Source organism: Rhinatrema bivittatum, chromosome 1, assembly GCF_901001135.1.
Source record: "Rhinatrema bivittatum chromosome 1, aRhiBiv1.1, whole genome shotgun sequence".
NCBI classification, from domain to species: Eukaryota; Metazoa; Chordata; class Amphibia; order Gymnophiona; family Rhinatrematidae; genus Rhinatrema; species Rhinatrema bivittatum.
The window spans coordinates 478,638,675-478,782,853 of record NC_042615.1 but is presented as its reverse complement, the minus strand read 5'-3'; positions in this window follow the sequence as shown (position 1 = coordinate 478,782,853).

The following is a 144,179-nucleotide window of genomic DNA, read 5'->3' as shown; positions in this document are numbered from 1 at the left end:
AAACCGCGCTGTAGTCTGCCAAATGAGCTGGCCCTCGCCTTCCCGTGTCCGTGATACGTGAGCGATTCAATCCTCAATATTATTTTGATTTCTCAAGATATCAACACTTCCCCCCCCTTCTGTGAGATTGTTCTGAGCATGTTGTTTTCACGAGTTTATGCCCACACTCGCATATTGTGGAATGCAATTAGGCGACGGGTTCTATTTATTTTCCCAGTGATGTTATGTTATGTCTGTAAACGTCTTCCTGCAAAAAGATAGTGTAAAACAAATTTAGCGTCCTGTATTCTTTCTAACAGGAAGGCGTATTTTGGATGTGCGTCCTTCTTTTCGGTTTTAGATATTGCATTCCGGTGTTTTTTTACGAAATGGGCTTTTAGGTAGAAGCTGCGTTCCTAGGGCGTTTATTTGAAAACATTCACATATTGGTTTTGCTCTAAACTTTTATCCCAGACAGGTGAGATCATCTGCTGTATATTTGTAATTAGAATTTTGGTGTCGGTGAAAAGCTGTTTATGTGCGATCTCTGCTTTTTTGACTGTTAAGTCTACACTCAGTATTTTTCCGCTGGCCTGGACCTACCAGAAAAACGCTGCCCTCTTAAAAAAAATGAAATAAATGCAAAAGAGGAGACACAGAAGACACTTCTGATTAAATAAACCCGAACTGTTACATCAATTGTTATTTAAACACAGGCAAACTTCAAATACATTTTCCAAAAGAAGCTAATGCAGTTTCCAATTTCCATGCATTATTAAATCAATAATTATACTTGGTGTAATAGCTTAGAATGCATTAAGACTTTTTTTTTGGTCTGAATTACTTTCAAAAGTGTGGCAAATAGATGCATCGGAGAAAATCTCCATGGGGCAGACTCGGATACCCGAGACTGCAGCACTAGGAACTTTTCCATATATCTGATTAGTTGTTCGGCAAAGGTAATTTGAAGAAGGGAGATCTCTGGATTTAAGGCGCCGCAAAACTCTTTTTCTATCTGTATATGTGGTAGGCAGATAGATAATTAATGATGGCACTTGATTTATCGGTGGAATAGGATTTCTAAATATATAGCAATAGAAGAAAGCAAAACCTAACCGGTTTCCCTTTGCCAAAATAGATGTGTTTTGTAAAGTGGGTTGAAATTCTGAAAACGTATATGTGTGTGTCTGTCTCTTCCTAATGTACAGCTGCACTTCTAAAACCAGGATCCATTAGATTGCATGATGCAGATATCAATCTATATCGTGTAATCTAACATGGTTTTATCTTTTTTTTACCTTTATAGCTCCAGCTGAAAACGTATATTTTTGGAAACGATGAATTGCACTGCAGTGTTTGTTTCTCATCTAATTCGAATTCTTTTCTGGGAAGATTTTTTGTTTGTTGTTGCAACTTCTCTTACTAGAATAACACATGTATTTGCTTGTTAAGTGAAATCCAAGGCCCAAGACAATAAACGTATACTTCTGATCTCCTAATCAGGTTTTGGAGAGTGATACTGTGTTTCTTTTCGTTCAATTCATCCTTTAAACGATGATAAATTTTGCCAGTGCTAATTTTTGTGGATGTTGCAACTTTGTGTTGAAGCGCTTTGGAAATCATCCTCTCAGTTAAAAAATCTGGGTTTCAGGCATATTTTCACCGATAGAGCGGTTCCTTGTTTAGATATTAGTAAGTGACTTTCCCCCTCTGCAGCTTTGGGAGACTTTATTCATAATGTGGCTAGCGTTTATCTTGAGCTACCAATGAAATGGCGTGAGCTAATTTAAAATAAATACACATTGTATTGATTTGAGAAAAATCCTTTTTTTTTATTTTTTTTTTATTAAATCGCGTTGATTCTTGATTATAATTAGGCCTATAAGTAAGGGCCAGCATTTTGATCCTTCCTCTTTCAGGGTGACTTGTGGCCAGGCAGTTAGGCTCCCATGAGGTCTTAGTAAGTAAGAATCTCTCTCCGGACTACAGGGTCTTGATAGGATTTCTCCCATTGGTGATAGGGACTTGATCCGCACAGGGTTCCAGTTTTACACTCATTTTATGCCTATCGGGGGAAATCCTTGGTGAACCGGACCCTGGCTCATGAATGAGGCAAACCCTTGAATAAATAACTCCTAATCATTTGGGGTTTTATTACCCAAATACTTTTCCATGTTGCCAGACGATGGAACTAATAAGTGATTTAAAAGCAGCGCCGCAATAGGATTTAGTTGTGCATACCCCCAGGGCTTTAGGGCCCGTTTTCCCCCCTGAGTTTTTCTATAATAAGAGAAAGTACAATATTTCGGAGAAATTACTACCTCTCTTCAGCTCTCCCCCTAAACCTAACAGCATAAAATGCCCAAAGGAAGATTTAAAAAAAAAAAAAAAGACTAGAAATGGTAGGTATCTTTTCTAATGACAGCCTTTTAGGAAAAATGGATTATATTAATCATTGCAGTCCTTAGAAAACAATCACTAGGACTCCTGTGGCTATTACAAGATTAGAATACTTTGGGTCATTTGTTACAACGTTAGGACGCCTGACCTAAATTAAAACCTACTGAGCAGTAATGAACAGGAATAGCAATTTTGTTTGGAATGTAATGGACTGAAAGGTTATTAAATCTATTAAAATAAAACGCTACCTGGAGAAAATTGACAGGTAAAACATAACACACTGATTTTTATTTGCCAGAAATGTACTTACATCGTGGTTATGTGGCCTCAGTCTGAGTCAGAGCATGCAGTGTGATATTTATGGCTTTCTGCACAAATGACCATGAATTATCGGGTTGATCGGTGTAGACAGGAGTGAGCACTTTCCTCGAGTTCCCGGTTATGCAAAGTGAAACTAAAAACGATAGAACTAGAAATGCTCTCTTTTTTGGAAAAAAATGGTAATGTCTCTTTGGTGTGGCCTTAATTAAAACCACTTTTACTCATATATTCGAGAAGGAATTCCACCTCTCGCTTAATGTTGCATGCCGGTGAGTGCAGCCTGCACAGTGCGTTTGAAGGATGTTTTTAGTGATAAAGGGGATCGAGATACTCTACACCTTCGGTTATTGTTGTAGAATTTATACTATGTCATCGTATTTAAACAGAATATTTTTGAATTATGGAGTTTCCTTACATTAAGACCGAACTAAACATGGCTATTTGCTGTCATTCAGGGAGTTTCTTTCTGAGTTTAATTGGGTTTATACGTTTAACTTACCGAAGATCTTATTTTACATTAATTTTACTCTTGACGACCACTGATTTTATTCAAGGTCTTAATAAGGATGACTGTGTCACTTTCTAGATAGTTAACCTGAACTTAAATAACTAGGCCAATAGTTATATGTGCCTAGAATTTAGGAACACCATTAGGGGGTGGTCCGGAGGGGGCAGGAGGCATTTCGGGGTGGGCCAGAGTTAGCCACATACATTATACGGCCAACTCTGGTATTCAGAATTAGTCGCTTAACCAATGTGGCTAACTATCAGGCCGATACAGTACAGTGCGCTCCGGAGCACACTGTTAGCCGGCATTTGGATGCGCGTTTTTGACACGCTAGCTTTACCCCTTATTCAGTAAGGGGTAATAGCGCGTCAAAAATGCACGTCCAACCCCCCCCCCCCCCCGAACCTAATAGTGCCTGCAACATGCAAATGCATGTTGATGGTCCTATTAGGTATTCTCGCGCGATTCAGTAAGCAAAATGTGCAGCCTAGCCGCACATTTTATTTTCAGGAATTAGCGCCAACCCAAAGGTAGGCACTAATTTCTCCGGGCACCGGGAACTGCTTTTCTGTGCACCCTCCAACTTAATATCATGGCGATATTAAGTCAGAGGTCCCGAAAGTTTAAAAAAGTAAAAAAAATAAATAAATAAAACATTTGAAATAGGCCCGTGGCTCACGGGTTGAAAACCGGATGCTCAATTTTGCCGGAGTCCAGTTTCCGAGCCTATGGCTGTCAGCGGGCTTGAGAACCGACGCCGGCAAAATTGAGTGTCGGCTGTCAAACCCTCTGACAGCCACCGCTCCTGTCCGAAAAGAGGCGCTAGGGATGCGCTTGTGTCCCTAGCGCCTCTTTTTACCGCCGGCCCTAATTTTAATAATTTTTTTTACTGTATCGCGCGCCCAGGAGAGTGTCCTGTGCACGCACCGGGAGAGTGGGTGCTTGCCCGCGATTTTTACTGTATCTGCCCTTGTGGTCGGCTTATAGGGCTGCCCTAAAGTTAGCCAGTTAGACTTAATATCCCCGTTAAGTTAGCGGGATAACTATATGTGGCTAACTTAACTAGCCACTTTGCCGGCTGAATATCCGCCTTACCAAAAATTAAAAATCGACTGGGAAAGTTTTTCCTATGAACACTTTAAAATCAATAGTGAGTAGAGAAGCTAATTTATATTTCCCTCCGGGCTGGCTTTAATGAAATCCATAAAACTAGCACTGTCTGTGCTATAGAAATTACCTTTCCTTATAGGTAGACATATGAAAGAGAGAAAATCTTGCACGAAATGTTTTATTATTTTAAATGTAATATCAACAACAAGCCGAACGGGTTGTTTTGGAGCTCTCTATGGAATGATAATGTTTGCTTTTTTTGTCCCATATATTTTTAGTGGACAGTTGACTTTTATATAGAATACAAGGCCATATTCTTGCTTTGCTTATTTGCTACCCTTCATTTTTATGGGACGATCTTGATAGGAGAGAATCTTTTCAATACAAACATATAGTACTTCTGCATTGTACAGGTCAGCAGTGGATAAATAATAGAGGGCATTTACAGAATTTGTTTATTTTGCAAACTAGGGTGCTTAAGAAACCATAGTTTTTAGAATACGTCTTCTGATGTTTAGTGTCTGTTTATTTTATGGCTACTGCTGAGCGCTTCCTTACTGAATATTTTTAGCCACGGCCCTTGTCTCCCAACTACAGTGAGCAATTATACACGTCCAGATCTGACAAAAAAAAAAAAAGACTGAAACAACCACAGCCCTGCTTCCGTTGGGTTTCAAAACTGCTCAGGACTCTGCAGAACCAGTTTTTAATTTTTTGGTTAGACAGGTGACAGGAAATGAGAGTCTGGAGCAAACAAAAGCAACCAACCAAACTAAAAACAAACAGAAAGCTGCTTGGCAGTCGGAAATAGGAGGATTTATTTTTCAGATTTTGAGTTCGGTTATTTATTAGCTTGAAAACGAGTGTGTGTGTTTTTTGTTTTTTTTTTGGCCCCCCTCCCGCTCCGTACACCAAGTAGTAGATTCCATTTTATTTCAATGGTGTAGCCTCGTTTCAGCGTCTGGCCCCAGACCCCCCCTCGCCTAGAGTGAGCTGGCAGCAGGGGCGTTTTCCTGCTGGATGGAGCAAGAGATGACAACAGGGGGGGGGGTTGGGCAATACTTAATTTGAACTGAATTACTAAATTCTGAGTACATTTTGGACCCCTGAAAAGGAGGGGGGAGGGAGAGAGAAAACTCCTTCAGGAAGATCAGGGAGTAGACACTGTGGTCTATGCCTTGTGATTCACGTCCAGGCGGCTGTGCTGCAAGGGAGATGAAGGATGCAGGATCGGCCTCTCCTTTATTTCTAGGCTTTCTATACCGCGTGTCTAAGCGGTTTACAATTCCAACATCCGTAAAAACCCGTTTCCCTCTCTTCTCATTTCTTGGAAGCATGCAGCAGGCTCTTCATTTATTTAGGATGAGGAACCAGCTCCAGACTGGCCCCGGCCCGGAGCAGCACCCGCAGGGTGTCCAGGAAGCCCTCCCGGGCCGCATCGTGCGCCGGGCAGGCGGCCGTGGTGGGGTCGGGCAGGTTCGGATCGGCTCCGTACCGCAGCAGCAGCTCGGCCAGCCGCGGGTTCCCCAGCTTCATCACCTTTAATGGGAAGAGAAGAAAGGAAAATGTCCTCCATCGGTCAGTAACCAGCTTCCAAATCTTGCGCTAGAGTGGGAGCTGCTCGACGCAGGGATAAAAAAAAAAAAAAAAAAAGGCCAGGGTGACCTTGGGAAGATCTTTTAGAGGGCACGGCGCAAACGAAAATGAAACTTAGGGGATCGTTTCATGTTGGATGGGGACCGGGGAAAAAAAAAACCCCCAACCCCAAACTCTCGAGCCTTATCATGCTCAGCTTTTAAGGACTAGTGCAAGGCTGCGTCCCAGGCCGCTGATCTGTAGGCGGAAACTGCTGCTGCTCAGCTGGTGCCAGCGAGAGGAGTGGGAGCCACCTCCGTGGGGAGAAGGATGAGCAGGCTTTCCCTGATCAAGCTGAAAAAAGAAATTACACGTTTGTAAATCCCTCTTAAGATCAGCATCCATTGGATGTGTCTCACAATGGGGCCGATGGAATAAGACCCGCGCTAATGCGCGGGCAACCACATCCCCTGGGCGCCGGAGGGGTTGCGTAAATAAAATAAACACGACGTGCTAGGGGAGAATCATACCCTTTAGCGATCAAATACATCAGGTGCCCACATTTGCAATGGGCACTCAATACCAGCGTTGGTTTTTATCCCACCTCTGGCCGATTTTGCTGAGGTTGCTGAAGCCGCCCATAGCTAAGCAAATCCAGAAGAATTTTTTTTTTTTTTTTAATGGAGCCAATATATATTTATTTTTCAATACCGCAAGCAGTAAACTTAAGTGTCAAAATGATACTAAATAGGAAGAACCACAGAGAGCTGCATTTTTCTATTTCTCATGAGCCCGTGACTGGTGGATTTTAAAACAAAGGGGGCAGGGGGAGAACACACAGGAGCCCATCACAACGAGCCAGTTCTCTCTGTATAAAAGTGCAGTAGAAGAAAAAAGTCCTCATGGTGTGGGCAGTTGGCTTGGTTAGTTATGTTAACTGCCACATGTGGCTGCCACAGCTCTTCCACTGCACTGTTCTCACAGTGCACCCAGCCTAGCACACAGGTTTACGCGTGGATGGACAGGCTAGCATCCATTGCAATAAGGAGATTAGCACATCCAAAACATGCGCCCAAACAAATGCGTAGCCCACTAGCGCCCATCACATCTAAATTTCATGTAGATGAGGCTATTAGCTATTACCCCCCCCATACAGAAAATTGCTGGGTGCCCAACTCAGTTTTTAACGTAGCAAATTTAACTCCAGCCCCTGCAGGTGAGTGTGAGAGAGGCTGTGTTTAGTTGGAAGAGAAAATGTGCTTTGGGTGGATGATTATCAACAATTTGTTAGGTTAGTAATTATGAACAGAATATTAGGTATCCAAGGTGAACCTTACACCCTTTCCCACATGCAATTAAAAGTTATGCATTTATAATAAGATTTTACATGAAAATACCATTCAAAGTAATATCTTTTGAGGTAAAGATATTACAACATGTATATTATGTTTACATGCACTTCTGTGGTGCCAACCAGAATACCCTGCAAAAAATCCATTTGAACCCATATGTTGTGTACTGGGTGTGAGCTTAAGCCTCAGAAAGCCATTAGTAAAATGAATTCCAATAAGGTAAATATCCCATAGTACAACAGCACTAACTGCCATTACTCAAACAGCAACAATTCTGTCTATGAAAAATAAACACTGCAAATATTACAACAAATATTATCACACAGACAGACCCCCATCAAATAAAAAGACCATAAAGTATAAATAGATATGCACAACAAAAACTGAACTGGAAACTGCAACAAGCCAGATGCTGTATGCAGTGCAACAATGGAAAAACAGAAATATTACCATTCTTCATAAAGAATCAAACAATAAAATCAAGACATATGAAACATCAATCGTAATAGTAAAACTATATTAATAAATACATTTCAAAACAGCTGATGAATAGAATAACATCTAATAATTAAAAACTCATATGCAAAATTTAAAAATTTCTCAAACACCAGTAAATATTTTGAAACAGCAGACATATCAACACCCAATAAATAATAATAATAAAAAAAAGGATAAAAAAATCTTCCACTCTCCATACCTGTGAATTTTTGATTGTCTGTCATCCTGATATTGTTGTGGATTAGTGTGAGGTAGGAGGTTTGCACAGACTTTCTCCTCTCTCTCATACACATGCACGCACATGCTCACTCACACATGCGATATCACTCTCACATAGTCACACTTTTTCATACATATTTATTTAAAACTTTTTTATATCGACATTCATGGGGATATCACATCGGTTTACATTGAACAGGGGAAACCATTAACTTTTAGGAGATGGAAATTAGAAATTACATGTAACGATGGGAGCTAGAACTGGGAGTAAGAGCTAGATTAGCTGAGTCAGGTGTGTGCAAGGTTTGATAACAAATAGTAACATTAACAGATATTTACAAAGGTTACACACATGCGCTCAGCTTTTCATGCTCACACATATACTCACTCTCTCACGTGCTCAGTCTCTCATACATGCTTACTGTTCTCCCCTTCCTCAATGCACAAGCAGCAGCAGCCTCCTCCTTCAGCCTGCACTGCTGATGAGGTGCCCTCTATTTCATCTGACCATGTGGGCTTACTGCTTCTCCCCCTCTTGCTGGGAGAGGAGGCAGGGGGGAGGACAGGGGCAGACTAACAGACTCTCTCTCGTTTTTTTCTCTCTCTTTCTTTGTCATTCTCCCAGACATGGACACACACACAGGCATTTGTTCCCTCCCTCTCTTTTGCTCCCAGACTGAAAGACACACAGACATCCTCTCTCTCTCTCTCTCTTTCTCCTAGGGACAAAGACACACACAGGCACAAGGCCATTGTTGGCATTTTTGCTGCCCTGTACAAAAATTTGCTGTGTTTGCTCCTTCCCCCTTTTGTGGTTTTTTTTTTTAACACACAATTTTTGTTTTCTCCAATAACCAGTACTCAATTGAAGCTGTCAGTCTCGCGCACTATCCCAAACCCCCTTCCACCACCGAAAAAATTCCTTCTTCCCTTTAGCAATCGAAACTATGAAAATTAACACACTCACTTCAAATCTATTTTACCCCATCCACAGGTCCAAAATTTCTAAATTATGAAAGAATGATCCCCAGGTGCTACTTCCCCCACCTACCAGTACATAAAATTGATGCCGGCTGGTACCTGTAGTTGGCACCAGTTTGTTGTACATAAAAACAAGAACTGCTGTGGGGCCACCCAGAAAACCCTGCAAAAAAAGACACTTGGAACCCATATAGTACTAGGCCTATTGTAATACATCTTAGGTGTGGGTTTGGTCCTTGGACTGCCATCAATATAGTAAAAATCCCATACCAAAACAGTATTAACTGCTAACATTCAAACAGGAACAACCCTATCTATAAAAAGGAAAATATTACACCAGGTCCTAAAACACCTCCTATTAGGAAAGCAGAACAAATCAGTCTGTTCTAAATTCCTACATAGAAACTGTACATGCTAGCAGAATACCTCGCCTCACTTACACATGCAGAACACACACAGACCTTCACCAAATACAGAATAAATAGAGCATAAAATATAAACAGCAACTGAACTGGAAACTCCAACTTCATAATATACAAGATTCTGTATATTATGAAGCAATAGAAAAACAGAAATATCACCAATCCTCATATATCAAATAATATAATCAAGAAATATAAATCAATCATAATAAATCATAAACCAATACCCTCTGATGCAAATACATTACTCCCATTCTTCAGTACTTATACTGGTTACCAATCCAATATCGCATTCAATATAAGGTCTTATCTATAGTTTTTCTACTGTATGGCTCTGTTCTGTTTTAAGATTATACAAACCTCCATGGCAATTACGTTCCCTAGACAAAATCTTATTAGAAATACCTTCCATTCCAACTGCTCGACTTGATTTGACACGTAGAAGGGCCTTCTCAGTAGCTGGCCCTGCCTTGTGGAATACATTACTGGAACATATTCAACTCATTTCCACCACTAAAAAGGCCATTAAAACATATTTGTGCTCAATTGCTTTTAACTGCACCATGCTTCTCTAGAATCCACCATCTTATATTGTACTGTTTATATTTTGATACTTTTAGTTCCCATTTTATTTTACTATATCTTCTACTTATTTTATTTGTTTCCTTGATATATTGAAACCACTCACTGCTTTTTACCCTTTTATACTTATTCTTATTATGACATCTTGATGTATCTTTGAAACTGTTTCTCATTTTATATACTTTTATGTTCTTTTAGGTAATTTGATTATATTGTAAACCGCTTAGTTCAAACATATGTCTGTATAGGCGGTATATAGACATTTTTAAATAAATAAAACTAAAATCTTTCTAATACACACATCCATACTTCGCCATAAACACACAGCTTCCTATCTTACACATGCACACTCCCTTTCCTATCTCATACCCACATGAAGACTCCCAAACACACAGCCTCCTCTGACACAGGTGGTTCGCTCATCCATTTCTTAAAACCTTCCCAGCCTTTCATCTGTCTCTCCCTTGTGCCAACTGTCTCTCAATATGCTTTCCCCCTACTCTATATCCTCTCTTGTGCCTCCCTCCTGTTTCTAGTCCCCTTCCTCACCATGCTCTTGACTTTCTCTCCTCCTTCTTCCCTCCTATCGCCATCTCCTCCCCAGTGCTTTCCATTTTTCTCTAGCTCCTTTCCTTCTCTGTCCCTCTGTCTTCTTTTTTTAGTCTTTGGTCTCTTCCTTCCCTTCCCCCATCTCTTCCTCCTTCCCTTATGCTCCTGTTGTGCCTCTCCCCTTCCTTATGACCTTCCTTCCTTCTTTACCTCCCTGTGTCTTTTTCCTCCCTTTCTCACATGTGTCTATCTTCCTTTCCCTCCCCTTTTCTCTGTGTCCCCCCTCTGTCTCTCCCCCTTTCTCAACCTGTGACTCTGACTGTCTTTCTCCACCTTTCGGTATCCCTTGGCAGGCTTCCTGCAGCCCCTGTCTTGGGTCTTGGCCTAGCACTCTGAAGGAGTGGGAGGGACCCAGAGGGCATTGCTGCAGAGATCTGTGGAGCCAATGGGAACTGAGGGCTGTGCTGTGCCCAGTCTCCTCTCCCTATCCCATCCAATCACAACACAGGAAAGGAGGCAGGCGGGCAGGGTCACAGTTCAACACTCGGCTTGGTCTTTCCCTATAACAAGGAAGCTGTGGGAAAGAGAAGGAGCCTCTTGCAAAAACTGGACTTTCAATATATTTCTGACCAGACACTGTAGAGCACAGCTGAAAACCTTGCTGTCTGGTAAAAAAAAAACTGGGCAGTTGGCAATTCTGCTCATCTTGCCTTACCTTTCCCAGCCTGCCTCGTCCAGTCTGGTTTTGACCAGCCTGTCTCTTCCTATGTTGTCTCCTTGTCTGTCTCATCCAGTGTGTCTCATGTGTCTTCGTCAGTCCTCAGCCTGACCATTGGTATTGACCTTTTGCTTTGGAGATGACCATGATTGCCTGCCACCTGGACCTGACCTCTTGGATCTGCCCCGCCTGTCTGCCGCCTGCCCTTACCATGCCTGTCTCTGGCTTCTCCAGTCTGCTGCCTGTCCTGGCCTTGGTGTGCTTTCAGACTCTTGCTCGTTCTACTGCCCTAGGGACCCACCTAAGGCTAGCCAGCTGCCAGAGTCCAAGAGCTCAACCTGTGGGGGAAGGCAGCTGGTATAGGTGAAGTTCCAGCCTGTCCTGCTTCAGGGCATGTTTGCCAGCTGTTGGCGTAGGCCTTGTAGGTTTGCCTATGAGGCAGCATCAACTACACCATAGCAGCAAGGGTTCACTACCATGCCACTCAGCTCACATTTAGATATACCACTTTTAAGTTAGACACAGACATCATTCCCACATAAACCTATAATTCTGGATTTCTATGCACCCATATTTAAATCAAATTTTAACCAGGATAATTGAAATTCAAATCTATACAACATAGTTTTAGCATTAGCAACAAACACTGCTGCAGTTCACTCCTCCCAGAACTGTAAAATTATCCAAGAGAAATCATTTGTCCCCATGAGTTGCATTCAGATCTGTAAGAGGAATGCTATCCAGTCTTTTCTTCTACATTTCCCATGAAAGGTCTTATTTTTCCCCAATATATCTAAAAAGGTGAACACTTCCTCTTCCTCAAATGTGTGCAAGCATCTACTGAGACAATAGGGTAAGATATTGCAAAACAGAGAAAAATGACTAATTCATGTGAGTATGCACCTTTAAAAGAGGAATTGATCTGTGACCAGAAGCTATGAGAGCATGAAAAGCAAGTGAACATGCATGTACTCAGATTCCAGTGCTGAGGGCATTGCCTGAAATGCTGTATCAGGTACAAACTAAACTGCAGGGGTCTACCAAATATGCAGAAAGCAGCTATGTAGCATAGTGAGAGAGCTAGCACGCCATGCACTCAAAGCTGTGGCTACTGTGGAGCATGACTTGAAACTAGCAAATGCAAAGCTTGTAGCACAACATGTAGATACTGTGGAAAGATTTATCACTATGCCTCCCGACGCTGACTGACGGTTCCTCTGGGCAAGCATGATATAAGACATACATTTCAGTTGCATGTTAGCATTTCAAGTAAGAAAGAAAAAGAACAAAAGTTTCCTGAGGAAGGCAGTACATGCCGAAACTTGCTTGAGTCGGAACATCATCACACAATTCCAGCATACAGCGATTGAATATCGGATACGCAGGAGACCTTGAAAAGCTAAGTACATTTGAAAACCCAAAAATGGTTAATGCATCATTTACATTGGCAAATTTCTATGAATGTTAAAACAAGACAATAAATATCGGCTTTGCCGGACACTTTAAAAAGGACAAGCAAATTAGGAAATTTAAAGTTGCATTAATATTCGCCAGTGTTTTGCAAAGATTAATATCCAGAAACATAGCATAATTGTGGCTATTTCGGTGATAAATTTTAGGAGGTGTGCACACACGTATAAGTTTTTAAATATAAAGATAAAATTGAAAAAGTTAAATAAAATAAAAGCATGAGTTATATGTGGGTGTTGGAGTCACACTCAAAATATTAGAAAATGCATTCTTAAAAAATGGAGGGTGTTAATGATTAAAACTGATGAAGGCATTTGGGTTAGTGCCGAATAAAATTTATGAAACTTCCATCCTTCCTCTTAAAAATTTTTTCAAAATTAATTGAGAATAAGTTTGAGTTGGACAACAACACCTGTTTGAATAGACGGGTGTTTCAGGTAATATTTAATGATAGATTGAGGATAACCTGAACTGATTATCTCCATTTAGAGATAGTGTTATTATTTTAATTATTTTTATTATTTTCTCACAATTAAGTATTAAATTAGAAAGACAGTTAATCATAAATGGTAACCACACCCATTCCCCATTTAGAGTATATTATTGAACCATGTAACCGTATAATAATGGCACCCTATGGATAATTGAGAAACCACATATTTGTGCCTAATTGTAAACCGTTGTGATGGTGCACTACTAAACGACGGTATAGAAACGTTTTAAATAAATAAATACATCAGTATCATGGGATCTTTAATGTTTAGGTACTTGCCAGGTACTTGTGACTTGGATTGGCCACTGTTGGAAACAGGAAGCTCTGCTTAATGGACTTTTGATCTGACCCAGTATGGCATATCTTATGTTCTTATAACTGGAATTAATAAATGTAGGTAATAAAACCCATTGTGATGATCAGATAAAGGTGTCTGGAAGAGATTTAACATGGACATCCAATGGTGAAATGCAGCTTTTTAATGTGACTTTGGACCTTTACAGAGAGAGAGTTTAGCATGGAGGGACATAATAAAGCAGCATACAGAAAACACATGGAAGCAGCAGAGGGTTTAACTTTCTAAGCCTGAAACTTGTTGAAGTAATTTTGATGTTGCTAACTAAAGAGCTTTTGATGTAAGCCGCCCTCCCGATGCAGCCTTGGTGAAACATGGCCCTGTGTCGGCGGACTGAGTTATACTCTACCACTGACCCTGCTTCGAAATAAATCGCTTGTGATTATTCATAATTTACTGACTTTTGCCGGCTTACCAGACCTCCTGTAAATTTATTTCGCAGCACACCTTTGCTCCTAGGATGTTTCTGTCCATTGAACTGTCTGGAAGGCACTATTACCCCTTTCCACGTCAAAAGATTTAGCAAAGGTTATTTCCAATACTTTAGGCACAAAGCTTTTCATAAAGGTAATTGGATTTAACCTCTCCACTCTCTCTAGAACCTCCAAAATACATACATTTGCCCAATACGGAGTGCCAGCATCCCCAGAATCAGATTTTAATTCAGCAATCCTTTTTGTATTTCGTTTCTGTGTCATTTTGTCCTCTACTAGAGCAGCACATGAATCCTCCATCTCATTCATCTGCTGCTGAAACAAGGAGCAAAGAGATGAAATGGATACTTCCTTCTTTTTACCTTGTGTAATGTCACAATTTGTGTTCCGACTCCTTTTAGACATTGCAGCTCCTGCAGGACTGGATCCGAGAGGCTGTGCACCCGTTTTCCAAGCACCATCACCAGGGAAGGAAGATCTTGCCTTCATCGTTTGACACCTCCTGCTGCAGGGAAACACCTTTTCAATCTTGCCGGCTTGGCTCATGATGAAGTTGGGAGGGTATTTGGTGAGGGTCTCTCTGCGTTTTGCATCTGGGACCAAGGAGAGCTTTCTGCTAGTGTGGAGAATTTCTGTTTCAGAGTCTGTAGCAGCCCAACTTGTTCTGTTTTCCAGTCTGCCCCTCTGGTAGAAGAGTATGGATGTATTATGTTTAGGACTTTTGATACCGGGGGGGGGGGGGGGGGGTGATATATAAAATGCAAATTTAGGCATTAATGTTTCAGGCAGAGGTTTCTAGTGGCTACCAAAAAATAGGTGTGTAAGCAGCAAACATTAAAATTTTAGCACATTTTTAAGAGGATTCAATTTAATAAGGCATAGATTGATATATCACAATTTGTCCATGCTATGTTATGCAGTATGTGTGTGGCTAGGTTGCGGGTGGCAAAGAAATGTGTGTGGGGGATGAAGGGGTGGCAAGGAGTGTGTGGGAGGGGTGGCAGTGTTTGTGTGTGTGTGTGTGTGTGGTAGACAGGAGGAGGTGGCAAGGGGTGGGGGTGTGGTGTGTGGTTGGGGGCAGGAGGAGGTAGCAAGGGATTGTGTGTACGCATGTTTGAACAGCATGAAGGGGTGACAAGAAATGTCTGTCAGAGATTTTGTTAAATTTGTTCCATTTGTTTTCATGATTGTTCCAGGAATCTGTACCATCAATTCAGTCCAAAACAGTAAGTACATCAACTTATGTTTTATGTATTTAAAACCTTTATAACCCTCTTCATCACCAGTTCTGGGCGGTTAACATATGAAGCATATACAATAAACAAATGATAATAATGTAAAGCCTGTCTGAAGTGTGGATCCTTGTTGCTGAGAGATGATTGGCACCAACTAGTGAGTGAACCCATTAGAGCCACCCCCACAGCTGGCAGAGAGGCCCTGTGGTGGGATGGACAGGAGCTTCACCTACACCAACCCCTATCCCCACAGGTTGAGCCCTTGGGTTCCGGGAGCTGGCAGGTCTTAGGTGGGTCCCTGGGGCAATCTGAAGATGTGAGTCCAGGCAAGCATAGGTCAATACTGGCAGTGTACAGAGACGGTGGACAGGCTAGAGGTCAGGGCAGGCAGCATGAATGAAGAACAGGAAGGAGGTCATGGCATGCAGAATACAGCACGATCAGGACCAAGCAGCTGACATAGGAAGTCCATATCCAACACCAAGGTCCAAACCAGAGAAGCAGGCTGACGGGACAAAGACAAACAGACAAACAAAGATCGTAAGAAGCAAGGGACAATGAAAAGGAGACCAGGCATGGAGAAGACAAGAACACAGACAGGATAGGACAGGGCAAAGCAACAAACACTGGAGAACAGGTATGCCATGATACCTGTTGAGGCCTCGAGCAGTGTCCAGGGCAGAGTTAAATAGTCAGGAGCAGTAATGTCAAAGGACACCAGAGGGGATTTCCTGCCATGGTCCTTTTAAGAGATGGCAGGAGGGGCACGTGCGTGCCTAAGTACATCCAGAGGTGCAGCAGCATAGTGGTGGTGGGTGGCAATCCTTGTCTGCGGCATTGGGGTAAGTGTGGTGGTTCACAGTACAGTCCTGCGAACCACTAGCCATGACAAATAAATACTCATAAAACCAATCATAATCACATTATAACAGTACTTAGTCAGTTAAACAAACTTAGGCCTTAAACAGACTAAGTAGCAATACAAACTAATCAGAAATAGTAGACACTGCAACTATTTACACATTGGGCAACAGATTTTATAGTAACGAATTACTTCTTATCAGCCAAACTCGGACAAATGGCTGCAACTCACTATCTAATCAATGAGCACATTATAAATGTAGTGCTTACTCATAAAATATTTATCAGCAGTTACATCATATTAGCAAAAGCTTCTTTAAATAAATGGGCTTTCAACAATTTATGAAATTGACTAATTGAATCTTCCATCTTTAACTCCAATAATAACTCATTCCACCAGCATGGTCCAACCACACAAAATCTCTCTCGATTCTTAAAGATGTGTTTGTCTCTCAGATGGAACAACCACAAAATTTGGGAGGAAGACGTCAACGCCCATATTGGTTGATATATTTTCAATAAAGAATTATTATAACTGGGCACTAAGCCATAAAGAGCATTATAAACCAAGGAAATGATTTTAAATTTTAGACATTGCACTAATATTTTCTGCATTTACTGAATCCCCCACTGCATGCCACAGCTCCTGCTGCATAGCGTCAGAAAATGTATCAAAATTTCTAGAGAGAATTATAAACAGAGAGTAACAATTGGTATTTTTATGCATTGCAGTTGATGGCACTCATGGGAGTTCCCAGTGTATTTATAGCATGAAGACAGAAATCTCCTTTTGTATCATACTATGTTATAGTATGACTTACCTTAAATTACAGCATGAATGTATCTTTGAAAAAAAGTGAAATATGAACCAAAATAGTAAAATATTCTGAGCCTAGTTAGAAAAAATGAAAAATTCATTAAATTACATAGACCAAAAGGAGAAAATAAGATGTTAACCTTCAAACCAGTGCGTATGTGCACCTACATCTAGGGATGTGGCCATTATATGACCCACGCGTGCATGTTATAAAATAGCCTGGCCTTGGGCACGTGTGTGCCGAATTTTAAGTGAGTGCGTGCATTTGCACGCAAATTCCACTTCTACTGCGTAGACCGGGGGATTTTAAAAGGGGTGTGCGCTGCCACCAATCCCAGTTTTACCAGTTCGACCCCAATTCTCTCAGTTGAGAGTGGCCCGCCCCTTAAAATCCTGCAGATCTGCCTAGTTTTCTTTTCTTTTTAACTTACACGGCATCCATAGCAGAATGGCATTTTAAACTAGCTTATAAGAACAGGATGTAAATTAAGGTGGTTTTTTTTTTTTTTTTTTTTACTTTGCCTGGCTGGATGCTGTGAGCACTGAAATCTTGAGTGAGGTAAATTTTACTTTGTTTTGTATTTTAATCTTTTATTTCATTTCTATTGCCCATTGTTCCTTGTAAACCGATAGGATATGATCTGTATCATGAATGTCGGTATAAAAAAGCACTAAATAAATAAAATACATTTTTGTTTTTACTAATTTTAATTTTATTATACTTTTACCTTTTCAATGTTTGTTTTATTATCAATATATTTTATGATTTTATATACCTGATGTAATATTACATTATTTAATTTCTATTTTGAAAACCACTGTGATTGAATACAGAACAACAGTATATACATAAAATAACTCTGAAATTATCTATCTGACTAAATGCATCTGAATATGGACCTCCAGGTGACTCATGGAGACCCACCACTTATCATATGGAATAAACAGCAAGAAATTGAATCTACTTTTAGGGACTGGTCACTGTCTGAGAGAGGATGCTGAGTTCGATGGAACTTTGGTCTGACCCAGCTTGGCACTTCCGATGTTCTCATAGTAAAGGTCTGTGTGTGATCTGCAAGTCTCACACTTGTAAAGAAAATCAAATGTGCCACCTAGTGTTACTTGATGGTATAAGATATTTATCACTAATGATAAATGCAATATTATTGAAATCCATAAATAAATGGTTGACAATACTCAGCCTGATGTGAACTGCCTGCCCCATCAGTCTTCAGATCAGGTTTCAATTACAGTTTATTGAATGGAAGGCCATTGATTTCATTTGTTTTCATTCTTATATAAAGAAAGATAAAGATTTTTTTTTAAATCCTGTCATTTTGCTATTGAGATTGAAAAAACTTGAATTATTTTCTCTGTCAGGCTTACAGCTTTAGTAGCATTTCCAGTAGGTAGTACAGTGAGCTATGCGAGGAGCTTCACATGAACAGTATACAACTTTCAGTCTATGTAAAAGCAGAGAGCCCTGTTTAGTTATACAAACTAACCACTCTATTAATGATTACTTCTGAATGCTGTCAACTGTGATGCCTGGAATTATTTGGCCTTCCATTCAATAAACTGTAACTGAAACTGATGTGAAGACTGATGGGGCAGGCAGTTCACATCAGCTGACTATTGTCAATGCAAGGTGTGTGGCTGAGGAGAACATTATTATTTTTAGAATCCTTTAACAAAAAAAAAAAAAAAAAAAAGGGAGAAGTCGATATTCAGCGGGCTGGTGTGTGGGAGAGTTACCCAGATATTCAGTAGAAAATACCCAGATGAGTGCTCCACTGAATATACCTGGATAATGTCAGCAGGGTAACTTTAGGATAGATTGACCAGACTTTCTCGACTAACTTTAGTCAGATACTACTTAATGCCAGAGCTCATCAACTACAATCTAACCATGAAACACCTCTTTCATTGCCTCTTTTTTTTATCCTGCTACATGTTGTGCAGACAATGAACTGCTTCAACAACATTTTGCCAGTGGGGGGAAATATTCAAATCTTGGGTTTCTTTGGGCAAATCGAACAGTCTCCATTTAAATACTGACCTCAAAGTTAATAAAAAAAAACAAAACAAAAAACCCAAACCCATTTATTTCAGAACAGGAGTGAGCATTCTGATTATGTCAGTGGACCTCATCTGTGACATAATGAACCCCAGAAGTAAGAGGAATGTTGTACACCACCAATCAGAATACAGGATTATTGACACTACCATGAGAGGCTTTCCTGGGTATTTAACAGATTCAGCATGATCATTGATACCGTGGTGGTCCTGCCATCACCTTTGTTCCCACTGCTGGCTTCTGAAAACCAGCCCAGATTCTGCAAGTAGAGACGGCAGGACCACCACAGGGACAATAAGCATGAATGTTCATGCTGCTTCAGTTGTCTCACGGCATACAATGTTGCCTGTTACCCACTGTTGCCAGATCCAGGTTTTTGACATTTATGGAGCCCTGCATCTAGCTCTGAGGTTTGCTAATATAGGGATTATCAAATAGAATTGGCGCATGGGCTTCATGTGCCTGTACCTAGCAACACCTGTGTAGGCCATGCTAAGCCATTCCAATAAGTTTGGGAATAGGTTTGTATATGTATATATATCCCACCCTGCCAGAATTGATGTTTACATAGAAATTATTGATAGTATTTAGTGCTTCAAGGCCAGATACGCAACCCGTGTGGGCTAGCTGCGTATGTGGAAAGAAAGCAAGTAAGTGACACTGTAGTTAAGATGTCAGATCTGCTAATTGTAAATTAAAGTCAACTATAGATCCCTGATTCATCTGAATGTTCAACAAAGTTTCAGTTCTGTAAACAATACAAGAATAAGAGTAGAAAGGTCTAGAGTTTTTTTTTTTTTTCAAGGCAGTGGTTCTCAACTAGGGTACATGTACCCCCTGGTACTTGGAAGCTTGTCAGGGGGGGGAGGGGAGGGGGCACTGCCAGATTATTACTCCATGGGAGAGGGGCACCTGAGCTGCAGGAGACAACCACCTATGCAGTAAGAGCCAACATGGTTGCTGTCAAGAAACCATTGCTAGCATTGATCCTGTTTACCCTTCCATCTTCTGATCATCTGCAGTATCTCCCAGACAAAGCCTGCCACCACTAGCATGAGGGGATCAAGAGAGGCAGCTGCTTGCAAACTAATGCAGAAGTGGCAGGTACAGCAAGGGGGGTAGTGAAACCAGTGCTGATCAGCAGTTGTCTCCTCCACCTCCTCTTGCTTTTTAGCTTCCAGATTTGATATGAAGCCTGAAGAGGGGGTGGGAGGAGGAGAAGAAGGCAATAGCAGGGACTGGAAGTGCAGTGCTTTCACTTTCCTTCATGGTGCCTGCTGCCTCTCCTGGCGGCTGCTTTGCTTCTGCTTCCCGTTTGCCATGGGAGAAAATTTAATGTAAGAGTCAGGGAAACGAAGTGAGAAGAGCTAAGAAGGAAATGGGGGGCTAACAGGTGGGGAAGATCAGAGACAGGGGATGGAAGGCTAAGAAGGGCTGATATTTGTGTGTGTGTTGGGTGGAAAGGGTTGGAGTTAAAGAATGGGAGAGGCAGAGCTGAGAGGTGGGAAAGAGCCAGAGAGAGGAAGCTGGAGGAGCTTGGTGTGGTGGGGGAGGGGAGGTGTCAGGGACATTCAAATGGAGAGCAAGAACCATGGGAGGGAGGGTTGAGCATCAGGGAAGAAGAGATGGAGGGCTCAGAAGGGTCAATGGGGAAAAGAAACAGGGAAGTGAAAGTGTGGGAGATAGAATGATAAAACGTGAGAGGCTGGAGAAGCAAAGAGGGAGAAAGTGAAAGTGTTGGTAAGGGAGAGAGTATTTATTTAACATTTTTTTTTATTGACCGACATTTGTTGGGGACATCACATCGGTTTACACAGAACATGAATGCAGCATAAAAGGCTTTACAGGGAACTAATATTTAAACAGTTTTAGAACTACATTTAGAACAGTAACTGTGTGAAAGATAGTTGGAGAAGACGGGGAGATTAAATGAGGTTAAAGAAAGATATCTGAGAGGCAGGTGAGGGAGAGATGGAGGAGGAAAGCGTAAAAGAAAAAAAAAAGAACAAGGAAATAAAATTAGAAGACAGAGAAGATGGAAACGGAGACAAAACCAAGACAACGTCTTCCCCCAACCCTGCCTGAAACAGCCAAGAGAGAGAAAAGACACAGAAGGGAAATTTATGAAAGCCCTTTCTCCAGGTAATCTGGCCTGTTTGGAAGCTGCCCTCCTCCATCTGGCTAGTAGTAAGTGTGGGCTGCAGTGGCATCTCCACTTTTAGCCGGGTTAAAAAAGAGGAATTCCTTGGGGGGGGGGGGGTTGCAGACATACTGTTTAACCCCCTCCCCTCTGATTCTCCACCTGCACAAAGTACATGCACAGTTCTTGCAGCCTTTGTATGGGCACACCTTTACAATAGCTAATTTTCAAAAAGAAACTAGCTGGATAGTTTCATTTTGAAACTCCAGTTACAAGGTACACATGCGTGCAAAGACAGTCATGGACATTGCAACTGGGTGTGTACTGAGAATTGTCCCCTTTATATCCACTTTAAATATCAGAATATGACTTTGTGAAGTACTAGATAAGGTGACAGTAAAAGCCATATCAATGCTTGGCTGCATAGGGATTAGGAATGGTCAGGAGAAAAAGGGAGGTGATATTACTCCTGTATAGGTCCCTGGTGAGATCTCTCTCTTGGAACACTGTGTACAGTTCTGGAGACCTCACCTTCAAAGGGATATAAACAGGATGGAGTTAGTCCAGAGGGTGGCTACTAAAATGGTCAGGGGTCATCGTTCTATAGCATATGGGGATAGACTTAAAGACTAAACATGTGTACCCTAGAGGAAAGGTGAGATAGGAGAGATATGATAGAGACATTCCAATATCTCAGGTTCCCATGCACAGGAGGTGAACCATTTTCAATGGAAAGAGGGCTCTAGAATGAGGGGTCATGAGATAAGGGTGAAAGAGGGAAGATTCAGGAGTAATCTTAGGAAATATTTCTTTATAGAGACTGGTGGATGCAATGGAACAGCCTCTGCTTGGAAGTGGTGGAGACCGGGACAATATCTGAATTCAAGAAAGCATGGGATAAACAAAAAATAATTTTAAAAGGGCAGTCAAAACATTCCTCTTTCAAAAAGCATATGCCTCAGCAAACTGAGCCTCAAGCTATTGTCTCTAGGCCTGGCAATTGTCTTCCCTAGCTACGTCTGTCTTAAGATTTGTTCACTTGTTGTAAATACATTACTTCTGGGGGAATTCTGCACAAATAAATGGAAAATTCTGCACACAAAAGTTGAAAATTTTGCAAAATTCTGCATACTTTATATTGGTTAAGATAGCACAATATACATGACAATCTTTTAAGTAATACATTTTTTCTGATTTATATTTTAAATGAATTAGTTAAACATGCAGAGTTTTAAATATTTTGAGCAGAATTTCCCTAGAAGTACATTGTCCCTTCTTCCCTTCCTTCCTCTCTCCCTTCTCCCCTGGCCAGTCTCCTTTTTTGTTTGTAATATTTTTTATTAAAGTTTGAAACGAGGCATACAACTTACAACAACAAGAAAAAGAGAAGTTATATCCTTACCAGCAAACATGAAGTAACCAAAAAGGCCAATGAGGAACCACAAGTTATCAACAATTTGCACCCTCGTATATAATATCAGCAGTATACAATAGACCGTATAATAAAGACAATACCAACACAACAAAACAACCCATCCTCACCACCCCCATCCCTATCCCCACCCAGCCCTCCTCCCTCCCCCCTCCCACTGCGCTCAGGTGTTCATTAGTCCCAGCAATCATTGGACGACAGCTGAGGTTACAATACATGGGTTAAGTATAAGTATAAATAAAAATATAAACATAAACATAAACAAGCACCAGAACATTGTCCCATAATCTGCAAACTAAGGACAACAGCTAGGTTAGTGAGGTAACAGAAGCAGGTAAAGGTAGCATTTTAAGAATGGGAGTCCAAACATTGCTGAGTCTGGTCCGCTGGGTCTGCGAAGATTGTGGAAACGATTTACGCTCTAATAGATAAAGGTCCAACATGGCGTCCTTCCACTCAAGTAGAGATGGAGGTGTAGCGGAGATCCAATGACGTAAAATAATTTTAAGGGCCGTCAGCCGAACTTTATGAAGTAACAATGTCCGCGGTGGTCGTCTGGTCACTTGCGCATGACAAAGTCCCAACAGACAAAAGCTCGCCGTGAAAGGTTCAGAAAGAAAGTGGGAAATCTTAGTCCAAAATTGTTGTACAACCACACAGTCCCATAAACAGTGCAATAGAGAGGCATGAAGCTGCGAGCATTTGGGACACGCCCCCGATTGGACAATCCCAGCAAGGAAAGCCCTCCTTGGCCAAAAAAGCAGCCGGAGAGCAATCCTAAAGTGCAATTCTCGCATGTAAACACTAAGAACTGCCTTTTGGACAGCCTGGGTACTGAGCAACAGGGCCTTGGGCGTAATTTCACATCCTAATTCAGTGGACCAGGCAGCAGAGCTACTGTCATATATAGTATAGCGGAAAGACTCATGCAGATAGCGGTAATACATGGACAGCTTTACCACTTTAAGACCACTAAGATGGATAAATCTCTGAAAAGGTCCATTAGTGATTGCCCTCTTACAGGAGAGCATCGTATGCCGGATATAACTACCAATTTGTAAATAAGTGAGATAGTCAGAGGAACAAAAACCAAGGTTGTCACAGCAATAGGTGAAAGAACGAAGGTGATTAGTTTGCAAGTCCATGAATGGGAGTAAATCCACAATTCCTTTTTCATGTAATTTAGTCAAAGTTTTAACAGGTATACCCGCTGGCAAGTCTGGGTTATGCATCAACGGCAAGCAATATGATACCTTCCAATCAAGATGTAAGAACTGTCTAAGAAATTTCCAACAGTTCCGCAATCCCCTTACAACTAGGCCTTGAGAAACGCTCCGAGGAAGGTTCTCCCCAGTAGAATGCAAGACATAAGCCAAATTTCTCGGTAGGTATGCTGCTTGTTCCAACCGTAAGATGGCCGAGGACCCGCCATAACCCAGCCATTCCCGCAAAGTAGGCAGTAAACAAGCAATATTGTAATACCGTATATTAGCCCCGCCTAAACCTCCTTCGGATTTTGGGGCAATTAACGTAGTAAAAGCAGTTCTGGCCTTTTTATAATTCCAGAAAAAGGCACCCAAAAACTTATATAAGAGGCGTATGTCTTTTGATTTCAAATAAAATGGAACCATCTGCAAAATGTAGAGAAGCTTAGGGAGCAGAATCATATTCACCAAGGCAATTCTACCTGAGAGAGATAAGGGAAGTGGTTTCCAACTTTGGAGTTTTAACTGAAAGGCATGCCATAAGGGGGTAATATTACAACTGTACCAATGCATAGGGTCTTTATGTATTTTGATGCCCAAATATTTAATCGTGTCTTGTGCCCAAATTAGGGGGAAATCCGGGCAATTTGGCTGAAGCGAACCTGTGAGATCTAGGGCCTCAGACTTAGTGAGATTAAGCTTCAGTCCCGAGAACGTGCCAAAGGTCTGTATTGTCTCAAGTAAGACAGGCAAAGTCGTCCGGGCATTGGAAAGCAACATTAACATGTCGTCCGCAAATAACATCATCTTTTGTTCTATAGGGCCTGTTTTAATACCTGTGATACCAGAAGATTGGCGTATTTTCTGGGTTAAGGGTTCCAGGGATAAAATATAGAGAAGAGGGGACAGAGGACAGCCTTGTCTCGGCCAGTCTCCTTTTACTTTGCCTTCTTAGACCCCCAAATTCCTTCACCCTTCCCCACTAGGCTCAATACCTTCCACTCTATATCCAGTCCCAGTACTGCGTATCACACAGGCTCCCTCTGTCCCTCACACTCACAGGTTCCCTCTCTCTCATGCATTTACACCCCCCTTCATACAGGCTTCCCCTCTCTCTCTCTCTTGCACACCCCCCCTTCACACAGGCTCCCTTTCTCTCTTATGCATACACCCTCACAGAAGCTACCTATCTCTCTCATACATACACCCCTGCACATTGGCTCCCTTTTTCTCTCTCTCTCACACACAGTCTCCTCTCTCATGCACATATATACCCCCTAATACAGGCTCCCTCTTTCTCGCGCACACCCGCATCACCACACAGGCTCCCTTTCTCTCTTATACATACACCCTCACACAGGCTTCCTGTCTCTCTCTTTCATACACACACCCCTGCACATTGGTTCTCTCTCTCTCTCACACACACACACAGGCTCCCACTCTCTCATGCACATACGTACCCCCTCATACAGGCTCTCTCGCATACATACACTCACCCAGGCTCCCTTTCTCTCTCATGCATACACACAGGCTACTATCTTTTTCTCTCACACATCCCTGCACATTGGCTTCCTCTTTATCTCTCTCTCTCTCTCACACACACACACATATCCCTTCACACAGGCTCCTTCTCTCACAAACAAGCACCCTCACTCCCTCACATAACACACATTCTCTTTTTCACACACACCAGCTCCCAGTCTCTCACACCATACATGTTCCTTCACAATGTCCTCACAAAGACTCCCTCTCTCTCTGGCACACACACACACACACACCCTCATTCATGCTCTCCCATACACACACACCAGCTTGCAGTTTTAAACACATACCTCCTCACACAGCCTCTCAGTCTCTCATACAACCACTACACACAGACTCATTGGGGGTCCGTTTTGCTCGTGGCATGCTGGGACTTGCACCTCCGTTTTCACAGTGATGTGGCACGCCGGGACCTCCTTCCTCTTCACCGTGCCGTGGCACACCAGGGCCTCCTTTCTCTTCGCCGTGATGCGGCACAGTGTGACCTCCTTCTTTGCTGCCATGCGACGTGCCAGGGCCTCCTTCCTCTTCACCGTGACATGGCGCACCGGGGCCTCCTTCCACTTCACTGTGATGCAGCACGCTGGGGCCTCCTTCCTCTTTGCCACCATGTGGCAGGCTGGGACCGCCTTGCTCTTCGCCCCAAGCAGGATGGGATCTGCTTGTGGCACAGCGGGGTCTGCTCCAAATTCTGTGCAGAAACTGGCATTTCTGGGCAGAGGGCGAATTCCGCGCTCCGCAGTAGCTCAGAATTCCCCCAGGACTCACACATGTTTTACTTTTAATATGGATGTTTCTTTGTACCCTGCCACGAACCTTGGAACGACAGGTAACACATGTTTCAAATAAATAAATAAACCCAGAGAATTTCGGAGGGAGTGGTTGGGATTGTAAAGCTGGTGTGGTTGGACTTTCTAGATAAGTTGTTTGGTCTTTTTGTCATTATGTTTCTATATTCTATGTGCAACTTATTTGTATTTTTGAAAATAAAGTTGGTAAGTACTGACAAATGCTCTATTAGCTCTATTTTCTGCATGGTGGCCCACCATTATGGAACTCCTATTCTGGATGAATTGAGGCCACTGTTAGGAATTTAGGAAAAAATGACATCAGGCTTATGGATAATACTGCACAGAATAAGGTTTTATGCCTACAGTGGTTGTTATGTATGAGTTTAAGTGTTTGCGAGTGTATTGATTTTATGAATGTTATTTTTGTAAATCTGTTCTAATAGTGAGTTTAAATATTATTTCAAGCGAATCACATATGCCTATAACTTTGGAAAATATTTGGGCAGTCCTAATGGAATTAAAAGTGTCCGTTGAGAGCTTGAATACTACAATTCTAGAAACACAGAACCGTATTTCTCAAATAGACACTGTTGTGACTGATCATAAAGAAAAATTGCAAAGCCTGGAAAATCGGGTAACACAAGTGGAAAAGGTTCAAGTGGGGTTGATACGTGGAGAAACGGCAAATGCACGGAAAATTGAGACTTTAGAAAATCAAGCCAGATCCAACAATTTAAGAATACTTTAATTTCCCAAATGTGAAGTTAATATCCTCTTATGAACTATATAAGAAATACTTAATGGAAGTATGGATGTTAACATCAGAGGAGATACCAACTATTGCAAAGATTTTCTTTGTTATGCAAGGGAAATTAGAAAATGAAGATTGAGAGAAAAGTGATATTCAGCAACAGCAGGAGTTAAATAATATTACAGCTTTCTTAGAACAAAGCATGTCTGAACAAATTGAACATCGAGGGACCCTGTGTGTGAAGTTTGCACATGCAACAGAGACAAGAACTTAAAATTGTCTCTTAGAAACAGAAACAAGCTATTTTTGGGACAAAAATTATGGACACACCCCGACATAACAAAATCTACATAATTACGCAGGAAGAAATTTCTTCAGCTGAGCCAAGAGGCAGGAAGTCTCGGGGCTCAGATTATAATATACTACCCCAGTAAATGTGTAGTTAAATATCAGAATGATAGGTTTGTGTTTTTAGAGCCGCTTGAACTACGCAGATTTCTTGATGCTAAATTACCTGATCACTAAAACCTTGTCCAGGGATATGGAATAAACGCTATGTAACCTACTGATTTCTTGTTGTTATGCTTTATGATTTTGCTCAAATAGTTACTTTCTTGGATCCCCAATTACCTTATAACGGGGGTTTTTTCTTTTATTTGTATATCTGGCCGTACAATGATAAAAATGTTACCTGTAGTTTTTCATTTTTCCTTTGTGTTAAATATTATTGCACTGTACAACCATGGTATTATTTGGAATTGTTCTATATATACCTAATCTGTGACAAGCTGATATTGCTGTCTATGTTTGTTTAAATGCATTAAAAAAAAAATCTGTTCTAATAAAGGTATTTGGATGTAGTGAAATATGTCTTATAAATAAATAAGCATATATGCCTGAAATTTACCAAATCCTGTCACATTTTTTGATATGGGGAAAATGTGAGGTGGGTAGGGGAGTGTCCATTTGCAATATTTCTTCTTGCATCTTCCTGGCCTGTCTGGCACTTCCCTCTTCCTGCTCCTACTCCCTTCTTTCCTCCCCTGGGCTTCAAACTGGTTGCAATTTGTTGGCAATGGCAGTGCCAGGTTTAAGATGATGGAGCCCATTGGCAGAAGACTTAGGGCAATGGGGTTCCCTTCTTTTCCCTCCTCCTGGAAAGCAAATAGCAGCGGGGAGAGTCCCCCTTTCTTCAGAATCTGGCGCCTAAGGCACTCGCCCACATTGTCCATGCCTAAATCCGTCCCTGGGAAAGGGACAATATCTCAGCACCGTGGGCTCCGCTGCACTGATGATGTCACTTCCTGCTAAACTCAAATTGAATTTAGCAGTATCAGCATCTGGTGTGCGCGTGTGTTTTATTGTTGGGAAGTTAAATGTCAACTGTAAAACATGATCAAATATCAAACTGAAAGGCAAATATGGCATTTGCTGTGAATTTTGAAGGTCAGCTCTTGAAAGGGGTACCGAATTCATGAAAGATTGAGAGCCACTGTTTTAAGGGTCTCTGAAAGAGTGTTTTGTGTACTGACCATGGGTTTAAACACATTACAAAATAACAAAATTGACTTTTTAGCTGGAATCCGTTGGCAGGCACTTTAGGCTGGTTCAAACCTTTGAGTCAGTTTATTCTGCAGACAATTCTAAACCCAATAGAAAGTCCCCTTATCATCCATGCAAAAATAAATGTACATATAACTGAACAATAGTTCAAGTAGTTTTTGTGCCAAGGTAGCTTACGCAGCGGTCATCAGATGAGCTATTGCCAAAGTCCTATTGCATTTTTCTGTCTTGGGAGGCAAGCTTGTTGGTATAATGGGTGATTTTTTTTTCCACAGACTGCTTACTGAAGGTAATGTAAGTGGTTGTTATAAGCAGACCAACTACCTTGCTAGGCTGCCTGAGCTCCTTACAGATGTGGCCATGCCAAAAAGGTCTGTGCTATATTGTACCCTTCTTCCTGACTAGATGAGGTTTAAAAAGTGCGTTTCTCCGGGCACGGAAGATCTGGAAGCACAGAGGTTTTGAAGCTAGTTATTGGGAGCTGCCTCACACGCCGCAAGCTCGTTAGGCTGTAGGACTCAATACAGTGAGCTCCGTTAGTGGTAGCTCGCTCCCACGTTCAGAACACTTCTTTTCTACCTTCATTATGTCAATAAGGAATGGTGTGAGGACAGGGGGGGGGGGTCCTCCTCTGTGTTATTGAAGAGAATCATTTTTTAAGGAAGTTGCCCGGGTAACTAAGCAGTTGCCTGATTAAATTCCCTCAGCTGTAGATTGCCCTCCACTTAGTTGCCGAACATGCGTGCAATCTGAAACAGCCCCCCTACTTTTAGCTGCAGCAAAAAAGGTTTAAGATCGGGGTGCAGGGAGGTCGAGGGAGTTATGGTACACATGGGGATTTCATTTTGAAATCCCTGGGTGTATTTTGCACCCATGAGGAGTTGTCCTTTGAAAATCTGCTATTAGATCTGTGGGTCCCCTAGGTGGTGCAATTTTCAAACTGGCCACAGTGCTGCAAAGTACTCGGGTACTTCTTGCGCACAGAGGGGCAGATTTAAAAACCTACGCGCGCGGCCTACGTTTGTGCGCGCTACCCGGCGCGCACAAATGTACGCCAGATTTTATAACATGCGTGCGCAGCCATGCGCATGTAATAAAATCAGGGTTCGGCGCGCGCAAGGGGGTGCAAACTAGTGCAACTTGTGCGGGCCGAGCCCTCGGGAAGACCATCTGGCTTTCCCCATTCCCTCCGAGACCGCTCCAAAATCGGCGCAGCCTCGGAGGGAAATTTCCCCGCCCCAGCCTGCTGGCCAACTGCCGCATGCGATCTCCTGGCCCAGTGACCCTGCAGAGGCCTCTGGCCATGCCCCCAGACCGCTCCGCCCATTTTTTCAAGCCCCGGGACTTACACGCGTCCCAGGGCTTTACGTGCACCGCCGGGCCTTTTGAAAATAAGCCCGGCACATGTAACCCCCTTTAAAATCTGCCCCAGACTGAGCACTAAGTTTCACCAGGAAAGTATATCACATGCCTTTCCTGTGAAAACTGTCATGGTAAAAAGTATCCTCTGACTTTTTTGCACCTGGCTTTTATGCGGACAGATTTTTCAGGGAAAATGACACATACAGATCTGAAAATCCAATCTACGTGCTTTGTTTTCCAATCCCACCCAAAACATAGCCCCTGGAACGCCGCCTCCAAATGCCGTTAAAAGTAAGTATGCTGTGGCAGCCTGTGCATGCTTTTAGGTGGATCCAATTTAGGCCAATGTTCAGACCGTCAGTTCACACAGATCAATCACTATTTACTTGTGTAGATGTTTTTGAAATGTGGCCTGTGAAAGAATACATCCTGCCTGCTTGATCTCCTCCTCCAAGCTGGAAATATCTAGCACATTCTCAGCTAGCGGATTCCAGTGCCAGACTGAAGCATAATTCCTCTAATAAGAAGGGAATCTTGGTCATACCAACTTAAAGGCAAATAATGGATTTCATTTGTTTTTCAGTACAGTTCAGAAGTTCATAGAAGAGGGTGACTCAAGGTTAGTACCACATCTAGAATGACTTTGTCATAACTAATGTGTTCCTACTACACAGCCTATATATAAAAAAAAAAAAAAAAAAAAGCCATGCGTTTGTTTCCTCTGAATCTTCGAATGTGCAATATTGTTATGGCTCTAAAGGTCAGGATAGCTGAATAACTGACTGTCCAAATGTGGTCTGATTGGATATGAGTCTAATAAATATTTACGTGAAGACTGTGCCTTCCATCCAGACAGGATATATTTGATGTTTACAATTGGAAATGCTTCAGAAGAATGCTGTCACATGTTATGCATGCCCCAATAATATTTTAACAAAGACAATACCTTCCAAGGGGGAAGGGAGAATGGACAATATCAGAGATGGGAGTAAGAACTCAGAATTTCTGCTAATGCAGGGGGAGGGGGAGTCATGGTCCGGAAACAAATCTAGAGAAAGCAGCTCCTCACAAATCAAAAGCTTTAATTCTATTTTACCCGTTGCTCTGCCTCAGTCTAGCTTTCCTTTCACCTGCCTCCAGCTCTTCTTACTTTCATTTTCCAGGCCTCTCTCTTTCCATTCCCATTATCAGCCATTCCGCTCCACGTTCCCGGCAATGGGAGTCATTCCAAGCCAGGCACGTGAGTCTGACTGAGAACATCTCTGAAGCAAGGTCAACGGGATAAGTAAATTAATAACACAGTACGAAAGACCATAAAATGACTTATAACAGGATTTCTTCAGCTTTGTTCAATTTAGAGATAGCTTAATGAGCATGGATGAATTACTATTCTGTCACCCCTCCTTGGATTTATCTCACATAGGTATACTAATATAACCATACAGTTCAGAGCTGTTCAGTTATCTCTGATATTCTGCAATAACATGATGACAAGGTTCAAGTTTTTCTCTTATTTTCCCCAGTAGCCCAAAGCAAATGAGAAGCCACGTGAGGTGTACTACAGAGAGGACCCGCCTTTCCCTTTCCACCGGCCCACTTACAGTGGAAAGAGTAACCTGAGGACAGCTGTCTCTTCCCTTCTCCCTCTCTGTGTATGTCCCTGTGCACGTCTGTTTTGAGATTAGCATCCAAGCATACATCTGTTTCCTTACCTGAATGGACTCTAACTTTGAAAATATCCTCTACGTCCCGTTTGCACAAAACGGCCACACACGGAAGACCTGGATTTCTGATCACGTCTTATTATTTTTATTGAAAGGATCACAGTTCTTCTCTTAAAACCAAATTGTATAAATTGTGCTGTGTTCGCGGAAATGCAGGCCCTTTGCACACAGAGCGTCTCGGGGCATGAATCACATTGTTTCTATTTGTGTGCTGAGAAGGGAGCAAAACAAACCTATTTACATTATCTTGCAAAAATATGACCTTTACTCAGAGCTGCAAGGGTTCAATATACTCTTAATCACATTTGATAACGTCTGTGAAAATGCAGTGCTTCTGCCTGTTGCCTACTGCATATGAGCCACACTTGTGCACATACTGCAAAATTCCCCAGATCTCTTGGTAACATATGGCAAGGTCTTACCATTTCTGTCATTTAGCTTTAAAAAACAGTCTAGTTTCTTTATATTAAATTTTGAAATGCATGTGTCTTTTCTGAATGTACAGTCATGGCCTCTTTCTTTTGTTTGGTGTTTTAAACTCAGTTGATTTGTAATTTACTATACATAGAAAAAGAGGCAGAGAAATAGCCTAGTTCTTTACATTACAACATAAGAAATTGCCATACTGGGTCAGATTGAGGGTCCATCAAGCCCAGCATCCTGTTTCCAACAGTGGTTAATCCAGTTTACAAGTACCATGCAAGTCCCCAAACGTTAAGTAGATCCCATGCTACTAATGCCAGTAATAACAGTGGCAATTCCCTAAGTCAATTTGATGGACCCTTGGTCTGACCCAGTATGGCATGTTCTTGATTAATAGCAGTTAATGGTTTGGATAAGTTATCCTCCAGGAACTTATCCAAACCTTTTTTAAACCCAGCCAGACTAACTGCCCTAATTTTACAACAAATTCCAGAGCATAATTGTGCATTGAGTAAAAAAGAATTTTATCCGATTAGTATTAAATGTGCTATTGCTAACTTCATGGAATACTCCCTATTCCTTATATTATACGAAAGAATAAATATCCTATTCACATTTACCTGTTCTAGACCTGTCATGATGTTATAGACCTCTATCATATCCCCCCTCAGCCGTCTCCTCCTCCAAGCTGAACTGCCCTAACCTCTTTAGCCTTTCCTCATAGGGGAGCCGTTCCATCCCCTTTATTATTTTCGTTGCCTTTCTCTGTACCTTCTCCAGTGCAACTATAGCTTTTTTGAGATGTGGCGAACAGAATTGTACCCATTATTCAAGGTGCGGTCTCACCATGGAGCAATACAGAGGCATTATGACACTTTTCATTTTATTCACCATTCCCTACCTAATAATTCCTAACATTGTTTGCTTTTTTGACTGCTGCAGCACTCTGAGCCAACAGTTTCAATGTATTGTCCACTATGATGCCTAGATCATTTTCCTGAGTGGTAGCTCCTAATAAGGAACCTAATATCATGTAAATACAGCATGGGTTATTTTTCCCTATATGCATTACCTTGTCCTTGTACACTTTAAATTTCATCTGCCATTTGGAAGCCCAATCTTCCAGTCTCGCAAGGTCGTCCTGTAATGTATGACAATCCACTTGTGATTTAACTACTCTGAATAATTTTGTATCATCTGCAAATTTGATTACCTCACCCATCATATCCCTTTCCAGATTGTTTATAAATATATTGAAAAGCACCAGTCCAAGTACAGATCCCTGAGGCACTCCACTGTTTACCTTTTACCACTGAGAAAATTGACCATTTAATCCTACTCGCTGTTTCCTGTCTTTTAACCAGTTTGTAATCCACGAAAGGACATCACTTCCTATCCCATGACTTTTTAAGTTTTCATAGAAGGCTCTCATGAGGGCTTTGTCAAATGCCTTCTGAAAATCCAAATACACTACATCTACCACTTCACTTTTATCCACATGTTTATTAACCCCTTCAAAACAATGAAGCAGATTTGTGAGACAAGACTTTTTTCTTGGGTAAATTCATGCTGGCTGTGTTCCATTAAGTATTAGTATATATAATCTTTATATTCTTTATGCTGTTGTAGTCAAAAAAAATTTTTAGAAAGGATTTTTTAGAAAATATTCTTAAAGATGATACCGCATCAGCAAGCCAGACAACGGCAGTGAGCACACTTGCCGTCCGGACTACTCGTCATTTGCGGCGTGATGTTGTGTGTAATGTTTTCACCTGCTAAATGTCGTCTGAATCCCGTGTTTAAATAAAGTCCATCTGTGACCCGAAACATGAAGGATTACACCCGACAACGGCCGGTGTTTCGCGATATAAATCGCTTCCTCAGGAGTGTTTTAAAGAAATAATTGTCAGGACAGATGCTAGGAAGTCAAAAGAACGAAAGCAGACATTTAGAAATATTCCAATAGAATCAAATACTTAGCTTTGAGTGAACACAGCAACGCAAACCTTTCTGTTGGACCCAAGCGTCTCTAATATTTTTCAACGAAACGGGACAGAAGAACCCTGGACTCCTTTGCTCTTTAAAAAGCCCGCGCTTTGCGCGCGTGATGACGTCATCACCGCATTTCTGTCATCAGGCGATCGTGATGATAATTACATATTGTAATGAATTAAATTGTTGTAAGAGTTTACAAACAGTTATATGGACCACAGAAAAACTTGGAGTTCTAATGTAGAATTAAGACCATCAGGCTCTACTGTTCTAAGCCGATGGATCCAGCGTTGTTCTGCACGTAAGAGGCGGCTATTAAAATTACCACCTCTCCAGTTTGGGGATAGTTGTTCCAGTACACAGACTCTGAGATGTTCAAAAGTATGATGAAAGGCAATGCAATGAGAAGTTAATGGAGCTGATAACCGACCTGTAGAAATGCATGACCGATGCTCAATCAGCCTAGTCTTAAGTGCTCGTTTCGTCTTGCCTATGTATAAAAGATTACAGGGGCACTGTATCACATAAATGACTCCTGTCGAATGACAATCAGTGAAATTCTTAAGAATGAAAGTGAAATCCACACGAGTAAAATATATAGCTGATGTCTCAATCATAACAGGGCATACTGTACATTTGCCACAAGATGTATGAGCTCCTGTAGTAATTGTAGGCTGAGGCACTGTAGAATCGGAGTGTACCAACAAATCTTTAATGTTAGAACTCCGGGTGAAAGCAAATCTAGGAACATCAAGAAACTCATTGTAAATTTGTAATATGTGCCAATTGTTGAACATAATCTGCTTCATGGTCTGAGTCATCGAAGAAAAAGGCAGAACGCAAGTAAGTACGTCTGTGGAATCCAAACTGCGTGGTAGAAATAACCAGTCTCTATTTGTAAATCTGGCCCGAGTGAAAGCCCGTTTTACATAGCGTGCAGGATAACCTCTGTTGATGAACCGATCTGTTAATGAAGTAGCCTGGTGCCGAAATTCATCTATTGAAGTACACAATCTTAAAAAACTGGTTGACCGGCAAATTCTCCTTGAGAGAATGTGGATGTGCACTGGTAAAGTGTAAGAAGGTGTTAGATGATACTGGTTTCCTATAGATGGTAGTTTCAAAACCAAAAGGTCTTTTGGAAATTTTTATATCCAGAAAATGTATCACCGTGGGATTGATGTCAGAGGTAAAATGTAAATGGCGATTCCGCCCATTCAGCCAACTCAGAAATTCTTGAAACACAGATGCAGTGCCTTGCCAGAAAATCAGTATATCATCAATATATCTCTTCCAGGTTTTTATATATTGAATGAAAGGATTATTGTTGTAAACCCAACTGATTTCAAAAACTGCCATGTAGAGGTTGGCCAAATCAGGCGCCATAGTAGCACCCATGGCTGTGCCACAGGTCTGCTGGTAAAATATTTCTAAATGTCTGCTTTCGTTCTTTTGACTTCCTAGCATCTGTCCTGACAATTGTTTCTTTAAAACACTCCTGAGGAAGCGATTGATATCGCGAAATACCGGCCGTTGTCGGGTGCAATCCTTCATGTTTCGGGTCACAGATGGACTTTATTTAAACACGGGATTCAGACGACACACACACAACATCACGCCGCAAATGACGAGTAGTCCGGACGGCAAGTGTGCTCACTGCCGTTGTCTGGCTTGCTGATGCGGTATCATCTTTAAGAATATTTTCTAAAAAATCCTTTCTAAAAAATTTTTTGACTACAACAGCATAAAGAATATAAAGATTATATATATACTTGTTCTTTTTGTTGTATACTGTTTGATTGATAAGACAAGTGCTTTGGTTCTTTATTTTTTGGTGTGTTCCATTAAACCATGTCTTTCTATATGGGCTATGATTTTGATTTTTAGAATAATTTCTACTATTTTTCCTGGCACTGAAGTCAGGCTCATTGGTCAATAGTTTCCTGGGTCACTCCTGGAGTCCTTTTTAAATACTGGGGTTACATTGGCCACCCTCGAGTCTTCAGGTACAATGGATGATTTTAATGATAGGTTACAAATTTTAACTAATAATTCTGAAATTTCATTTTTGAGTTCCTTCAGAATCCTGGGGTGTATACCATTTAGTCCAGGTAATTTGCTACTCTTTAGTTTGTCAATGTGGCCTACTACATCGTCCAAGTTCACCGTAATTTGGTTCAGTTTATTTAACTTATTACTCTTGAAAACCATCTCTGGAACCAGTATCTCCCCAACAACCTCATTAGTAAACACAGAAGCAAAGAATTAATTTAGCCATTCTGCAATGGCCTTATCTTCCCTAATAACCCCTTTAACCTCTCAGTCATCTAACAGTTCAACCAACTCCCTCGCAGTTTTCCTGCTTCAAATAGATTTTATAATGTTTTTATTATGAATTTTTGCCTTTACGGCCAACTTCATTTCAAATTCCCTCTTAGGCTGTCTTATAGATGTTTTACTCTTAGCTTCACAATGCTTATGCTTTTTCCTGTTTCTTCAGCTGGATCTTTCTTCCAATTTTTGAAGAATGCTTTTTGGCTAAAATAGCCTCTTTTACCTCACCTTTTAACCATCTTGGTTATCGTTTGGCTTTCCTTACATCTTTCTTAATGCGTGGTATACATCTGGATGGCACTTCTAAAATGGTATTTTTAAACAATGTCCACACCTATTATACACTTTTAATCTTTGCAACTGCACCTTTCAGTTTTTTCTAACTAATTTCTCAAAATTTCTCTTTTGAAAGTTCAGTGCTAGAGCTGTGGATTTACTTATTGTCCCCCTTCCAGTCATTATTTCAAATTTGATCATGTTATGATCACTATTACCAAGTGGCCCCACCACCGTTACCTCTCTCACCAAATCCTGTGTTCCACTAAGAATTGGATCTAAAATAACTCCCTCTCTCATCAGTTCCTGAACCAGTTGCTCCATGAAGCAGTCATTTATTCCATCCAGGAACTTTACGGCTCTAGCATGTCCTGATGTTACATTTACTCAGTCAATATTTATTTATTTATTTATTTATTTATTTATTTAAAAAGTCTTCTATACCGATGTTAGTCGAAACATCACCTCGGTTTACATGGAACAAAAGCAACGGAAATTACAAGTAACAGGGGAAGGGTAAGGGGTACAATATTGGGGTAATTGAAATCTCCCATTATTACTTCATTGCCAAATTGGTTAGCTTCCCTGATCTCTCTTAGCATTTCATTGTCCGTATCATCATTTTGGCCAGGTGGATGGTAGTATTCTCCTCTCACTATACTCTTTCCCAACACACATGCGATTTCTACCCGTATAGATTCTACTGAGCATTTAGTCCTGTTGGACTGTATGCCATCCCGGATATAAAGGTTCTTCACAGGTGTCACTTTTGGACATGCCGTCTGTGAAATTGGCTAAGCTCTCTGTGACCGGGAATCATGTATTTTTGGTTGCTGCCCCCTGCCTTTGGAATGTCTTCCATAAGAGTTTTGAACATTGAAGTGTCCTAAAAATTTTAAAATGTTTTTAAAAACTGTTTTATTTCAGTAAGCCTTTGGATGATTTTATTTGATACTGCTTAGTTTTTATTTCATGATCTTTTAGTTATTTATTTATTGTAGTATGTTGGATGAGATGAATGACAGCTAGCACTGTTGTACCAGTTTATTGTGTGTGTTTCTCTGTAAGCCACTGCAGGCCTTGGTATTGGCAGTTAATAAATAGAATTTTTCATATTTATTTATTTCCATCAGTGAAAAGTATTATCTGAAAAAGAGAAATGGGCACCCCTCTCTTCAATCAACTATTGGAACTTTGGAACACTTTGGGGATTAGCAGGGTAAGTAGACACCAAATACACCCTTAGACTTCTCTTCCTGTCAGGAAAGAATCTTTCATGGTCTTTAGCTTTTGGGAGGTCTTCTGATACCTTACAGTAACAATAGCACACTGGGACAGGGTCTGGTGGTGTTCGCAATACATCCTTTAGTGGAATAACTGTTGCAGATGAACAAAATCGGTAGAGTGCATAATGGAGAATAGTGCAATCCATACAGCAGAAACAAAATACAATATACAGTCCAAAGGTTGCAGTTGCTGCACAGTCTTCAAACAGTAGAGTCTTTCTTCCTCCATTCTGCACTAGCTCTAAGAAACTCTTAGGAATATGAGACCCTCCCGGGGCTCTTCCCTTTTTGGTATCTGCTTTCTGGTATGCAGATCTCTGTAGTCAATAGCATGAACTAGAACACAGTCCTGAACTGATGAGCTTGTACTAACTCCTTCCAAGTAACAACTCTGAGAGTAGATCTCTGTCTGGCAGTCTTTACTCTAACTCCAACCAGAAATCCAATCCTCAAACCTTAAGGCAAATCTTCACTGAATTGCAAGAAGAATGAGACTAACTCCCTTTTCACTATTTGTGGCAGAGTGCCATATAGAATCCCTCAGAACACCTTAATAGACTGGTCTACCTTAACACAGGGCATTGTCTCCTCTGAGCAGGAATAAAGCAAAGGCCCAGAGGAGACCGGTCCCTGGAAGAAGGAGAAGGCAGCTTCTTATAACATAACTGACCTACTGAAGTTGTTTTGCTGATGTATTGCAAGGTAAGAAGTTTTGAATAATGTTTGAACAATAAAGTGGTGCAAGAAGAAACTGGAGTGCTCTGTGACATTACATTTCACCTCTTTTTGGTTCTCTCAATCTCAGGATTCTCAATGGACCTCCAAAAACTCTCTATCTCCTGTAGGCAGAGTTGTTCCCATGACTAGGAATGTATGGACATTACCAGTGATGGTCATATTTGCACATTCTTCCCCCCCTCTCCTTGAATGGCTTTCAGGACCTGATTTCCTGAATTTGAACTTCCCAGCACCAATGCCCCCTCAAACCAAGTCCCTTTTTAAAAATCCCCCCCCCCCCCCCCCCCCATATCACCATCCTATAGTGTTCTGCTTGGGAAACCAATCCTGCCCCCATCTAAAATGCAAAAATTCACCTCTCCTGCTGCCAGATCTCCAGATTTCCTTCTTAATAGGAGGAGCCCTGGATCTATAATGGGGTTGGAATGATCTTCAGTTGCTTCTGCCCTTCTAATGCTATCATCCAAAATGGGACTTGCTGACCTGAAAATTAACTAGGGATATTTTGAAAATCAGATCAGTTGGCAGCCCTCAAGGATTGGTGCTTGACACCTCTGCAAGGAGTGTTTCCCATAGATACAGAAAAACACAGCAGCCAAACTACTAGTTGGAGCTAAAAATATGATCATATGATGCTCATCTTAAGGACACTTCAGTAGATAACAGTTGAGAATAGGATATGTTTAAAAATACTTGTTTTAATACACAAAATGTTTGCAAATAGATTACAATTCTTAAGGGAATCCTACAACTATCTGGAACCTTAAGGTTGTCTCAACAATTGATTTTGGTCCAGTTATCCCAAACCAGAAAGAGGACATTTAGCTGTTTTGCTCCATTTAGTTGGAATTCCATTCCATTTGAGTTATGAACTGAGAAAAATTACCTTCATTTTCATAATGTCAAGGACTGATCTTACCCAAGTATTCTCTGCTTGATAGTCTACTTTGGATATGTTTTAGAGTTTTATTAATGTACAATTGTTTATATTGTTGTTTTAGTAGTTTAATAGTTTTAGTTTAGTAGTTTTTAATTATATCCCTGCTTTGATGTTACAGGGAAAGTTGGGTAATAGAATTGTAAGGAATAAATAATAAAATATAGAAAAAAATCCTTTATGAATTAGATCATTAGAATGTTACCAATGAATTATAAGCACTGAGATTCTAATCTTTGATGCTGCTCCACATCCAGTACCTCATAACCTATTGAGTTACTAATGAGTGACATTTACAATAAAAAATTATCTGATATCTAAGATGGCAAATGTCATTAAATTCTATGGCATTGTATGACAAGACTAGGAGAGTGACTGTCTTTCATTGAGGGAGTTATACACTTCATGAGGGTGAGACAAGTGTGCCATGGTCAATCCCATTTTATGGCCAATCCAACTGGTATTTTCAGTCCTACAATTAAAAATCCACTATGTCTGCATAAGAAGTTTCAGTTTGTCCCTAAGAGCTTTGTTTTTAACACTTTCAGGAATATATTACTCATAGTGAAACTTGGCACAGTTCAGTGAATTATTATCACAGCCACGTGACCTGTAGCAAGAAGCAAGTGTAAGGGTGTGTGATATATTGCTTGACATTTGTGAACCAGGAAGTGTCATGCTATAATCCAACTATTTACAAGGCATCATAACTTCTAAAACTATTTTAATTTTGTTTGCTTATCTTTATGACTTACAGCTGATTATGTGTCAGCTGTGTATGGTTCCAAAGATCTTGGTATCATGTACTTCATTTCTTTAATGAATTAATGCATTACATTCTTTATTCAATACTCTGCTATATATAACTGTAAGGATACTTTTTCCTATCAAAATATAAAAACTGATCACCATTTTTTAATAAGGACAGTAGATGAATTTATTATCATACTAGCTTCTGCTCCCATTACTAATTCCAGAATTAACTCTGACTTGATTCATTTTAATTTTTTTTTATTTTGTTGAGGTAGGATTTGAGTTATAACATTCCTACATCAAGTATTTATAAGACACACATTTCCAATGTTTGGAGTACTTTGTGTTGCATATTAATATAAAACCAAAAAAGCGAAAATGATATAAACAAATTTCAATTTATATTTATTAATTATAAACAATTCATCAAAAAAATAATAAAATATATAAATACAAACACCCACCCCTAAAATACATATATCTCTGTCCCACAGAGTCACAGCCATATCCATACATAATATACCACAAAAACATATCACATAATCAAACTTAAATCCATACACATATTTTAAAAACTTTACATCCCAACATGTTTCGCTTCACAGAAAGCTTCTCTGGGAAGATTATGTAAGTAAAATCACCAAGAGGGAGACAACCTCTGTAAAGACAATGACAGATTAAAGACAGATCAAAAAGTCTCACTCCTAAATCTTCCAACATTATGGGGGTCATTTTCTAAGCCTATCACACGCAAAATGTCTCTTTTCACGTGTGATAGCTTGCCAGGGGCGGAGTTGGGGCGGCAAAGAGGCAGACTTGTTGCTGTCTTTGCTGGCGGCGATAAGGTAAGCACCGTTATCGTCGCCAGTAGCACGCCCAATAGCACCATCTTTCATGGTGGCGGTATTGGGTGCGAAAGCCAGCAGCGATAACACCGTGGTGGTGCGATGGCTGCCGGCTTTCGCAGAACTGTCCCCCACTTCATCTCCCCGCCCCCCCGTTACCGCTGGATTCACCATTCTGTGCAAGAATGGAGAATCCAGGCCTATATTTCCTGTAGAAAAAAATGGAGAATTGAAAGAAGATATCTCAAGCCACACATTAGATCTTCCAAACTTTTTTGTCAAATACTATCAGTTGGATCAAGGAAGTATCAATGTAGAACTGTCTCCAAAAAAGAAATGAAGATCCACAGTTCCACTAAACCACAACATAGTTTAATTCCGGAGGCAAATTTACTCTCCCACAAGAAGAATGTGTCTCCTCATCTCATTAATCATCATATTTATTTATTTATTTAATATATATTTCTATACCGGACTTCACGAATAGAATTCACATCAGGCCGGTTTACATGGAACTTAGGGGATAAACAAGTGTAACCAAAAACGAGAAGGCTGAATCAAGCAAAGTTACATAAAACAAGGGCATTGAACTTGGGGGCTAGAGTAGCCAGGAAGAAAGGTAGAGCGGAAAAGCAACAAATAAATAATATATAACTGGTTATGAGATTGGTAATTATCTCATTCCTTAGGCTGAGTTCGAAGTGACATTTTGACTAGGGGAAGGCTTGGAGGAAAAGCCACGTCTTCAGTTGTCTTCGAAAGGTATGAAGGCAAGGTTCCAGACTTAGGTCAGTCAGTAGATGATAAATTAAAAATGGGTGGATAAAGTCACCATGCAATATTCTACAAGATACAAAATATAAATGTAACAACAAGCTAAACAATGAACTTTGTCTAAAAAAATTGGAAAGATAGAAACTCACCAAATGACGATATAAAGTCAAACCTAACAGTCATTCGATGTTCAACGATGCCATCATTTAAAAACAAAATCACATGTATACCCTTCACCTAATCAGTGCCATTTATATTCACAGGTGAAATGAACCACCAATCTGTGGTTAGCGAGAGAGTGGAAATTCCACCCAAGATTTAAATACAATAGACCCAATCGATTTTATCATTTAATCCTCTAGGAGTTATCCTTTTCCAATTAAAGATCCACCATTGCTCAATCTGCACTAAAAGCCTTTTAAACTCACCAACCCCATCTACTGCTAATTTATCACAAAAAATCGAAGATCATTAGCAGAATGTTCAAACTTCATGCAGTGTTGATGGTGTATCCATAAATGTATTGCAAATCCTACCACAATGTGAGTCAATAACTTTATGATCGTTTTGCCAACATATAATAAATCACACGGGGAATAGAGAATGTAGACCATTACAGCAGAATCGCAAGTAGTGGATGATTTTAAAGTCAACTTTTTCCCAGAGATAGGGAATGATGGACTCCCTATTGGAGGAGCAGTGAATGCTGCAATGCCCATATGGTGTGGAGCGGAAAGTCAAAGGCTACTGCTAGGAGGATAAAGGTTTTGAGCTTGTGCTATGAACAATGGGCTGGGTATAGGTATGCCCCCAAACTGACAATTCTGCATTGGCATATTGGAGTAAAAACAGGGTGCGCTACTGTAGTGCCAGGCTTGCCATCCCAGCTGCGCAGGCTCACCCAGCCTTCACATTGAGGCCAGGCCCAGTGGCACAGGAATAGAGAGGGCAAGATAGTAGCCCTGCTGAGCTCCCCCAGCTGGCCTCCACCCTCTCCTTGATGTTGTGGAACTGCCGTGGTAATCCAGGGGGAACTCCCCGGATGCCCAGCCAGCTGAGGTGGACCCAGCATCATCAGTCCACACTGCCATGTGATGACATCACCGCTGCGATAAAACGCTCTAATGATGTGACGCCAACGTGGCGGTGCCATCTCCATGATTCTGAGAGCCTCTGAATCATGACCCGATGCCGAGTAAGTACTCCTTCTGCCCCCCCCCCCTCCTCTGCCAAGCTCCAGAAATGGCGAGAGGTTAATGGCACCATCCGCGCATCAGCCAGGCACCGCATCCTTTTCTATGGTCTTAGTAAAGGGTAAATACTGAACACCTGTCTTGGACTAAGTGTTAAATTTTTATCACACATGGACAGTCTTTAAACCCTCCATGCTAACTCACCTTTTCACTATGGGATAGTTAGAAAGAGTGATTTCATTCTCCCTACTCTCCCCACACACACAGAGGGAAGAGACAGTGTTGTCCGGATGGCACCCTTCCTGTCTCCATGCCACAGCATAAAGATCAAGTAGCTGTTTAGTATGTATCAGTCCTGTCCCAACCCTCCTGAACAGAGACAGAAGGGGCAGCAAGGTCCAATTCCCTCTCCCACCCCCTTCCCACACAGATAAATAAGGGGCACTTTACCCAATCCCCATTTTAATGATGAACCATCTCCCCTTCTCACTGCTACAGCGGGGGGGGGGGGGGGGGGGGGGCACATGTTCCACTCTCTCTCCTACCCACCTCCCATGCAGATACAGAAGAGGTGTCATGTCCTGATCCCTCTCTATGACTCCCTTTTTTCCCCCTGCTGCCACCAAAGTTGAAAATGGCACTGACTGACCTCCTGCACTACTTATCCTCACATGGTTGAAACATTTTATCTCAAAAATGTAATAGTACAATCAGTATTATCAGTAATTGATTATTGTACTTCCCTATACATGAATGTGTCAAAAGAATTACTGCAGTCAGTACAAATAATTCAGAATGCAGCCGCCAGGCTAATCACAGATTCAGTTCACTGGACAAGTATCTCCCTTAAACTTAAAGAGCTACATTGTACAGCAAGGATGAGTGGTATTTAAAGCCCATATGCTGATCCATAAGATTCTTTATAGTGAGAACACTCATTGGCAAATTTGATTAAAGTTATGTTACAACAAGACAGCTAAGATCAGTAAATACTAAGCAATTGGCCTGTAACCCCACCCCAGTGAGCAAGTCCAGCACGGGTAAGGACATAAAGTTATTTGTCGACTCTTCGGGGCAGGGAACCTGATTTAGCTCTTCTATCTCCCCTAACTCCCACGGTGTGGATCCTTTCTGACTGGGGGTTGAAAGGAGTCCTCTCAGGTCCCAGTGCCGGGTGATTTAACTTCCTCCCTTGAATTTCCCTGGGTGAGGTGATTTTGTAGACCCTGTGTGCATTGTGCCCAAAGAAGATGCAGGGACCACTGGGTGAGTGTCCAAAATAATAATTTTACTGAAGATAATGATGAATTTGTGGCACAATAAATATGAATGTCCAGCACCACAGTTCTTTCTCTTTATCTCTCTTTAATTACAATTCTGTGTCCTCTATCTGTGCAAGAGCCTTAGAAAGGCTGGGAATCCAACCACTCTCTTGGCTTAGGCTGAGCAGTGGTCCCCCTTTAATGGGTGGGAAACCCTTCCTAGATGGCAAAAAGTTTGAAAAGAACCAGTCCAAGGATCGATCCCTGAGGAACACCACTAGTGACAGCCCCCTCCTCAGAGAAAATTTCCATTTTCCACTACCCTTTGCTGCCTTCCTCTCAGCCAGTTTCTAACCCAGTCAGTCACTCTAGGATCCATACCAAGGGAGCACAATTTATTTATAAGACTTCTGTGCGGAACCGTCTCAAAGGCCTTGCTGAAATCCAAGTACACGTGACTGAATAATGGAAAGGTTTGTCTTTTTACTGATAATATCAAAATCTGTAACAGGGTGCACAGCCAGGAAGGAGTGGAAAATATGAGGAGGGATCTAGCAAAGCTCAAAGAATGGTCTAAGGTCTGGCAGCTACAGTTAATGCTAAAAATGACAGAAAATGCAAAACCTCAAGGGAAAGGTACAGTATTGGAAGTGAAATTCTTCTAAGCACAAAGGAAGAGCGGGATCTGGGGATAATTGTATCGGATGATTTTAAGGTGGCCAAACAGGTGGATAAAGCGACGGTAAAAGCCAGAAAGATGCTTGGCCGCATAGGGATTAGGAATGGTCAGCAGAAAAAGGGAAGTGACACTGCCCCTGTATAGGTCCCTGGTGAGACCTCACTGGGAATACTGAGTACAATCCTGGAGACCTCACCTTTAAAAGGATATAAACAGGATGGAGTTGGTCCAGAGGGAGGCTACTAAAATGGTCAGTGGTCCTTGTTCTAAAGCTTATGAGGATAGACTTAAAGAGCTAAACATGTATACCCTAGAGGAAAGGTGCAATAGGGGAGATATAATAGAGACATTCAAATATCTCAAAGGTTCCCATGCACAGGAGGGGAGCCTTTTTCAATGGAAAGAGGGTTCTAGAATGAGAGGTTCATCAGATGAGGGTGAAAGGGGGTAGATTCAGGAGTAATCTTAGGAAATATTTCTTTACAGAGAGGGTGGTGGATGTGTGAAACAGCCTCCCAGTGGAAGTGGTGGAGACAAAAAAAAAAAAAGCATCTGAATTTAAGAATGAAATGAAACTTAAAATACCTGTAAAATCATAAAAAAATAACCTAAACTGATATTCAAAGCTAGCAAATAATCTTATATTCTAATTTATGTTCACACTTTCATGGATTTGTTGATAGAAACAAAACAGCAATACAATACAATACAATACAATAGTACATTATGATGAGATACCAGGCTCCATGTACCCTGAATCAGCTGTTCTCAAAGTGTAGGAGAAGGATGAAAAATACAGTATAAGCTTCACTAACTTTCCCTTAGACGAGTTGGAAATGCAGTCTATTTCAGCTTCACATGCATTTATTCCAATGCATTTTAAAATTATCTACAAGAAAGTTTATTTTAGGTATGTTTTGTTTAATAGCAGTGGCATTCAGAACTTCAGGGAAGTGGGAAGATGGTCTGGGATGGAGAAGGTTTAGGAGGGTAGAGGGAGGAGGATCCAGCATATGGAGCTAGGTTCTGACATGGATTGAGGTTTGGGGCGGAGAGAGGGGTTCTGAGATGACTTGAGTGTTAGGGATTCAGAGGGAGGGATAATGGGTGTGAAAATTTAGGTATGCTACCTCCTGCTAGGTTTGGGTTAATTTTAAAAACTTTGCCAGTTAAAACATATCTGGTTAACTTAGGGTTGAAAATTGCCCCCATTTTACATTTTGTTACATGGTCTTGCCCACTGGTTTGCATCTATGTTGTGCAATAAACAAAAAACCATTTTTAAGGTCATATCTCCTCCAAGTATTCTTAGTGTTGGCAGTTAGGAGCTCCAGTATAAATAGACGTCCCTCCTGAATATGGTAATCCTGGTGAAAATCCTTAGCCATGGCTTGATTTGTCTAAAACAAGTCCTTACATTACCCAAAACATAATTACAAACCAACAGACCTAAGAAACCGACCAAGTGCTGAAAGTCATTGTTCAATGCTACCAATATGGTGGTCTTAGCTTTGGTGCTTGCTGAGGCCTGTTCCCTTTGCTGTTTCTAGTTTTCTACCCTTCTTAGGTCCCTCCTTCTGTCCTGCTCCTCTTGATCTTACTTTTCCCCTCTGTCTTTTGCCCCTCTTGGTCTCTCTTTCTCCTCCGTCTTCCGCTTCTTCATTTTCCCCTTGTTGTCAGAGTGGCACTAGTCTGGCCCAATCTTGTTGTTGTTCAGAGTCAGAGCAGGGTGTGTGCAGTCTGGACTCCTTCTCTTTCCAAGCAAAACACTTAGGGGTAGATTTTAAAAGGAGCACGCACGCGTCCATGTGTGCGTGGTTCCCGGAGTGCACACATGGATGCTCTGATTTTATAACATGCGCACGCCGGTGCACGCATATTATAAAATTGGATGGCGGTGCATACATGCGTGCCATACTTTAAAATCCGCTTGCGCATGTGCAGGTGGTGTACGCGGGGCGGGGTGAATTTTTGCTAACTATGCATGGTGACTAAATCGAGCCTCCCCCATCCCAGTTCCTTCCCAGTCCACTCCAATTAACCCGTCCCAAGAACTTACGTTTTTTTTATTTTACTACTTACTGCTCCCCTGGAGCAGAGGTAGTTTGTGCGCACCGGCCAGCTGCCGATGTGTGCTTCCCCGGGAAAGTGGCTAATGGCCGCTGCCCTGGCCAGTCTCCGTCCTGCCCCTTCCTGCCCAGATCATGCCCCCGGCCTCCCTCATTTTCAGGGCCTGGCATTTGTGCGCGTATCGGCACTTATGCACGTGGCCGGCCCGTTTTGAAAGTTCGGCCTTTACTGTGAGGTAGAAATAACTCAGCAGTGGTCTTTTTTGGTAACATGCAAGGATACTTTACTTGGGAGACTAATATAGAAAAATAAAAAACATTATTAAATGATATGCAAATACAACTCATGCATGCATGTAAAATGGCATAGTCGACGAGCCGTTCCGTCTCACACTCTCAGACCGCCCCACCAGAGCAAATAACATAGGAACCCTCCATATCCCATTCCTCAAGAAGGCACATCGTACCTCCAGGAGGGACCGAGCCTTCTCCATTGCTGGTCCCACCTGCTGGAACTCACTACCCACAAACCTCCGACTTGAGCCTTGTGCCATCAAATTCAAAAATAAGTTAAAAACCTGGCTTTTCAAACAAGCTTACCCAGATTAGATCCCCTGCGCCTCAACCCCCCCTGCTGCATCAGTACGTTACTTTGAACTGATTTGTTAAGTTATGTTACTTTGTTTAATTTATTATCTATTTATTCTGACCTCTTGTTTGCCATTTTCCTGCTACCTTTCTCTCCTGTTCCTTACAGTCCCATCCCCTGTCCCTGTTTGATGTACTTTCTACCTTCAGCTTGGATGTAAACCGGTACGATGTAACCACTAATCCTGGCACAGAAAATAATTAATTAAATAAATAAATGAGTGCATAAACTTCCAAAAACGAACAGAACAAATGGGCATTTAAGAATGAATATGGAAAATTTTAATTTGAACTGAAAATGAATCAAATTACATTTTTTCCTGTGGACATCCCTAATATTCGGCACTGATTTAAACCTATACTGCGGATGCATATTTGTCAAATTGGTCAGTGTTTCCCAATCTTTTCAAGCCCAAGGGACACCCACATTGACAAAAATGTTGTGTGACACACCAGACTCCACCATACAGGCAATGCAGAAATGGAGAGGACTCGTCTAGGCAAAAGAAGAACTAGGAAAGCATCAAAAGTGCCACCAATCTATCTTCCAAATTTTAAAAGAAAAGGAGGGAGGGCAATGACACGTGTGGACCTGTTGCAGTACAGCCGTATTTCAGTGTCTTTTGACATTAGCTGATGTGCCTGCATAATGGCATGAGGCTTTGCTTGCTTCCTGCACAGGAAGAGACCTTCCCAATCTTGAATTCCAGTTTCCTCTAGAAACAGGGAGCAGAAATCCACGGGGTGCTGGCAGCTGGCTTGGTTAACCACCTTGCCTGTGACATGTCAGAGCTCCTCCACTGCTGCTGCTCCCAACACTCAGAGGAGCCAATGTAATAAAGTGCGCTCACCTAGAGCACAGCCTAACGAGTGGTTGGACTTGCATTTTGGACACGCTTCCATGACCCTCCCAATGCATTAAGGGGATCAGCACATTCAAAACACGCGTCCAAACTTGTGCATAACTATTAGTGCTCATCTCATGTAAATTCTATGTAGATGAAGCTATTAGCTATTACCCCGCAATGCAATAAATTATCGCTCGACCAACGTGCCCATGTTAACGTGGCAAATTTATCACCAGACATGGAACTTGCATTAAGCCTTACTGCATGTCAAGGGCTCATAAAGAAACAAACATTCCTCATTTCTGTGGTGCCTCCTACTTAGTATCGCAATAATATTAAGTCAGAGGACCACATAAAGCTGTATCATGACAAAATGAAAAGGGGAAAAAAAAAATTCTGGGCACACAATATACACGCTCCAGGCTGTGTATATTGTGTCAGTAGTAGGTTAAAACTTGAGCACACAGCCATGTTTTCCTGGGCACTCGAGGGATGCAACATTTTCCCTAGCTCGTCCATTTTACTGTGCAGCTCATTTACCAATTGCATCGGGCGCCCAGGGGCTGTGGATGTGCGTGCATTAGGGAAATGGGCATTCAACACGAGCGCCCGTTTTTCTGCGTGCTTTTATTGCATCGGCCCCAGAGTGAGCCACATCCGGTGCCCAGTGCACCCTCTCCCAGTCTCACTCAGCCTGGGGATAAGATAGAGGCTGGAAGGACTCGAAGGAGAAGGCTCAAAAGGTGGAAGGTGAGGAGATGATGTGTGAACAAAGAGAGCGACCGTCTGTTTGTGCCCTGCTTGTTTGTTGTCCATTAAATAACCACACTCCGGGTCTCGTGCTGGCATGCATTGATTACACATGTTCTCAGAAATGAGCTCCTGCATATTTAACAGCCCCTGCTGGTGTGTCCTGTTGCTGCAAGGTGCTGAGAGCAGATCCCAAGTGCTGTCTGGATCTGAGCATCAGGCAGTGATGACTTTTCCGTTGCACACCTGATTAAGTCTTAAAGCTCACTATTGTTCCCTGGCATATTAGTTGGGAAATACTGAAATGGTTGGAGGGTAAACATAGCAAAAAAATTGATTCAGTTTGTGCCTATTGAGTTTGTTCTAACATATATGTTCCTTGTTTTGAATCTGTACCACATTTTTGAAGCTGGTCTTCTTAGGTTACTGTGTTACTGCCTTAGAAAGTATTAGGTCCCTCCCCCACCACCAACCAAGCTCCAGATTTTGTGTCACTAATTAGGAATAAGATGAGGAATGGACAAACTAAATCAACTCGCAGGTCAGCTTGCCTCTGGGACTTGGCGGTAAAGGTGGTTTTGTTTAAGTATAAACATTTAATCCCCTTCTAATTCCTGCCTGGATTAAATCATCTGGTTCCTCTATCTCTTATGATTAAGGGGTAAATGGTTACAATTTGACCCTATGCCTCAGAATTGTGATCAGAACTTCAAAAATCCAGACTTTGAATATTGTTCACTTTGATAGATAAATCAAAATTTGACTTACTAAAGCCGAAAGCTTTATATTTACAGCTGTTGAACAACTTAAATCCTTTTTGAATGCGAGAAATGTGGCTGCCCCATAGTAGGGAATATCGACAGTCAGTAAAGTAAGACACCACTTGATAAACGTTAAGCCAGTTATCCTTAAAGAAGGTTTTATGATTTCTCCCTAAGTTTTCTTAGTCTTGGCCCCAATCATTCTCTGTTCGCCTGAGATAACATAAATGTGTAGATGAAAACATTGAGTTGTAATGAAAAATTGTTATTATGTTTATCCATATTTTCATTTGCCTGGAAGTATGATCTTATGTATACTTTTGAAAAATTAATAAAGTGTGAATTTAAAAAAAAAAATAAAAAATTTGACTTACTACTTCATTAAACATCAGAACAAGGTCAGGCAAGTCAAATCCTTGGCAAGCCATAGTTTTAACAGACTCAAATGGGGTTTGTCTGACCAGATTAACTGTAACAAAATATTGCATTTGGAATCAGATTTAAATTTCTAGCAAATACAGGGCATGCTTCTTTAGAATCTGGAGTAGTTCTGGGGGACTGAAAAAGGATGGGTGTGGCTCCTGTTTCTAAAAGTAGAAGTAAAGAGGAGGCTGGGAACTACAGGCCAGCTTAGTCTGACCTCTGTGGTGAGCAAACTAATGGGATTGCTGCTAAACAGAGGATTATAGTGCAGTTTCTGGAATTCAATGGATTGCAAAATCCAAGACAGCATGATCTTACCTGAGGTAAATCTTGACAGATAAATCTGATTGATTTCTTTGATTGGGTGACCAGAGAGTTGGATCCAGGGAGAGTGCTAGATGTAGTGTACTTGGATTTCAATAAGCCTTTGACACAGTTCCACACAGAAGACTTATAAATAAATTGTGCACCCCTGGTATGGATCCTAGAGTGACTGAATGGATTAGAAACGGCTGAGTGGGAGGCAACAAAGGGTAGTGGAAAATGGAAATTTTCTCTGAGGAGGGGGCTGTCACTAGCGGTGTTCCTCAGGGATCGATCCTTGGACTGGTTCTTTTCGAAATTTTTGTGAGTGACATAATGGAAAGGATGTCTGGAAAGGTTTGTCTTTTCACCGATAATATCAAAATCTGTAACAGGGTGCACAGCCAGGAAGGAGTGGAAAATATGAGGAGGGATCTAGCAAAGCTCAAGGAATGGTCTAAGGTCTGGCAGCTATAGTTAATGCTAAAAATGCAGAAAATGCATTTAGGCTGCAAAATCCCAAGGGAAAGGTACAGTATTGGAAGTGAAAGTCTTCTAAACACAAAGGAAGAGCGGGATCTGGGGTAATTGTATCTGATTTTAAGGTGGCCAAACAGGTAGATAAAGCGACAGTAAAAGCCAGAAAGATGCTTGGCTGCATAGGGAGAGGAATGGTCAGCAGAAAAAGGGAGGTGATACTGCCTCTGTGTAGGTCACAGGTGAGACCTCTCTTGGAACACTGTGTACAATCCTGGAGACCGCACCTTAAAAGGATATAAACAGGATGGAGTCAGTCCAGAAGGTGACTACTAAAATGGTTGTGGGCTTCGTTCTAAAGCATATGGGGATAGGCTTAAAGAGCTAAACCTGCATACCCTAGAGGAAAGGTGCAATAGGGGAGATATAATTGAGACATTCAAATATCTCAAAGGTTCCCATGCACAGAAGGTGAGCCTTTTTCAATGGAAAGAGGGCTCTAGAATGAGAGGTCATGGGATGAGGGTGAAAGGGGGTATACTCAGGAGAGAGGGTAGTGGATGTGTGGAACAGCCTCCCAGTGGAAGTGGTGGACAAAAAAAAGCATCTGAATTCAAGAAAGCATGGGATAAATGCAGGGGATCTCTAAGGAAGTGATGAGAATGATAATGTTAAATTAACTAGATAGATGGGCAGACTGGATGGGCCATATGGTCTTTTTCTGCCGTCTTGTTTCTATGTTTCTAATAAAGTGCAAAAATAGTGCATCTAGTGCTCATAACATTAATTTCTTGAAGTTTTGGAAAAAGGGGAAAAAAGTAAGCAGAAACAAAGAGGTCAATATCTAGTACTCTCACCCCAGCTAGTCTCTACCTAGCTGCTATCAAGCTAGGGCGAGAGTACATTGTACAAATCTCATCTTTGTACACATTTCCTCTCTCTGAATCACATCAAATCTTCATTGATGTGCTGTTTGTACCTCTGTGCATGTAAAATTGTCCCCCAAACCCTAGACCACCACCAAAACCTCACCTTGAGTTACTAGTTGACCGTCCTACAGTGGCATAAATAGTTGACTACTATGTGTGCCACCCCAGAGGTGCTCTCTCTCTCTCTCACAGGATTTGTAAATATTTATCTCAAATCCCGTAACACTTATTTCTGATGTGATAATGTGCATTATGCTATCGCACGCAACATTAAACACCCCTCATTTTCATAAACCCCACCCTTTTGATTAAAATTAAAAAATTAGCATACGCATCTCGCAATGCTTTTTTTGTTGTGGATGTTATGGCATTATCGCCGGCGTTAGGGCCCTAATGCCCATGATAACACTCTAATGCGATTTGATGAATGACCCTGTCTGTTAGCCAGAGAAAGAATATCGACCTCAAACTGTATGAGCAAATACACTTGCAAAAAAACCCCCAAAAACGCCGTAGGTTGTTTGCCCAGATGTGCTGCATTTGAGAATCGGGCAAAAGTCCCTGCAGGGCTTTTTTTTTGCACAAGATGTAGTTTGGAGGATTTTAATTCTCTGGAAATTTGCAGGGCACATGTTGCATATAGACTGCATTTCTATGAAAGTTTTATCTCTCTGTCTATAACCATAGAAGCATTATATATGAAAACTGCAAGATATATGGCTGTGAATTAAAATAAAATAGTTGCAATCAAAATGTTTCCCATAAGAAAATGCAGCATTTAGCACTTATGTGACTAGTGACATGTGACAGTAGTACTGAACCTATTTTCCAGTTGTGATTTTACAAAAGACCCGATCCTTAGCTACAAAAGCATATCCACATACAAGCCACATTGTATTTAGTTCACATCTGCAGCACTCTCTCAGGCCAAGGGGTTGTTTGCTTTGCTCAAATCGCACTCCTGATTGGATCATTAAACTCGTATGATTGCCTTTTGTCTGTTGACTCCCAGGAAGACAGCAGCTTTCTACTGTGATATCAGTAGGCAAGAATGCAAGAGCCTCAGAAAACCCCTCACCGTACAAGAAGTGACCTCATAGGCTGGTGTCAGCGGTATTAGTTTGTTATTTCTGTGGCCTTGGCCAGAATGGTACAAAAATCCATGGGTGTGGGCAATGCCTGGGGGAAAACATTCATTACAAGCTGATCTGCTCTAGCATGGGCTTTGCATAAAATTGTAGCAGTCATTGTTAAATGCCAATGAAACACTTTTATCTTTCTCAAATTTCACATTTCTTCCTGTAGAATTTGCCAAATTTCAGTTTCGGCAGTAGAAATGTTTTTTGGTTTAACTCTTCCATTCCTGTTGCTGTCTGCCCCTCTAGAAGGCCTGCGTCCTACTGTTCATCCAAAACTGGCATTCATCTTCGTTGGCGGGTAGGAAAATGAAGCTCGCCTGAAGTCTGCAAACATTTTTTAATATTCTTTTCCAAGAGAATATTTGATTGTATTTTCTTCAGCGTCCAACCCTCTCTTCTCCCCTCATATCCAAACCCGCCCCCCCCCCATCTCCCTATGCTTCTACCAACCCATACCTCTTCCTTAGCTATCCCTGTTAACAGGTCCTTTTAAAACATCAGTGTGTTTCCTCAAGGCCTGCTGCTTTTGAGGTGCTTTGGGTTGGCAGGGACGTTTCTGTACTGTCATTCTAAAACGTTTCCAGTCCTCTTAGTCATGCTACGTTGCAAAACTCCAGATTACACTGTTATACTGTACATTCTGATATCCAGGGCTTGATTTGTGGGGGAATGGCCTGGAACGCAGCTCCGGCACTTTTCAGAGCAGCAGGGGGTGTTCTGCTCTAGCCCCCTCCGCGCCAGGCAGCCTGCAGGGAACAAGAGAGAAAAGGGTAAGCTTGGAGCACACAGAGAACAGCCACTTTGGGGGCCGATGCAATAACTTTGCGTAGAAAGCGGGCACTGAACAGTCAGTGCCGTCTTTCTTAACACGTCCCGGGTGCCCCCAAGGGGGCACCCGCGACGCGCTAGGGGCACGCAAGCGTTGAGGCGCTTGCGTGCCCCTAGCGCCTCAACGCGACCCCGATCGGTTTTCCTAACTCGGACGCTTGTCGGTTGAGCATCCGATTCCTGCACCCGACTTTCAAGTGTTTTTTTTTTTTTTTTAAACTTGTTTCTTTTTAATAACATTTCTTTAAGCATTTAAAACAAGTACAGAAAAGCAATTTTTTCTGCTTTTTCTGTACTTGTTTTAAATGCGCTCGGCTATTAACGCCTGCTCCAGGCAGGTGTTATTAGCCTTTTGCTAAATGTGGGTCGGAGACGCACATTTATTTTTTTTTGCATCGGGAGTGAATGCCTAACAGCCTCATTCACATGCATTTGCACGTGGTGAGCGCTATTATGTTCACTCCGCGTTGGGCGCACGTTGAATAGGCGCTAATCCATCTATTGCATTAGGGGGTGGATTGGCGACTATTCAACCCGTGTCTGACTGCGGGTTATACAGTGCCTCGGCTGAGCGCAGGGTATTGCATTGGCCCCTTTGTTCCATGATCCAGCCCCTCCTCTCGTTCCCCCTCCCCATCTCCTCCTGCTTTGCAGGGAACAAACGAGGAAGGGGCGCTACTGAAGCAGACACTGCAGGGCAAAGAACAGATACTAAGAGAGAATGAATTAGCACAAGTTTGAAACTTGTGAGCAGTAATGGAGGGGATGGGAGAAGAGAGGTGGAGAGCGCTAGGGAATTGGGTGCTACACCCCTATAGGCAGAAACTTTTTTTTTTTTTTGGGGGGGGGGAAGGGTCCCAATCTAAATTTGATGGGCACTGTAGCCAATCTCCTGCCACACCTATCCCACCCCTATTCCTCAACACATTCTTATGTGGATCTTAATGGCAGTGGCTACTAAACCACTCTAGTTTCTGCCAACACTCCGTCTACCCTGTCTCTTCACTTTCTCGTTGACCTGTCTCTCTCTCTCTCTCTTTGGTTAAGGTAATTACTTAATACAAGTGTAACAAAGTTAGGTTTTGCTACAGTTGGTGGCTGTGTGCTATTCCTTTTTAAAAGGCATGGAATGTGTCTGCATCCTTGTGAATAAGATTAAAAAAAAAAAAAAAAAGCTCGTGTGCTGTGTTACTTGCCAACAAGAGAGCTCACAAAAAGAGTGAGACAGTTTCCGCGTGGCTGCTGAAGGTCCGGCCTGAGACAGAGAACAGAAAGAGGGTTATTTCTCTAGGGCAGGGGCTTCCAGCCTTTCAGGGAACATAGACCCCTTTCCAGCCTCAGAATCTTTTGCGGACTCCCGTGCACGTCTCTTTAACTTTTGCAGGCGGTGACAAAAGAAATAAATGATCTGCACTCTGGAATCTTTCATAACGTGTGAAGCAATATTAAATAATGCTTTCTGACCTAAACTGAATACAAAGGGAGGCAGATTTCCAAAGCTATTTAAAAATGTGCCCTCCTAGCTGAAGGATGCGGCCAACAGTGGCCTCCACCACCACCCGGCTGCAATGGGGGAAAAGGAAAAAAGATCAAAAAGGCTTCAGTTTGGCAACCCTGGGGCGTGATCTGGCAAAAAAATCAGCCCTGGCAGACCTGCAACCTAATTTTCAAAGGGAAATTGCCTGCTGAGTTTCCTGTTGAAAACTCGGGCCGGAGGGAGAAATCCAATTCTTTTGTAGCTGTGTACTTTCTATCAGCTTTGAAGCAGGTGCAAGTACATGCACGACCGTAGTACGCAGGAAGCTTTCAGAGTTAAACCCCTGCATCTGCTTTCCCTCCATGTTCTCCCCCCCCCATAGGTAAAAGTATGCATGCTGTGCCGTTCACAGCGCAGGTACTCTGACCCTCAAGAGCAGGGAGCAGCAACTTTCAAAAGGGCAGACAGGTATTTAACAGTTCTGAAAAATTACCCTCCCTGAAAACTGACCCCCTTTTAACCTGCTCTTCTTTTATACTTTACTATTTCCTTACAAACACATGCAGAAGATGATAGCCACAAAATTTATATTTTAAGAAAGCAAAACAGTAGCCTGCTTTTCAAAGGGAAGAAGGTTTATGAGATCTCTGCCTGTCTGTTGTCCCCCCGTAGATAACTTTTGTATTTCATGTCATCTCTAATCCAGCTATTGCCTCTTCCTCCCTCTCCTTGATTTCTGGCACTCATCTCTCCCTTCTTCCCACGGTCCTTGGTGGTCCTCTGTCCCTGCCTCTGCTCCGGCACGATTCCTGGGAGCCCCTCGCCTTCTCTCCTCCAGACTGCGGTGGTCCTCTCTACCTTGATAGGCTGCCTGGACCAGGTCAATTATGGCTTCCTGTCTCCTTCTTTATTCTCCTTTTTCTTCCTTCATTCCTGTTTCATTCCTTATCTCCTCTTTCCTCTCATGCTGTCAACTTCCGTTCCATTTCCTCCTTTCTTCCTCTCAGCCATCCTACTCGCTTTTTATTGCAGCTCTCCTCACCTCTCCTTCTGTCAGGCTAGTAGCAGAGCACATGGCCCTGGTAGGAAATGCTTTCCACCACTGTCCTCACCCTGCTTTCCACAGTGTGCGGCAGAGACTGCTGAAGGATCTGACCGCTGCAATCAGACCCTCTCTTCCCCACATCTGGACAGCAGTGGGGGTTTATGACTCTCAAGGGCTACAGTCAGTCCCCTACCTCCGCTGGACATGTAACGGTGCAGTTTGAGGCTCCTGCTGGGTAAAAATGGTCCTTCTCTGACAACCTGTCTCTAGACTTACAGCAATGGATGGTGAAGTTTCTGGGTCAGCAGTAGGCACCATTCTCACTCTCCTTGCCTAATGCAGCTGCTCAACTAATCACAGATAGCAGTAACCCAGGTTACCTTTTTTGCATTCCTTCTAGCGAACCCCCCCTGGGATGGTCTTGCAGACCCAGGTTGGGAACCATTGCTTTAGGCAAACAGGAAATAAAACAAAAGCATTTTCCTTAAGTTGGTTTAAAAAATTATATATATATATATATATATATATATACAATCTTCTGTAAATAAGCAGCAGTGTGAATGAGTGTGTGTGTGTGAAAAGGAAATCAGTAATGCAGAAATGAAAAAGCTTTACTAAAATTAGAGAAAGTAGTTTAAAAGTTAAGGGATTGAAAGAAAAGAGAAATAAAAGTAATTTTGGGAGCAAATTTGCATGGTAAATAGCTGCACCTCTTTGAGACTGTGCAAGAAGATCTGCAGGAGAGAGTGTCGCTTCCAAAATCTCCTTCCACTGTCTCTGTCAGTTTGTTTTATTTCAGTTGTTCTGACACTAGGGAAAAAAATACACCACACCCATCAAATGGAAAACTCTAAAGGAGTGGGCAAGCACAGTCTGGCACTAGCTGACAGCAAGACCATATATGACAATTCCAAAAAAGAAAAAAGAAAACCCAGAACACTTTTAAAACACTGTCAATTTATTACAGGATAATTCTGAAGAAGCTTTGAAGTCAATTGCTATTGAAATCTTCTTGACTTGGGAGAGTGCTAGCTTGTATGAGTGTGCTTATGACTATATTAGGGCAAAAGAGATACAGGGGCACTGTTTGATTTCATTATTTCACACTAGCGTTCCTGAAGAACAAGGCATACACTGATAAAGATTTTGGAATACTGGCAGGACCAGACTAATCAGCTTTTCTCTTTGATTTCCTTAAAGATAGGGAGAAGGATTTCTGAGAGAGAAACGTGAGCTCCTGAGCTGGGAAGCAGCTAATCCAGTGATGGTGGACTAAGAAGTGCGGTCCCAGCGTGCCTTACATTAGGGGTGTGCATTCGTTTTGAACTTATAGGTAAAACGCAACTTTTTTTTTTTTTAACTTAAAAAAGTGATGAGGCGAAAACGATCGGATTTCCAACGTATTCAACATAGCTATGTTGAATACGTTGGAAATCGCAATTGTTGATCCTAAATACAAATTTAAACGCCTCACCATCCTTAATCCCCCCCCCCCAAGACTTACCAAAACTCCCTGGTGGTCTAGCGGGGAGTCAGGAAGCCATTTCTGAACTCATTTGCGAGGAGCACGTGACATCGGCGTCACGTCGGAGTGACGCGGATGTCACGTGATTCCCCGCGGATTCGCTCCGGGACCCTCGTTGGACCCAAAAGGAACTTTAGGCCAGCTTGGGGGGGATTCCCCGCGGGTTTGCTCCGGGACCCTCGTTGGACCCAAAAGGAACTTTTGGCCAGCTTGGGGCCTCCCCCCCAAGCTGGCCAAAAGTTCCTTTTGGGTCCAACGAGGGTCCCGGAGCAAACCCGCGGGGAATCACGTGACGTCCGCGTCACTCCGACGTGACGCCGACGTCACGTGCTCCTTGCAAAGGAGTTCAGAAATGGCGTCCTGACCCCGCTGGACCACCAGGGAGTTTTGGTAAGTCTTGGGGGGGGATTAAGGAGGGTGAGGGGTTTACATTTTTATTTAGGGAATCAGTGCACGTATGGACATAGACTCAACTTATGGAATTCTCCATATGTCCATATTGACCGAAATTGACCCCCCCTTTCGACTTATGGACTTATGAACATAAACTTTTGGTCTGCACATCCCTACCTTACATACATGAGCATCAGGTACAACTGACAAGTGAGACTGAACTGCCATAGTGCTTAGTGTGATAGTATTTCTGGAAAGAAATAGTTGCAATATATACTTACCTGAACTTTAGAAAAAATAATGAAATTATTTTCCTGGGCTAATGAGTAATGAGAAATAGGCACTGATGTTATGTGAATAGGGACTGTTTAGTTGGTATTACTTGCATTTATACTGAAGAATATTTTTTTCTTCCCTTAATAGCTATATTAAAAAAACAATTAAACTTAATTTATTTCCTTTCATTTGATATGTAAAATTAATTTTTGTTATAGATTTAGATTTATCTTTCAAAATTTAGATTCTTTACTCACCCATATCATTGGGGTGACCACTCTTGTTGTTAAATTCCACAGTATGGAGGGATAATGTTATTTTTTGTAATCCTTTGCTGTTAAGGGAGCTGTGATTGGTATACACAAGGGAGAATATTACAGAATATCTCAGTAGATGGATGGGGTTACACCAGTGTTAATCTCGAAGGCTGCTGAAGAACAATTATATAAATAGGTTTCCACCCAGTCCAAGCATTCCTGAACTTTGAAGGGGCTGAGAAGCAGGGGGAATAATTATATGTAAAAATAAACAAAGACTGTAATGACCTCAAACTTTCACATGTCTAGCCCTTGGGCAGTGGTGTTTCCTATTCAAGTTTGCCTCCTTAAAGGCACAGGGGATCATGGACTGGCAGTGATTCCAATGCCTTCTGTCCCTTTAACTCCTGCATCTTTAAGATGCTGACTCAAATATGAAACAATGAGGGAGCACATGATCCGAAACCCACCTACAGCTATGCCTCTGGCTAGGGGGAAATTTTGTGGACTCCCACCCCCCCGCAGAGACACACAGACAAATATCACCCCCCACACACTCCCTCCATACCCATCCACTCCACACAAATTCATCCCTCCGCATCCATCCACCCTATACAGAGAACACCCCCCCACACCCCTTACCTACACCACGTCCACCATCCCCAACCTCCCTCCCATCCACACACACAGTAGTGAATGTGAGAGGGAAGGGGGTGGGAGGACAAAGTGGACAGTACAAAGAGAAAGTGTGCACATATCCCCCACCTGCCCCAGCATACCCACTACTATCCCTACACACAGCACATCCCCACCCCACCTCTACTTTCAACACACTCTACAGCACCCCCAATACACAGAGTGTGATGGAGGGGAGAGGCTAGGGGAAAATACACACACATACCAACCCCTGTACCTACTATCACTCGTACACCTACTACCACCCTTCCCCCCCCCCCACACACACAGAGGGGGAGGAGATGCGTAGAAGTTGGGAGGGGGAAGGGAAGAAGATGGAAAGTACAAGGGAAGGAAGGTGATGAAGTGGAGAGAATGAGGGAAGGAACAGGAGTGGAGAAGAACATGCAAGGGGGACAAAGTGTGCACACATACATACACCAACCCCAACTCCATCCCCAACATATCTGCACTCACCACCATACACACACCCCCTCCAACCTAACCCTACCACTAACCCCTTACCCTAATCCCACACACCCCATCCATACCTCTTCCTCACCACATACACACACACACACACACACATCCCCATACCCGACACACACACACTCATCTCACCCCATAACCCATCCCCTACACTCATGCCTACACCACACCTCGCCCACCACATGACACTGCAGGCACCCCTGTATCACCATCTCCCACCACCACCACATCCACACCCCACAATTGGTATGCACGTGCACACACACACATCCACACATATCCCTAAATCACTGTTTTCCCAACCACACACCAGCACTTCTCCAAGCCACTCCCTTTCTACCTCCACCCTGACACAGATGCCCCCAACATGGACAGAGACCCTATCCCTGGCATAGACACTCCCCTACTCCTAATCCCACTACATACACTCTATTTACACCACCCCTGACACATACACTTCTACTACACCCCCCCCACACACACCCCCACAAAGATGGGGGAGGAGAGGAAGAAGGTAACAAAGTGGAAGTGCAAGTGGGAATGTGTGTCCACATGCATCCACACATACAAAGCTTTCTCTCTCTGCCCAAATTTCATCTTGAGGCTTCCGAGTTGTGTCACTTTGCCAGTACTTCCATCAGCTGTTGCATCCCAGATCACCCACCGCCCCACCGATAGGATTGTGAACCTGCCCACTGTGACATCATTTCCTGGGCGCCGGGCTAAGGGTCATGTGACAATGCCATAGGCAATACAGCGCTTTCTCTCTCTGTCCGATTGCATTCTCTTTTCTGGTACTTTCATCAGCTGTTGCCTCCTGGACTCCCCCCCCCCCCCCCATGGTAGGACTGTGGATTCGCTCACTGTATCTTAATTTCCCAGGCACCGGGCTAAGGGAATTGCGACAACTCCATAGGTGCCGTACGCCACCAGGTGCGCGTGCCGAAGGAGCACACGCAAGGAGCAGGCCCCTTTGTGCATCCTGGTGTGCCATATTAGATTTAAATTTTGGATTTTACTTTGGTAAAGTTTGTTGAGGTTTCTATGGATCGTGTTTGTTTAATAGAACCTATTTAGGGTCATGGCTCCTATGGGGATTTAGGGGGTTCCTCAGAAAAGGCTTGGAGGAGGCATTCTGAGTTGGTAGTTTATCCTGTTATTAGAAATGCTACTGCTATACCTTCTTGCCTAATACTATCTTTATTGCTATTGAATGCTCAATCAGTTACAAAGAAAATCCCTTTGATCAGTGATCTCTTGGAGGATTTAAATCTTTCTGTTTGCCATATTACTGAAACTGTGATGTGTTTCACCTTCATAGAACTAGATGTAAAGGTGGCGGTTTGTTGGTCATTAGCAAAAAGGAACTTTAGTTGGTTCCTTATAAAGAGGCAATTTTGAAATCTTCTCAATTAAATTTAGGACTTGTTTATTGTCCACCTGGACTATTAGAATATGAGTGTTCACCATTGATTGAGCTCTTTCCTAATTGTTTTTCTGTACCAGTATCTTCTTTGATTGTAGGTGATAATAATCTTCATGTGGATAAAACACCTAAAACATTATCTTGTGAGAGCTTCTTGGAAGCTATATATATTAGAGATGTGAATCGTGTCCTCGATCGTCTTAACGATCGATTTCGGCTGGGAGGGGGAGGGAATCGTATTGTTGCCGTTTGGGTGTGTAAAGTATCGTGAAAATCGTTAAAATCGTGAGCTGGCACACTAAAACCCCCTAAAACCCACCCCCGACCCCCAGGTAATTTAAGGCATTCGGGAGGGTGGGGGATTTAATTTAAAGGGTCGGGGTGGGTTTTAGGGGGTTTTAGTGTGCCGCTGGACCCCCAGGTAATTTAAGGCATTTGGGGGGGGGGTTCGGGAGGGTGGGGGATTTAATTTAAAGGGTCGGGGGTGGGTTTTAGGGGGTTTTAGTGTGCCGGTTTTCCTGCCCTCCCCCTTCCCCCGATTTACAATTTTTTGACGATAAATCGGGGGAATTGGTATTGTATCGTGGCCCTAACGATTTTTGACGATTTAAAATATATCGGACGATATTTTAAATCGTCAAAAAACGATTCATATCCCTAATATATATGCTCTGAGGTGCACCCAGTTTGTTTCCAAAGTTACACATAAAAGCAGGGCATATGGTAGAACTTATTTTTGCTAATAAAGACAATTGCTCGGTTGATATCTCTCACTCTATTTTGCCCTGGTCTGATTATCACTTGATTAGGGCTGATATTACCATTCCTCATCTCTCTATTAAATCTATTGTTCAAAATTCTACTTTTTCTTTTTGGAAAAAGATGGATATGGAGGTGCTCTCAGAAAAACTTGGAAATTAACTTTCTACTTTAAAGTTAGATAATGTTTCTTCTGGCTTTAATTCTTGGCAGAGCTGTAACCAGGCCAAATGCAAAAGTACGTCCTCGCCTGATCACCACATACATCACGAGGTGGGAGCTTCTGTTAAATGTAGGGGACTTTAATTTTAATGTTTATTTTGATCCAGCAGTTTCCTCCCACTCCTTTAGGCTTCCAGCAAAGTTGGAACTAGTATGGGGATCTTGGCACCATGAGCCTTATGTATTTATACTTGCTCTATCTAAAATTACTTGCTCTATCTAAAATTCTAGGCAGAGTACAAAATTACATACAGATTAAAATTACAACCATCAAAATGTTCATAAACATGTCAAACAAAAATATTTATACATCCATGCTTAAAATATTGTTCACCAAATTTAAATTAAGTCTATAATATTAAAAATATTATCCATGCTTATTATGTCATCTGTATCTTATGGATAGATCAGAGCAGTGGTTCTCAACCTTTTTTCGGCCGGGACACACCTGACAGGTGGTTCTCACATGCGTGACACACTGAACATGTGACCATCACGGGGCTAAATGTAAACATATACTCTGCATCCACAGGAGTCCCCTCAACCCCCAGCAAAGAGTGCAGAGCAGTTCTAGGGCATTACCCTGTACAACTCGCCATTCAAAAAAGATATTCTGGTTCTGAACAAAACAAACTCTCTTTACTGGCAGGTACTATAGACCTCCTTATGAAAAGACAGTAATTTACCACTAATGCATATCCTATTGAGAAAACACAACAAATAAGATTGATACAAATGCCTACATGCTAGAAAAATACCTCACCTCGGTCACACACCCAGAACTGACCTTCACCAAGTACAGAAAAAACACAAATTATAAATATGGAGACAGAAACTGGAATGGAAAACCAAAAAAGCCACTCTGCATGCAGTACAAACCTGGAGAAATGGAAAGAGAAATATAACACCTAACATAGTCCCAGGATCTGCAATAATGCACACAAACTAACCCGCACAAAGTTACACCTGTATTATGGAATACACGCAAACAGTAACAACCCTATCTAAGAAATACAACTTATTAAACTAGGCCCTAAACACTAATACAGTTCCTATTGGGAAAACAGAATAAGCCAAGCTGCTATAGAGCCCCACACAAAAATAATTGTAAAACTATACTAATAAATGATACAAAACAGCTGCTGAACAGAATAACATCCAATAATTAAAAACTCATAAAAATAATTAAAACATGTCCAAATATTAATAAAATATTTTTAAAACAGAAAAATTACAGAATATCCAATAATTAAAATGGCTGTCAATCAAGAAAAATAAACTTAAAAAGCCACCTTTACTTACCTTCTCCAGCAACTGTCCTACTCCTTTCCCTTCCAGGCCAATCGCACTCACCAGAAGCAGCAAGGGCTGCTGAAGCTCTGTCCTCACAGTCCTCTTCCTTAGTGCCCACAAGCAGTCATTCACACACACATACACCCCCCCCCCAATTAAACCCCACAACCAGTCTTGGTCTCTCTCACACACACACACCAGTCATCTTCCTGACCAGTCTCTCTCTCTCACACAGAAACACATCACTTCCCTGACCAGTCTCTCTCTGTCACACACATACTTTCTTATATACAAGCTCTCAATTACACAGAAATGCTCTCGACTCATTCACACTCAAGTTCTCACCCAGGCACCCATTCACACCAGCTCTCATGCAGACACCAATGCATACCCACACACACCAGCTCTCACCCAGGCACCCATTCACACCCACACACACAACCTCTCACTGCCAAATCTCTTCTTCCTTCGCTGCAGGGATGGGCTCCAGTTCCACCACGGCTTTACTTTGGCGGGCCTTCTTTTTCACCACAATGGGGATGGGCTCTCGTGGCGGCCTTGCTTGGTTGGGGACAGGTTTCCTCTTCGCCGCCACGGGGATGAGTTCCCGTGGCGGCCTTGTTTGGTTGAGGTTCGACACTGCCATTCCTCCCACTCCACCCCCCGGGCTATATGATGCCCCTTCTTCCTGCCTCACTAGCCAATCAAAGGCTTCCTCCCTTCTTCCTACTCCCACTGGCAGGTAGGAGGCTTCCGATTGGCCTGCACGGGGGCAGGAAGAATGAAGGAGGCTTCCCATTGGACAGTGGGGGCAGGAAGAAAGGAGGCTTCCCATTGGCCCATGGGGGTTGGAAAAAGGGAGAAAGGAAGTACAATCGGGACAGTGGGACACCGGGAGCCATGACACACCTGCTGGGTGTTTTTTAGTTCATTTTTTGTTCAGTGTTTAGTTTAGTCAGTGTTTAGTTTAGTGTTTTTTAGTTCATTATATTGATACTATGTGTATCATCTGTAAACCATTGTGATCTTTATGTGGAATGACGGTATATTAAATGTTTAAATAAATAAAATAAATAAATACACCTCATCACACACATCCCCAGCCCCCTCAAAAACCTATGAACCCACACACCTCCCTAGGGGGCACTCCATGAAGTTAGCATGGGGCACATTTAAAACTAATCGGTGAAAGTTCTTTTTTACTCAATGCAAAATTAAACTCTGGAATTTGTTGTCAGAGGATGTGGTTAGTGCAGTTAGTATAGCTGGGTTTAAAAAAGGATTGGATAAGTTCATTACCTGCTATTAAGTTCACTTAGAGAATAGCCACTACCATTAGCAACGGTAACATGGAATGGACTTAGTTTTTGGGTACTTGCTAGGTTCTTATGACCTGGATTGGCCACTGTTGGGCTTGATGGACCCTTGGTCTGACCCAGTATGGCATTTTCTTATGTTCTGAGCCATACACACACAGATACCTACCCCATTACTGCACCCCCACGTAGCATTTACATGACATATGCCTAGAGGTTCTTTAACACACACATACAAGTGTTAGGGGGTCATTGTGAATGCAAATTTGTCATTTGGTATTCAGGGGGCGGAGTATCTGTAAAGCGGGAAACAGTTATTGTGTGCCGTGAAACAGCCGCAGTGTTAGCGCGGCTCCTATCAGGGCTAATAGCTACAACCCTTTCATTCGCGTTACATTGTGCACTAGAGGCCAGTAAAGGGGAGGGGGGGGGGGGGAGGGGGAGAGAGAGAGAGATATGCTATAATGTCTACTCCCTAGACAGGTATTTGTATCCTTATGAGAGGCCCACCTAGTAACTCGAGGTGGGGATTAGGTAAGAGTGTAGGGGATTGGGGCCACTTTCACATTCAACGTGAGACGTACGAACAGAACAGTGGTCTCTTGTGAAGATTTGAAGGCCTTCGGAGTGAGGAAACTCACTCCAAGATGAGATTTGGGCAATGTTCTGTCAACCTAGCTTGATGGACACTCTACCTGGGCAACAACAAGCTAGGTTGACAGAACATTGCCCAAATCTCATCTTGGAGTGAGTTTCCTCACTCCGAAGGTCTTCAAATCTTCACAAGAGACCACTGTTCTGTTCGTACGTCTCACGTTGAATGTGAAAGTGGCCCCAACCCCCTACACTCTTACCTAATCCCCACCTCGAGTTACTAGGTGGGCCTCTCATAGGGATACAAATACCTGTCTAGGGAGTAGACATTATAGCAAGTCTCTCTCTCTCTCTCACTCTCTCTCTCTCTCACACACTGGATACTTTACAATGTTTTGTGCAGTGCGATGATTCTTTGGTTGTTTATCGTGCACCGCGAAGATCCAATGCGATATTGGAAAATGAGGCCCTTAGAGTCATAAAATGTACTCTTTGAAGCTGCCAGTTGTAAACTACATTTTATTTTTTGCAATTTCCCTTCATGTACAGGCATGATCAGTCAAAGGAAGGTGGAATTAGGAATTCTATAGCTCTGTCCATGCCCGCCCTTTCCTTAGATTACAGAGGAGCTTGTCAGTATGTTCATGGCTGGAGTGTCCCAATAGGTGAACTAGGTGGTCACCTCAGGTGCCAGCCATTTAGGGGGCGGCAAAGAGCAGCCATATGGGGCCACAAGCGGAGCCCATCCCACTCACGGCTGAGAGGAGCAGAGACTCAATGGTGTTAGTGAGAGAGAGGGAGGGAGCCTGTGTAAAAGTGTCTGTGTGAATGAGACAAGGCACCTAAGTGAGTGTAAGAGAGGGGGCCTGTTTGAGTGAATGAGGACAGGGCTGGAGCTGGGGCCTGGACTGGGGGGGAGGGGGCGGGGCGCAAGGCAGAAGGTTTGCCTAGGGCGTCTAGTACCCTTGTACCAGCCCTGAGTATGTTATCAGTCACTTGGCTCCACCCAGCTATTCCTTGCATTTTATGCATAGACAGGAACACAAGGGTATAAAATGAAAAGTCTACTGGTGGGGTTGGCAAGCAAAGCAAGCAGGGGTGCAACTCCTGTTATGTTATAAAAAGACAAAGCCAAATAGCCATCTGTTCCCAACATGTAAATGCTATGTCAGAGACACATCTATGATATGAGACTTTGAATGGGATCCCAGGATACTTTACAATGATGAATTAATTCATATTCTCTATCAGACAATAAAAGTTTCCAGCCTTTGGTATCTCTGCTTTCATTGTATGGCTCAATGTTGTTATCACTTTCTCTTCTCATTCTCTGGTCTTGTTTGTGTTCCTATTTTTGTTTTTTTTTCTCTCTCTAGTGTCCTCCCACTTTTTCTTTTCTGACTCAGTTCTGTCTCTTCATTTTTTTTAATCTATTTTCTATATGATGGAGTAGCCTAATGTTTAAAGCAGGAAGCTGAGAACCAGAGAAACCAAGATGAAATTCTGTTTCTCCTACTGATACTTCTTATGACCTTGAGTAAGTCACTTCACCTTCCATTGTTCCAGGTACCGACGTACTGGGAGATTTATTATGCTACAATATTTTATCACAGGAGGGGCAAAATATCACAGATAGGTGTCCCCGCAATACTGCACCTCTCCCTGAGAAAATATCATGACAGTATCATCGCATTATTTTTTCTCACAGGAAAACATGGTGAGAAAAAAAAGGAAGTTAAAAAGCATGTGATGGAGACCCACTTCACACAGGGCCACCATTGTTTTAAAGGGTTACGCAAGCAGAAACTATAGTCCCCCCAAATTAAAATCATTGGCTCAGTGTGCTGCAGTAGTCAAAATAACAAACAGAATATTAGGAATTATTAGGAAGGGAATGGTTAATAAAACAGAAAATGTCATAATGCCTCTGTATCGCTCCATGGTGAGACCATACTTTGAATACTGTTTACAATTCTGGTCGCCGCATCTCAAAAAAGACACGTTTGCAATGGAGAAGGTACAGAGAAGGGCAACCAAAATGATAAAGGGGATGGAACAGCTAAGAACATAAGAACATGCCATACTGGGTCAGACCAAGGGTCCATCAAGCCCAGCATCCTGTTTCCAACAGTGGCCAATCCAGGCCATAAAAACCTGGCAAGTACCCAAAAACTAAGTCTATTCCATGTTACCATTGCTAATGGCAGAGGCTATTCTCTAAGTGAACTTAATAGCAGGTAATGGACTTCTCCTCCAAGAACTTATCCAATCCTTTTTTAAACACAGCTATACTAACTGCACTAACAACATCCTCTGGCAACAAATTCCAGAGTTTAATTGTGCGTTGAGTAAAAAAGAACTTTCTCTGAGTATGTAAGTAGAAATATATATATATATATATTGGCTGAATCAAGGCAAGTTAAAACAAAATAAATTGTTTATTCCTAAGACTTGAAATTTCTTGTTTGAGGAAGCTCGATGTTATTCTGTGGAGGTGGTCTTGGCCCTACTCCTATGGGACAAGGAGTTCTCAGTTCTGACTTAATGCATAGAGCTGTCATTCAGTCAGGATGCCGGTCAATTATATAAGAGAAATCAGCTCCTTCTAAGAAAGAATCCACAAGAGGACGGTCTGTCAGATGAAGTCTGAACTGTGAAACTCCTTACTTCTGAAACTGTAATGGAAAGTTTGAGTCAGAGGGTGCTCAGTCACTGAGCAGGAAGGATGTGCGGGGCAAGCCTGTTAAAAGAGTGTGGCCACTCACATGGCTGCTAGAAAATAAGAATCAAGGTCTTACAGAGGTGCGGAAGCTTGATTAGACAAGCAACTTACTAGAAATTGGTTAAAGAATGTGTATTATTAACAGCAGGAAAATTTACTTTTGTTTTGATATTTTCACTCGTGAATTTTAGAAATTCTCCGGGGTTTGCTACCCAAATTCTGGGGATGCGGGATGGTTTCCAGCTTTTCTTGGTTATGGGGAATATAAACAATGAAAGGAGGCATGGCATAAATACTCTGTCTCTGCATGCATCTTTTATTTAGAGAGCATGCTGCCATTGAATAGTAACACTGCTGCCCCCTCACACAAATTGGGCTGTCTCGGAAGCAGAAGTGACTGTGCTTGTCAGAGAAGTTTATTTTCTCTTGGCTGCTGTTCCTACTTCAGGATCACTTCCTGTAAGGAAGCTTTCATACTCAATGTGAGCCAGGATTGTACATGAAAAGTGGGTTACTCCACTGGCACTAGCCCAGGAAAGGAAAAGCCAGCTTTTCACAGGGACTCCTGACTTCCATACCCCGCACAAAGGCTCTGCCTTGCACCCAGCAGCATGGTGAACTCCTCCTCGGTCTCTTGTTTTCTTGAGCAGGTCTGGCCTACCAGCCTTCTGCCTCTTGGCTGTGCTTCTTGGAGGCCTGGCAGAGGCTCCGGAGGTCTTAGCTGTGGGTCAGGGGGGAAGAGGAGAGGAAGAACAGGCCACATCATCACTGGCTGTTACACTTCCCTCCATACAATCCCTCATTTCTCCACTTTGAACTCTGTCTCTAAAAAAAAAAGAAAAAAAAGGGGCCAAAAATCCAATATTTTTTTTCAGTTCACAAATATTTTTGAGGAGATTTGAAAAATTTTCACCCCATATTTTTAATGGGGATGTTTTTGTGCAGAATGGTGAAACCCTACAAACTCTGGAAATGTATGCTTGCAGTTGAAAAGGATATCTCATGTTTCAAAATAAAAGCAGAAAAGTAGGTAAAAAAAGGGAGGGAGCGAGGAAGAGTTCCATGCACACACACACAATCTCTTCTTTCTGCAATCATGGTGCGTATGCTCAAGGCTCTCTCCTGCTCGTGTAGTCCTCTTTGGTACAGGGTCGCTCCCAGCTCCTTCTTTCCATGGCCACTTACTCAATACCCTCATTCTGGGACCTACAGACAGATATTAGACCCCTCTGTCCTATTTTTATTTGGTCATACCTTCAAAGTACTTACAACTATATCAAAGAGAAAATATTCTGCCCAAGCTTTGTGGTTTTCTCTTAGTTTTTTCTCCATTTGAATCTCACTAGTCTTCTTGGGGTTTTCTTCTGTCCCTGTTTGCTTTAAAAATTCAGGGGGGAGTGGGGATTATATTTAATATCATAAATGGATTCTTTTTCTATAAAATGCAATGCCCTTTCAACTGACCAATGTAGATATTGAAGGTATGGCTGCAAAGTATTAATGTAAAAGGTTAAAAAAAAACCCCAAAAAACAACAAAGCATAGGGACAGTAGGACATGTCAGAGTTGATGTTTGATAGGATTCTATCTTTTCATTGGCTCTTTGAGTCCACAACACATCTTCCAGCACATTTTGAGATTTTGAAAACATACAGAGATGCCGTTCGTGGCCCGCCGAGATTCTGCTTCTCTCGGCCCCGAGCAGGATAGGCGCTGCTTGCGGTCCCACATGGCTTCTCTTTGTTGCCCCCTAATGGCTGGCGTCCTAGGCGACCACCTAGTTCGCGTATTGGGACGCGCCGGCCCTGCATGTAGGAACTTTTATCTAGCAGGTTTTGTTAAGATATTTACCCACTCAATACTGGGGTAATTGAAATCTCCTATTATTATTGTGTTGCCAATGTTATTATCATCTCTAATCTCTGATAGGATGTCACAGTCTGTTTCTTCATCCTGGCCTGGCAGACAGTAGAATATCCCCACTGCTATACCCTTCAGTCCCCATCACATATGGAATTTGTATCCATAAAGATTTCAGAGTGCATTTTGTTTCCTGCAGCAGTTTGACTTTGCCATCCTTAGCATAGAGTGCTACACCTCCACCAATTTGGTCTACTCTGTCACTTCAATATAATTTGTATTCTGGAATTACAATGTAACTTTGGTCATCCTCTTTCCTTCAGGTCCCTGAGATGCCTATTAAGTCTATTTTAGTGCTCTTCATCTTATGGTCTGGGAGCCAATTGCATCTTCCATCAACCCTAACTGCAGCTCCCTGACTCTCTTCCTCCAATACATACTCTCTCCCTACCTTCTCTAGGTGCTTGCCGCAGACATTATCTCTGAAATAGATTTGTTTCTTCTGGCACCATGTAGCTGTCAGTGAGTTTGAGCTGAACATTGCTCAAACTCTGGTGCTGTTCTTGTAAGCCTAAATTTAGCTTCCATAACCTCTCTCCTGCACCTTCCTATGTTGCTGGTACCCATATGTACCATGACAACCAGCTCCTTCGCACTGTCTAAAATTACCTATATATGATGCACAGGTCTGCCACCTTCGCATCCAGCAGGCAAGTTGCTGATTGATTCTCATGCCCATCATCCACTCAGTTATCTACATTTCTAATGACTGAGTCATGAATAATAATGTCAGACCTATCCAATCCCGCCTGGGCACATGCCTCTTGAGCCACATCCTTGATGCAAGAGGATAATGCATCACCTGGAGAGCAAGTCCTAGCTACAGGATCACTTCCTGTCATACCAAGATGATGCTCTCCTTCCAAATGATCTTGCTTCTTTAAAGCAGCACAGGGGCTGAGACTCTACTATGTTCCATACGTGTCTGCCACTTTAGCATCCAGAAATTGGACTTGTCATCTGAGACCTAGGAGCTCTTTGCACTTGGGGACACATATGACCTCCCATCAACAGGCAGGTACTCTTACATGTGATACTTGGTGCAAAAGACCAGGTAGCCCCCATCACATTACTGAACTACTGACTGCAGTTTTTGCTTTTACTTTCTTATAAAAGTTTAGGTTCCTTAAATTTGGTTTAAGGGCACTCGCTCGCTGGCGCGCCTATTTTGCATAGGCCGCCGGTGCGCGCAAAGCCCCGGGACGCGCCTAAGTCCCATGGCTTCATAAAAGGGGCGGGAGGGGGAGTGTCGGCAGTCCGGGGGCGTGGCGATGGTTCGGGGCGGGCCGGGAGGGCGGTCCCGAGTCCCCCGGTACTGCGGCATGTGCCGGGGATGCCGAGGCGGCGCGCGCAAATTACGCCAAGCAGGCGTAACTTGCACAACAAAAGGTAGGGGGGGATTTAGGTAGGGCTGGGGGGTGGGGTAGATAGGGGAAGGGAGGGGAAGGTGGGGGGACGCGGAAGGAAAGTTCCCTCCAATTTCAGACCCACCTCAGAGGAAACGGAGGCAGGCTGCGCGGCTCGGCGCGCGCAAGGCTGCCAATTTTGTGCAGCCTTGCACGCGCCGACCCCGGATTTTATAAGATACACGCGGCTACGCACGTATCTTATAAAATTCGGCGTACTTTTGTTCACGCGCGTGTACTTTTTTAAGATCTACCTCTATGTGTGTAAATGTGCGCACAATTTTATATTGACTTGCACATGTGTGGTCAAATGCCTCCTTGATTGCATAAAGGGGGGGGGGGGGATTTTGGTAGATACGCTCACCGACGCAATTACATGTTTCCCCAGTTCATTCCCAGTTCATTCCCAGTTCATCCCCAGTAACGGAGAGGACTTCCTAAAGCCCCTAGCTAACTTGCCTCCCTTTTACCCTTTTAGCCCTGGCCCTTAAACCCCCGCTGACGAGCCTAGTTTTCTTACTTACATGTCATCTATAGCAGCAGTAAAGTTATGTGGGAGGGAACCCCAGTAAACACTGACAAGCAGACTTCCTATTACAGATTCATGACCTGGATAGACCCCGCCCATGCTCCACCCCCTTCTGAACTCTATGATTTCTGCATGTTCCGGGAGGTATGTGCGTACTCACACGGTTTATAAGATCCGCATGGTGCACGCAGGCTGGGCCGATTCACCAAGCGCATCTCCTGAATTTGGCGCGCATAGGGCTTTTAAAATTGACCAGAAAATGAGCAATTTAAGGCAAAAGATGACGTGGCTTGAATATACAAGTAAATTGCAGCCTATATTACAATGGGGGGTGGGGTGGAGTGAAGAGTGGAAGGGTGTGATGTATTAGCAGAGTGGTGAGGTTTTCAGAGAGACGGCAGGATTATGCCTGGTAGTGGAGGATGAGGAAGCCCAGGTCCCTGTTAACTCCTTTTAGTTGCTCGCATGGGAAGGACATTTAGTGGAAGAGGACCCTATTCATGTTCCTCCCTTGATAGGAACTATATTATTTGATGCAGAAAATATGAAGAGGAATGCTATATTAGTGAAGTGGGCCAGAAGATAAAGGCAAGAATAAACCCACACAAACACAAGATAATACAACTAAAGAAGAAAAAGATAACTTTGCTTTGAAAATTACCCTTCAGTTGTAAACTAATCAACAACCAACCTCGTTCCCTTTACTCAAGAAATCTTCAACACCAAACATCAAGGGAACCCCTTGATATGTGGTCACGTGCGGTCGCTATTTTAAGAACAACCACTTTGTGACTGTCCTATTCAATAGCTCCCGTGTTTTATTCTTTTAATTCTTTGTTTGAAAACTTTTTTATATATTATTTTCCTGTTTTGAATTTTGTGTGCTTTGTTTTTATAGGTGGGTCGGACAGATCGCCAGGGAAAAATAAAGCACACACAATTCAAAACAGGAAAATAATATATAAAAAAGTTTTCAAATAAAGAATTAAAAGAATAAAACACGGGAGCTATTGAATAGGACAGTCACAAAGTGGTTGTTCTTACAATAGCGACCGCACATGACCACATATCAAGGGGTTCCCTTGATGTTTGGTGTTGAAAATTACTCTGGCAAAACTACCCACACAGACCTGCTAATTTGTACAGGTAGTTTTTGCAAAGAGAATTTAAGTGCATGCTTTTGAAAATAAACAAGTATCAGTGTAAATGAAAAATCTGGCCTCATCCCTAGAATGCCTCTTTGGGATGTAGGTACGTTTATGTGCATGCATAAGCTTATGCGTGTACGTTTACCTGCATATTGGGCTGGACATTTTGTGGCATGCCATTTCTGCACATAAAGCACTGTTTACGTGCAGAAATGTCTGAAAATTACCAGACACTTCAAACCAAATGCAAAAGGACTTCAACAAGTACCTGGGCTTCCTCTTCCAATACCAGACAGAACTGTGGTGTCCCACTGTCTCACCACTTTGCTAACATACCACCCTATTATAATCTGTGATTCACTTGTATGTTCAGATGACATCATCCTTTGGCTTGACCTGTTTATCAAGGTTTGTTTTGATGAAGGGAAAGTATGTAGCTCCCAAATCTAAGTTAAGAAATGTATTGTTAGTTCAGTAAAAAAGTATCTCCCACTACGTTTTTTTGATGACCTTTATTTCCATACAAACCCCAATTTGAAATAAAAGCTCACATTCAATATTTAGTATGCGGTAGATATTCAAAAGGATTTGTCTGGTTAAGTTTAGGACTTTTATAGTTCAAACACAGGGGCAAGTCTATTACTCCATTCCATTGAATACAATTGGATATATTACATTTTTTAATTTCAAATACAGAAAGTCCTTTTTTGTATAAGATTCAGAAAATTAGTAATCGCCGAATACTGCATTAGATGGGTTTTTTTTAAGTGTGATAAATGTGGGATTGATGTGATATATGTTTGATCTAAGGGGAAGTGTTTCAAGTATGAGTGTGTGATTGAGCTTGATTTTATTTTTGGGGGAGGGATTATTGATGTAATTAATAATGTTTGTATAAATTTTCTACAAAATCTTTGCTCTGGTACATGAAGTGAAAATATATTAGAAATTTAGATATTTGAAATAAAAAGAAAATGTAATATATTTGAGAGTAATAGACTTACCCCTGTGTTTGTACTATAATATTTTTTGGGGGCAGTGAGTATAGCCAGTTTGTTTCTTGTCTCATTAAGTTTAGGATTTAGCCAGGGAAACCCTGAGTTTTACAGTGCTTTGCACAAGTCTTCACAACCTTGCACGTTTTCACATTCTGCTGTCTAAAACATACTAAGCAAATGCATTAAAACATACAAATCAAAATGCATTAAAGTAGAAGTTTGGTTTCACTGATCTATACAACATAATCTACACTTTCATCATGAAAGAACAGTTATAGAAATATTCCAAAAGTAATTAAGAATAACCCCCACACCACAAAAAGTCTTGATTTCTCTCAATCTTCACAAGCCTCATTGCAAAACATCCCTAGAACATAATGCTGCCACCACTGTGCTTTACTGGTGGGCTGGTATTAGCAGGGTAATGTGCTGTTTTCTTTATACCACAGTACCTGCACTTTGATTTGTATTTTTAGAGAGTGGAATGTGAACAATATAGAAGGCTGCAAAGACTTACCTGGCTAAAACTTAGCCTGATAAAATCTCAAAACATGGCTGTTTGAACAGGCTTTCTATCAATGATCAAGGACTAAAAGTAAAATTCAGTTTTATTGTTTTAACTCTCATCTGATCATTGTTATCGTCATGTTCTTCCCACTCCCACTGCTTGTATCACATCAATAATCCACTGGTCCCCATCCCCCTCCTCATGTTTGTAACTTCTGTGAAGCAACCTAAACTTGTCTTTAATGTTCCCTCCAACAGATTATGGCTTAAATCACATTCCGGTTTATTCCATTATGTTAAACTATTTGGTTTATTATAGTTACAGTAGTTATTTTTTGGTTTATGGAAACTTGATTAATGTAAAGCTTAAAGATGCGAATTGTTTACATATTCTTTAAAACGGTTAATTGTAAAATCTGTTATTAATATATTCATGCTGTTTAATTTTGTATAAACTGTTTTATGTAAAGCCTGTTGCTAAAATTAATGTTGTCTGTAAACCGAGGTGATGTATCTTTATACGTACCGCGGTATATAAGAATCTTGAAATAAATAAATAAAAAAGAGGAATGGTAAGAGTAGTCCAGGAGTGTGGCTTAAATGTACTTGTCTAGCACTGATATTTAATACTAGCCAGGTAAAGTTATTGGCTAACTCTGGTCAGAAAAATCAAGTTCTAAATTTAGCCAGATAGCAAAAAAGAAAAAAAATTGTAGTGTGCAGAGTGAGTGTCTATCCGCCTTCCTGATCCTTTACCTTAAGTTATTGGCCAAATCTCTCCCCCAACACTCACCTCCTGAACCCCCAAAAGTGGCCTCCTGGGTACTAAGTGCAATAGAACTGAAAACTTCCAGTACATGAGTACTGATTTATTCCCTTCATCCTAGGTGAAAAGCCCAATAAGAACTCAGTAACCTTAGCTAAAATTAGGAAGATAACTTTAACAGGTTAAAAGTTTGTTAAAACTATTTTAGTAGCATATAAGCAGGGACCTTTGTTTCAGTTTTTATTTTATTTTCCTGGGAATTTCAATGTTACAACAAAAAAATTCAGTGGAAAAATGATCTTTCCATTGATTTTTTTTCTCTTGTTTGTAATAACAGATTCATTCTTTCATTCATTTAAAAAAATTATAACATTCAAATTTGCAGGAAAAATATAATAAAAACTGAAAATAAAAGTCCCCTACATATAACTTTAAAAAGGAGACTATAATAGAATGAGGAAATTATTCAGAAAGAACATAAAAGCAGAAGTTGCCAAGGTTAAAAGTTTGCATGAGTAATGGACATTGTCTAAAAATACCATCTTGAAAGTCAAGATAAAATGTATTCTATACATTAAAAAAAGGTTGAAGGAAGACCAAACGACTGCCAGCATGGTTTAATGGTGAGATGAAAGAGGCAGTTAAAGCCAAGAGATCATCATTCAAAAAATGGAAAGCAGACCCAAATGAAGAACATGGGCAAAAGCATAAGTATGACAAATTAGATGTAAAGCAATAGTAAGACAAGTCAAGAGGGAATTTGAGAAGAAACTTGCTATCAAGGCAAAAACTACTAATACAAAATTTTCAAGTATTTTGAAAGCAAAAAGCCTGTGAGATGACTGAGAGAGAAAATGAGTGCTAGATGATCGCATGGTGAAAGAGCTTCTCAGGGAAGACCAGGAAATAACAGAAAAACAGAATTAGCTCTTTTCATTGGTCTTCAATGAGGAGGAGATTGGTAAACATTCTTTGATGGTGATGTTGTTGAACAACTAAAACAAATATCTGTGATGGAGGATGTAATAAATCAGATTGATAAACTCAAGGGTAACAAATCGCATAGACCGGATGGTGTCTACCCCAGAATCCTGAAAGAACTCAAACATGAAATTGCAAATCTGTTATCAGCAATCTGTAATCAATCATTTAAAACAGACACCCTATCTGAAGACTGGAGGGTGGCCAATGTAATGCCAATTTTTAAAAAGGGCTCCAAGGTGATCTGGGAAGCTATGGACTGATGAGCCTGATGGTGGTGCCAGACAAAATGGTAGAAGCTATTCTTAAAAACAAAATCAATGGCCACATAGATAGAAATGGCTTAATAGGCTAGAGTCAAAATGGCTTTAACAAAGAGAAGTCGGCTTACAAATCTATTAGATTTTTTGAAAGTGAAAGTAACCATGTACAATAGATAAAGGGGAGGGAGCTGTCTCAGACTTCACCATCCTCCCCCCCCCCCTCACCCACACACCATTCACTAGCTGGGACATGGGGGAAGTCAGGAGTGAGGGTCAGGCAGCTCCCCCCTGTGAAGCCAGCCTCTCACTAGTAATGCAGGGAGGGAGCTGTCTCAGACTGGTATCAGGGTTAGGGCACTGTGTGCAGGAAGATCACAACACTCCTGGTATTAATAGGGATAGGGCACTGTAAGAGATGACTGTAGTAGATTGAATAAAGATCTGATGTTTCTGCTCTCCTCACACCAAACAAAAACAACACACAAGCAGAGAAGCCCTTCTTACAAAGCTGAGCTAGTGAGTTAAGTAGGAGGAAAAGTAAACATACTGGTGCCAGTGTGGCTACTTAAAAAATACACTTACCAACAATCAATTACATATATTTGAACTGTGTACAGTTCCAGCCAGGACCACCTTTCTAAAATGCACAGTGATTGGCAAATTCAACATGCACTAGCATTTCAGGTGCCTGCTAACAAAAATAATAAACAAACAAGTTCTAGTCACGTGAGTGCTGATCATTACATTACTTTTTTTGTCAAGCTTCCAACTGTTTCCATTTCACATCCCCCCAACCATATTGGTAACATCAATAGATAAGAGCACAGCCAGCCAATAGGAATACATACATACATATTCATTCCTAAGTGACCTTTACTGACCTGGGAAGTGTGAACACTTTGTTTCATTTTCTGTTGGTGTTTGTTAGTTTCCAGTTCCATTTCCCATCCCCCCAACCATCACCTCAGTGGTAACCTTGGTAATATCAATAGATAAGAGGGCAGCCAGCCAATAGGAACACATATTCATTCCTAACTGACCTTCAGTGACCTGGAAAGTGTTTATTTGTATCATTTTCAGTTAGTGCGCACTAAATCGAGTTAGTGCGCACTAACGGGGAGTTAGTGCGCACTAACTCGAGTTAGTGCGCACTAACACGATTTAACGATTTTTAACGATAAATCGTTAGAATTTCTATTGTATCGTGTTCTATAACGATTTAAGACGATATAAACATTATCGGACGATAATTTTAATCGTTGAAAAACGATTCACATCCCTAGTCCTTAGTCTGAACCAGCATGGCATTTCTTATGGTGCGATCTTAAATGGCTTTCATAAGATTTGCTAACATCTGATCGCTAAACATTCCTATCCTTTTTATATTTAATTAGTACCAAAGAAAACATTGCAGCTAGCAACCAAAAAATGCTATGAATTTAGACAGCATTCCTAATAACAGAATTCTTTATTTGGCATGTCATTGATAAGGTAAACAAAGAGCCATGAATCTTTCATATCAAAGAAAAGTATGTTTTGAAAAGAAAATAAAGTAACTGAAAAGTAGCAGACAAGACATTAAAAACCACAGGAATCTTTCAGTAATGCTGAACCTCAAACAACCTGTAGGTTATTTCATAGAACTCATTCTAGCATAGTTTCACTACAAAAGGATAAAAAAAAAAAGAGTAATTCTGAAATCCCAGGCCTGGCTTTTTTAGATTTGAATGGACCAGTTTGATTAATTGTTGGACGAAAAATGTCTGGTACTGCTGAGCCTTTGCATTTATGGTACAGGATGAGAGGTGAAGGGTTTATTGAGGTGCCTTGCTGTGTAAACCAGATTGTCATGGGGGAGGGAGTATTTCTTACAATCTTCCATGGATTCCAAACTGTGACCGTGTTACTGGACATGTAAATAGGGACAGAGAAATAGTGAGAGAGAGAGAGAGAGAGAGATAAAGAGAGAACGGGATAGTCATTGGTCAGTTATGCCAGATTTTCAGAACACAAAAAGTGTGCAAGTTGGGAAGATTTTAGATTTTGGTGGAATTTTCCTCAGAATATTTCATTAAAAATTAAAGACCTTAACCTGCATTTTCTAGAAACCAGACAGCATATTTCTCAAAGCTGGGTCCACAAAACAGTGTACATTATAAAATAGCATTCTAAATATCAAACATGCTGGAAGCATGAGCTATCAGCTCCACCGTTGCTGACACAGTAATGAGGAAGAAGGTGCCTGCCCGGGGACACTGTAGCAGTGTACGGCCATCCCCGCAGTAGGATGATTGCAAAGGGAATGGAAAGGTGGGAGTACTGGGATCAGGGTGGGGGCAGAGAAAGAGAGGAGGAGGCATGGAAGGGATGACTCTTGGCAATTTCGGTGGAACCAGCGAGTGGGGAGGGGGAGGGTTGGCCCTGACCCCCCTTGCACGTGGTAAAAATTCTATCAGAGGGGATGGGGGTGATGGAAGAGGCTTGGTCCAGCAGGGCACCTGTTATGCAGCTTGGGTGGGGGGCAGAAGAGGGGCTTTGATTCTGGCTGCTAAGCTTGCAAGGTTTCGGTTTTTTTTTTTAAAGTCAGCATGGTCACGTAACAGCCTTTTTTTTTTTTTTTAATATAGCTGGTTGAGTCTAAATGTATTCGGCCACATGAGGCTGGATAACTTTAAATATAATTGCTGATATTTAAAACATAGCTGGTTAGGTTTAAAGTTATCCGGCTAAAGATAGCTGTATAACTTTCATGGGGGATATTCAGTGGGATGGAAAAGCCAGCACAGTAACTCTGTGTTCCATTCTGATCAGTGCTTATGGCAGATCTTTGCTGAACGTCCTGATTCAATCATGCTGGGAATTTGAAGAATTAGAGGAAAGAGATACTGAAAAAGTCATAGTTGAGAAGGGTTTGCAGAACCCAGTTACTAGCCATGATATCCGGTGAGTAAGCAGCGAGTGGATAGCATAACTGCAGAGGCAGTGAGCGATCTTGCCGGAGCCAAGCTCACCCCCTCAGAAACAGCAGGCAGTCGAGAGCATGAGAGGTGCCACTAATTGTTCACCTTCTGGTCCATCCTCAACTCCAGCCCCAGCAGCAGCAGCACCCAAGAATCCAGAGAAGGGATTGCGCAAAACACTGGAGGTGTGGATGCACTGTAACGATATAGAGGATCAGAATTTTACAGAAAATGCAGTCACTGTCGAAAGAAAATCAGTAGAGGGAAATTAGTGGGCCATTTTTCAAACGGTGGTTGTGCTGGTTGAAATTAAAGAAGAAAAGTCAACAGCATTTCCTATTTCATTTCACTTTGTTTTCAAAACGAAACAAAAGAAGTCAGGAAAAACTGTTTGCAATAAATGAATAGGTAAAATTCTCTCTTATCCCCACCAAACACTTTGCCTTGCATTCACTACCTTAGATTTTTCCGTATTTGTCAATCCGCAGGCATGTAGACAGTGGGCAGAGTACAAATGTCTGTGTCTGAGGTATGTCTGAATGAGTGAGAGAGAGAGATAAGGGAGTAAGGTTGTGAATGCACAGAAAAGCAGGTTTAGATTAGGATCAGCAAGACAATGTGCTTGCTGAGAATGAGATTCTAGTTGCCTTCCAAGGACAAGCATTGCAATTTCCAGAAAGAAAAGCATCCCTGTCCCTTTAAAAGTGACTTGACTGTGAAACTATAGCTCGTGTTTAAAAATAGGAAGATTTGTTATGTTTTTCGGGGTTGCTGTCTGACAGTATTGGAAAAGGTGTTGGTCCAGCTAAGCCTCCCTTTTTTCTCTAAGAGAGTCAAAATCATTCTCATCGAAAATAATGGGAGTGGCGCAGCTGGTGCTCTGGTTTCGAGTCACGGTGGCCTAGCGCAAGACCCAGCATGGCAGTTTCTTATGTTCTTAATAATAGATATGGATGTAGTTGAGTGAAAAGGCCTTTGTGGATGTATATGTTGGCAGACTGTGCCAATTGAGTATTTATGATTCGCTTCTTTATATTTTTTCAGGCTGTGACAAATATTTTCTTTTATAGTGGAAAAATCTCGCAAATATCTACTTTTATGGCAGATGCTATTTAGATTTTTTTTCCCCTTTTATTTGCCCTGCTGAAGCTAAAAAATAATGTAATGAATAGAGCAATTGTGTCTGTGGGGAAAGTCATCAGTACAGTGCATCTGGCCGCATGTAGCCAACTAGATCTCATACTGTTGTAAAGATCACCATCTAGTGGCTTAAGGCAGGAATCATTTCTTTTGTTCCTGACTTGCGTTGAACAATTTTTTTTTCAATTCAAATATATAATGGTTCTTGAAGTTCATATTCTTGTTCAAGGATGAGATTAAACGTTTTTTTTAAAGATGACAATTTATATTTCAGAGAGCTCAATGCACTCAAATTTGGGACTTAGAGCAATTTCAACATAGACTGACAGATAAACTATGATAAAGGCTGAAGCAACTGCACTGCATATCTTTCACCACGTTCTCTAGCTTGTCCTTTGGTAGCAGTGTGGCATCCTGGAATGGGTTGCTTGGACCCACATCAATAAATAGCATTTTTCTATAAATGGTGGGGGTAATTTTGTAATGGTGCACCTAAATTATGCATCAAATGCACATGTAAGTACGCTTTGAAAATTACTCCACGAAATCAACCTGCACACACACACACACATGCTGCATGTACATTTTTCAGGAAAATGTTTATTTATTTATTTATTTATTTATTTATTACCTTTTATTTACCGACATTCGTGAAGCACATCATGCCGGTTTACAAAGAACTCAGGCGGGAAATACAATGAAACAATATAACAATATAACAATATAACAATAACACATTAATAACAGAACCAAAAATCTGAATACAACGAGAACCAAAGGAATATGTTTGAACATATTTTTGAAAATCCAAATGCATGCCATTAAGGGGTAGATTTTATAACATGCGTGCGTGGTCTACATGTACGCCCGATTTTATGACATGCGCTTGCAGGCGTGCACAAGTTATAAAATTTGTGGTCGGCGCGCGCAAGGGGGTGTACAATTGTGCACCTTGTGCGCGCCGAGCCCGCTGCCTTCCTCCGTTCCCTTCCCCCTAGCCTGACCTTCCCACTCCCTCCCCTAACCTTTCCCCCCCTAGCCCTACTCTAAACCTCCCCCCAAAAGCTTTATCCTACCTTTTGCGCCTGCTGGTAGGCTGCCAGCATGCGATCCCTCGACACAGAGGAAATGGCCGCTGTGTTGCAGGCATCTGGTTCTCCCCCGGACCGCCCCGCCCCTTTTGTAAAGCCCCGGGACTTACACGCCTCCCGGGGCTTTATGCGCGCCGCCAGGCCTTTTTAAAATAGGCCCAGCACACGTAACCTTTTGAAAATCTGGCCCTAAGTTCTCCCTTGCCTCCAGGAATGCCTTTACTCAGTCCGGGCAAACGTATGCACAAACATAAATTTACTTGCATATCAGGAAGGACATTTCTATGCATAAAATACTCTTTTATCAATAGAATTCCCTTTGCAAATGACCCGCCCTTTGGGTGCATAATATTTTACATTGTGGTAATAGTTTGCAGACAGAGGGGATAAATTACCCAGAAAGAGATTAATGAGCATTATGTGTCTGAGGACAGGAATGGGAGATGATTAAGTATGTCAAATTGCAAGCTGCTTTGGATGATTCATGAACCCGGAAGGATGCCTCTAAATGTGTGGTAAATAAATACATATGAGGTCTGGGGTATAAAACTCTTTTCTCCAGCAATTGAGAAGCTGACCCGGAGAGAGATACTAAAACACAAGATTATGGGCCGACCAATCCATTATTCTTAGTAGCATAAAAAGTGTTCTTGAAATGGTATCATAAAAGGGTGCAACTGGTTAATGAGCCAGAAACGTACTGGCATGGAGAAAGCAAACGCTGGGCATGACATACCATGCACTGTTTTAATTATACACCAAAGTCACTTATCCTCATTTTTATGAATAATCAACATTTATTTAGACACGCAAAAGTCCAATTCAAAAATGACCAAAAAAAATACAGTCTGCTCAAAAAGGTTTGGCAATAAGCTGGCGGCAAACTCCATCAAGGCTTTTGTCGGTTACAACTTTCCTTCATGTGTGGCCTCTAGGGCAGGCATGGGATATGCTGCAGCCCCGTCAGCGTTTGGGTTCTTTGCGGGCTGAGTCCTGTAACCTGAAGCTTCTCTCCATTACATTTACTGGTGAGTCATTGGAGAACGAAAGTTTGGGAACTTAAGTGCTGCTTGCTGCAGCACCAGGAATAAAATAAGGCGACTGGGAGTGGGTGCCAAGGCAGTGGAATGGATTACAAATTGGTTGACTGACAGGAAGCAGCAGGTAACGGTAAATGGAAGCAACTCTGAAGAGAGAAGTGTGGTGCCTCAAGAATCTGTTTTGGGATTGGTTCTGTTCCATATCTTTGAGAGTGACATTGCAGAGGGGTTAGAAGGAAAAGTTTGCCTTGATGATACTGGAATCTGCCGCAGAGTTGACATACCTGAAGGACCGGAGATAATGAAGCGTGGTTGAAGGTTTGGCAGCTGGGATCCAATGCCAAGAAGGGTAGAGTCCCGCATCTGGGGTGCAGTAATCCAAAAGAGCCCTATGCAATGGGGGTGAAATACTAATGTGCACGAAGCATGAAAAGGTACCTTGGGGGTGATAGTGTCTGGAGATCTGAAGGCAATGAAGTAATGTGACAGGGAGGAGCTAAAGCCAGAAGGATGCTGGGCTGCGAGGAATAACCAGCAGGAAACAGGAGGTACTAATGCCCTTGCACAGGTTTTTGGTGAGGTCTCAGCTAGAGTACTGTGATCGGTTCTGGAGGTCTTATCTCAGGAAGGATAGAAATGGTCCAAAGAAAGGGAACCAAACTGCTGCAGGGTCTGTATGGAAAGCCCTATGAGGAGAGACGGAAGGATCGGAATATGTACACCCTGGAGGAGGAGAAGAGGGGCAGGGGAGAGAGGAGACAGAGCTTCAGAATTCCTGAAAAGTTTTAATGATGCTCAAGTATCAAACCTTTTCCGTCGGAAAGGAAACTGTGGAACCAGCGTTCACAGTATGAAACTCCAGAGGGGAACCACCATCAGGAAATATTTCTTTATAGATAGGGTGGTGGATGCCTGGAAAGCCCTGCCAGAAAAGGTAACCTATATTAACTTTAGGTGTAACATTTCTACATGGGAGGTAAATTGCATGGAGCGGCAGTTGCTGTCCTTATCAGAAGGCATGGGGGTAACCTGCGTGGAGCGGCAGTTACTACCATAAGCAATGCTGGGCAGGCTGGTTGGACCATTTGGACTTCATCTGCTGTCATTTACTATGTTACTTATCTTGTTTTGGCCATACTGTATTTTTATGGTTTTGAATTGGTCTTTCACATGCATAAAATATGTTGATTATTTATAAAAATGATGATAAGTGGCTGGTACATGAGTAAAATCAGTGCAAAGAAAGTCATACTTGGTTCTTGCTGTGTTCATTCCAGTGAGTTTCTGGTTCATTGACCAGTTGTATCTTTTTGCAATACCATTTCTTATATACTTTTTTTGGTATTAAGGCTTGTATGCATTGGGTGGTTTGACTATTTGTTTTCCCCACCTTTGTATGACCTTCACTTGTTAGTTATTTGATTTGTAGTTATAGTGAGTGGCCCCTTTTTTGGCTTCACTTTTTCATATTTGTTGAGACTCAGATATTGCTACTGATCCTACCACAATTCCCATCCTTTTCCAATATACATTTCCAAACTTGGTGTGGCCTCCCTTTCCCCCCCTCACAGTCGGGCCAATCCTGTAAAGTGCGGCCGTGTTTACCCTGCTCCTAAGCCGCTTCTAACTCACGTTTCGGCCGCGTTAGCCCTTCCTGCGATCCCGAATCCCCTTTAACCTACTCCTACCGCGTCCTAAATTCCCCGGGTAACCCCTTCCGCCCGCGGCATGCATATTGCATGCAAACGAGCGAATTAGCGCGATATTGCATGCAAACGAGCGAATTAGCTATTCACCTAGCATCCCGTAACCCGCGCCCCGACTAACGCTACCTTTCCCTGCCGTTTTGTCGCGCGTTTAACCTGCAAACTTACCGCCTACCCTGACCCAGGCGGTAGAGGCATGAGTAAGGGTAGGTGGAAAGCTTTCCCCCAGCCCCCGCTCACCTGCCCCCGCCGCGATCATGCCGGTCTCCGTGGCAGCCCCAGGCCTCTCCCCTGCTCCCGAAGCCAAAAAAAAAAAAAGCGAAAAAAACGTTGCAGCCCCCCTCCGATGTCCGGACTGGGGCTGCCACGGAGACTGCAACGCCAAAGCGACTTTTCAGTGTCCCCCCTTCTCTCGGAGCAGGGGGGACACTGAGCAAGGCGCGAAAAGCCGCCTTGCTCCGGGAGGAGGGGGGGCACTGACGGCGCGGAAGCAACAGCGAAGACCGAAGACAACGGCGGAGAAACGGCTTTTCAGTGCCCCCCTCCTCTCGGAGCAGGGCGCGAAAAGCCGCCTTGCTCCGGGAGGAGGGGGGGCATTGACGGCGCATAAGCAACGGTGAAGCAACTTACTTTTTTGAAGCCGTTGTCCGGAACACATGCGATCGTAGCTCCTCCCGAAGACAAAGATGTCCGCCTGCACGGGGGAAGCGTACAATTGGCCGCTGAAGACATGACGTCACGACGGTAGGCGGTACGGCATGTGATGTCACATCTTGAGCGTCCAATTGCATGCACAGGGGCTGCTTTCCCCGGATGGTAGGGGGGCTACGATTTACCTTTAAATTTACCGCTGCCTTTTACCTACCTTTTACCTGGCGTTATTGTGGCATTCGATCGGCTTCGTACCGAACAGCGCCATGGGTAACATTTCTGTTCTTGCTCTGCTGCTACTTCTCGTTCGGTGGAGGAGAAGGAGAAATGCTCGTTTGAGAAATGCAGGAAATGATCGGCAGATTAGAGAGGTGAACGGTGAGGTGAGGCCGCAGCAAAGAGAACCTGTCCGACCGGTGAACCCAGCTGCAAGTCCGGGGGAGGTACGTGTTTAATATTTGTTTAGCAGTAAAGAACGGCGTCTGTGTCTTATGGCGTCTCGACCGATGCCGGACGATGGGCGCCGTATTAGGGCGTCTGTAAAGGCCTAGCAGTCTGTACGGACGGCCATCTTTTTTGAGTTGTTGCTCCATACCCATGCCTGGACTATCTGTCCATCGCTCTCTAGACATTGTACAAATTGGAATAACGTTTATTTTATCTGTGTTTTACCATCTGTTTTATTCTGTGCAGGCAGGCCACCGTGCAATCTGCATGGGAGGCATTCAGCGGGCCGCCCCCCCGCCAGGACGTGTGATTCGCACGCGAACAACGCTGTTTGGAATGAGTGAGCGAGATGTTGTCCGAAACTACCGGTTGAGCTCACAGGCAATCTTGTCCCTCTACGAAGACCTGCGTGAGGACCTGGAGCCTAGGGCCAATCGACACCACGCTGTGCCTGGATTGAATAAACTTCTGTGCGCCTTAAATTTCTTTGGTACCGGAAGTTTTCAAAATCCAGTGGGTGTGATTGCTGGTGTGGTGCAGTCCTCCGTTTCACGGAACCTGTCCCAGGTGTTGAAGGCAATGATGAAGAAGGTGAGGAAGTACATCGTGTATCCTACGGATCCAGATGAACTGCAAAAGATCCGCAGTGCTTTCATGGGCATTGCGGGGATGCCTAATGTGTTGGGTGCTATCGACTGCACTCATATAGCATTTACACCCATGTTGGATGAAGAGAGTGCGTTCCGGAATCGAAAGCAATTTCATTCGATGAACGTGCAAGTGGTTTGCGATGCACGCCTTCGCATTCTGAACGTCGTATCGAACTTTCCAGGGAGCTGCCATGATTCCTACATTCTGGCACAATCTTCTCTGGCCACCCAATTCCCGGAAGGAATGTACGGGGAAGGTTGGCTGCTAGGTAAGTCACAGTTACTACTTCCCGTGATGTTTCTGTCATGTTTTCCGTTCTCAGGATGTTAAGGATGAGCGCCATAGGTCTTTCATTGTTTATGGTGTTTTGCGCTGCAATGTTGTTAATGCATCCCTGGTTTTTCATCCCATAGGCGATGGTGGCTATGGCTGTAAGCCTTGGTTGCTTACACCGCTACAGAACCCACGCACAGCTTTCGATCGACGCTACAATGAGGCTCATGGCAGCACCAGAAATGTGATTGAGCGTACGTTTGGAGTTCTGAAGGGGCGTTTTCGATGCCTGGGTCACTCTGGGGGTGCCCTGCAATACAGTGCAGAAAAGGTTGTGAGCATTATTCTTGCCTGCTGCATGCTGCACAATATTTGTCTGCACTTCGGTGTGCATGCAGAGGTTGACGAGGACTTGCCACCCGATCCGCCCGTGGAGCTGGCAGCTGAAGTGGACAACACAGCACGGGGTCAAGCGGTCCGACAAAGGCTCATCGACAGTTATTTCTCTTGTAAGCTTAATGTCATGCATAACATTTCATTGTTGCTGTTGTCGAACCACTAGTCTACAGTGGCCCCGGAATATATTGCGCTTTAATTGATGTTCTTAGCTGTCCTTTAATGTACAAATTAATCATATTTATCATTTATGTACCTGCTTGTCGTATTCACTCTTGCCTGTTCTCTTTCTGTTTCAGAATTCGAGATGTACTGAACAGAACATATGAACAGGAAGTTGACCCCCTTCATCAACACATTAGCCTTTCACATGGACTTCTTGTACCCATATTTCTCTGTCTGTGGACCCTTTATGCTCATCCTGGCCATTGCCAGCCACTGATATATTATCTGTAGTATTTGGTTGTTTATGTGTAAATAAAAATTCCTTTGATTTATATTGTGGTTTCAATAAAAATTCCTTTGATTAATATTGCGGTTTCAATGAAAATTTCAATAAAAAACGTCTGTTCGCCGTTTTACAACGGCGGAACATCATGGCCGCTCAATCAGGGAACTGAGCGGACCTCTGTTCGCCGTTTTACAACGGCGGAACATCATGGCCGCTCAATCAGGGAACTGAGCGGACGGTCTGTTCGCCGTTTTACAACGGCGGAACATCATGGCCGCTCAATCAGGGAACTGAGCGGACCTCTGTTCGCCGTTTTACAACAGCGGAACATCATGGCCGCTCAATCAGGGAACTGAGCGGACGGTCTGTTCGCCGTTTTACAACGGTGGAACATCATGGCCGCTCAATCAGGGAACTGAGCGGACCTCTGTTCGCCGTTTTACAACAGCGGAACATCATGGCCGCTCAATCAGGGAACTGAGCGGACGGTCTGTTCGCCGTTTTACAACGGCGGAACATCATGGCCGCTCAATCAGGGAACTGAGCGGACCTCTGTTCGCCGTTTTACAACGGCGGAACATCATGGCCGCTCAATCAGGGAACTGAGCGGACCTCTGTTCGCCGTTTTACAACGGCGGAACATCATGGCCGCTCAATCAGGGAACTGAGCGGACCTCTGTTCGCCGTTTTACAACAGCGGAACATCATGGCCGCTCAATCAGGGAACTGAGCGGACCTCTGTTCGCCGTTTTACAACGGCGGAACATCATGGCCGCTCAATCAGGGAACTGAGCGGACGGTCTGTTCGCCGTTTTACAACGGCGGAACATCATGGCCGCTCAATCAGGGAACTGAGCGGACCTCTGTTCGCCGTTTTACAACAGCGGAACATCATGGCCGCTCAATCAGGGAACTGAGCGGACGGTCTGTTCGCCGTTTTACAACGGCGGAACATCATGGCCGCTCAATCAGGGAACTGAGCGGACCTCTGTTCGCCGTTTTACAACAGCGGAACATCATGGCCGCTCAATCAGGGAACTGAGCGGACCTCTGTTCGCCGTTTTACAACGGCGGAACATCATGGCCGCTCAATCAGGGAACTGAGCGGACGGTCTGTTCGCCGTTTTACAACGGCGGAACATCATGGCCGCTCAATCAGGGAACTGAGCGGACCTCTGTTCGCCGTTTTACAACAGCGGAACATCATGGCCGCTCAATCAGGGAACTGAGCGGACGGTCTGTTCGCCGTTTTACAACGGCGGAACATCATGGCCGCTCAATCAGGGAACTGAGCGGACCTCTGTTCGCCGTTTTACAACGGCGGAACATCATGGCCGCTCAATCAGGGAACTGAGCGGACCTCTGTTCGCCGTTTTACAACGGCGGAACATCATGGCCGCTCAATCAGGGACTTCAGTGGCCTGGTCTTTCCCGCCTTTCTAGAACTGGAGTTTCCCATTGGTTTGGTAACTCACGTTTCCAATTGGCCAGCACAGCATCATACTACTACCATGGGCGTGTATATAGGTCGCTTCAGTGCATAGTGAATTTCCTTTCGAATTAGTTTGGACTGCGACACACACGTACAACAGTTTTCTCGGAAATTGAACGGGGGATCATCAAGGCTTTAAGCAGGTAAGCAATGCTAAGCACGCTCTATGTATTTTTTTTTCATTTAGTTAGGTGTTCCCCTTCTTGTTTTCTACTTTTCAGGAAGAGGCCACAATATTTTGTTGTATTTCTAACAGTTGTAATGTCTGCTGTGCTGCCCATTAATCACGAGCTCTTTGTCACCGTTCAGGTTTAACAATGCCGGGAAAGCGCACTGAGGAAGACTCAAGCGCCAGCCAGCCAAACCCAAAGCGAACCCGAAAGGCTCGATTTACGGATGAAGAGAAAGAGGTATTGTGTCGTGCGGTATGCGAAAAACATGCCCTTCTCTTCCAGTCCAAGATCTCATGGACCAGCAAAAAAAAAATTTGGGAACAGATTGCACAAGATGTAAGCTCACTTTCTGTGACGCCACGGGATGTTAAGCAAGTGCAGCACCGGTGGCGGGACACCAAAAAAGAGGTCAAAGAGAAGGCCGCAAAAATCAATGCCTCTGCAAAGAGGACCGGTGGAGGGCCACCGTGCAGCATCGTGCTTACACCGGTGGAGGAGATGGTTCTACGAACTATGAGGAAAGAGGTCGTCATGGGCGTCCCGACGCAGCATATCACGGACACATGTCGTATAGGTATGTATTTAGCCAAATCCGTTTACCGTAGCATGTTAATTTCGAAACAGCATTCACCAGTTGCATCCTTAATTGCCTCAAATAATGGAATAACAGTGACCTCTTTCTATATCTCCATCCACAGAAGGTGAGATGGAAGAATCCAGCCACAACGATGATGCAGTTTTCACACTGCCTAGCGCTGACTCCCCCAGCCAGCAAGTGTCAGAGGACATGGTTACACTGGATCTGTATGATGTCCCTGTCCCTGTCCACGAATCTACCGACGTTCAGGGGGACCTGCAGGATCCACCCTCCCCCCCATTATTTCAAGACCCGGAAACACCCCAGCAACTGGATGACCCGACTGAGGAAATGGCGCCAGTGGAACCTGACCCTGAAGACCCACTTTGTGGCAATGAGGTCCTAAGCGAGCAACTAGTGGCTGCAATAATATCACAACAGGATCGTCATCATGAGGAAATATGCCATGAATTTAGATCGCTGAGAGCTGACTTACGAGAATGTATGGCTGAAATGATGGTAGCTCAGCGTGAAAATATGGCGGAAATGATAGCCGCTCAGCGAGCAAATATGACTGAAGTTATAGCCGCTCAACGAGAAAATATGGCATCACTGATCGGTGCTATCCAAACATTCGCCTCTCAATTTCCATCCATCCAACACCCATAAAAAGTTAAATAAAAGTTATGTTTTCAGTTTGAGTATGTGTGCTTTAGTTTTTTTTTTTCTGCTGGCTAGGTTTTATACGGTTCTAACTTTGTAAAATGGCGGACCGAAGGCCACTCAAGTCTATGGTTGGGTCAGGGTTGAGCGGCCCTGCTGTTCCGCCTTTGTAAAATGGCGAACCGAAGGCCGCTCAAGTCTATGGTTGGGTCAGGGTTGAGCGGCCCTGCTGTTCCGCCTTTGTAAAATGGCGAACCGAAGGCCGCTCAAGTCTATGGTTGGGTCAGGGTTGAGCGGCCCTGCTGTTCCGCCTTTGTAAAATGGCGAACCGAAGGCCGCTCAAGTCTATGGTTGGGTCAGGGTTGAGCGGCCCTGCTGTTCCGCCTTTGTAAAATGGCGAACCGAAGGCCGCTCAAGTCTATGGTTGGGTCAGGGTTGAGCGGCCCTGCTGTTCCGCCTTTGTAAAATGGCGAACCGAAGGCCGCTCAAGTCTATGGTTGGGTCAGGGTTGAGCGGCCCTGCTGTTCCGCCTTTGTAAAATGGCGAACCGAAGGCCGCTCAAGTCTATGGTTGGGTCAGGGTTGAGCGGCCCTGCTGTTCCGCCTTTGTAAAATGGCGAACCGAAGGCCGCTCAAGTCTATGGTTGGGTCAGGGTTGAGCGGCCCTGCTGTTCCGCCTTTGTAAAATGGCGAACCGAAGGCCGCTCAAGTCTATGGTTGGGTCAGGGATAGAGCGGCTTCTTCCGCAGGAGGCAGGGCGCCCGCACGTGCGATAACACGTCCGGGCGGCCATTTATTTCCAAAATGCCGAGGGGTAGAGCACCGAATTTTTCTGACGGTGACGTCCGCCTGCTGGCCCAGCTGGTCGCGGCAGAGGAGCACCACCTCTTCTTCTGCCCTGGGCGCCGCCGGGACCAGGACAGGGCAGACGAGGCCTGGCGGGCGCTCAGGGCGCAATTCAACGCCCAAGCGGAGCGTCTGAGGGAGGTAAGATCGTAGGACTCTGTCTCTGACTATCTGGTGACATGCATGTAAAAGTAACGGTTTGACATCTTTGATGTGTGGATTTGTTTTCTATTGTGTGAGACTTGGAACCTGACCCTTGACTTGGTCGCTTTGTAGAGGTGTGCCACTACAGGACACATGGGACTGAATTTGTTACATGTATTGTGTACTAGATTTGTAATGGGGATGACTAAAGTAGAAATGACACCTGACTTGTTATGTTTGAATGTAGTTCAGCCTCTGTAGTTCAACTTCGTTTTCCTTTTGCTATTGTTAAACCACAGATCGAGGCATTGAAAAAAAGGGCTAGGCGGATCCGGAAGGAGGAACCGGAGTACCTGAGGGCCCTGCGGGCCCACAGAAGACCTGATGGTAGGTGCAGTTAATAGCCTTTACGGTAGAGCTGACAGCGTTAAAGGATCTCAATCTCTGCATGGGCAGCAGCTAAAGTTTATATATGTTTTCTCCTTTCAGAAAGCAGCAGCAGCAGCAGTGATGACGGCGTTGAACACGCAGCGCCTGAACCACGCCTCGGTAAGCCTTTTTGTCACGCACATGTAGTTTGCACATGAACATGGGTGTAATAATACCGGTTATGTTCCCGTACTGTTGCTAGATGTTTCTTGTTGTGCATGAATTCGAGGAGGACGGGGTTAAGGCCTTATCTTTTCTCTTTTCAGATACTTCGGAGGAAGATGACATTATGGCCCTCCCCCTGCCCCCCCAATTTGACCGTCCCTCCGTTATCCTTCCCGTCCCAGTTTACCTACCCCCCCCCTACTCCCCCTGATATAACACCTATATTGGAGAGGATCCCATTAATTTTACCTGCCCCCCACCCTATTTCTCCTCCCACCCCCCACCCTATTTCTCCTACCCAGCACACACCGCCTGCCATGGGGGATGAGGAGGACAGCATCATTGATGTTGAAAGCTCAGCCTCTCCAGGGTTGGCCATGGACGGCGATCGCCAGGAGGTCAGTTTTGAGAGGCGCCTAGACTCCATGCTGTACCTCCTGGCGCAGATCGACCAGACCATGGCCACCCTGGAGGGGATGTCTGCGCGGACGGTGACGCTCCTGCTGGACCTGCGTCATGGCCAGCGGGAGGTGATTGAGCTCCTGCGAGCAATCGCAGGAGCTCAATCACTGCTGGTCTTGGCGCAGGCTCCTGCAGGAGCGCCTCCGCCTGCGGAGCCTCAATGATTGCGCTCCTCCTCATCCCCCATGGCACGCTCCCTCCCATTTTTCCCGCCCCCCCTTGTACATAGTTGTACATTGTTTTGTACATATTTTGTTTTGTTATAAATAAATATTTGACAAAAAAATGGCTTCTTTCCTATACCCAATAGTTTGGCCGCTGTCATCTCTTCTCCCCCTGACAGCGGCGAAGAAAATTAAAAGCAAAAGGTAAGTCGCTTCCCCCCTCCAGGAGCAAGGCCGGTTTTCCGGCTTTGCTCCGGGAGGGGGGAGAAGAGACGCTGAGCGGCGAAACAACTTAGCTTTTGGTTTTTTGTCGCTTCACCGCTCAGCGTCTATTTTCCCCCCTCCCGGAGCAAAGCAGCTTTTGCGCCCTGCTCCGGGAGGTGGGGAGAACAGACACTGACATCGGCGAAGCAACTTCCTGGTATCTGTCATTTCAAATGACATTTGAAATGACAGATACCAGCGTGGCGTGAAGCCTTAGGCTCGCGCACCCAGGATCCTGTATAGGCGCTCTATCCAGTATCCTGGGTTGCGCGGGACTAAGGCTTTTCGGACGCGGCTTACATTTACATATAATTAGGCTTCAGGATCGCGCGGTAGGTGAGCTGCTCTGTGCGGGCGGTAACTGCGGGTGCCGTAGGCACTAACGCAGCTCTTCCTACCGCACGATACAGGATTGGCCCGAGTGGTAGCAGTTAGCTGGTGGACACACTTAATACCAAGACTCAGTCCCGACTCAGTCCTGCAACTCTGGCATGGCTGTTGCGAAAAGGGGGAAGTTAATCTCCAAAACCAAAGGGGCCTGATATTCAAAGCACGTTCAGCACTATTTAGCCAGATAAGTGGGACTTATGCAGCTAAGTGGTGGCCGCTGGTATGTGCCTACATTCAGTGGCCTTCACTTAGATGTATAAGTCCCTTTATTTATATATATATATATATATATATATACATATACACACAAACATAGACAGATACACATATACATACTACAAATATGTTTTGTAGCAGTGTATGATGAACGTGCCATCTAAATTTGGAGGGTAAACTGCAAATAAAAATAAAAAAATACCTAAATTCATAAAGTAAAAGAAATCTATTCTGCGTTGGACGAAAATAATTGCTGAAATGACTGGCTGAGCTGAATTAGCATATTTGCCCTTACTACTCACCATAGGAATTACATCAAGTTCTGTTGTCACCTCAGTAAGAGTGAGAAACTCCCTCTATTTCCTGACACTGTGAAATAGCTCAAATCCCTTAAAAAAGATATTCAGAAGCTATATACAAATCCTGCCATCCCAAAACAGCACTAATTCCCAGAACTCAAACAGCAACAACCCTATCTTTGAAAAGGTAAAACTACAGATACTACCCTGGGCCCTAAAACACCAATATACCTCCTATTAAAACACAAAACAAACTGGAATCTACAAAAATGTATACACGGAGCCTATATGCTAGCAAAATACCTCACTTATCTCACACACAGAGCACAAGCTCTCACCAAATAAAGAATAAGTGACTACATATTAGAAATAGAAATGAGCAGGCAAAAACTGAATCCTTTTTTGCTTTGCTGTCTACTCCAGCTTCATACATACAGTGCCTGAATATAATCTGATTTGAAATGTTGAAAAGCAGAATATAAATCAAATCAAAAGAATTTGCATTCATTGCCTTCCTGTTCACTGTATACAGCAGGGGAGGGGAGGGGAGAATAAAAGAGGAAAGGGGCTAGATTTTGGAAAAGAGTAGCTCCTCTTTGCTATGCTTTGTGCTCTTATCTGCTCTAGGCTAAACCCTTCTCCTCCTGTTTCCTCCTGGCCACCTGGGAGGGGAGATGCTGGATCAGGAAGTACTACTTTCTGCTGCGAGATTTGGGGCACTGGTGGTCACTAGTCATCAGGGGGGAGACCTGTGTACTTATGCAATGGGCCCCCTGCTATGAATGGTCTGCTCCTTTTGCCCATAAGTAAAAGGAGCAGACCTGACTGAATTGTATCAAGGGGGCTTATGATTCTTGCTGTTTCCCCCTGCACAAATGTGGCAAGTGCCATAGCAAACGGATCAGAACATTTACTACTCTATCAATCTAAATACGTCTCCTGCTGGGAGCTACATAGGACTCTTTTACAGTCCACTTTGAAGTGCTGAAAAAAAAAAGTGTGAAAAGCGGAATAAAAATAAATAAAAAAACAAATAGGTTAATTCTGTTTTGGCTTTTAGATTGTCCAGTTCATGTTGTGCTCGGGGGTGGACCCTTGTCCTGGGGCAGAGGTGGAACGCCTCCTGAAAGGGAACAGGAGGTAACTGCCCCCAGGGGGCGGAGCACTGGAGGAGACAGAGGCAGGCACCGGAGGTCAGACACCGGAGGTCAGACGAAGTCGAAGGCAGGCTGTATGAGTGCCCATTTTGCATGCTCCGGTATTGCATTGGCCTGACTGTGTGGAAAACTCTACATTTTAAACACAGTGATGTATGAAAAAAGGAGATATTTATGGAATTGATCCTCAGAATCCCATTAATGGTCTAAGTAGGCCAGTTGGAGGAAATCCAGAGATGGGGAGGGATATGTGGCAACTAAGGAGGTGGCTGAAGGGCTGCACATGATGCCTGCATCCTTATAGTGTTCAGCAGCATTGCTAGTGCGGAATAGAGATGGGCAGGCAAGATATTTTGTTTTTCTTCATTTTTTCATTTCAGGTTTTTAAAACATTTTGTCTTTCAGTTGCTTTAATGTTTATTTTAGACCTCTGCCTATAAGTACCATGATCTTAAATCCAGCTCTGCTGTAACCACTTTCAGGGTCTCCAGGGGTCTCCCCAGACCTTCGATCCCCCTACCTCCCACCGAAAAGCTAGGGTCAGATCCTACCTGACTTTAAAAAAAAATAAAATAAAATTGTTTTTAAACTAAAGCGCCTCCCTAGGGCAGCACATCGCAGATATTCAGAGGGAATCATATCTGTTTGGCCTCACTTGGCACAGTGGAAAGGGCTTGAGAACTGAATGGCAGTACTCGATGTTTTATCTTCAGATGAACCCATTTGAAAATGGCATAATTATTAAAACGTCTGATGAAATGTATCCCTCTACAGGAATGATTTCATTGCTATGGAGGATACTCTAGATGGAATCTTACAAGGCAGGTGCTGAAGAGATAGAGTTGGAGTTTTGTTGCCCATTGGCTCTAGCGCTGTTGTCCTTTGTTGAGTTGTGGTAGGGGTGTAATATGAGGTGCAAAAGCTATGGCAGAACTACAGGGGTTGAATGGTGTGTGTGAGAGGGGAAAGGCTTGCTTTGCCATGCTTCCCAATGCTGCGCATTCATGGGCAAGATGGCAGAGAACAAAGATTACTGAGATAGGGAGAAGCATTTTTGTACATTCTGAGCCATGCTGACCTTGCCTGCCAGATGTCCATGCTTTCAAGCTCGATGCAGCATTGCTATTTGTTTTACTCTCAAAAAAAGGAGGGACTCAATTGATCCCAATGTACTCTTCCCAGGAGATCTAAACAAGAATGCCTTAAGTGAATTTTTTGTTCCCATGTCCTCGTGTTTTTAAAAAAATAAGAATTAAGTCTTCATTTGTAATGAATTTTGCTTTATTTTCTAGTGAAATAATGGCCTGGCTTCTGAAGCAGGAACTTGGCTGTGCTGAAACACCAGTGATGTCAGATTTATGCGCTGGTATTTGAAGGGGTCCGTGTGGATATCAATGTTTTACCTTTCAGCATCTGTTTGCTCCAGCTAAGTATTCTCAGTGGCACAAACAGAGCACTATTACACGGATATATATATATATTTTTTAACAAAAGACATTTACAATGACTTTAAGATCAAGACATTTGTTATAGAGACATTTCTGCAGTTTTATCTGCAATCTCAAAGCCTTCAAATGAAAAATCTTTTACTGGTAAATGATTACAGCAGTGTATTTGTTGTTAAATTGTGCTCTCCCCAGTCAGTGGAGGGCAGTGTCAATATTTGGCACATTTTAGTAGGGATGTGAATCGTTTTTTGATGATTTAAAATATTGTCCGATATATTTTAAATCGTCAAAAATCGTTAGAGGCGATATTTAATAGGAATTCCCCCGATTTATCGTCAAAAATCGTAAATCGGGGGAAGGGGGAGGGGAAGGGGGAGGGCGGGAAAACCGGCAAACTAAAACATCCCTAAAACCCACCCGGCCCTTTAAAATAAATCCCCCACCCTCCCGAACCCCCCCAAAGTCTTAAATTACCTGGGGTCCAGTGGGGGGGGGGGGGGGTGTCCCGGTGTGATCTTCCACTCTCGGGCCACGGCTGCGTCCCTCGACGTCACAAGCGCAGGAGATCGCTCCCGGACCCCCGCTGGACCCCCAGGGACTTTTGGCCAGCTTGGGGGGGCCTCCTGACCCCCACAAGACTTGCCAAAAGTCCAGCGGGGGTCCGGGAACGACCTCCTGCACTCGAATCGTGTTGCCGTACGGCCGGCGCCATATTGCAAAATTGTCATATGACAGGGCAAAGGTAGCGCCGGCGCCATTTCTCTCAACGCACCCGTGGCCCGAGAGTGGAAGATCACAACGGGACGCCCCCACTGGACCCCAGGTAATTTAAGTCATTTTGGGGGGGTTCGGGAGGGTGGGGGATTTATTTTAAAGGGTCGGGGTGGGTTTTAGGGATGTTTTAGTGTGCCGGTTTTCCCGCCCTCCCCCGATTTACGATTTACACGATATTTAAAAAAACAAAACTGCGACGATCCGATTCCCTCCCCCCCCAGCCGAAATCGATCGTTAAGACGATCGATCACACGATTCACATCTCTACATTTTAGCACTTTGTATAATACCATTATTATATTGCTGTCCAGATTTTCTGGGAAGGATCCATTTAATATTACATGGTATGGACTATTTTTAGCTCTTTGTTTTTGTGGATTGCCATTGCTAAAATACTTTTTAATACGTCGGTGCCATTTTATCCCTTTTATATCCTAAGGAGCAAGAAACTATGGAGGTGTTGCGGTTCTGGCCGCGAGCACCGTGGCCAGGCCCTTACCTCCGGGTTCCCGGACCTGCTCCCGCTTTCAGAGGCCTGGTTTGCAGCCTGGTTGGCGGCATCCCCGCTGGGGCTGCACCGCTGCGAGCCCTCCCATGGATGCCCTGCTCCTAGGCGCGCGCGCACGTGCCACTTGTGTGCTTTTCTAGGCCGTTTCCTGCCAGTGCCGACTACGCCCAAATCCTGACGTCAGATGCCGCGGCCTTGATAAGCCGGCCGCGGCCACCCAGTCTTTGCCTTGCAATGGGTTAGCCTCCTGGTTCCCTGTTGCGTTGTGCCCCGGAGCGACTCGCCCTGTTTCGTCGCTCCGTTCCTACTACAGTACCTGTTTGGATCCTGCTTGCCTGCTACGGTACCTGCTTGGTTCCTGCTTGCCTGCCACAGTTCCTGCCTGGTTCCAATACCCGAGTCTTGCTACAGTTCCTGCCTGGTTCCAGTACCCGAGTCTTGCCACAGTTCCTGCCTGGTTCCAGTACCCGAGTCTTGCCACAGTTCCTGCCTGGTTCCAGAACCCGTACCCAGTTATAGACCTTTGCAGCTCTTGCAGAGTGCCATTACAAGATTAGTTGATTGCACAAATTGCAAGATCATATTTCACTTGTGCTTTGTAGACTTTGTTGGCTTTCTGTATGCTACAGACGCCTTAAGCAAAACCTACAGCCTCCCCACCACCATCATAACCTCCCCATGCACAATTAAAAAGTATGCATTTATAATAATAGACTTATAAGAGCAGGGATATTTAAAGTATAGTCTTCTAAGGTAAAAATATATACAACATGTATACAATATTTACATGTAGTGCTATAAAATCCTGTAAAAGAGAGAGAGAGAGAGAGAGAGAGAGAGAGAGAGAGAGAGAGAGAGAGAGAGAGAGAGAGAGAGAGAGAGAACCTTCCTATAATGCCTATGCCCTAGACAGTTATTTGAATCCCTATGGGAGGGCCACCTACTAACTCGGGGTGGGGATTAGGTATGAGCGTCGGGGGTTGGGGGCCACTTTCGCATTCCACATGAGACATACGGAAAGAACAGTGGTCTCTAGTGAAGATTTGCTGGCCGTCGGAGTGAGGAAACTCACTCCAAGAAGAGATTTGGGCTACATTCTCTCCACCTAGCTTGTTGTTGCCCAGGTAGAGTGTCCATCAAGCTAGGTGGAGAGAACATTGCCCAAATCTCCTCTTGGAGTGAGTTTCCTCACTCCGATGGCCAGCAAATCTTCACTAGAGACCACTGTTCTTTCCGTACGTCTCATGTGGAATGCAAAAGTGGCCCCCAACCCCCGCGGTAAACTGCTTGGAAAATGAGGCCCTATGTATGCAATGGAAAAACAGAAGCATTACAATTCCTTATAAAATATCAAACAATAAAATCAGGAAATATAAATCATCAATAGAAGTAAAACCAGACTAATAAAAAAACATATTTCAAAACAGCTGACAAATAGAATAACATCCAATAATTTAAAACTCATATACATTTTCCAAAGATCAATTAAATATTTCAAAACAGTAGACACAAACACCAGCCAGTATATAAGCTTAAAAAGTTAAAAAAATCCCCTGCTGTGTCCATACCTGGCATCTTTTGATTTCCAGATGCCCTGAGATTGCCACACACATATACGCACGCATATATGCTTTCACACACATTGATACAGACAAACACACACACACACACACACAGACATGCTTTCACATACACATACATATACACATAGACATACAGACACACACAGACATGCTCTATCACCACACAGACATGCTCTCTCCTCACCACACACAGTCTCTCTCACTCACTCCCTCCCTCTTCCCATCAGAACCCAAGTCCAGTGGCAGCCTCCTTCTTCAACGCCCACGACAAATGGAACTCTTCATCTTTCTTGAGACCGTGGAGGCTGATGCTGCTCTGCTTCCTGCACCTGCAGGGGCGGGGGCACGCCTTTGTGGCTGCTGCTCCTCCTTCTGAGCTCAAACACTGCATGGACCTGGGGCCAGTGCTGTGCCTTCCTGTGACAGTGCATGCGCTCTTCTTTTTCCTGTATCTGGCCGTGACTGCATGGCATCTCTTTCACCACTTCCTCTTCCATGCCATGCATGAGGGAAGAAGGAGAAGCCATGCCCTCAGTGCCACCAGACTTCTGGGGTTTTAGGTGGCAGCCTAGTCCGCCTAGTGCTTCCACTGGTCCTAGTCCTTTTTCTAGCCTGTAAAGGGGCAATTTTCCAATAGCCCAAGTAGTTGTAAAGGTAAACAGATGCTTTTAGTGTGTACACTTTATTCAAAATTTTCAAAGAGAAATGACTCTGGTAGTTAGAAGCACCGACATATTTTGCTATTTTGTCTGTGGGCGACTGAAAGGGGTAAACAAACAAGGGTACTTTGGGAAAAGTCATGTATGCACAGTATTTTTCTCCCAGATTGAGTGGGTAGCACATGAAAACGATTGCCTCTGAGACCTGACCGGTCTTAGTTCTTTGATAAATGGATACAGAGTACAGCAGCATCCTTAGCAGACTGGACATGAAAGTCTGATGAACTGCCCCCATTAGAAACAGAAGGTAATGTGCATTATCCTGCCATTTTTAATATGGGCTAGTCTATAGGCTCTTTAGTTTTTTTAGACAGCATACAAGTAGTTTGAAATGTTTCAGGATAAAACATTGCTCTGCTTTCCTTCTTGAGTAAGTTATCTCTTGTATGATCAAGGTTGTGCTTCTGTCTGGGTGGTGGCTCAGTGGCACTGCTGCTGTGTGCTGCCATGTGGCAGACCGAGGCGTGGTTCCTGAGCCTGGCTGCTGCTGCGTGGCTCAGATAGGACTGGGGAATGCTGCAAAGGCAGCATTCACGGCCCCCGGACAGAGGTGGAGTAGCCCCAGCTGTTGAACAATGGTGACCCCTAACAGTCAGACTCTGGAGGGAAGCCGTGATCTGTGGCCTCGGGCCCCAGAGTGTTGCTATATGACTGGACTGGAATTGAGCATGGAAAGGATTGAAGTTCTTAGGTAGCTCTGAATGAAGATTCATGGCACCAAAGTCCAATAAAGACCAGTTCTTATTGAGCTGGAAGCTGAAATGAAAGGTAGGCTAAAGAAAAGAAAAACAGCAAAAAAAAAAAAAAAAAAACCAAACCAAAAAAACCCAAAAAGGTTGTGTCTAAATGCCTTTTTTTTTTTTTTTTTGCAACCAGTCTATATACTGTAATAGAGAATTAAAACTTGGCTCTCTACTTTATTGACTGTAATTGTCCCATTTATGACAATACTTTATGGAATAAAATAAAAGAACCATTTAAACATCTATTATTAGCAATAATTAACAATTAGTTATAACAATAATAAGGACATTTAAATAAGCTTTAACAGTCTTTCAATAAATAGGGAGTTCTGCAGGGAGGTTGACGTAAGCCATTATTTTCCCCTTCTCTTTATTATGGGCACAGATGATTTCTGTGGAGATGGAGGAAACGAAACTGACCTGGGAAACTTTTTCTCCTCTTAGTTCCTTTGAAAGGAATTCCTGTGCTGTGAGAAAATAACAGGCTGGACATTTACATACTGTGGAGTCATCATCAAAACAAGTTATTCCGCTGTCGCTCCTTGTGACCTTGGGCAAGTCACTTTACCCTCCATTGCCTCAGGTACAAAAAAGTTAGATTGTAAGCCCTCTGGGGACAGGGAAATACCTACAGTACCTGAATGTAAACCGGTGTGATCTCTCAGATCCAATGTCAATATATAAAAATAATAAATAAATAGTTTAGTGGTTATTCTAGAAAAATTTTAAAAAAAAGTTAATCAGGAAGAAAGCTCTTATGCCTCCTATTCTACTGCATAAATTCAATCCAGTGTCCTGCCCAAGGAGTGCAGGAGCTTGAGGGGCCTATGTAGAAAAGTGCAGTATTCTTATTATACAGGATAACAAATGTACTCTATACTAACGGGCCAGTTTTAAAAGGCCCGTGTGTGTAAAAAGTGGGGGTTATTTATTTATTTATTTATTTATTTAAAATCTTTTCTATACCATTGTTAAGCGGGTGCCATCACAACGGTTCACAATAGGGCACATAACTATATGTTGTATAAAGTGTCTAGAATTCTAACAATTAAACAGGTGCCATCAAAATACTGTAACATAGTTTCATAATAAATATTATTTGGTAGGTGTTATAAGTCATGTCCAGTTTTCTCTGTCTCAGTTATAAGATAAAATACTACTTAACTCTAGTTCTTTGTTGTTTAAAAATGAAAAGAGAGAATTAGAATATAAAAATGAGAAACACACGCATTAAGAAAAAAAGGTGTGTGTGGGAGTTTGACTGACCGCTACCAACATTTCCCTGGGTTCTACTCTCAATTCTCTTTGTGGTATGCTTGCTTAAATAGCCATGTTTTTAAAATTTTTCTGAAGGTTTTGATGTTTCTTTGCAATCTGATTTCTAAAGGCATATTGTTCCATATTGGGGGTCCGGCTAGGGTCCCTTACTTGAGTTAGTCTGGCCATCTTAACTGAGGGAATAGTTAGCAGTGCTTTGTTTGCTGATCTCAGGTTTCTGTGGGGGGTATGTACGCGGAGGGCTTTATTCAGCCACTCTGCTTTTTCGTCGTGTATTAATTTGTATATGGTGCATAAAGTCTTGTATTGTATTCTTTGTTCAATGGGTAACCAGTGTAGTTCTATTAAAGTTTCGGTGATATGTTCTCTTTTACTTTTACCAGTTAAAATTCTTGCGGCTGTGTTTTGTAGTATCTGTAGTGGTCTTATTGTGGTGTATGGTAGGCCCAGTAGGAGGACATTACAGTAGTCAGTACTGGAAAAACTTAAGGCTTGTAATACTGAGCGGAAGTTGGTAGGCATTAGTAGTGGTTTTAGTCTTCTAAGAGTCATAAGTTTGGCGTATCCCTCTCTTACTTTATGAGATATGTGTTGTTTCATATTTAGTTCTGAATCGATTATCACTCCCAGGTTTCATACTTTCTCAGCTAGTTGTATTTTTTGGTTGTTAATGAGTGTAATTGGGTTCTGAATGATCGCTAGGTTTTTTCATTCTAGGTGTAAGAATTCAGTTTTCTCTATATTGATGACTAATTCCATTTGGTTTAGAAGTTGTTTTATTATATCTAGGTACATGTTGGCTAAGTTTAGTGTTTTCTCAATTGTGTCATCAATTGGGAGTATTAACTGAATATCATCGGCATAGATATAGTGCGAAATTCCTAACCCAGCTAGCAGGTGATATAAAGGCAGCATGTATATGTTGAATAGTGTGGCAGATAGGGCAGATCCCTGCGGAACTCCTGTTTGAAGGTTTATTTTCTCTGACATTACGTCTTTGATTTGTATTTGGAAGATTCTGTCGTTTAGGTATGATTTAAACCACTTGAGTGTTTTGTTGCTTAATCCTATTTCTTCTAATCTGTTTAGTAGTATGTCATGGTTTACTGTTTACCGCTGTTGAACCCTCTCATGATGTTGTCTGTTAGGGCAAGCAGTAGTGTTTCAGTGCTGATGTTTTGGTGGAAGCCATGTTGTGATGGGTACAGAATATTATTGCCCTCTAAGTGTTCTGCTAATTGTTTTTGTATGTTTTTTTCTATTAATTTTGCAATTAAGGATAGGTTTGATACTGGTCTATAATTGCTCAGGATTAAATGGTCGCTATTTTTTTTCTTTAGTATTGGTTTTACTATATGCTCCTTTTAGTGAGCCTGGCATGTTTCCTTCCTTTAGTGATAGGTTAATGATTTTTGTTAAAGTTGGAGAGACTATGTTGGCTACTTTTTTTAAGTCTATGGTTGGAATTGTGTCTTGTGCATGTGGGGCGGGGTTTAGTTTTTTTTTTTCTTCGATTCAACTTCTATTTCAGATATTTTGTCAAATGTTTCCCATTGTTTAACATCTCTTTTTTGCATATTGATTTTTTGTTTAGTTATTTTTGGAATCTTTGTTTTTAGATTCGTGATTTTGTCATTAAAGAAAGTGGCTATTTCATTACATTTAGTTACTGGTAGGCTCTGGGAAGTGTCAGCTTTGTCAGTTGTGAGATTTTTTACTATGGTGAATAGGGCTCTTGGATTATTTGCAAATTTCTCTATTTTAGTGCAGTAATATTATTTCTTTGCGTTGAGAATTACTTGTTTATAGTAGGCTGGCTGTTTCCGGTATTTAGTCAGGTTATCTGTTGTTTTATTATTTTTCCATTCCTTCTCTTTTTTCCTTAGGTTTCTTTTGACTACCTTTATCTTTTTGTTATACCAGGGGTTTGTTTCTTTGGGTTCTTTGATGCTGATCCATTTTATTGGGTTTATCTCATTGGCTAAGTTTTTGGTTGTTTGTGTTTGTGTCCATGCTGTTGTGGTGGAGTCACAATTGGTGTAATCTATTTCAGCTAGTTTTCTTCTAGTTTGTCTTTCAGGGTGTCTATGTTGTATGGAGGATGGTATTTGAATTCAGTGGGTTCATTGTTTTGTGTCGTTTGTTTTTCCATAAATTTGATAGAGGATTCTATTAGGAAGTGGTTGTTACGGCTATGGCTGCTGTGCAACCGCTGTGCAAAAAAGACTGAAACCTCTGACTAAAAACAGTACATATGTACTTTCTATACTTTGTGATCCATAGATGAAAGTGAGTCTTGCCCTCCAGTCCCAGCATCTCACATTCATGAAGGAATGCTGGTAGATATGGTGTGTGAACAGGTGCACCAGAGGCAAAGGCACAGTGGGGATGTATCATAGGAAAGAGTAGCCACCTCAGAGCATAGTACAAGTATGAGAAGCACCCTGATAGCTACCACTTTTCCCCCCACCTCAATATGCCAAAGCCATGTTGTCTGAAAAGAATAATTTCTCCAAATATAGGCCATAGCTAAAGAAGTTGGCAAGAAAGACACTCACCTTACCTCACCCCAGCATAAATTTCTGTGACATGCTAATTCCTTGATCCTGGTTTGATAAAGCTGAGACCGAGCAGCAGAGCAAGGAAGTCATAATGACACAAGGAACATAAAGAATATTATTTAACCGCCACCCCTGATGAAGTGAACGAAACATGAGCCATATCGGGTTTGGCTATTCCTGAGCACTGTCTTTGCTCCAGTCGATAAATCCCTGTGTCTTTCATTATGAGCGTTTAAAAAGTTAATAAGTTTAAAAAAGTTAAAAAATCTTCAAAAACAATTGTTTGCAAAATTCATCTAAGTGTGGAAACCGATGATTGAAATACAACATACAGCCCCAAGTTATAAATGTGGCTGCAAAACAAAAAAGTATACATCAACACTGCAAAATCGGCAGTGTGAGAGCTACATTTGAAGTGGAGAAGGCTCCCTTCAGTGTTTATGAGGATTCCACACTTTAAAATAATTATTTATTAATTTTATAATAATGGTGTGATATCAGCTTAAAGCTATGATTTCTTAGTTATTGATATTGATTAATACATCATACACTCACAGTTTTTGTATTTAAAATTCCCTGATTCCATCAAGGAGAGGTGATCATGGATGTTCTTGCATATTTATTTTATTTTATTTATATTGTGCATTTAGATATTTCAAAGTGGATTACATTCATATACTGTAGGTATTTCCCTATCTTTGGCAAACAAGTCTATACTCTGACCAAACCTAGCCAAGATAGCTCAGTGAATGTGTCTTCTCAGTGGCAGGGGACATTGTGAGCCCTCATCATTAAAGGTTGGTGCCAGGGTTGATGGAAAAGCTGGTCTTTTTAAAAAATCAATTTGCTTTTGCTTGGGTTTCCAGAATTTCCATACAAGTGGCAAGTTGACTGAAAGCACCTTGAAAGTCTTGCTGCTGCTCTGCTTACATACAAGGCCCTGTAAGTACTACTGTAGGTGTCTGCTGACTCATGCCTACCTGTCATGCCTTTCATATACTAACTTAAGGGTCTTGCTGCTATTGCTCTATCTTCCTGTCATGACCCAGAGGTACTATCATAGGGGTCTTGCTGCTACCACTCTGCCTGCCTTCCTTGCTCCTGATTTTAGGGGGTCTTGCTATCACATACATCTGGGTCATGGCAGATAGGTATCATCTTAGGGGTCATACTACTTGCCATGCTTATTGTGTCTCAGCATAGGATTTTTGGTGCCTCCATATTGTTTGCTATTTAGATCTCAGCCTAGTTATCCCACCCTGTTTGTTTTGTTGTTTTTTTATACTATGGTATTTTGTCCCCAAAAAAGAAATATGAAAAGAAAAAAAATCCAGGTTTCTCCTCCCACCTCACCTCTTTTATAGATTTCTGTTTTGCTGTCAATGTCTATCTAGTTCTTTGTGCTGTTTGCAATTTTCCACTTCAAATGCTGTTTGCGATTCACTGGAATGTACATATTGGTGATTTAGATACCTTTGCGCTTTATGCGATCTACGTTTCTCTATGCATTGGTGGTTTAGACACTTTATGCTGTTTAAAAATTCATCACACCCTTTGCCTTTGTGGTTTAAACACCTTTTTGCTGTTTGCAATAGACTTCACTCCATGTCTTGGGGGTTTAAACACTTTTTTCCTTTGTGTGATGGACTGTACTCTATATCTTAGAGGTTTTGACACCTTTTTGCTGTTTACAATTCCCTGCACTGTACACCTTGGGGACTTTGACACCTTTATATTGTTTGCAATTATGTCTTACGATTCAGCACTCATTGGCGTATATTAGCTCTACAGTCACCACAGTTATAAAAATTACAGATAGAACCATAACTTATTTAATGAGCCTTTCACAATTTCACGGTACTGGCCATTTGAACATAATATATGCATGGCTCGATCTTTACAATTTGGCAGAAGCATATGCTACTTCACTGGTAGGATCAACCATATTCCTCCTGCTGAGACAGGCAGGAAGTCCCTCTCCAGCTGTCTTTAAGCTTCTGTCCAAAACCCCTTCCCTTATGGTACTTGCCAACTCTTGGTCTTGCTCTGGCCATCCATTACTTTGCATGTCTGCTGCACCACTCTTCAGGCTTTTAATACTATACAAAAGAATGCTGTGAGTGGCTGTTTAATGCGACAGCAGCCCTAACCTCATGGGATTGCCATCATCTTAAAAGATTGCTGGCATCCCCCAAAAAAGTGATCAAATGGGGAGCTTCAGCAGGAGTCAGTGCTGACCCGGTTAAAACCCGGGGCCACCAGTTGAGATGGCCCTGACTCCCAAAAATTGACAGATAAGTGCAAATATACACATGGTGGCAGCGACAGCAGCCCCCTTGAAAGCATATGCCCTGCCCCACTGAAGGCTCAAGCCACCTATCCCCCAACCACAGGCCCTTCCAAAGTGTCTAGGCCCATACTCCATACCCCCACCCCTCTCTAGAACCCCCTTTTCCCTATCCTGGATCCCATATTGGGGATGGGTGCATCCTCACATCTGTCCTGGTTGGAGCTATTTTCCAAAATAATGCTGACCTGACCTTGCCCCAGTCATGTTGCCATGTGCCACATGCATATTTGCACTTATTTTTCATTCTTGGGGAGTCGGGGCTGCCTCGAACAATGGCCTCAGGTTGAAACATGGGTCAGCACTGACCCATGCTCAACCTCCCTATTTTATTTATTTATTTATTTATTTATTTATTTATTATGACCATTTTAAATGAGTGGCGGAGCTTTGGGATCCACATTAGGTTCCCGGACCTCCTGCTGCACATCTAACACTTCCCTAGGAGGTGTTATTTTGTTGCAGCTGACCAATTTCTTGATCAGTGGCGATAAAATGTTAGCATCAAATTGCTTATTAATGACATTCTTTGTAAGCATTTGCATTATTGATTCATGCAAATCGCATGCAAAGAAAGTCATTGTAATAGGGGAGCGTATCTTGGCGAGGAGATGCAAAATATTGCGTATAATGGACAATATACATGATATAACGTGCATTAGACTCCTAGTGCAGCTTGATGAATGACCCAGTTAGCTGGCTAAATTCTAGATGGCTAACTTCTTAGCCAGTTAGAATTTACTGGATAAGTGCCCAAATCTTCATTTAGCCAGATACCTTTTGAGATATCTGAGAATATTTGGGCACAGACCATATTTGCTATGTGCCTGCCAGGGCTATGAGGTTCTCTAGAGGGATACCAAGTTTCCTCTAGTAGGAGAGAAGAGTAAAGACTGGTAGACTGCCTCTAGCATTTGCTTGGTAGATGTGAGACATTGAAGAGTGTACCCAGCTTGTTTCAGAAGGAATTCAGGGATTAATGATCAAACACATTTTTTAATTGCTTCTGTTGCAATAACTGCGCAAAGTTACCCACATGTGGGCAGGGTAAATTGTTTTGTTGGATGGGATCACCAGGATAATGGTGTCCTTGGGATATTTCCCACCTGACTCCAGTCTGCCTGTGTTCGATTTTGAAATCAAGATGCCGATCTAAGAGCTCCCTCAGGAATTACATCCAGGTATTTTGTTTTTGAATTGAATCATTGCTGAAAAGCAATGGAAGGGACAGCTGGATCAAGAGCATTCAGTGGCATATTAAGCAAGGCTTGCCCTACAGGGCTGGGACTGGAAGCAGTGATCCTGCCCTTTCCATTCTTGAACCAGACAGACTGACCAGAACTGTTTAAGTCTGACTCTTCTCTGCAACCCGGGAAGAGATTTTATTTTGAAAACCATGCACCTAGTGAGAAATCATAGATGCTACAGCATCTAGAGAGGAGAGATGGGAGGGATAGGATCAATACATTCCAATACCTCAAAGTTATGAATAATGCACAAGAAGTAAACTTTTTTTTTTTCAGAGGAAAGAATGCTCTTGAACAAGAGGTCATGGTATGAAGCTCCAAGGAGGTTTACTCAAAAGCACCATCAGAAAACATTTTTTTTTTTTACAGAAAAGGTAGAGATGGTGGAGTCAGATATGGTAAAGGAATTCAAGAAAGCATGGGAGAAGCACAAAGGATTTCAAGTTGCAAAGAAATGAGAGGAAAGCCAGAGACCAATTGGGGTGTAAGGCAATGAACCACTAACTGCCATCAAATTCTGTGTTTGCAGTAGGGATATGCAGTCCTTTTAAAATGACAGGAAAACAGCAACAATACTATATTTATTATATTGTTTTATGTCTCATTTCCTATGTGAAATGACACAAAAATGTAATGAAATACAATGTGGGTTGTTTCAGCAAATACTAAAGTGTTTCAGAGTGTACGATTCGTAAATGTTTGCAAAAAGGTGTTATGTTTTGGTATGGAAGTGAACCCTGGGCCGAGGTGAGAGCTGTCACCACCCACAGGGAGGAGACCTGTGGGCCTCACTGTCGGTAGGCGCGGTCTCAGTAGCTAGGACACAGCTGTAGTACAGACTTTATTATGGAGAAAGAGAGAGCTTAACCCATGGAGCGGGGAATGCGGTAAAGGTGCAGTTCTTGAGCAAAAACTGTGGAGCTGGTATTGCCGTCAGAGTACAGTTCTTGAGCTGTGGGGTATACTCAGGATGATACCTCAGATGAGATGATCCAGTAGTGGCCCACAGCGTGGTACACCAGACAGTCTTCCCAAGAGAATGGTAAATACCTCAGGTGTGCAGATCCGGTAGTGGGCCACAGCATGGGGTACGCCGAAGATGACTGAACGAGGCAGATGGTGTTGAGGTAGTCTGAGGTTCTGGAGCTCAGATGTAATTGAAGATGTTGAAGGAATCTCCTGCAGCTGCTGGTGAGAATGAGGTAGTGGCCTGAGGCACGGTGTACACCGCAGGGAATCCCAGCAAGGCTTGGCAGAGAAGAAGCTAGATGGTACTTACAAGACTTGGTTCCAGAAGAACAAGGCAGGAAGGCCCTCCAAGGAGCGGATAGCCTAGGAACGCGGAAGAGCCCCCAAGAAGCAGATACTCGGAGCGTTCCCCACCGAGATAGGAATAGGAACCGGAAATCCAAGGAGAAGCGGATTCAGCAACGAGAAGAACTCCTTGCTAACTTGTCTACTCATAGGGCCAGTCAGCTTAAATACAGCGAGGCGGTGACATCATGCGGAGGGGACGCCCCCGAGGTTACCACATGACGTGTATTAAAGATGGCCCATGCGCTCATGCACGCTAGGTGACTCCAGGAACAAGATGGCGGTCGGCATCGCCTACACCGTCCCGGGAATGCCAGGGAGGTCAACGTTCGCTGGCGGAAGCTGCCACTCTACCGAGAATTGACGAAGTAGCAGAAAAAGAGATGAGCATGAGAGGTCACAGCCGTCTGCAACCAACGGGTACAACAAAAGGCATATGCCTTGTAACACTATCTGCACAGTTTAAAAATATAGCACAATTGTAGCACTGTTGCATGTGCGAAAGCAAATCAAATGAAAGAAATGATATACATGGAAAAGCAAAACTGATATAAAATGTTTTTACATGCACACTCCTCGTTTCTATATCTTTCTATGTCTCTATCTATTGCAACATAATTATCCTCGAGTTTATTCTTGAGTAGGGAAATCCTTGGGAACATTCAGATTCATTGGTGTCCTGATTTCCATGCAGAACTTGAAGGCACAATGTGTCCACAGTAGGATACTGGAGCTCTGGCTTCTCTGCTAAGAAAAGAACCCATCTCAGTTCCCCTGGAAACTACCAGGTTACTTGTACAGCAAAAGGTCAGTAAACAAGCTGAAGGTGGTACCTTTCTGTGGGACTAACCAACTGTACTTGTGACTTGTTAATTGGCTAATTCATTAGACACATTAAAAGGAAGCAACATGTTTTCTCACCTTTATTTCTGTGTTCTTAGGCCAATTAACACAGTGACCAAGTTACTTCCCTCTGTTTCAGTAACTGAATAATAAAGCTACCATTTGTTAATATTAAACTAAATATGCATGATAATCACTTTCTGTTAGAGCTAAACAAGGATTCTGATAATTAATCAAGGAATGTAATGACAGTAAGTTGCCATGTTCAATACAGGCTGAAAAACAACTCTGCAAGATTAACCACAAGGATGTGGGTGGATATCCGTTTCATAATTCTAATTCTTTGACTTCTGACAAATGCCCGGAAGGCTTTAAAGATGCAGAAAAACAGAATGAGGAAGGGAAGTTCAATGTACAAAAAGTATCATAATAAGGGCACGAGGTAATCGGAACTACTTAAATGGTTTTGGAAGATACCAGTGGTTCTGGATTCATCACGGTCACATGAATAATTTTTAGATTTAGTTTATTACATCTATAAACTTGTCTTTCATGTACTTTCAGCAGCTTAGCCATGTTAGGGTTTTATACTATTTTATGCACACACATTCTCAAAATAATTCATTCTTGCAGCTGCAGATACAGAAACCTAGAGCACTTTGCAATATGTAGTTTTTCATATATTTAGGGGCTGATTCACTAACAGCTGCTAACACTCAGCATGCGCTCACTACTGCCTTTTAGTGCGCATGCCAACTAGTGATATAGCCCCTCGTGATTTATGTTTGCCATGCTTGTGCACATTGAAGAATTGGGTGCATTAGCATACAAATTATGCTGGTAGGGTGATAATGAGCTCGTATTACTGTATTTACTAAGCAACTCTAACTTTACCTAAGCTGTCAGGCCCCAGTAAAATGTAACACTGCCTCAAGATAATGCTCACATGCTAATATTTAACCTGGGGGAAGGCTTTGTGCTCAGGACATCCTCTCACCTAAAGGGTCCAGCCTCACCTTCTTCTGCTCCCCCCCCCCCCCCCCACTCAAGGAATCCTGAGAGTTTATTTTGAAAATTGACCCAACAGGGACTATAGTTTACTCCAGAAGATGAAGATGAAAAATGGATTGGTTAATAATTGGTTAACATTCCCTGACTTCTAAAGTTTAATTGTGAAATAAATCAGAAATATCAACAATAAGAAATACTTGTAATTGGTAAAATTTTAGATGATTTGGTTGCTAAGTTTAAAATTGTAAGTTAAATATTTAAAAAAGTTATCTTTTATTTTATTTTTTAAAGAATTCAACTCTTAGGAGGTAAAAGAAGGTTGTAATTCTGTAATGCGTGGCTCTAATAGTTGTTGGCTCTGGCTGCCAATTATGATTGATGATAATGTACAAATAATACAGAGATGTTGCTATATGCGAGCTTCTCAGACTTACTATGTTCCTAATTGGATGTGGCAAAAAACAACAAGGTGGAATCGGTAAAAAATGGACTTTATTGAATCTTGCCCGACTCTGGCCGAGTTTCGCTCTACGAGCTGCCTCAGGGGCTTTTTGAACCACTTGAATTGGCTCAGATCAGTGCGGACGTCGTATGTATCATAGTCGGAGAAACATTAATCAGCGAACTGACTATCAGACCTGTTCTAAAAACAGATGCTTTCAACCACAGACCACTGTGAGAGCAGTGCTATCGTAATTCTTCAGTGAAACAGCATGCAGCTACACGCCGCTCAAGCAAATGCTTTGTGAAACCCTAATTAAATGTGACAGCAAGGAAACAAGCATAAATATCCCAAAAGAGTGTAGAAGACTGGAAAATAACCCTTGGGGGTTATTAAGTGATAATGCCATGCTCTGGGAAGGAGTTTAGTAGCTCGCAGTACCTGGGAGTATTTAGAACAAGGGAAAGCTTGGTAACAAGTAGAAAACTAATCTTTTGTTCAAACTATGAGAAAAAAAGGTACGGTAGGCACAGCTCCCAGTTTCCTGCGGCAGTTCAAAGCTTAGATTCTCAAGCACTAGAAAATTCTACAGCAAAGTCTTTGAAATTCTGTGAGGAATACGTGATCCATTTGAATGTGAAATAATGCAAATTTGTATTTTACTATAGAAAAACAATAATTTGCTAAAATTTCTTTTATGTCCAATTAATTTATTTGGTTCTTTTTTTGGGAGGAAGGTTTCTTAGTGATTGATGCTGGGAAGGGGGGGGGGGGGGAAGGAGATAAAGAATATAGGAAGGGGAAAGGAGGATGGGGAGTGAAAGGGGATCTTGGAGGAGGGAAATGAAGAAGGGATCATAGGGAGAAGGGGACAATGGAGCTAACACCGAAGCTCTCCATGGTCTGCTTTCTAATTTTTAAGGTAGCAGTGACAGCTGCGGCATTATGGGCTGGAACCCCACTCTCCCCCCCCCCCCCCCCCCCAAGCAGCACCATGGCAGTATGCACTGGCTCCTCACTTTCTTCCCCAAGCAAGGGCCTAGGGTTTGCGCTCCTGAAACGCCCCCTCTCCCCCCCACTCGAAGCACCACAGCAGTGAGAGAGACAACGGTAATAGGGTCCGCTTGGCAATAGTGATCATAATATGATGACATTTGAATTAATGACTGGAAGGGGAACAGTAAGTAAATCCAAGCTCTAGCACTAAACTTTCAAAAGGGAAACTTTGATAAAATGAGAAAAATAGTTAAAAAAAACAAAACAAAACTGAAAGGTGAAGCTATAAACAGTGTGCAAGAGGCGTGGACATTATTAAATAATAAGAACATAAGCACATAGGAACATGCCATATTGGGTCAGACCAAGGGTCCATCAAGCCCAGCATCCTGTTTCCAACAGTGGCCAATCCAGGCCATAAGAACCTGGCAATTACCCAAAAACTAAGTCTATTCCATGTTACCATTGCTAATGGCAGTGGCTATTCTCTAAGCGAACTTAATAGCAGGTAATGGACTTCTCCTCCAAGAACTTATCCAATCCTTTTTTAAACACAGCTATACTAACTGCACTAACCACATTCTCTGGCAACAAATTCCAGAGTTTAATTGTGCGTTGAGTAAAAAAGAACTTTCTCCGATTAGTTTTAAATGTGCCCCATGCTAACTTCATGGAGTGCCCCCTAGTCTTTCTACTATCCAAAAGAGTAAATAACCGATTCACATCTACCCGTTCTAGACCTCTCATGATTTTAAACACCTCTATCATATCCCCCCTCAGCCGTCTATTCTCCCAGCTGAAAAGTCCTAACCTCTTTTAGTCTTTCCTCATAGGGGAGCTGTTCCATTCCCCTTATCATTTTGGTAGCCCTTCTCTGTACCTTCTCCATCGCAATTATATCTTTTTTGAGATGCGGCGACCAGAATTGTACACAGTATTCAAGGTGCGGTCTCACTATGGAGCAATACAGAGGCATTATCACATTTTCCGTTTTATTCGCCATTCCTTTTCTAATAATTCCCAACATTCTGTTTGCTTTTTTGACTGCCGCAGCACACTGAACCGATGATTTCAATGTGTTATCCACTATAACACCTAGATCTCTTTCTTGGGTTATAGCACCTAATACGGAACCTAACATTGTGTAGCTATAGCATGGGTTATTTTTCCCTATATGCATCACCTTGCACTTGTCCACATTAAATTTCATCTGCCATTTTGATGCCCAGTTTTCCAGTCTCACAAGGTCTTTCTGCAATTTATCACAATCTGCTTGTGATTTAACTACTCTGAACAATTTTGTATCATCTGCAAATTTGATGATTTCACTCGTCGTATTTCTTTCCAGATCATTTATAAATATATTGAAAAGAAAGGGTCCTAATACAGATCCCTGAGGCAGTCCACTGCCCGCTCCCTTCCACGGAGAAAATTGTCCATTTAATCCTACTCTGTTTCCTGTCTTTTAGCCAGTTTGCAATCCACAAAAGGACATCGCCACCTATCCCATGACTTTTTACTTTTCTTAGAATCCTCTCATGAGGAACTTTGTCAAACGCCTTCTGAAATCCAAGTATATTACATCTACCGGTTCACCTTTATCCACATGTTTATTAACTCCTTCAAAAAAGTGAAGCAGATTTGTGAGGCAAGACTTGCCTTGTGTAAAGTCATGCTGACTTTGTTCCATTAAACCATGTCTTTCTATATGTTCTGTGATTTTGATGTTCAGAACACTTTCCACTATTTTTCCTGGCGCTGAAGTCAGGCTAACCGGTCTGTAGTTTCCCGGATCGCCCCTGGAGCCCTTTTTAAATATTGGGGTTACATTTGCTATCCTCCAGTCTTCAGGGACAATGGATGATTTTAATGATAGGTTACAAATTTTTACTAATAGGTCTGAAATTTCATTTTTGAGTTCCTTCAGAACTCTGGGGTGTATACCATCCGGTCCAGGTGATTTACTACTCTTTTGTTTGTCAATCAGGTCTACCACATCTTCTAGGTTCACCGTGATTTGATTCAGTCCATCTGAGTCATTACCCATGAAAACCTTCTCCAGTACGGGTACCTCCCCAACATCCTCTTCAGTAAACACCGAAGCAAAGAAATCATTTAATCTTTCCGCAATGGCCTTATCTTCTCTAAGTGCCCCTTTAACCCCTCGATCATCTAACGGTCCAACTGACTCCCTCACAGGCTTTCTGCTTCGGATGTATTTAAAAACATTTTTACTGTGAACTTTTGCCTCTACGGCCAACTTCTTTTCAAATTCTCTCTTAGCCTTTCTTATCAATGTCTTACATTTAACTTGCCAATGTTTATGCATTATCCTATTTTCTTCTGTTCTGTTCCAATTTTTGAATGAAGATCTTTTGGCTAAAATAGCTTCTTTCACCTCCCCTTTTAACCATGCCGGTAATCGTTTTGCCTTCTTTCCACCTTTCTTAATGTGTTGAATACATCTGGACTGTGCTTCTAGAATGATATTTTTTAACAATGACCACGCCTCTTGTACACGTTTTACTTTTGTAGCTGCTCCTTTCAGTTTATTTCTAAGCATTTTTCTCATTTTATCAAAGTTTCCCTTTTGAAAGTTTAGCACGAGAGCTGTGGATTTGCATACTGTTCCTCTTCCAGTCATTAATTCAAATTTGATCATATTATGATCACTATTGCCAAGCGGCCCCACCACCGTTACCTCTCTCACCAAATCCTGTGCTCCACTGAGAATTAGATCTAAAATTGCTCCCTCTCTCATAGGTTCCTGAACCAATTGCTCCATAAAGCTAACATTTATTCCATCCAGGAATGTTATCTCTCTAGCGTGTCCCAATGATACATTTACCCAGTCAATACTGGGGTAATAGAAGTCTCCCATTATTACTGCACTACCAATTTGGTTAGCTTCCCTAATTTCTCTTAGCATTTCACTGTCCGTCTCACCATCTTGACCAGGTGGACGGTAATACACTCCTATCACTATAGTCTTCCCCAACACACAAGGGATTTCTACCCATAAACATTCAATTTTGCATTTAGTCTCATGCAGGATGTTTATCCTGTTGGACTCTATGCCATCCCGGACATAAAGTGCCACACCACCTCCCGGGTTCTCCTCTCTGTCATTGCGATATAATTTGTACCCCGGTATAGCACTGTCCCATTGGTTGTCCTCCTTCCATCATGTCTCTGAGATGCCAATTAAGTCTATGTCATCATTCACTGTTATATATTCTAATTCTCCCATCTTACTTCTTAGACTTCTGGCAGTATTTATTTATTTATTTTTAATTTTTATATACTGATGTTCCTGTATACAATACATATCGCACCAGTTTACATGGAACTGAACTGTCGCCTCAGGGGCTGAATACGTTGGAACAGGTTGACAAAGAACTTACAAGGAGACAATCAAGAACATGATTAACTGCAACATAGTACAAACTCAACAACCTATGTACTGTGGGATAGCATACAAACATTTCAAAGTTTGTTTTTTGTTTGTATTTTTATTCTGCTTTTTAATTGATAGGGATAAGTTAGAATTTTTTAGCTCAGGTGAGTTTTTAGTTACAGGCACTTGGACTACTTTTCTTATTATTGGAACCTCACTGCCGGGATGCCCTAATTCTAATGCATCATTAGTATCCTTTGAAGATACCTCTCTCCAAACCATGCACTGCTGAGCGACTGTCAGCTTTCCCAGATGTATTCCACTCATTAAGAAAGGTGGAAGGAAAGCCAAATGATTGCCAGGCCAGCATGGTTAAAAAGTGAGTTGAAACAGGTTATTTTAGCCAAAAGATCTTCATTCAAAAATTAGAAGAAGGATCCATCAGAATATAAAGTAAGCTAAAGCATAAGCATTGGCAAGCTAAATGTAAGACATTGATAAGACAGGCTAAGAGAGAATTTGAAAAGAAGTTGGCCATAGAGGCAAAAACTCATAATAAAAACGTTTAAACATATATCTGAAGCAGAAAGCCTGCAAAGGAGTCTGCTGGACCATTAGATGATCGAGGGGTTAAAAGGGGCACTTAGGGAAGATGAGGCCATGGGGGGGAAACTAAACAAATTCTTTGCTTTGGTGTTTACCGAAGTAGATGTTAGGGAGATACTCATACTGGAGACAGTTTTCAAGAGTGATGATTCAGATGAACTGAATCTATGACATCTATGACATCTATGAATCTATGAATCTATGACATCTATGACATAACCGATCTATGACATCCCCTACTGCTTCAACTAGGTATAGGATACCATGTATAGTTGATTACATTCAGTCCTGAATACTAATGTCTATTATAGCCTTATGTATATATCTGTATATTATTTATTTCTGAGACTAAATATTACCTATTTCTATGCTAGCCATTACTCTGGCTTTTCCTCCTCCCAGTTCAAGTGCCCCTGTTTATTGTAACTTTTCACTCTCTTCCTCTCTCCTAGCCTATTGTTCACTTTGTTGTTAATGTTAACGCACCACTGTTTATTGTAAACCGATATGATATGATTGGTATCATGAGTGTCGGTATAAAAAAGCCCTAACTAAATAAATAAATAAATAAATAAATAAATAAATAAACTGAATCAGACCACAGTGAACCTGGAAGTTGTAGTAGGCCATATTGACAAACTGAAGAGTAGTAAATTACCTGGACCTGATAGTATACACGCCAGGGTTCTGAAAGAACTAAAAAATGAAATTTCAGACCTTTTACAATTAATTTGTAACCTATCATTAAAACCATCTGTTGTACTTGAAGACTGGAAGGTGGCAAATGTAACCCCAATATTTAAAAAGGGATCCAGGGGTGATCCAGGAAACTATAGACCAGTGAGCCTGACTTCAGTGCCAGGAAAAATCGTGGAAGCTGTTATAAAGAATAAAATCACAGAGCATATAGAAAGACATGGTTTAATGGGACACAGCCAGCATGGATTTACCCAAGGGAAGTCTTGCCTCATAAATCTACATTTTTCTTGAAGGAGTGAATAAACATGTGGCAAAGGTAAATCAGTAGATGTGGTGTATTTGGATTTTCAGAAGTGTTTGACAAAGTCCCTCATGAGAGGCTTCTAAGAAAACTAAAAGGTCATGGGATAGGTGGTGATGTCCTTCCATGGATTGCAAACTGGTTAAAAGACAGGAAACAGAGAGTAGGATTAAATAGTCTGTTTTCACAGTGGAAGTACCTCAAGGATCTGTACTTGGCCCAGTGCTTTTTAATATATTTATAATTGATCTGGAAAGGGGTATGATGAGTGAGGTAATGAAATTTGCAGATGACACAAAATTATGTGGAATAGTTAAATATCAAGCAGATTGTGATAAACTGCAGGATGACTTTGTGAGGCTGGAAGATTGGGTGTTCAAATGGCAGATGAAATTTAATGTGGACAAGTGCAAGGTGATGCATATAGGGAAAAATAACCCGTACTATAATTACACAATGTTAGGTTCCATATTAGGAGTTACCAACTAGGAAAGAAATGTAGGCATCATAGTGGATAATACATTGAAATCATTGGCTTAGTTTGCTGTGGTTGTTGTGAGTAAGCTGTTTAGTGGACCCTTGGGCTGGCCTGTGGGAGACTGGGGAGAGGTGTACTATAGTCTCTGCTGTTGAGGATAGGCCGGGAGGTGGATACCAGGCAGGAGATGGACGTGTGCTTCACCTTGGAAGCCCGTGCTCCCCCAGGAGGAGCCCATAGGAGCCCAGCCGCTGGGACTTAGGCGATTCACCCTGGAAGCCGGTATTCCCCCGAGAGGAGCCCGTAGGAGTCCGGCCGCTGGGACTTAGGAGATCATGGAAGCTGGAACTGGAGCAGGCAGGCCGGGATCCGGAATCAAGCAGGAACTGAAGCAGACTGGAACTGGAACCAAGCAGGAACCGAAGCAGGACTGGTTACTGGAACCAGGCAGGAACTGAAGCAGGACTGGTTACTGGAACCAAGCAGGAACTGAAGCAGGACTGGTTACTGGAACCAAGCAGGAACTGAAGCAGGACTGGTTACTGGAAGCAAGCCAGAACTGAAGCAGGACTTGGACACAGAAGCATAGCAAGTCTCAGGCAGGAACAAAGCTGCTAACGCAATAGCACACTCCTTGGCTCGGAGCAACAGAGAACCACAAGGAACCCCGTTGCAAGGCAAAGTTCTAGGCTCAGCGGCGGCCTTACATAGGCCGCAGCGTCTGACATCAGGGGTAAGGCAGAGCCTTCAGTGGTGGGAAAAGACCTTCATAAGCGCGGCTGCTGTGCGCGCGCCTAGAGAGAAGGCGTCCAGGAAGGGCTTCTCGCCGCGAAACAGGCCACAGACCCTCGGAGACGGGCCGGGACCAAGGAGGTAACGGCTGAGTCACGACAGTCACGACTGGGATCGCAACAGTACCTCCCCTCTTACGCCCCCTCTTATCAGGCCCGGGTTTACTTGGGTGATCTTGATGGAATGTTTTCAATAACTCCTTATCAAGTATGTTGCGCGCTGGCTCCCATGTGTTATCCTCAGGTCCACAGCCTTCTGACTTTGATGGAATCTCACATCGAGAACCTCCCGGACTTGGTAGGTGGTATCTCCTGGCACAGAAGGGTCTGAAGAGTCAGGAGCCCGAGGATGATACCCGGAAAGAATGAGAGGCTTCAAAAGTGACACATGGAAGACGTGTACATGCATTGAGGAGGGTAAGCGCAAGCGATAGGACACAGCTCCTACTCACTCGGCAACGCGGAATGGTTCACAGAATTTAGGGGCGAGTCTGCGGGAAGGAATCCGAAGTTGTAGATTCTTCATGCTCAGCCACACACGATCTCCAGGAAGGTAGACTGGTGCTGGCTGACGATGGCTGTCTGCCCATTTTTTGGCAGACCGGGCAGCTTCTCGCATCTTCTTTTGGATAGACGTCCATAGGGCAAGTAGCTGGTGGGCGGAGAGTTGTACTGCTGGCAGTGCGCTAGGTTCAGGCGAAGGCAAGGGTGGCCGAAGTTGTTTCCCATAAACAGCTAGGAAGGGGGAGCTTCCTGTAGCGGAGTGTGTATGATTGTTGTATGAAAATTCCGCCCATGGGAGTAGCTTGGCCCAATCGTCTTGTTTTTCGTTTACGAAGGAACGTAGGAAGGTCTTTAGGGTCCGGTTCGTATGTTCTGTCTGTCCATTACTCTGGGGGTGAAAGGCAGACGAGAGACTCAATTGGACATTGAAGCGTTTACATAAAGCCTTCCAATACCGGGCTGTGAATTGTGGTCCTTGGTCCGATACTATGTCCTGGGGGAGACCATGGAGTCGGAACACGTATTGAACAAACAAATTAGCCAAGTTGGGAGCTGAGAGCAATTTTAACAAAGGGACAAAATGCGCCATTTTGGAGAACCGGTCCACAACGACCCAGATGACCGTGTTCCCGTCCGATGCTGGGAGGTCCACCACAACATCGGTGGAGATATGCGTCCAGGGCTCCACCAGGACAGGCAAGGTCTGTAATAATCCTCTTGGTTTTCCGACGCGCGGTTTTTGTAATGCACAGGTGGGGCAAGAGTCCATGAAGAGACGAACATCTTGTCTTACGGTTGGCCACCAATAGTACCAGTTAAGAAGGTCTAAAGTCCTGGAGCGACCCGCATGCCCCCCTGTGAGGGATTCATGGGCCCAAATCAGCACTGCCCTTCGGGAGCGGCGTGGGACAATGGTCTTTTCCTCGGAAGACACGGAGGTGGTGGCGAGACACACCTTCTTAGGATCCAAAATGTATTGAGGCATCTCTGGAGTCTCTTCAACCTCGGTGGATTATGACAGGGCATCTGCTCGCACATTTTTCGAGCCAGGACGATATCGCAGAGGAAAATCAAACTGGTCAAAGAACAAGGACCACCGAGCTTGTCTCTGGTTCAGGCGCTGGGCTTGGCGTAGAAATGACAAATTCTTATGGTCCGTATAGATGGTGAAGGGGTGGTTGGCTCCCTCCAACCACTACCTCCATTCCTCCAGGGCGAGTTTTACAGTGAGCAGTTCCTTGTCGCCGACACAGTAATTACTCTCGGCCGGGGAAAACTTCCGTGAGTAGTAGGAACACGGGAGAAGTTGTCCTGTGTCGGAGTGTTGGCTCAGAACAGCTCCGACAGCTATGTTCGAGGTGTCAACCTCCACTACGAACGGCCAGCTGGGATCAGGATGGCGTAGGCATGTGTCTTGCAGGAAGGATTTTTTAAGATCCTCGAAGGCTTGGCAGGCTTGGTCAGGCCAGTCCACCACATTGGCTCCCTTCCGGGTGAGCGAAGTCAAAGGAGCCACAATGTGAGAGTACCCGGGGATGAAATGCCGATAAAGGTTAGCAAAGCCGAGGAAGTCTTGCAATGCCTTGAGGCCCCTCAGCCGCGGCCAGTTCCTTATTGCAGCGACTTTCTCCGGGTCCATCTGGAAGCCATCCGCCAAAACAATATAACCCAGAAACGGTAGGGAGGTTTTTTCAAAACTGCGTTTCTCAAGCTTAGCATACAGGCTGTGCTCCCTGAGTATTTGGAGCACCTGGCGGACATGCTGCCGATGCGTAGGCAGGTCTCGGGAGTAAATCAGGACGTCGTCGAGGTAGACGGTCATACAGGTGTTGAGTAAATCCTGTAGCACCTTGTTTATCAGGTCCTGGAAGACCGCTGGGGCATTACAAAGGCCAAAGGGCATTACGAGGTATTCGTAATGCCCATCCCTGGTATTAAACGTGGTCTTCCATTCATCTCTGGGGCGGATTCTAACTAAATTTTAGACCCCGCGTAGGTCCTGTTTAGTAAAGACTCTTGCGCCTTGGAGCCTATCAAGTAGCTCTGGGATTAACGGGAGAGGATAGCGGTCCCGTTTCGTAATCGCATTGAGCTCACGGTAGTCGATACAGGGCCTCAAAGAGCCATCCTTCTTGTTAACGAAAAAGAATCCCGCCTCGGCGGGCGATTTTGACAGGCGAATGAATTATTTCGCCAGATTCTCCTTGATTTATTTGGACATGGCCCGTGTCTCGGGCAGGGACAAGGGATACACCCTACCTCGAGGCAGCATTGTCCCGGGCAGCAAGTTAATAACAGTCATATGGAAGGTGCTGCGGGAGAATTTCTGCTTTAGTCTTCGAGAAGAAGTCGGTAAAGTCCTCGTATGGAGCTAGAGGTCCAAGGGCAGAGTGCAAAAGCAGGAGTGCTGGAGGCTTCGGTACCTTCATACAGTGAGGGAGGCAATAGAGACTCCACTTGGTGACTTGCAGAGTATCCCACTGGATCACAGGTGAGTGCTTTTGGAGCCACGGAGCCCTAGCACCACGGGGTGGACAGCCTTTTCAAGAATCAGGAAGGCTATCTCCTCTGAGTGGATCGCCCCGGTGCGGACTGTGATGGGAGCCGTGGAAGTCAATATACGACCTGGAAGGAGCGTCCCCTGGATGGAGGTAATTCAAAGCGGAACCTCTCGTTTCTGCGTGGGAATCCGCAGCTGAGAGACCAAGTCTTGCTGGATAAAATTACCCCCCCCACTCCGGAATCCAGGAAGGCAAGGGTTTCTAATGACCCTCCAGGAAATTCCAGGTAATGGGTATAGTGCTTTGAGGAGCTGTAGCACAACCTAGGAGGAGCTCCTCCTGACCTCTTAGGTTCTGGAGTTTTCTGCACGCTCCTGGCAGCGTGCGAGGAAGTGGCCCTTCTGCCCGCAGTACAGGCATAGGCCCATCGAGCGGCGGCGTTGTCTCTCCTCGGTGGAGAGCGGGACACGTCCCAACTGCATGGGCTCAGAGGCAGGAACATCAGGACGGGCAGGTCTTGGGGAAGGCAGCGGGCGTGAGGAACTACGGGCAGGACTGTGCTTCGTTGTGCGAACCTCTCGTGCTCGCTGTTGCAGGTGGCGGTCGATGCGAGCAGCCATGTCAATGAGGGCATTCAGATCTTCCGGGAGATCACGGGCGGCGATTTCGTCCTTGATGCGCCCCGACAACCCTTCCAAGAAGATGGCCTTAAGGCTGTCGTCTAGCCAACCTACTTCCTGAGCGAGAGTTCTAAAGTCCATTGCATAGTCCGCCAGGGAGCGGGATCCTTGGTGCAGCTGTAGCAAATCAGACGTGGCTGAGGCCAGGCGGGCCGGTTCGTCAAAGCTTCATGGAAATTGGTGACAAACTGCTGCAAGTCGTCCAGGGAGGAGTCTTACGCTCCCAAAGAGGAGAGGCCCACACCAGGGCTTTCCCATCAAGCAATGAGAGGATATACGCTACTTTAACGGAATCTGTGGGGAACTGCCGGGGCAACAGGGAGAAGCGTATGAAAAACTGGTTCAGGAACCCACGGCAGATCCTAGCATCTCCAGCGTAGTGAGCAGGTGGCGGCAGCTGAATCACAGGTGAGGCTGCTTCCTCGGGTCTCGAACCCACAGCAGCCGAAGAACGAGTATCGCAGGCATCCATTCGGGCGGCCAGTTGCCCAGTGGAGCCAGCCAGGACATTCAGGTATTGCTGTTGCTGTTGTAGCTGCAGAGCCAACCCAGGATGATCCTGGGGTCCTGGTACCTTGGCCGAGTCCATGGCCTTGCAATCTGTTGTGAGTAAGCTGTTTAGTGGACCCTTGGGCCGGCCTGTGGGAGACTGGGGAGAGATGGACTATAGTCTCTGCTTGAGGAAGGCCGGGAGGCGGATACCAGGCAGGAGATGGACGTGTGCTTCACCCTGGAAGCCGGTGCTCCCCTGGGAGGAGCCCGTAGGAGTCCAGCCGCTGGGACTTAGGAGATCACAGAAGCTGGAAGTGGAGCAGGCAGGCCGGGATCCAGAATCAAGCAGGAACTGAAGCAGGACTGATTACTGGAACCAAGCAGGAACTGAAGCAGGACTTGGACACAGAAGTGTAGCAAGTCTAAGGCAGGAATGGAGCTGCTAACGCAATAGCACACTCCGGGGCTCGGAGCAACAGAGAACCGCAAGGAACCCCGTTGCAAGGCAAAGTCCTAGGCTCCGCGGCGGCCTTACATAGGCCACAGCGTCTGACGTCAGGGGTAAGGCAGAGCCTTCAGTGGCGGGAAAAGATCTTCATAAGCGCGGCTGCTGTGCGCGCGCACGCCTAGAGAGAAGGCGTCCAGGAAGGGCTTCTCGGTAGCGTTCCCCCCGCGGGGACACCGCGAAACAGGCCGCAGACCCTCGGAGATGGGCCGGGACCAAGGAGGTAAGGGCCGAGTCGCGACCATCGCGACTGGGACCGCAACAGTGGTAGTTAAAAAAGCAAACAGAATGTTAGGAATTATTAGGAAGGGAATGGTGAATAAACTAGAACAAGAGGGAAAGCTGACAGTCACTCAGCAGTACATCGTTTGGAGAAATGTGTCCTTTAAGGATACTAATGAAACAGGAGAGTTAGGGCATCCCAACAGAGAGGTTCCATTAAAAGCAAGCATAGTCCATGTGCCTATATGTAAAAAATCACCGAAACTAATGATGTCCAAATTATCCCAAACAACTGAAAAGCAGGTTGTTAAAACAAACAAAAACCACACTTTGAAATGTCTGTATGCCAATGTCAGACGTTTAAGAAGTAAGATGGGAGAGTTAGAGTGTATAGCAGCAAATGATGAGACTGATATAATTGGCATCACAGAGACTTGGTGGAAGGAGGATAATCAATGGGACAGTACTAAATCAGGGTGCAAATTATATCGCAATGATAGGGAGGATCAACTTGGTGGGGTGTGGCACTTTATGTCCGGGAGGGTATAGAGTCCAACAGGATAAAGATCATACAAGAGACTAAATTCTTAGTAGAATATGGGTAGAAATCCCATGTGTGTTGGGGAAGAGTATAGTGATAGGAGTATATTACCGTCCACCTGGACAAAATGGTCAGATAGATGATGAAATGCTAAGAGAAATCAGGGAAGCTAACCAATTTGGCAGTGCAATAATAATGGGAGATTTCAATTACCCCAATATTGTTATTTATTTATTTAACTCTTTTCTATACCGACATTCATGATACATATCATATCATATCAGTTTACAAGGAACAAGGGGTTATAACATTAACTTTAACATTGAACAAGAAGCAAAGTTACAATAAAACAAGGTAGAGTGAACTTGGGAGCTGAAGTAGCAAGAGGCTAAGGTTAGACGAGGTAAATTTAACAAACGGTAAATAGGAGATGCCTAGATATATTTAAAAATAGAGTTCTGTCCAAGTGGCTTTTGTCCATGGTTCGGAACAGTTAGGGGAAGGCTTGTATGAACAGCCAGATCTTGAGTTTTTTCTGAAATGTTAACAGACAAGGTTCCAGTCTGAGATCTGGAGGCATGGTATTCCAGATGGCAGGTCCTGCTGTCGAGAATGCTCATTCTCTAGTGGCTGTACGAATGGTGGCTTTAGTTGCGGGGATGTGCAGGGTTCCTTTGTACGCTTCTCTGATGGGTCTAGCAGAGGTGTGGAGTCTGAATGGGATCTGAAGGTCAAACTGGAGCTGTTTGTGAATGGTTTTGTGGATGATGGTGAGGGACTTGTGTAAGATTCTGTAACTTTTATTTTTTCTCTTTATTAAGTTTTTCATAATAATATACAAAGCATTAACTTTATTAAAGAAAAATTGTGTAGTACATCCCAAGCAAATAATAATACAGAATACTACATTCAACACATCATAATACTGAAATTAACTACACCCATTTAGACCCCAAGCAAAATGAGGGGGTGGTGTAACTGCGAATCCAAGGAAGAATAATCAAACACACATATCAGGAAAAAAGGACCCTGCAATACGGATTCTAATTTATATAGGAATTTTAGCTGCCACCCATTTGCTTTTCCACTTTTTTGGCGTCAACAAAACTTTTAAGCTGATCTGGGTGGAAAAAGATGTAATTTTCTCTTCCATACTTAAGAACACATTTACATGGGAACCTCAGCATAAAGGAGGCTCCCACAGGTAGAACATCCTGCTTTAGGGCTAAAAAGTTATTTTTCTTTTTTGCTGCGTTTCTTTAGTTATGTCTGGGAAAATTCTAAGAATGGATCCCATAAAAGGGACATTAATTCTCTTAAAATATGCACGCATTACTTCTCCCATATCATTTTCATTATGAAAAGATATTAGTAGTGTAGCTTTCTCAGCAATCTCATATGTCAATGACTCTAAAAAGCCTGTTAAATTCTCTAATACATTGATAGTTGGTTGTGTCTGCTGATTTTTTTTGGGGAGAAAATAAACTTTTTCTAGGGTTGGAGTCTTTTCAGGTATAATCTCTACAATCTCATGAAAATACCGTTTTACAGTCATTCGAGGAAACTCTCCAACAACCCTTGGAAAATGTATTATTCTCAAATTAAGATGTCTCAGCATATTTTCTATATTTTCAATCCTTCTTTTTGCTGCTCCATTATCTTGTATCAATGTAAACTGAACTTCTTTAACATGTTTCATATCATTTTCAAAAATTATAATTTTCTCAGTCATTTCCACTTTATGGCCCTCAAAGTTCTTATTTAACTCCTCCATTTGGCAGGAAACCATGTTTATCTTTGTAGAACAATCCGTTATTAGTTTTGCCATTGCCGATGACATCTTCCATAAGCAGTCTAAGGTGACTACTTCTGGATTTTTAAAAGTTATCTCACCTTCAGTGGGTTACGGAGGCTTCTGCCTTCGGCTTCCACCTCCTGGGCTCTGCTGTTCCTCTCCTCTCCCACGTTCACCCTCACCAGGTGAAATCTCTCCACTCTCCATGGAGGTCGGTGGCAACCCTTCCAACGACATCGCCCCCTCAAGCTGCTGCACAAGGACTTCCACTTCGGGATTCTCAGAGAGCCGCAGCTTCGAAGTGGTGCGCACAGCCGGCGACAGTCTTTCATCCGGTGGACTGAGAGAAACTTCTTCCGAGGTCGGATTACATTCTCCCTTCTGTGACCCGACAGCCGGACTTCTCAGTACCTTCTCCTCCATTTTACAATATGTATTTATTTTAATACCCTCGTAAGGCTTCTTTTTTCCAGCTGAACCAGCTTCCAAGTTCAAGGTCCTTGTTATTATGTAACTTTTTGCTTCTCTGCTTGTATCTCCGCTAATTAGAAAAAAAAAATTGTTCCTTATGTTACGTTATGTTATACTGATCTACCCCTGTTCGATGTAAACCGACCTGATATGGTATTCAACCTTGAAGGTCAGTATAGAAAAATGTTAAATAAATAAATAAATAAAATTTTAGGGATGCATTGGTCGATCGTTTTCTGTCCCGACGGGACTGCTGAGACAAAGCAGTTCTCAGTCTCCCGTTACGCTTAGGAGGCATTATTTTTTAGGAAAAAGAGATTATTGAAGGAAAAAATGCCGGAGCAGTTTTCAATGCGTCCGCTCAGGGCACCATCTTGACTCCACCCCCCAAGATTCTGTAACTTATTGGGAGCCAATGTAGGTTCCTGAAGATGGGAGTGATGTGATCTCCGCGGTTGGTGTTTGTTAAGATTCTGGCAGCCGCGTTCAGAAGCATCTGAAGAGGATTGGTGGTGGAGGTGGGGAGACCCAGGAGGAGGGCGTTACAGTAGTCTATCTTGGCAAAAAGCATGGTTTGGAGGACTGTACTGAAATCATGAAAATGTAGGAGTGGTTTGAGTCTTTTTAGAATTTGTAGTTTGTAGAAGCAATTAGGGATGTGAATCGTTTTAGGACGATTAAAATTATCGTCCGATAATTTTAATATCGTCTTAAACCGTTATGGAACACAATACAATACAGATTCTAACGATTTATCGTTATAAATCGTTAGAATCGTGAGCCGGCACACTAAAACCCCCTAAAACCCACCCCCGACCCTTTAAATTAAATCCTCCACCCTCCCGAACCCCCCCCCCCAATAACTTAAATAACCTGCGGGTCCAGCGGCGGTCTGGAACGGCAGCGGTCCGGAACGGGCTCCTGCTCCTGAATCTTGTCGTCTTCAGCCGGCGCCATTTTCCAAAATGGCGCCGAAAATGGCGGCGGCCATAGACGAAAAAGATTGGACGGCAGGAGGTCCTTCCGGACCCCCGCTGGACTTTTGGCAAGTCTCGTGGGGGTCAGGAGGCCCCCCACAAGCTGGCCAAAAGTTCCTGGAGGTCCAGCGGGGGTCAGGGAGCGATTTCCCGCCGCGAATCGTTTTCGTACGGAAAATGGCGCCGGCCATACGCGTATGGCCGGCGCCATTTCCGTACGGAAAATGGCGCCGGCAGGAGATCGACTGCAGGAGGTCGTTCAGCGAGGGTTCCGGCGTACGGCGTTCAGCGAGGGTTCCGGCGTACGGAAAATGGCGCCGGCCATACGCGTATGGCCGGCGCCATTTTCCGTACGGAAAATGGCGCCGGCAGGAGATCGACTGCAGGAGGTCGTTCAGCGAGGGTTCCGGCGCCTCGCTGAACGACCTCCTGCAGTCGATCTCCTGCTGGCGCCATTTTCCGTACGAAAACGATTCGCGGCGGGAAATCGCTCCCTGACCCCCGCTGGACCTCCAGGAACTTTTGGCCAGCTTGTGGGGGGCCTCCTGACCCCCACGAGACTTGCCAAAAGTCCAGCGGGGGTCCGGAAGGACCTCCTGCCGTCCAATCTTTTTCGTCTATGGCCGCCGCCATTTTTCGGCGCCATTTTGGAAAATGGCGCCGGCTGAAGACGACAAGATTCAGGAGCAGGAGCCCGTTCCGGACCGCTGCCGTTCCGGACCGCCGCTGGACCCGCAGGTTATTTAAGTTATTTGGGGGGTGGGGGATTTAATTTAAAGGGTCGGGGGTGGGTTTTAGGGGGTTTTAATGTGCCGGTTTTTCGATTTTTCGATTTTTCGATTTTTAACGATTTTTAACGATTTTTCACGATATTTTACCCCCCCAAACGGCAACAATACGATTCCCTCCCCCTCCCAGCCGAAATCGATCGTTAAGACGATCGAGGACACGATTCACATCCCTAGAAGCAATCCTTGGTTGTGTTGTGGATGGATTTCTTTAGGTTCAGATGGTTGTCGAGGATTACTCTGAGGTTTCTTGCGTGATCATGGTGTTGGGCGGTGTCTGTGAAGGTGGGTCGGTGTGATTGGAGGAGATGAGGAGGAGTTCGGTCTTGGCTGCGTTAAGGACCATGTTTAGACTGGTGAGGAGGAGGTTGATGGATTGGAGGCAGTTATCCCAGAATATGAGTGTTTTCGTAAGAGATTCTGTTATGGGGATCAGAATCTGTACATCGTCAGCATAGAGATAGTGTTTTAATTTTAGGTTTGTTAGCAGCTGGCAAAGGGGAAGGAGGTAAATATTGAAGAGGGTGGGAGACAGTTAGGAACCTTGGGGTACACCTAATGATGATTTGATGCAGGGGGATTCTTTGTTGTTGATTTTAACTTTGTAGCCTCTATTCGTGAGGAAGGAATCGAACCATCTGAGGGTCATTCCTGATAAACCAATGTCTGAAAGGCGATTTAGAAGGAAAGAGTGGTTCACTGTATCGAACGCGGCTGAGATGTCTAGAAGTACTAGTAGGAATGAGTGCCCTTTGTCTAGGCCCATGATGATGTGGTCCATGAGGGAGATAAGGAGGGTTTCCGTGCTAAATGACTTACGGAAACCGTATTGAGATGGGTAGAGAATTTTGTGGTCTACTAGGTAATCTGAAAGTTGAGTATTGACCAGTTTCTCCATGAGTTTGGCAACAAAAGGGAGGTTAGAGATAGGACGGAAGTTGGTGAGTTCTCTTGTGTCTAGGTTTGGTTTCTTCAGAAGGGGTTTGAGGGAGGCAAGTTTTAGCGTGTCTGGGTAGATTTCTTGTGATAAGGAGCAGTTTATAATATCGGCTAAAGGTTTGGAGATGGTGTCTGGGATCAGTAACAGTAGTTTTGTTGGGATATGGTCTGATGAGTGGCTGGACGGTTTCAGTCTCTTTAGTAGGGACTCTATCTCCAAGGAGGATGTGGGTTCAAAGGCGTCGAGGTTAGCTCCAGCATAAGATGAGGTGGTGAAAGGTAAAGGAGAAGAAGCTGTGTTGGTGGGGAGGAGTGCTAGTATGTTGGAAATTTTTTTCTGAAAGAAGAGTGCAAGATCATTGGCCTTGGTTTGAGCTTGATCATCTGGGATGGCTGGGGCGGTGGTTTTTGTGAGTTGGGAAACATAGGAGAACAGGGCTCTAGCATCGAATTGGAGGTCATGAATTCTACTGGCGTAGAAGTCTCTTTTTGTATGTAAGATGGAGCTCCTGTAGTGGTGGAGGGTGCATTTATAATCGGACAGTGTACTATTGCAGGGGATCTTGCGCCATTTGCACTCCTTGTGTCTGTCTTGCTTCATCTTCTTAAGTTCAGGGGAGAACCATGGTTGTTTTCTTTTCTGGGCCAGGTTGATTATTTTGACTGCTGGAGGGCATTGTTGTTGGCTATTGATTCTGTGATATTGTGCCAGGTGAGTAGGGCTGAGTTTGGGTTTGAAACATCCAAGTTGGGGAGTTCTTTGGATAGGTGTTCGCTGAGCACATCTGATGTGCAAGTTTTCCTGAAGTGGATGGAAGACTGGGGGTGGGGAGCGGTCGGGCCTTCTTTCATTGTGAGGGTGGTGGGCGACCAAGGGACTGGGATGCAGTCTGGAGCGATAGAATGCGATAGGCTGGAGTTTATGAAGATGAGGTCTGGGGTATGTCCTGCTTTGTGGGTGGGTTTGTCAATGATTTGTTTAAAGCCCATGGCTCTGAGAGTGGTGAGGAAGGCCTCACAGTTGGGGGAGGTTGGCGTGGAGTCAACGTGGAGGTTGAAATCCCCCAGGATCATAGCTGGGGAGTCCGTGTTTATGTATTTTACTATGGATTCTATGAGAGGGGAGGCATCTGTGTCTAGTAGCCCTGGGGGGGCATATACTAGTAGAATTTGAAGCTGATTGGATTTGAAGAGACCTGATTCGAGTTTAGCGGAAGTCTTGATAGATTGTATGGTGAGCCTGAGCTCTTTTTTGGCTGCAAGAAGAAGGCCGCCTCCTTGTTTTTTTTTGTCTGGGAAGTGAGAAGATGTCATATAGATGTGTCGGTAGTTGATTTATCAGGGCTATGTCTGAGTTTTTGAGTCAGGTTTCCGTGTTGGCACAGATGTCTGGTTTTGAGTCCAGGAGATAGTCATTGAGGATGTGAATTTTCTTTATGAGTTACTGTGCGTTGAAGAGGGTTAGAGAGGATAGCATGAGCCCCAGTAGCTGAGTAAGGGGGGAGGTCATGATTGGAATGAGGGTTCTGGATGAGTGGTTCGGGGGTTGTAGTAGTGATTTTATGCGAATAAATTGTCGTTGGTATAGGATGAGGATAGGGTAGGCTTGCATCATGCTTCTCGAGGTGCGTGGTCTGTGAGGGGTAGTGAGTATATATTGGCACTCTGTCGAGGGGGTTGAGAAGGGTGAGTGGCCTGGATAACTGATGGGAGCGAGAGGAGCGGTGAGATTTGTCTGGATGGAATCCCCGTCCCAGGTGGTGGTAGGAAATTTGAGATCGGACGTTGATTTGTATTGTGCTTATGCTTATTGCGCTGAGTGTAAAAGTTCCTACTTCCGTGGAAGTCTGGGAGATTGGAGGAGGTAAGAGGAGGCTGCGATCAAGTTGAGGATAGCTCTGGCTGGGGGAGCTATGAAGTGGGAGTTTAAGAGGGTGTCACCAGATGTTGCTCTCGGCACAGGTTCACACGAAGGGGCGCACAAAGGGGCAGGACGTCGGGTGGAGGTGGGCGGGCTTACTGCGTTTCCCTGGCTTCTGGGCCAAAATAGGTGAAATATGTTTTTTCCTTTGGATGTTCATCAAAAGTTTATAGTTTATTGCTTTTATATAAACATTCCCCCTGTCAAAGACGCACATCTGGCAACCACAAGAGAAAGAGCCTTCTCAATTTCATCACCCAAAATGTGGAATACCCTTCCTAAATTCTTACGCATTCAACACGACCTAAAAACATTCAAAAAGGACTTAAAAACAATAATGTTCCGAAAGTTCCTCACTGACTTTCAATCATCTAATTATCCTGACTTTCATCTAAACTCCCAATCGCTTTCCCCATAACTCACCTTTTTTTCCCCCTTTCCTTCTTCCCCTCCCCCTCTATCCTATTATTATCTCATTATGGACTCAATATCCATTTCTCTGATATTGTTTAATGGTTCAATTTTTTCTGTACCGCTACTCACTTATTAAGAAACTGTTTACTGTTCTTACTAATGCCTAGTTACAAGATATTTACACTTTTGTAAACCGTTATGATGGCTCAACCGAATAACGGTATATAAAACTCATCAAATAAATAACTAAATATACAGACATATCAGGGGATTCCATCATATCGGTTTACAATAAAATTGACAGTAAAATCAGTCAATAAATACAATAAAATCAATACCAAATAAAATTATCAAATTACATTATAAAACAAATACTAAAATCAAACAATTAATATAATAAATAAATGTGTCATAAAAGTTACTTCCTTCATACCTTCTAAAATGAATACTTAAATCAAAATCAGTGTGAAAGCCGAGCAGTGGAATTTTGGATCAATTGTAACGGACGTAATGCATTAATGAGCATACCCAAATATAGTGACTTACAATAATCTATTTTTGTCAAGATTAAAGTTTGGAGAACTGTGTGAAATTCACGGGGTTTGAGAAGTGCCCTTAAATGCTAGAGGGAGTGAGAGAAGGGAATGACTGGGGGTGTGGTGTGTGTGTGGGAGAGAGAGAGGGCATGCAAGATTTTGGAGGGAGGCATTGAGAAAATGGAGGTTAGAGGGTAGGTGACGATGTGAGAGGAAGCAGGGCCAGGATAGGGGTAGGGACACCTGCCTTCCTCTAACAGTTTTGGATCCCATTCCCTTTATCTCAGTTTCTGGCCCCCAGATCCTGGAACCTCCCCTCCTATTCCCCCCCTTTCTTTCCCAACCTCACCATCTCCCATCCATCCTTCTCCCCAGCCTTCCCTATCTTCTCATTTGTAACCCTCTTCCTGTCCCTGAGATCCCTTCCCTGTGTTGATACTTAAGATCCCTTTACGCCATCTAAACCCCCTCCCTAAAAACAAAGTTATACAAACACACAAACAAGGTTGAAAAATTGGTTTATTTTAATAATGTAATGTAAAATTTGTAGTATTTAATATGCAAAGATATGCACATTTTTGGTTGTTTTAATTTCTTTTTGAAAATTGCTGATTAGCCCCCATGAGTGAGAACAAATTGCATTGTGGCTGCTTACGCCAAAAGGTTGGACAATGCAGGATTATGGGTTATCAAAATCAGTTGCAAATCGAATGCCTTGATTCAATCCATTATTTTTGGAAAGGTCGATATTCAAAAGATTTGCCCGGGTATCTCTGAGAGCTAAACAGACAAATCTTTGGGGGCCGATGTAATACGACTGTGCACTGAAATTCAGCCACCATTTCTTAACACATGTACTGAAAAAGGTTTTACTCCCATTGCAGTAGGCAAATGGTATGTGAGTGCATCGGGAGTTAATAAAGCGCCAACACAGAAATGGGTGCACAATCCTGAGTTAAAATGTGCACTCAACCTTTTAGATAGGCATTAGTGTCCATGTTAATTTGAGGGGAGAGGGGGAATTAAGACAAAGCAATGGCTTTCACCTCTGCAATAATTTTATCATGAGGCATTTTCTTCCAAAAACTTCTTCCTCTGGAGATAAATCTTTTCAAGCAAAAGAAGTGATCCGATTCGGTGCAATTCACTGCAAGTCACTGAGCAGCCAGTCTGGTATCAGCCCCGTGTGGGTCCTGGCAGAAGGGTTGCTAACTGGCAACTGCCTGGTTTTGGATCAGACAGCCAGGTTTTCAGCTGCGCTGCACAGTGTCTGACTGGACACTGAAAATCGTTTGGTTTTTTCTTTTTGCAGGAAGCTCCTCCTGTTTCCCACAGCTTCCTGGTCACAGGGAAAGCTAGAGCAGATAGGTGTGCTGTGACCCTGCCCTCCTGCCTTCTTTTCTGTGTTGTGATTGGATGGGTTGGGGAGAGGAGGCGGGGCACAGCACACCCCTCAGTTCCCATTGGCTCCACAGATCTCTGCAGCAATGCCCTCTGGGACCCTCCCCCTCCCTCACTGAGTGCTGGGCTAAGACCTGAGAGGGGGGCTGCAGGGAACCTGCCAAAGGATACAGGAAGAGAGGATGGGAAGGTGGAGAAAGAGACAGTCAGAGTCACAGGGTGGGATAGGGGAGGGAAAGGAAGAGAGACACATGGGGAGGAAGGGAGGAAGAGGCACAGAGAAGGTATGGAAGGAAGGAAGGTCACAGGGAAGGGGAGAGGCACAATGGGAGAATGAGTGAAGGTGGGAGATGGGGGGGGAGGGAAGGAAGTGACAGAAGCAAGACACAGGAGGAAGGGAGAGATAGTCAAGAGCATGGGGAGGAAGGGGCCTAGAAACAGGAGGGAGGCACAAGAGAGGAGTGCACAGAGGAGGGGGAGGGCATATTGAGAGTTGGCACAAGGGAGACACAGATGAAAGGCTGGGAAGGTTTTAAGGAATGGGAGAGTGGAACCACCTGTGCCTGAGAGAGGAGGCGGTGTGTTTGGGCGTGTGCATGTGTGTGTCTAACAGGCTCTGTGTGTGAGAGTGAGGATGAAGTGTGTTTGGGCGTGTGCATGTGTGTGTCTAACAGGCTCTGTGTGTGAGAGTGAGGATGAAGTGTGTTTGGGTGTGTGCATGTGTGTGTCTAACAGGCTCTGTGTGTGAGAGTGAGGATGAAGTGTGTTTGGGCATGTGCATGTGTGTGTCTAACAGGCTCTGTGTGTGAGAGTGAGGATGAAGTGTGTTTGGAAGTGTGCATGTGTAGGTGAGAGAGGAGGCTGTGTGTGAGTGTAGATGTGTGTATGAGAGAGGAGGATGTGTGTTTGGGAATGTGTGTGTGTATGAGAGGAGGCTGTGTGTTTATGGGGAAGCATGGAGGTGAGAATGTATTAAAACGGCTTTAGTTGTGATAGAAAGCAAAACTGCATGACAGAGGCTGATGTGTTTATAAGGATAGTTAAAATATCATTTTATAATTCAGAGTATATTGAGGGGGGTGCTTGAAAGCCACGTAATGAGTGGATTGACAACTGACAGCAGTTTGTAACCTCCCCCCCCCCTTTCCCCTTTCCAAAGCATGAAGTTTAGTGGGGTGTCCAGTTATGGTCCATGGAAAAGTTGACCACCCTACCTGGCAGACACCCCCTTCTCTCTATCCACCTGCAATGCTAAGGAAGCTCTGGAGAGAATGAAACCTCCCAAGCCTGCCTCTCTCCTCATCCTGTAAGTCTCGAAAATGACAGGCAGAAAGAAACAAAAACACAAGCGAGCGGCCGGGAACCTCGGCTGCAGGGTCTAGAAGGGATTTCCCAGGACAGGGAATGCAGGGGAGAAGGATGGCATGTTTCAACTTGGAAGGGAAAACGGCAGCTGGAAGAGAAGCTGCAGGGGGTATTTTGAAGGAAGGAGGGCAAGAAGGAGAGAATAGCTCCATTGAGGCATTAAAAAATATTTAAATGCAAGGAAGGAAAGATTTATGTGCACAAATCACATTTTTGTGCGTGTAAATCGGGAGTGCCAGTCCCCAGCGCCAGGAACTTTTGATCAGTCCCATACACAAACACCAGCGCTGGAAACTTTACTCCTCCGCTGACATGGAGTAGAGTTTCCAGCATGAAGAGAACACAAATTAAGCCAGCATGCCTGTCTGCACTGGAGGTAGCGGGGGCAGGATATTAGCTTAGCTAATGTTTTCATTACAATTAGATTTATATGGGAGGGTGCTAACCTGTAGGTAAACTGTTGTGTGCACATTTGTTTATGCGCAAAACTCCTTGCTGCATCGGGAATAAAATCTTTGCACAATAAATGTGCACACAACTGCTGGTAACACTGTGCGTTCTGCTGAGCCTCGGCCTCTCTGTTTTAAAAAAATGTACTCGCATAAGGAGGCCGAGGCAATAAAGTGCGCATAAAAAACGTACGTCCAGACTGGGCGCCCGTTTTTTTAACACGTGCACATTCACCTCTTTTGGGTGCCCAATGCAATATGTAAATGAGCTGCCACGCTTAATTGGACGCTCTGGCATCAGGCGTCCATTGTGGCTGTGTGTGGGTTACCAAAACGGATGCTCAGTTGACAAGCGTCTGTTTTATCCCGCAGCAGCAAATTTTACTGCCACAATTTTCACGCACAGTATACACGGCCTGGAGCGTGTATATTGAGCGTGTTTATTGTATGCCCGGAATTTTTATTTTTTCTGTCGAGCCTTTTTATTTTTTTCAGGATGCTGCTTTCAGTGGTTCCTCCTACTTGTATCGCAACGTTATTTGATAGGAGGAATCACAGAAATGCAGTAGTTCTTTTTGTTTCTAAATACCCCTCTTGACGTGCGGCAAGAATTTGCGCCTGCTGCGGGGCAGGTGTAGAATTTCATGGGTTAAAAAGTATGCCTTGGGCGCACGGCAATTTTTTGCATAGTGGGGTAATAGCTAATAGCCTCATTTACATGGCATTTACGTCTGATGAGCGTTATTAGCAATGCCTTTGTTTAGACGCACATTTTGGAGGCGTTGATCCCTTTACTGCATCGGGGGTCATGGACGTGCGACCAAAAGGCGCGTCCAACTGCTCATTAACCTGTGCGCACTTTTTTTGCATCGGCCTGACAAAGAGACTGGATTGGAAGTGTTCTGGGAACTTGGTGAAACTTTAGCTAGAGAGAGTGCGCTCAGGTACGCAGCTGGGTCTGCCTAAAGATACCAGGACGAGTCCGTTCAAGGTGAAGGGCAGGTCTAAAGTTTAACTTGCTCTGGCAACTTATACCTGGATAAGTGTAACCAATTATCCAATAAAGTTATCTGCTTAACTCGGTTGCTCGCTGCGCCACCGAATACCTACCACTGTGTGTACTAGATGAATACAGTTACATTCCTAAAAGAACTGCAGGGATTCCTGTGCTGAGAGAAAGCTTGTCTCTTTGACCAGTACAAAGGAAAATAGTTTTGATCATGCAAACCTGGTATTGTCTAGTCCTAGCAGAATCTGAGTTTTCAAGATTTAAAAAAAAAAAAAAAATGTCCACTAGTTCTCTGAAAGTTTGGCTATACGTATTGAATGAAGCAAGCGGGTGTTGGCTGACTGATGAAAGATCATGCTGACTTGTTACTGTATGAGGTTCTTCATCTGCTACCTATGCTTCACTGAGAAATATGTTCTGCCTTCCCATTTTTTTTTTTTTACCATTATTTCTAATCCAATTTCTGTGCTTGGACAAAACTGGCCACACTTACATAGTAGCATAGTAATGAAGGCAGAAAAAGACCAAGATGGTCCATCTGGTCTGCCCAGCAAGTTTACCAAGGTAGTAACTGCCGCTCCGTGCAGGTTACCCCCATGTTTCTCTTAAGGGTAGTAACTGCCGCTCCGTGCAGATTACCCCCATGTTTCTCTTAAGGATAGTAACTGCCGCTCCGTGCAGGTTACCCCATGTTTCTCTTAAGGGTAGTAACTGCCGCTCCGTGCAGGTTACCCCCATGTTTCTCTTAAGGGTAGTAACTGCCGCTCCGTGCAGGTTACCCCCATGTTTCTCTTAAGGGTAGTAACTGCCGCTCCGTGCAGGTTACCCCCATGTTTCTCTTAAGGATAGTAACTGCCGCTCCGTGCAGGTTACCCCCATGTTTCTCTTAAGGGTAGTAACTGCCGCTCCGTGCAGGTTACCCCCATGTTTCTCTTAAGGGTAGTAACTGCCGCTCCGTGCAGGTTACCCCCATGTTTCTCTTAAGGGTAGTAACTGCCGCTCCGTGCAGGTTACCCCCATGTTTCTCTTAAGGATAGTAACTGCCGCTCCGTGCAGGTTACCCCCATGTTTCTCTTAAGGGTAGTAACTGCCGCTCCGTGCAGGTTACCCCCATGTTTCTCTTAAGGGTAGAAACTGCCGCTCCGTGCAGGTTACCCCCATGTTTCTCTTAAGGGTAGTAACCGCCGCTCCATGCAGGTTACCCCCATGTTTCTCTTAAAGGTAGTAATTGCCACTCCGAGCAGGTTAAGCTTTTTTTTTATTTATTCCCATCCTGTAGCCTTTTAGGGATCCACAATGTTTATCCCATGCCCCTTTGAAATCCTTCACTTGGCACATGAAGAAATGTGAATCTAAGCCACAGTATCCCATGTGTTCAGTTTTCATATGAGTCAGAAGATTGTTGTCGGTTTTGCATATGAAGCAAACAAATTTCCTTCCTGTTATGTCAAGCCCGGTGGCTCCTTGCCATCAAGACCTGGTAGTGCAGCATGACTGCAGCTTCGTACTCCGCAGTGGGGAGAAATATTAAAATCTGAGTGTTCAGATGATAAATGAATATTGTGGAATTCGGGCTAGTGGGTAGTTTCTCCTGTTTTTAACAGATTCTGAGCTTGACTAATTGTCATGGCTTTTCTTCCAGTCCTGTATAGAATCTCAAGCCATAGCTGTTTTCCCCCTCTGAACTGGCTTGAAAGGCTTCGAAATGTATAATTTGTCTTTGTATATACTCAAAAAACTCTCAAAAGTATTAACTGCAGTGAAAACAGCAAAACATAAATTTCCCAAAAAGCTGCTGTAACATCACCATTTTAAAGAAAATTCATCGAACACCTCAAGTGAGAGAAAAAAAAAATAAATATTTTTTTCACCAGACCTCATAAACTGGCATAGTTAATAATGCTAAATTAGCATAGGATATATTTGCCAACGTTTATAATCATCGGTCAATTGTAAAGATTTTTTGTATGCTTTCCTTTCGTGAAAAAATAGTGATAAAACTTTCTGATTATCCTTTTCAAAGTCACATTGACAAAACTTAGCTTAAGTGAAGAAATGCCATGTTCTTCAGATGAGGCTAGCATGGAAAAAGCCCGACACTGGATCCGTGTTTCGGCTCATGCCTTCGTCGGGGGCCGAATTAGCTGTCAATGTAAAAAACACAATTAATGCCAATAATCCAACCTGAAAATTATACTTAACAATAGTAGTGGAGGTTCTCGCTACACGGACTTAGTGCTAGGAACGGCTTGGGGATGGCGGCGTCTGCCGATACTGCGTCTCTTCCACCTAGAATGAGTAGAAGCGCGCCACTTTCTTTAAAAGGCAGCGTAACCAATCATAATCTGCCACGTCAACAATGACATAAAACAGAGGCGGAATTAAACCAGAGAAAACCATTCAACGGCAATGTTGAGTCCAAAAGGCTGTATAGTATTCAATTTGAAAATCCACTGCTGTTCTCTGATATTTAATAATTTTTGTGGATCACCCCCCCCTCCCTGATAGCTGAATAACATCTATCACCCTCCATCTTAAGTCCACAAACTGATGTTTTTCCGCAAGACAATGTCCAACGATAGGAGCTTGTAATTTTTCTGTCTGAAGGCAGCTTTTATGTTCAATCAGTCTTGTACGTATTGTACGTTTAGTGCGACCAACATAAAATAAATCGCAAGGGCATTTGATAATATATATAACATGTGTTGTCTGACAATCCGAATATGTCTTGGCTGACCATGTTCTTCCTTGCATGTCTATCCAATCTGGACCAATTAAAGAAGTAGTACACATCGAACATTTTTGACACGACCAATGGCCAATGGGTAAATCAGGTTTATCAGCATGCACCGATGGAAAAAATGAATGAGTTAAAATCTCTCTTAGATTCTTGCCACGACTATATGAAATTATAGGGACATCAGCGAAGATTTTATGAATTTGTAAGACATGCCAATATTGGCGTATAATCGATGCTATAGTGGCCGATTTTGATGAAAAGCGTATCGTGCATACTAAAGGATGTTCATCAGACTTCGTTGATTCTAAAAGTAGCCATTGACGATGAGCATATGAAGCTCTTTTCCAAGCCTTCTTTATAATACGTGATGGATAATCTCGTTGTAACAAATTGCTTGCAAGATGTTGTGCATGTAAATGGAAATCAGCTGTTTCTGAACATAAACGACGTAACCGGAGAAACTGTCCGATTGGTAAGTTACGTTTAAGACTGTATGAGTGCAAACTGGAAAAGTGTAACAAAGTATTACAATCAGACGGTTTCCTGTATAATGATGTAGATAAATGATCATCCTGCTTCGTAATTAAAATATCCAAAAAATTGATTGACTCATGATGATAATGCATTGTGAAAAAAATATTATTGTCAATAGAATTTAACCAATCCAAAAAAGTTTCTAAATGTTGGGCATCACTGTGCCACAAAAAGAAAATGTCGTCTATGTAACGAACCCAATGAGAAATCTGCAAAAAATGTATGGAAGGGTAAATATGAATGGACTCAAAATCAGCCATGAATAAATTAGCCAAACTTGGCGCCATGGTAGTACCCATGGCAGTTCCATGGATTTGTTGGTAAAAACATTCTTTGAATACAAAATAATTTTCTTCAAGCGCTGTTTTTGCCAATTGCAACAAAAAGTCAGTAGGAATACGGTGTGGTCTGATTCTGGTCTCTAAATTACGTTCCAAAATACTAAGAGATTGCTGTTGAGGGATGCTGGTATATAATGCTCGTATGTCAAGGGTGACCAAAATAATATCAGTAGAAAATTGAACGGAAGCTAGAATATTCAGCATTGATTTGGTATCTTTGACATATGATGTAATTTGGGGGACCATTGGTTGCAAAAATAGATCCACAAATACCGAAAGTGGCTCAAGGAGAGAGCCAATAGTACTAACAATTGGTCTGCCTGGTGGATGTATCGGATCTTTATGGATTTTTGGGAGCATGTATATCGTTGGTGTACAATAGGTAGAATTGACAAGGAAAGCTTTCTCTTTTGATGTCAAAAATCCAGTTATAAAAGCATCTTCAACCATTTCTTCAATCTTCAAAAATAAGGACGGACCCGGATCTTCGGATAGTGGAAGGTAGTTGTTTAAATCTGAAATGTGAGACATAACCAATTCTACATAGTAAATGCTGTCCATAATAGTCACGGCTCCTCCTTTATCAGCTTGTTTAATAGTTATCGATGACATATTTTTCAATGTCATGAGCGCCGTATGTTGGTCCTTAGATAAATTATATCGCGGTGGATCGCGTGTGGATTCAGCGATCTCCAAATCATGTAGTACCAGATCCATGAACGTTTTTATATGAGGGTCTGGGGGTCCTGGCGGGATCCATGACGACTTTGGTACCACTATGGAAGTCTCAATTGCCGGAGGGTGGTTACAAAAAAATAATTTGATTAATAGTTTCCTGAAAAAACGATATAAATCGCAACGAGTTTGAAACGGATCATAAAAATAAAAAGGAACAAAAGATAAGCCTCTTTCCAATACTTGCATTTGAACTGAAGATAAAGGAGTAGATGACAGGTTTATGACTGTTGATTTTGAACGCTCTGTGAGCGTGTCTGCGGACGTCCTCCCGTATCCGTCCAAGCACGAGATCGATTGGAGCTGTTGCGAAAAAAACGACGAGCAGCTCGTCTATTAGTAACTTGAAAATTATTATACCTTGAATCATTAGATCTAGAATTATCGTATCTTGTATCAGCAACAGTAGTGTGAGTCGGAACAGAAGTTTCTTCCTCAGAACCAGAAGATGATTCATCAAAGCCGGCGAAACCGACTCTTCTTGGTTTGGGTGCATTCTTGCGTTGCCAGGGATAAATGGTGCCAGCAGCGTAATCTTTCTCATCCCTCTTCAGTTTTGTGATTTTAAATTGACGTATTTCAAGTCTAAATTTTGAAAAGGATAATCAGAAAGTTTTATCACTATTTTTTCACGAAAGGAAAGCATACAAAAAAATCTTTACAATTGACCGATGATTATAAACGTTGGCAAATATATCCTATGCTAATTTAGCATTATTAACTATGCCAGTTTATGAGGTCTGGTGAAAAAAATATTTTTTTTCTCTCACTTGAGGTGTTCGATGAATTTTCTTTAAAATGGTGATGTTACAGCAGCTTTTTGGGTAATTTGTCTTTGTACCATAAAAAGAGGGCACAGACTTAAATATAGCACTATCCGAGGGTAGAAACTGTTAATGATAATGTGGATGAACCTATGGAAGGGAGAAGTAGCAGTTTTACAAGAGGACATCCAACTCAGAATAGAGTGCAAATCCTTGCTTATAATGAATTATACCCCCCAAAATGTTTTAGCATTATGGGCAAATTCATGCAATTCTTAATGGCTTCCTAGACGTAATATAAGGGGAAGTTGAGCACCTACTGATTTCATTTAATTGGCTGAAAGATTAGACGTGCATATTAAAGGGGGCTGGCAGCTTTCCAGAATGCAACTCCATTGAGGTGGTGGCCTAGCAGTTTGCAACAGGAAGAAAATTGTGCATTATAGATGGACTTTAACTACTGTTATATTCCATATTTCTGTCCTTCATAGATAACACTATTATATGGTGACCCTTTTTTTTTTTTTTAAGAAGGGGAGAATGGATTAGAAGCAATTCAAAAGCCTTAGGGGTAGATTTTCAAAGGGTTACACGCGTAAGATACGCGTGTAACCCCCGAAAACCTACCCCTGCATGTGCCGAGCCTATTTTGCATAGGCTTGGCAGCGCGCGCAAGCCCTGGGACGCATGTATGTCCCGGGGCTTCGAAAAAGGGGCGGTCCAGGGGCGTGGCCGGGGGCGTGGCGGCGGTCCAGCGGCGATCCGGGGTCGAGTGCTCCGGCACAGCGACCTGTGCCGTGGCATGGCGCGCTGGCAGCTGGCCAGCGCGCGCAAGTTACCCCTGCCTCGGGCAGGCGTAATTTTCGGAGCAAAGCTGCCAGCCCCCTTTAATATGCACGTCTAATCTTTGCATATGAAGCAAACAAATTTCCTTCCTGTTATGTCAAGCCCGGTGGCTCCTTGCCATCAAGACCTGGTAGTGCAGCATGACTGCAGCTTCGTACTCCGCAGTGGGGAGAAATATTAAAATCTGCGTGTTCAGATGATAAATGAATAATTTATCGGCGCGCGCAAGGTGCACGTGTGCACCTTGCGCGCACCGAGCCCGGATTTTATAACATGCGCGCTGCAGCGCACGCATGTTATAAAGTCGGGCGTAGGTTTGTTCGCGCCGGGTTAAGGAAACAAATCTACGCCTGCGCGTAGATTTTTAAGATCTGGCCCGTAGTATTTAACTTTGTCTCTTTAAGTCCTGACATCTTATTTTTGACCCAAGACTCAAAGATAATCATATTTTTTAGCCTTCCTATTTTTTTAAAATATGAATACAACATTTCTGACTTTAACTTATGGACTAAGGGATTTTGGAAAGGAATCCTAATAACATGGGAATGTAATAGATGATGGCAGAAGAAGACCAGCTTGTCCATCCAGTCTTCTCAGTTATTCCTGTTCATACTGCAAGGATATATCCCAGCTGCCAGACGTAGCATGTCAATGTTTGTAAGACAGCTCGTCTTATACAGGACAGATTTTGTCTCATACATAGTCGACTATTTTAGGCAAATGCACATTCAAAATCCCCCAGCCAGTTCACATCCAGCACCCCTCCATTTTCATTTCAGTCTCATAGATTAGAAATGTACCTTGTCTCTTATGAAAGTAAGTCTTACTTCAGCCCAAAAGTTTGAATTTTGAATCAAGTAAATGGTTATAAAAGGGATCGGGCAGATAAAACAACCTGTCTGTATCACTGGGATCATTATTCCTTTCTTCTGTGGTGACCCCCTTTTTATGCTGGGTTTGAAGTTTACCGAACCTTCTGGGTAGGAGAGAGATCCTGCCCTCATCCTGTGTTGACTGGTTAATAAACGTGCTACAGTTATCATTAAATGATCACTGGACGGTATTTTAAGGGAGTGAGTCATGATGTAGATTGTTTAATGTGCTTTGTTGGGAAACAGTGTGTGTGTGTTCCCTTTGGGGACTCTCTGATTAGTTGCTAAAAGACAAATGGGCAGTATAAAGGGGGGGGAAGTGATGGCATATTTTTGCCTTTTTTTTCCCTGCCCTCTCCAGTACAGGGTGGGGATCAGGGACCTCC